The sequence below is a fragment of the Heteronotia binoei genome, chromosome 21, assembly GCF_032191835.1.
Source record: "Heteronotia binoei isolate CCM8104 ecotype False Entrance Well chromosome 21, APGP_CSIRO_Hbin_v1, whole genome shotgun sequence".
Taxonomy (NCBI): Eukaryota; Metazoa; Chordata; class Lepidosauria; order Squamata; family Gekkonidae; genus Heteronotia; species Heteronotia binoei.
Window position 1 is genome coordinate 171,689,474 of NC_083243.1, and position 121,896 is coordinate 171,811,369.

Consider the following 121,896-nt stretch of genomic DNA (forward strand, 5'->3'; position numbering starts at 1 on the left):
TCTTCCGCATGTTTCCAATACAGCGTCCACTCACATCTGGCATCACAGTTTCAACAGGAGGTACTACAAAGGCATGGTAGCCCTGAAGGAAATTTCATCAACGTATCTGTTGTGTCCTAGGCTCAAATGGGAGAACTGTTACTTTTGGAGGGAACTGTTACTTTTGGAGGGAAGCCGAACAAGCCAGAGCTTGAACTCCACACCAGGGTTCCAGAGAAGGCCTAAGCGTGCCCAATCAGGGGAAGGATTGAAACATAAGTAGCCAATCAACATCCAGGCTCATACTGTACCCTGATAGGCCCTTAGGGCCCTGTAAATAGCCAATCCATGTAGATAGTTAAGGACCGATCAGAAGGGGGCAAGAATTGTATAAAGGAGTGGGAAGTTTGAACAGAGCTCAGTTTGTGTGTGTGTTCCTGAAGTAAAGCTTGCTGAAATCACTCTCCAACTCTGGTCTCTTACTGCGCCGATCCCAATACATTACAGTATCACACAGGTTTTACATGGACTGGCTTTATATGAATAGACTTTTCTTCTCACACATTGATGCCACATTGGAGGACTGACTTGTGAAATATTTGCTTTAAGGATTCTGTAAAATTCTTTGTGGCACCTTTAAGAAATGCCAGTGTGAGCAAGTTTTGTAAGAGTCATTCTGTGGACTCCCTTGTATGTTTATTGTGCCTGCGAGCACATTCTGATTTATGAGTCCTTATTGTGGTTGTTTGTGATGAACTGTTGACTTCTTTTGTGATAAATTTTCAGGCTAAGTAGTAAGCAGTATTTCCCAGCGTTTCTTTTTTGGAATTCTACTTCTATGCAGGGAGTTCCCCCTTTTTTCTCCAACAGCTATGAACACTGACTGGAGAGTTGCAAAAGCCTGTGCCTATTCTAGCACTAAAGTCTCCACATAGGACAACGTGGGAGTTAGGGAATGGGAAGGCTAAAGGTTCAAGGGTGGTAAACAAAAGGTCCCAGAAATTATCCATACTCTTGAGATTTTTAGGAGTTTGGGAGGAAAGTAGACACAAAAAAGAGAACCAATAAATTGACCTTAGATCAGTAGGACCTGAATATAATCCCAAGACACACTTTTCAAGGACTGAAAACCTAAATTTAGATCAACTGAAACACTACCAAACCCCCACTACATTGGCCTTTTGAGTAGGTTTTAACAGCAGGTACGAAGGTTTAAGGTTTATTGGATTTATATCCCTTCCTCCCCGCCGAAGCAGGCTCAGGGCGCTACTACAAAGGCACGCTAACCCTGAAGGATAGGAGTACCAGATTCCTGCACCTATGTTTCCTGTAGACATAAAATATCAAACCCACGCAGGAACAAAAACAAAAATTGAGAGTCATGTAGTCAGGTTCCAAGACAGTAAATTCAACAGTCTCTATTATTTCTAGTGGCCCTCTTCTAAATTCACAAAAATACACCCATTTTTAAAGGAAGCCACTCAATCTGGAACAGAGGGATTATCATTTAAATTCTGTGCAAGAGGCCTACATGTTCCCATTTCAAAATCCTCAAGGTAACAACTGAGTGTCTCATCCTCACCTCCCTTTACTTTTAACAGAGTGACGAGTAAAGGTGTATTCTCTAGACAGGGGAGGACTTACTGTCTATAGGGGAAACCTCTGAGGGGTTGGGTAAAGTGGAGGGTGGTAGAGCTAGAATGACCTTGAGTAGAACCACTTCTGCATTAACCATTACAGAAGGGGAGGTCTGAGGCAATGATGCAAAGCTACCATCCTTAATTCCCAGGAGTGTAGATCTCAACTGCTCCAGTTGATCAGTAATCACCATTTGCTCTGAAGCTAGAAGAGCTGTAAAAGAACTGATCAAATCCTCCTCAAAGGTGTCTTCAAGAAGGAGACATTCAGCATTGATTCCTGTGGGGACAGAAGAGTCAACCCAGCTAATTAAATCATTGTGAGAGATACTGGCTGGGATAACATTAAGGGGTTTATCCACTGCTGCAAAACTAAGAGGGTATGGAATTCTCAAATTTAAAAGTGGAGTTTGTATTATGTTGGCAAAAACCCATACCGGGAAAATTCTTTTGGAGTGTAAAATGTTAATAACAGTTTGCATGCTTGGTAAGAGTTGTTAAAGAGTCCAGGGGCCTAATTCTGTTGCCAAGCAGAGTTCTCAAATGCTTTACAGCATGGAGCTTTGTATTCCAAAGAGGAATATATCTGTTGAATGGACAAATGTTTAAGCAGTTCTTATGAGGCTGTAAAAGTAGCTGATAAGAATTACCTGCTTTGCTTGGTTGGGATGGATTGGAACCCACATAGCTCCTTGGTACATCTCTCTGGAGAGAATGGGAAGACTGCCCAGATTTTGTCCACTTTGCAGGTCTTAGCTTTGTAGAACCTTGTTGTTAAGCTTGATCACCTGCTGAGTTAGGTGGTCAAGCTCTGAGAGCACTGGTTTTAATTGTTCAAAAATACTATCAAAGGTTCTGGTGATCAATAAAGAGAATTCATTCAAAATATTGCTGGAATTTCTTGAGTTTTCCTCATCTTTCTGTAACAAGGGGATTAGATCTTCTCTCTGATCTTCACACAGAGCATTGTGCTGAAAAGCCTCAGTAGTGGTACTTAAAGCTGCAAAATGATTTGAAGTGGAGTCAATATACAAGGGGATGTTAACAGGGGCAAAGATACCACCAATCTTACTTTGCTTGGGCGCTGGAGGAGAGATTAGATCCCCTAGTTCATGCAAGCTCCCATCTCTTTGCACACCTACCTTTACTCCCCTCCTAAAGATGAACACAGTTCTGTTTAGGAATTAGATCCAAGTGTATGAAAAGGTGAGAGGGATACAGGCAGTTTACTCAGAGACTCAGGATTCATGTTCTGTCTGACACAATCAAACTTCATTAGGTGCCATAGCCTTCAGGAAGACCCAGGGATCATTTTGTAGAAAAAGAGGTTCCAGAGCTCATTTGCACAACTCATTTGCATATGCCACACACCTCTGACATCACTGGAAGGTGTACTAAATTATATCTGCTCAGCATCAACCATAAGATGCCTCTTGAATTATAATCATCATAATAAAATCTTACTCCCATCATTCTTTTAAAATTACTTTCTCCTATGTGTCCACAGTGGCATGATGAAGATTTTCATCTGTCTGCTTTATATGTTTTGGTTATTTTCCCATTTTTTGTGGGGATAAATATTAGAAAGTTTGTAAAATCTTAGAGTTCAGTAAAATTCTCACAGGGGGGTTGAGCAATGGAGCCCAGAAGCAATTATTTTTTGGGGGGGAGGGACGAAAGAAAGAAAGAGCACAATAAAATTTAGAGGTCTAGAGCCCCACTTCCGAGAGCTCCTGTCCAAAATGAGGTCTGGAAAGACCTATAGTGAAAATATGATGGGTTAACAGAAGTATATGCCTCTAATATAGCACTGAGGTGACCCCGAGCATTGCCGAAGACAGCAGCAAATGAAAAATTTGCTGAACGCAGGCATGAGTGACTGAATGCTGTGGAATACAACAAAAGCAGACTCTTCCAGTTATTACAGATTGCCTTGATATGAAGCCCACACAACCATAAACAAATCCAATTCAATGAACAGCAATTTAACTGTGATTTAGACTGTCCTCTATCTCTCCATATACGTACCTTTTTTTGCAGCTATTATAAGAAATTAATTTCTGACAGCCTAGACGATGGTTCTTGACATGCTTCTTGAATGTTCTTTCCTCAGATTCTTGAATGTTTCTCTGGAAACTCTGAAAGAGCAGAGTATCCAGAGTTTTTCCTCAGATTGTTGCATTTAATGCATCAGTGTTCACAATAGTTTTTTCACCAGTTCTTTGATTTCTTCTTTCTCATCCTCACTTTTGGGCCCTTCCAAAGGGAAAAGAGCCTCCTCTCAGATATTGTCATATTGGATTGCGTGCACAATAAACGTTCGTTATTCTGAGGCAGGGGTTTCCTGTCTGTTTGTTGTTCATGCACATTCTACTGGGCTTCATCTGCAGCCTTCTTCAGAGGTGTCCTGATCCAAGAGATTTGCATGGTCTTCTGCTGATATGTTTATGACGCACTACACCTTGGACCTAGATGCAAGAAAGGAGGCATCATCTGGAAAAGTGGTACTGCAGTCTATGTTCTGGTGAAATTATTCTGAGAGCTCTTCCCACCACCTGCGTGAGTGCTAGAATCCCAGTGTGGGATTGTATAGAAGACCAGAGATGAAAACAGAGTTGCATTTACTGTAATTACTGAAATTCAGGAAGTGTATTCTATGCTAGCTCACATTCTCTTCCACCTGCCCCACTGCAAACTTTAAGTACATTTCTGGGTTTGTGGCAGAAGTGTTTCCTTCAGAAAAAATACCTAGATCCCCTGGAACAAATAAGATTGACAACTGTGTATTTAAGAACATCTGAAAATCTCCTGCAGAAGAAAAAAGCCAACTAAAAATTACTTCCCACGCCATAAAATCTGCTTTAGTCAAGACTTTGCTGCCATCGTGTGATCAAAAATGGCAACATTCAAAAAACAGTGGGAGAACATTTCAATTTCTGAGAATACTCTGCTCATGTTTTGTAAGTATTATTCAAAAAGACATGTCAAAGCAAAACTGAATTGTATTAATCAAAGTCTGAACTGAACTGATGTGAAACTTTTCTCACCTGTCACGGGTATAAATTGAGCAAAGCCACAGAGATTATGCCACAATAGCAGTACAGTCCTATAAAGAATTATTTCAATCAAATCCCATCAACTTCATTTGATCTGGACTGCAATGCTGTATAACATTGCATTGAAAATCTGATAGTCCTTTTGTTTTTATTTTTCCTTTTAACTTTATGAGTGTTTTTAGTAACAGCAATACTTAGCATTTATATAATAAATTTATTAGCACACTATAATATTAAAAGTATTACAGACACAAAATTACAGTAATTATTTCAAATCTTAAAAACAGGGTATTGCAATTACCATCCTAACATTAACAGTGGAAGAGTCTGAAATATTGTGGCATGTTCAGGGCCCCTGGCCCTTACTAACTCCCTATCTCAGGTGAGATTGGAATCATGGACTTGCATTTCAGTCTAAAAATAGTCTCCTGGGAACAATTACCGTTAGACCTGAATAGAATTCTGAGTAGAGTCACTTAGGATTGCACTGTTAATGACTCACATTTCATCACTTCGTGGAACTAGGTAGGGTTAGAAACCTCCAGGAAGCATGTGGAGATTTCCCAGAATTACAACTCATCTCCAGACTACAGAGATAATTTCTCTTGGAGAAAAGGACCACTTTGGAAGGTGAACTGTATGGCATTATACCCAGGCCCGGTGCTAGAGGTGCCTGCGCCCCTAGGCTGAACCCCAATCCTCAGCCCCATCGATATTTTCACACGTGCAAAGCGTGCACATGATGATGTCATAATGACATCACTGCCACGCCCCTCCCAGACTTTGCAGAGGCCTCCCAAGCCTTGGGGAGCCTCAGCAGAGTCTGAAAGGCAGTGAGCACGCTCAGAACTGGCTCTGAGCATGCTTGCTGCCACATAGCCCCCATCTTGCAATGGCAGTGGACATGGGGAGGCAGACGGCAGCAGGCGCGGGGAGGCAGACGGCAGTGGGCACAGGGAGGCAGACAGCAGTGGGCATGGGGTGGCGGATGGCAGCGGGCCAAGTGGCGCCCTATGCAGCCACCTACTTGTCCTACTCCCATGCACCGGCCATGATTATACCCCACTAAAGTGCCTCTGCTTCCCAAACCCTGCCCAACCCAGGCTCCACCTCTCACATATCCAGGAATTTCCCAGCCTGTACTTGGCAATCCTAGCTGTTAGTCTGTTGCTTCACGTGAAGGATTGGTTTTAGGGCTGCCAATGTCCTGAAGGGGCCTAGAGATCTCCAAGAACTACAACTGATCTCCAGACTACAGAGCTCAGTTCTCCTGGAGGAAATGGCTGTTTTGAAGAAGAAGAAGATAGAAGATATTGGATTTATATCCCGCCCTCCACTCCGAAGAGTCTCAGAGTGGCTCACAATCTCCTTTACCTTCCTCCCCCACAACAGACACCCTGTGAGGTGGGTAGGGCTGAGAGGGCTCTCACAGCAGCTGCCCTTTCAAGGACAACTGCTGTGAGTGCTATGGCTGACCCAAGGCCATTCCAGCAGCTGCAAGTGGAGGAGTGGGGAATCAAACCCGGTTCTCCCTGATAAGAGTCCGCACACTTAACCACTACACCAAACTGGCTCTCAGTTTGATAAACTGTATAGCGACCTCTGAGGTTCCTCCCCTCCCCAAGCCCACCCTCCAACTCCAAATTTCCAGAAATTTCTCAGCTTGGGAAATAACAGCCCTGTTAGATTCACACACCATTTTAATTGATGACATAAAGTTGTCACCATAACAAATGTTGAGAAGTATTTTCACTTTGTGACCTATATTGCACTGAAAAAAATTGGAATAAAAATTTTCAAGATACATTTTCTATCTCAAAATTTTATATTGATTTTCTAATTCAAAGCACAATCCTATGGGGGGGGCAAAGTGCTTTGGGAGTAGATGATCCACTATGTTGGCGCAAGTAGCATTTGCACTCGCATAAGTGCAGCTCTGCCACGGTGGAAGGGACTTACGTGGGCGTGGGGCTGCCGGAGCTCCGCCCTGCTCAAGAGCAGTGGCACCTGAGGGCTGTGCCTGAGCGTTGGCAGAAGTGCAGCAGAGCGAGGTGCTCTGGCGCAGGAGGGGGTGGAGTCAAGGGCGCGGCCAGGCTTAGTCAGCTCCCTAACCCCCCGAGAGGAGTAAAGTTACGTCTGCAAAAACAGCGGCATATTCTTTAGACACTCATTGAAACCAAAACAAAGGTTGCCCCCACCACCATGGGAGCTCGCAAACCCCTTGGGAGTGGTGTAATTGCCTCACCAATCCCCTCACGCCCTGGGCTGAGCCCCCTCCCCAACAGCCAATCGCCATTCCCCCCTCCTAGAAATATTTCTGCTCTGGCCTTGCACGACTCAGTTGTTAGGGAGAGGTGCACACAGCAAGGGACTCTGCAAGGGAGCTCCCTGCCATGCGGACTTAGAGCGAGGGACAGGCACGTTGGTGACAGGCTCTTTACTGTGCGATTGGTTTGACAGTATCTTTGACTTGTGAGGAGGAGAGCGAGGTTTCTCCCCTGGGGCTAACTGCTCTTGTTTCCAGGTCTCCATAGGTTCCTGGCTCCCAGAGGCTCAGTGTGTGAGGACTGTCGCCCATGGCTAGGTAAGTGCAACTGTGCACCCTACTGTCCTCCCCCTCCCCTCGCTCCAGACTGGGTGGTGTGCGAGCATCTCCGGCACTTGACCCAGGCAGGGGGCATTTGATGGCCCTGCTTCCCTGTGCTGCTGCCAGCTCTCTTCCCTTGGTCTGTCCTCTGCTGTGGTCCCACCCCTGGCAGGGCAAGGGGGGGGGGTGTCTAGCAGCTGCCCCAATGTGAGGAGGTGGGTCAGAGACTGTCCCTTTAAGAGAGCGCCTGGTTGAATCACAGCCTGCTCCTCCAGCTGCTGCCCCGCGGGTGCTCTTGATCTCTGTCTCTGTTTTGCAGGTGGGAATCCAACATAGAGGCTTCCACCCCCCTCCACTCCTTCAGCTGTTCCTGCCCACCTCTCTGAATGGAGCTCCGCTCCCAGCGAGACTGCCCAACATGCACCGGGGAAACTGTTGCACTCTGTTCCGGAAAAATAAAGTCTGAGCGGTGCCCTTCGTTGTCTCTCCTGCTTGGCATCTGGTGCACGTTCCCTGGGCGCTTCCCCACCACCACTCTGTCAGTGGCCTCTCTGAGGGAATGCCTGGAAGGGTAGGCACACTTGGTTCTTGGGGGTGGGTGGGGAGAGGGCTATGAGCTGCCCTGCTGCCCCATGTGGCTGGACAGGGAAAGGGGGGTTGCCGCCTCTCAGCCTGGCCAGGCTGACAGCCTACCTGACCTCACAGGGCTGTTGTGTGCAGGGCACAAAGGGGGGATGATGAAGTGGATGCATGCCCAGCAGCTCACACTCTGAGTTCTGCTGCCCCCAGGGGAGGTTTTCCGTGCACATAGCTGGGGGCGTCAGGGTAACACAGGGGGTCTCTGGGTGTGGGGGTATCTGTTGGACTTGGTGGTCTGCTCACTCCCAGACACACATTCCAGTCGCTGTCTATGGCAGCAACTCCTGCATTTTGTGCTTCCTGTGTGTCTGCGCATGCCTCTGCCCGGCTGCCTGCCATTGGCAGAGTCCCTGACAGCGGGAGGTTATGAAGGGATTGACAGCCTCTCAGGTGCAGGCTTTCCAGCCCCTCTCCCGGTCACATGCTATGGGCTGGCCAATCCTGTGGTCCTGCACAACCCTGTCCCTCTCCCACCCCTGCCTTGGCAGCGGGCTAATGGTGTGGCCATGGGCGGAATCACCATGGTGACAGCTTCTCTCTCACTCGTCCACCTGCACTCCCCCTCCCTGCCTGGCATAATGTCTCCCCTTTGGGAGCCGACTGCGGCCACCTATGCTAGTTCTACACTCGAGCGCAGCTACACAGTGGTTCTCAGGATTGGGCTGCCCGTTTCTTCAGCTGGAGTTAAGGTTTTGTGGGAGGAAACAGTGCAAAAGTCTGAATTTAATAAGACACTGTGGATATTCTTGCCCTTCATTAAGACTTACGGTAAGTTTCAAGTTAATTTTTTTCCTCAATAGCTCTCAAAGTTAAATTTCAAAAGTTACCTTTTAAAATATTCTAATTTGGAAAAGTTGCTGTTTTTCTTGAGTTTGTATGAATTCCACTTTGGCTTTCACTCCAGCCGATGTTGACATCATGGCTCAACTCCTGCTGGTCCAATCCATTTTTCATATGGTTTTCCATGACAATGAGGGCCATAATCCCAACCATATGAATGGACGAAGAAGAAGACAGCAGATTTATACCCTGCCCTTCTCTCTGAATCAGAGTCTCAGAGCAGCTTACAATCTCCTATGTCTTCTCCCCCCACAACAGACACCCAGTGAGGTGGTTGGGGCTGAGAGGGCTCTCACAGCAGCTGCCCTTTCAAGGTCAACTCCTGCGAGAGCGATGGCTGACCCAAGGCCATTCCAGCAGCTGCAAGAGGAGTGGGGGGGAATCAAGCCCAGTTCTCCCATATAAGAGTCCGCACACTTAACCACTACACCAAACTAACTGACAAGATCAGTCAATACTTCAGAAGTCTTGCAAAAAATGAGCTTGGAATGATGCTATTACAGTAGCCATGACTATTAGAATGACTGTGAAACAACTCTAATTGTAGATTATTTTGAATTAGGAAAAGGAAGGGTCCCCTGTGCAAGCACCAGTCGTTTCCGACTCTGGGGTGACGTTGCTTTCACAATGTTTTCACGGCAGACTTTTTACGGGGTGGTTTGCCATTGCCTTCCCCAGTTTTTCACACTTTCCCCCCAGCAAGCTGGGTACTCATTTTACCGACCTCGGAAGGATGGAAGGCTGAGTCAACCTCGGGCCAGCTACCTGAATCCAGCTTCCGCCGGAATCGAACTCAGGTCGTGAGCAGGGAGTTCAGACCACAGTACTGCAGCTTTACCAGTCTGCACCACGGGGCCATTTTTCTTTTTTTTTTTAATTAGAGTTTCACATTAAATGTAAGATTTGTAGTATAGAGAGTTATATACACTTATAGAGAGTTTAGGTACAACACTTGAATGTGGAGAAATCCCATGAATGTGGCGAGATCCCATAAAGTACAACAAACTCTTGCCCCCTCCCCATCCCCCTTGCTCATACCATGCCATGTTAGAGAATAGAAGTTTCCATTCTCCAGTGAAGCAGAGTTAAATGAGGATATGGGAAGGTACACAGATCTCCTATGGCATGGATTGGTTTAGTGCAGGGGTGTCGAACTCAATTGTTATGAGGGCCAGATATGTCATAAATGAGACCTTGTTGGGCCGGGCCATGTCGGGCTGGGCCACGTGCGTACTTATTCAAGAGTAGGTAGCAGAGATATAAACTTTTTAAAGGACTCAGACAAACACGACTAAAGGTGCTTTCTTTGTATTTCTCCCATGGGATCCAGGGAAATGAACAAAGGAAGCTCTGGCTCTTTCCCTCCCTCCCCAGGGGACTAGGAGAGGGAGGAGCCTCAACAAATGGAGAAAATCAAGGTTTTGCTCTGCAGCTCCTGTGCAATTGAGCAAGCCTTTCAAAGCAAGTTGAGATGCAGAAGGAAGCAAGAGAGAGGGAGAAGAAAGCAGACAAGAGCCAGTTGTTTGGGGACCTGATAGGAGCCTTCTGGGGGCCTGACTCACTGAAATCTCATTTTGTTGATTTTTTTTTAAATTTTAACTATTTATATCCTGCTTTTCTCCCAAAGAAGGCTTCAAACCATCTTGCAATAACAACAAATACAATATAGATAAACCAAAAGCAAACAAATAAAAACAATATGGTTTGGTTGCTGGCTCATTCACAGCTATCTCCTGAGAGCCAAAGGCAAGAGTATCTCTTGCTTTTCAAATTATGCCTCTACCCACACCCAGGCTTTATGAAACCTGCAGGCAAACTGAACACAAATGGATCTCAGCTGCTCTTGGCATTCTGGCCGCAAGGCAGCACAATCTTCCTCACTCAAACCTCACTCCCAAGAGTGCTTCTGGCTACGTCCACACTGAATTTCAGAACTGAATTTCAGAACTGAAATTGCCTTGGTCATGACCTTTACAGTGGGTGGCAAGTTTGACCCTATTGATTCTCCTGGACCTTTCAGCAATTCCTGATACCATAAGTCATGGTATCCTTCTGGATTAAATGACCAAATTGGATATTGGGAAATAGCTCTCTTGTGGCCTCCAAAGATTATCATAGTTGGGTAGGTTCATGTGGGAGTAAACAGTCCTTAAGTATAATATAGTGGCTTCAATGCAAGGAGGAAACACTGTTGTAGTGATCATAGCTCTTTATTGATTTACAGCATGGCAGCCAGTAACTAAGAAGACTGGCTAACTGGGCCAGTGGGGCCAACTATATACAGTTCAAGGTTCCAGCACTACGAAACCATTGGATCGTTCAAACCAGCAGAGGGCCCATGACTGGAGCAAGGCAGCAGGGATTTGGATCCTAATGCCCATTGTTCCTGAGTCCCCACGCTCAATCCTAAAGGCTCCAATGAGCCAGGCAGAAACACCAGTAATAATATACAACATTATCCCACATACACAACATCCCTCCCCCCCTAGTTTACAAGCCTTAGCATACATAGTCCAGGAGGTAGGCATGCTTGCGGTGCTCCCACATGGACTACCTGAGCACCGGTATGGGCGGAAAAGCGGTCACTGCTTCAGGTGCAGTGACTGGAGGGGCCGGCAATGCTGACCTGTGACTCAGAGTCCTTGGTGGCCACCGGCTCAGCCCTGGGGGCAGGAGCTGGGGCCTTGGATTCGGCCAGCTCGGTCAGGGCTGGTGGGGAAACGGCTATCAGGTCGTCGGGGCTGTAGTCCCTGAGCTCATCTTCCGGGGGCGCACGAGACCTCATCTGGTCTATGTGCCGCCTAAGGGTGGACCCGCCTTCCGTGGTCACCTCATACATGACCGCCCCTAAAACCCTGGTGACCCTAGCCGGAATCCAGGCTGGTTCGCCCCCAAAGTTCTTTGTGTAGACCAAGTCCCCTGTATCAAACCCGCAAGTGCCTGGAGCGCCTCAGGCAGTTGTTGTAGGTCCTGGGCTCGGTCCGGGTGCAACTGGTCCGAAAGAGTGGACAGCCGCCAGCCCATTAAGAGTTCCGTCAGGTTGCAGCTGGTGGCGGTGCAGGGGATAGCATGCTGGGCCAAGAGGAACTCGGCAAGACGGGGCTCCCAGTCCCTGTGGATGATGTGGCAGAGTGATTCCTTAGTTGTCCACACCATCCTTTCTGCCTGGCCGTTTGTGGCCGGATGGAAGGGGACTGACCTGATGTGCCTTATCAAATTCTGGGTGTGGCGGAATTTGTTTTAAGTTGGTCCTCTTTATGATCTTAAACATACTCTTTATGAAATTGGCTACAGGAACTCTTTCTGAAAGCAGCCATGTTCTTATAAAATGAGCACTAAGCCCTTCAAACACCTTAGAAGCCTCTATATTTTTCTATGATTTTTGGCTGCAGTTATAAACGTGGGCACTAGAGGTCTCAGTCTTTCAGCACTATGGGGCATCTCTATTAGGGCTAGGTGGGGTAACTGGGTGAAGGTTCAAGCTGCCTCTTCAGGCAGGAAGTACCATATATAGTAAAGATCCTTATATGGCGAGGAAACAAGATGGAGGAAGCAGCCCCAGTAAGACCCAGAAAGTAGGTGAAAGGGTGAGGGCAATCTGGGTTCTGATTGTTTACAGTTGGCTATAAAATTGTTGACAATAAATGATCCAGTAGATCTGATATGAGATCACTGGAGCCTTTATAAGCTGTGAATTTTGGGGGCCAAGCTGCTGATCTGCTCTAGAGGTTTGGTACACTGCTCCTGTGTCAGATCATGCCAAGCTAATTGGAACTTAGACTCTTGGGTTGCTCTGCAGAGACAGCTTCTCTGCTGGACAACCTAAGAGGAGAGACAGACTTTGCTAATTTTAAATCTGTTTGAGATCTCAAACATAGAGAAAATGCTCAGACTTAGAATCTAGGGCATAGCATCTACTAAGACATGGGACTTTGATTCTAAATGGGAAAATGTCGATTAATATGGATAAGTTCCTGTTGGGACATATTTTTCAGTATGCTCTCTGCCTTATTGTATATTATGCTTTATGCTTGATTGAATTCTAACTGTGTAACTGTTTTCTGTTTGCTTTTTTTTATCCATATATCTTAAGCCTTCTGTCTAAAGGAGAAACTTCAGTACTAAATTTATCTGCTTTGTTTTCTATCCATTTGAAGCCTTCTGTCTAAAGAAAAAACTTGAAGTCTAATAAACTGTTTGCTTTTCTAAACATGGAGTCTAAGAAAGTTTATCTGCGAGGTCTTAAAACTTATTAGTGTGTACTAGCCTTCTGATAACTGCAAGTTGTTTTGGGAACTGCAGGTCCTGGTTTTGGTTTTATATTGTTGGGGGTACAATAGAAATCCCCCAACACTGGGCACAAAAGTCTCAAAACTCACCCAACGTGAAAGCCGTTCCATCGTCTAAAATGAGGGTGTCCGGCAGGCCATGCATGGCGCAAACCTAGCAACAGGCCCCAATGGAGGTTTGACGACACTGGGACCACTTCCATCCATTTGGAGTGTGAGTCCATGATCAGGAAGAAAGTCTGTCCCTGAAGGGCCCTGAAAAATTCAGATACAGGCAGGGCCAAGGGCTGTGGGTGGATTCCCAATGTTGGGTGGGGGCACAAGGTTGTGTTGGTCAGGTCTCCTGGTAGGGTTGGCTACTCAATTGCATCATCGATCCCAGGCCACCACACATAGCTGCAAGCAAGCGCCTTCATCTGCACGATCCCTGGATGGGTCTCGTGCAACGCAGTTAGGACTCACTGATGCAGGGGCAGGGGCACCATAATAATAATAATAATATAATAATATTTTATTTTTATATCCCGCCCTCCCCGCCAGGCGGGCTCAGGGCGGCTAACAGACATGGGAGTCCCATGATTCACATAAAACAACAGACATGGGAGTCCCATGATTCACATAAAACAACATGAGCAATTCAAACATATCAATTACAAATAAGTTATTTAAAATAGGTAAAATATATAAAATAGGTGCTAAAATGCTGTAATCATAATGTACACAAGACGGCTACAAGGTGCCCTACTCCCCCACAGAAGGCACCCCTTGTGGACGTGGGACGTGTAAACTGTAAAATCTGGGCCCACCCAACTGGTAGGCCATCCCCTCCACACCTAGTCCAAAACACAGACATTAGTTAAGGCCAGCTTTCAGGAAGGGAAAACAGGATATAATTGGGAGGGGAAAATTAAATCTCCCAAGTCTTTGTGGGTCTCCCATTTGTTTTGCTTATATCCCATTTTTTATTGCATCAGTGTAGAGTGTAAAATTCATATTGTATCACAACATAGTAGTAACCAAAAGATGGGAAAGGTTGATCTTTATTTTTTTGCCTTGTTTTCATATTTTCTTTTATGAGACAATCACTGATTCATGTTTAGATAGAATGGCACCTTGGGGAAGGAAGGAAAGGAAATACAAAATAAGGGATTTTATTGACCACATGATGGCAGCACAATTCCACACAAGCCATTTCTCGAAGGCAGTAAACACTAGCTTTTGCTAGACGGAAGAAAGCTGTCAGTCTTTGAAGGTGCCACAAAACTCCTGTTTATTTTTACAAGAGAATCTAACATTACTAAAGTACCTTAGAATCACACTGCTCAGCTCCAAAAGTACTGAGTTATTCAGCCAACTTTTTCATTTGGCATTATGGAGACCAGCATAGTGCTCTTGTCCCACATTTGAAATTGATGCTGGGCTTGTTGAATCCAGACTCTAAAAGAATTATTTAAAAAGGAAAATTTCAGTCAGTGCAACTTCTCCATAACTGTGGACCTGTGATTAAAAATCTATCTTGCGAAATTATGCCCAAGTCTCTGCCATCCTTATAAGCAGAAATATCAAAAATATTGTGCAAGACACACACTCTTGAATAGTTTATACGAAATTAAGTATATTATATTGTGTCATATAATGAACAGCATACAAAAGTAGGCATACATTCATACAATCAGAAATTAAAGTCAAACAAGAGTCTCAAATACAGTATTTCAGGGAGGACCCCTCACAGTCTCTTAATTTTCCAAACAGAGTACTAAGACTCAATAATAAAGTTCCACAGGAGTCCCTCCGTTGCTTGTTGGCTTCTGAAGGAAAAATTCTTGCCTTTACGCAAACTCCGGCTTTGATTGCGTTCCGCTGCTCCTGCAGCTTCCTCGTAAGCCAACTGAAAATTCCAGCCAAGTTCTCTCTCAAACGCCCATTCCGGTATCTTAATTAGCTCTTTAATTGTTTGGCTTTAATTTCTGATTGTATGAATGTATGCCTACTTTTGCATGCTGTCATTATAGGACACAATACAATATACTTAATTTTGTATAAACTGTTTAAGAGTGTGTGTCTTGCACAATGTTTTTGATATTTTTGTATTCCATATATTGCGCTGCCATTGTTCTTTTGCATCTTTATAAGCAGAGATGCCCTTTCAAGTTCTGACCTTGGCAGCCCAAATTGCATTTGAATTTCTATAACATGAAACTGAGGAGCAAGGGAACTGAGACAATGTGAGAATGGGAACGAACCATAAGGGAGTTTTGGGGTTAGACATTGTGGTGTATGAAGGTTTAGCCCTATCTTTCATCTCGTTAAGTCATTTGTTTGTTTTATTCATATGTAGGTGAACATGTGTGTTCTTTGTGTTATGTGTTATGAATATGTGTGTTCCTTGTATCTGATAAACTAGATTGCACGTCTACATGCTGGCCTGTTTCACCCAATAGCAAACAAGGAAGGAGGGCAAATGAGGAGTCCACTGAAGAAACATATCAGCATATGCCATAGATGTGGAGACTCTTGCTGCCTTGTGTAAGGAAATGAAATTTTATCTTTAGGTGGCTACTACACAAAGGAAATCCTACTGGGTTCCTTCCACACAGTTCCTTTCCAGAACTTACCTGAACGGATAGGTAGGGTTGCAAAGTTTTAAAAGTGCAGGAGTTCCCTGTCCTAGATAGCGGCTGGAATGTGTGTCTGGGAGTGGCCAGACCAAGTCTGAAAGACACCACCACCAAGAGCTCTCCCCCCCCCGGTGATGCCCTGCTGCCACCACCCCCAGCTATGTGCAAGAAACACCTCCCCTGGGGGCCGCAGAACTCAGAGTGCGAGCCACTGGGCATGCATCCACTTCAGCAACCTCCCAAGTGTCCAGCACACAGCAGCCCTGTGCGGTTGGGTAGGCCATCAGCCCAGGGCAGTCTCTGACCCACCTCCCCACAATGGGGCAGCTGCCACACACACATGCCCCGTGCCCCACCAGGGATTGGGAACATAGCAGAGGGCAAACCAAGGGAAGGGAGCAGGCGGCAGCACAGGGGAGCAAGGTCAGCAGATGCTGGAACCCACTGCCTGGTTCAAGTGCCAGAGATGCTCGCACACCGAGCAGTCGAGAGTGAAGGGAGGGGGAGGTGGGGGGGACAGTGGAACTTACCCAGCCTTGGGCGACAGTCCTTGCATGCAGAGCCTCCGGGAGCCTGGAACCTGCGAAGACCTGGAAACAAGAGCAGTTAGCCCCGCATGTCAAAGATACTGTCAAAGCAGCCGTGAGGTGCAAAACCCGTCACCAACGTGCCTGCCTGTCCCTAACTCTAAGTCTGTATGGCCGGGAGCTTGCCAGCAGAGCTTCCTGCCACACGCTCCTCTCCCTAACAACTGAGTTGTGCAAGGCAGAGCAGAAGTATTTATAGGAGGGGGGAGACCGCGATTGGGTGTTGAGGAGGGGGCTCGTCAGCCTGAGGCACGAGGGGATTGGAGAGGCAATCACACCACTCCCTAAGGGGTTTCTGAGCTTTCGCAGCGGCGGAGGCGATCTTTGTTTTTGGTATCAACAAGTGCCTATGGGGCACACCGCCATTTTTGCAGGCATAAAGTTGCGCCTCTTGAGGGGGGGCGTGTCATGGGTCAAACTGTTCGAGGAGCACCTAAGCCTGGCCGCGCCCCCAACTCCACCTCCTCCTTTGTCTGAATGCCGCGCTCCGCCTCACTTCCACCCACGCTCAGGCGCAGCCTTCAGGCACCGCTGCCCGCGGGCGGAGCGGCGCTCAGGCGGCCCCCTGCCCACGTACCTCCCCTCTGCTGCAGCGGCGCTGGTCGTACATCAGCGCAAACCCTTCCTGCGCCCATGTAGCAGCTCATCTGCTCCCAAAAGACTCCCCCCCCCCGGATTGCACTCTAAAGCCAAAATAATTACTTCCCCCTTAGAATAAACTATATAGTTTTTTAAATAAAGACCCATTTATGAAGGAAAAGATAACATGGCAATGTAACGTGATAGGAAAGGAAACAAAGCACTATTTGTAATCAGATGTTTCCCCATGATACATATACACAAAGCAAAACAAAACCAAAAACTTATCTCTTTCTCCATGCCTTCTTTCAGGTCTACATCCCAACCGTGTTTGAGAAGTTCTCTGCCCCCTTTCTCTTCAGTGGCAAGCAACTGCTTATCAGTCTCTGGGATACAGCAGGTATATTATACATGGAGACAAAGGAAAATTGTCTTGTTATGCTACATGCAGGGGAAAAATAGCAAAAAATTAGCAAGGCACTGACCTTATTATTGGGCCAGATTATGAACACAGAAGCTTTCAAGTTATATGAACTCTTTATCAGTCTGAAAAAAATTGGATATGAATGCCTGCGTGTATTGTGATGAACACAGGTTGGGCAGCACCTTAGCTTCTATAAACACAGTACAAAATTAGTCAACTAGCATACATCCTTGGCCCAGATGCAATAAAGCTATGATCTATCTATAGGATCTCAAATTAGATTGATCTCCTTTTTATCTTTTCCTGGGAGGCTACTTTGTGTGACAAAGAATAGTCTTTTGCTCCTATGCATTCAGTCTCAATCCTACAGTAACTACCACTGAACATATGTCCCTTATATACACATACAACCCCTCTGCAAATTAAGTGAACACACAGAGAGGGAGAGTGGGCATGAATGCACTGGTCCAACCCCACCTCATGCGATCACCAGCTAATGAGCATGGCACCTATGCACAGAGGAAGTATCCATACAATGAGTGATAACAGACAGGCAGTTTGGGGCAGTTGGAAGGCATTCCAAATTGAGCCAGTTCAAAAAGAGCTGTCCTGATGCTTCCACATGCTCTCCAGCGAGGTGGCCCTATCCCGTTTGCAAGGCGACTTGGTGTGTTCAGACACGGAGATGCCTCAGAAGCCGGACTGCTCTTTTTCTCCCCTGAAGAGACAAGCACTTGTGCGCTTATGCTCTCAAGTGCTCTGGTTAGGTTTTACACCAAAAAAAAGCTAAAAGCAGCTTGGGGTGCCTTGGCGGTTTCACACCACCAAGGTGCCTCACAACCACCCTGCCGCTTCCAGACACCGACAGGGCGACTGGCTGTTGGCTCAGAAATTTGCTACCACTTTGGAAGTGGTAGCTTTTTTAGCCAACCTGCAGAGGCTGGAGGATGGCGTGAGTGTAGGATGGGGACTAGTGACAGATGTTTGTGTATGGAAGGATTTTTTGAGTTGATTTCAGAGTCGTCTCTGAGTTGGCCTAAAGTGCCGGTCTGTAATCACCCAAGTAGTCCCTTCTTGTGAATGGCAATGTCTGGAAAGCAGCATTCCCAATCATGGGAAGGGAGAGTTCATATAGACAATTCCTACATGCATTCAGACTAGGCTTCCCAATCCCCAGGTCCCAGAGGGGGATCCCCTGGTTTTACAGGCTTCCCCCCTCCCCCAGCCAGCTGGCCGGCGGGGGAAGCCCCACCTGCACAGCCATCATGCACCTCCATGAACGATTCCCATAGGGAATGATGGGGAATTGATCTGCGGGTATCGAGGGCTCTGGCGGGGCTGTTTTTTGAGATAGAGGCACCAAATTTTCAGTATAACATCTAGTGCCTCTCCCCAAAATACCTCCCAAGTTTCAAAAAGATTGGACCAGGGGGTCCAATTCTACGAGCCCCAAAAGAAGGTGCCCCTATCCTTCATTATTTCCTATGGAAGGAAGGCATTTAAAAAGATGTGCAGTCCCTTTAAATGTGATGGCCAGAACTCCCTTGAAGTTCAATTATGCTTGTCACACCCTTGCTCTTGGCTCCTCCCCAAAGTCTCCTGGCTCCACCCCCAAAGTCCCCAGATATTTCTTGAATTGGACTTGGCAACCTTAATTCAGACAACCTGGAGATCCCATGGAGCTGGGGGGCAAAGCCATTGTGTTCACACCTGCTGTCCTTTGTCAAGTACTGCAAGTTCTTCGCCAATCAACACACCAGTTTCATTAAAGGCATTTATTGATGAGCAAGACATGAAACTAAGGTGTGTTGATTGGTGAAGAACTTGCAGTACTTGACACCCTTTCCCATGCATTCTGTCAACATGTGCAAGAGTCATGTGCAGAGAGCCACTGAGTCATACCATTCAGTCTAAGAAGGTCAGTGCTGTCGACTCTGACTGACAGTGGCTTTGGTGGGGGGGAGATCTCACATGGAGGTATGTTACATCACTTTCCTGATCCTTTTAACTGGAGATGTTGGGTGTTGAGACTGGGACCTTCTGTATACAAAACAGAAACTCTACCATTGAGCCTTATCTCAGTTCAGCAGCAGTGGCAGCAACTGTGAAAAGATAGCCCTTTATGTTATACTTCTTTCGGTCACAGATCCAGATGTTCATTGCCCAGTTGAGGAAGGGACAATCACAAAGCTCACTGTATGATATTAGGCCAGTCAATCTATTTCAGCCTAACCTGCCTCACCTGGTTTTGAAGGATAAATGGAGAAGGAAAGAGCCATGTATGCTGCCCTGTGCTCCTTGGTGGAACAGGTGGATAAAATATTTAGACAGACAAATATAAGTCTGTGAGAGGTTTAGGACATGCAGAAGCATAGTTGCATATGCATGTAGAACAATGCCTTTTCATACATGATCTTAAAATGTAATTTCCCTTGTACCCCATTAAAATGGATAGACAACTATACTTTCCCAATATTTATATAAGTTGTGTACGAAGGGAAAAATGTGAAATAAAACATGTATTCCATGGTGGAGGTGATGTACAGTGACATAAAGTCACAACTGACTTCCGGCAAAAACAGGAATTTATATTTTGTGCATGTACGTGCATAAGGATACGGACCTATGATTAGAAATGTGATACTGTGATCTGTGTATGACCATATCTTACTACAATCTATTAGTATAGCAAAAGGCCTCTTGGATGCACCACATGGTGTATTCTATACTAAACTACATTATTCTCTGTGCTGATAAGAAAAATGTTTTGCCCTATAGATCCTCTTTACAATCAGGATGTTTCCTATCCCAATTGAGCTGTCTGCTTACGAATCAAACCATATTAAATACATTTCTGAGCTTCATAAGGGAACCCAGAATTTGTCTCCACTACCATCAGAAATCAATCCATCGGCAATACTAAAATTTCACAGCAGAAAAATATTAATTTTCCCCTGGGGTCTGTTTTTTTTTAATTCTAAGTTTTCTACATCTCCATTCATATGGAGAAGATCCATGTACTATAGCCTATTAGACAGAGAACATCAAAGAGAAAAACAGAATCTTTTTCTGCAAAATCCAAGGAAATCTGAATCAGTTCTAAATGTCCCATTTGTATTCATTATCATATTTTTATTTCACCCATACTCCAAGAAGCTTCAGATAGGTTATATTGTTCTTACTGCTTCTGTTTTATCCTTGCAAGGATTGAGTTATGTAGGTTAAGCTGAGAGAGAATGGTCACCCCATCCTACTCTGACATCTCAACAACTATACCAGTTTGGCTATTCCCACCATACCAGACTGTGGTGAGAACAGACATGTAGCTCCAAACTGTGCTGGGGTGTGTGTGAATGTGAGAACCTTTGTAAAACAGTGCTAGAACATGTGGAATGTTCTGTTTTTTAAAAAAGTTATAAGGATGAAATATAAAAGAAGGAATGCAAGCTGGATTTTGTGAACATATTTAAAACTATAAATAAAATGTATCATCCTTACAATTGGGTATTGTGGGATTTTGTTTTCATTTGCAAAAGCCTGTTTTAACATGATAGGACAAGCCCTACCAGAATTTCAGAATTGCAATTAAGAGTTTGAGGTCATTACTTCCAACCACCCTAGAAGGATGTGGAAAATGCTGCTGCAAGCTTGCGGCAATCCAGCAAAATGCACTTAGGATGGTCACATGATAAAACAGGATTACCTTGTGGAGACCAAGGTGCTGCTGTTCTCTTAGAAAATGCATTTTTGATTTTCTAATCTTCACTTTCCAGAGCTAGTATGCAAAACAACTGCCTGGAGTTTCTTCCCTAAATGGATAATCTCATTCAAACTTTTGAAGGAAAACAACCAGACAGAATGGGAACTCTTTCTTCCTCCCCTTCAAGTGTATGATCTCTGGCCTTAAGCTCGATGGAGAAAATTATAAGGTTAATGACAATCCAGAATGAAATAAAATTCCCTTATGGAAGAAGAAGAAGAAGAAGAAGAAGAAGAAGAAGAAGAAGAAGAAGAAGAAGAAGAAGAAGAAGAAGAAGAAGAAGAAGAAGAAGAAGAAGAAGATGATGATGATATTGGATTGTTGTTTTTGTTTTTGCTGCAGCAGACCAACACAGCTGCATTCCAATGTGGATTTTTTCCCTTAAACCGGGAGACTATGTTGAAAGATAAAGCAAAAGACTAGGGATGGGCACAAACTGGGAAAATGTAGTTTGGTTCATGATTGTTGCATGTCCTGTTTGCAAGCCACGAACCATCATGAACTTTGAGGTGCCAAATGAACTGGTTTGGTTCATGAGGTTTGTGACGTGGTAGAACACCCTCTCCCCGGTGTGCTAGAGACTCCAAACTCACAGGGGACCTCCCCCTGATGGTTATCGACATGCCCTCCATTTAAAAAAACAAAAACAAAACCTTGCATTGAACTTTGGTAAATATTTTAAGTGAGTAGAGACAATCTGTCTGGAAATCTATATTCATGAATCTCCATGAACTACTTAAAAGTTCATAGAGTTTATGCCAGTTGACTTGGCACAAACTTCAATTCACAGACCACAAACCCACCAAACTTCATCATGAACTTTAGTTTGTGAGTTTTTACACATCCCTACAAAAGACTGCGTCCAGAGAAAGAACAAAGGAAAAGGGAGGGATCTGTAGTGTGCTTTTGAATGGCTGCTAGAGAGAACTAGGTAAGAAAAAAGCCCATTGAAAATTACAGTTAATCAATACAAAAATAGAGTCACAGATTATATATATATGCATTGATTGGAAAGAAATAGGCCATTATTTCATCTGCTGGTAGGCATCCTATGTGCTTGCCTGAGGCAGGTAATTACCAGTCCTCAGTCCCAATTTCCCACCCCAAGGTATTGAGCAGTGGAGAAAAAGCTGCCTCCAGATAGTGTCATTCAGGGTGTCAAACTCATTTTTTACGTGGGCCAGATCTGACATAAATAAGACCTTGTCGGGCCAGGCCATGTGTGTCATAAAATGTAACACTAGTCAGCAGAGATATAAACCTAGCACTCACTGGTCTTAAAGGAGCTTTCTTTGTAATCTGTGCAATCCTGGGAACTGGGCAAAGGAAACTCTTGCTCTTTCCTTCCTTCCCCAGGGGACCAGGAGGGGGAAGAGCCTCAGCCAATAGAAAGAAAAGAGGCTTGGATCAGTAGCTCTGCTGTGTGATTGAGAGATACTATCCCTCCCCACTCCTCCACAAGGGAGGAGCCTCAGCCAATGGAGAAAATAGAGGCTTTGCTCTATAGTTCCTGTGTGATTGAGCAAGCCTGGCAAAGCAAGCTGTGATGCAGAAGGAAGCAAGGGAGAGGGAGAAGGAAGCAAATGACAGCCAGTTGCTCAAGGGCCTGATTCGGCCCCCGGGTTGCATGTTTGACACCCCTGTTCTAGACATTTCCCATAGTCTCAATGATAATGGCATAGAGACTGGAGGCACCCCTAGAGCATCAGCTGTGATACTTCCTTCCTAAACTTGGCCCTCCATAAGCACCACCACAACCAGGGGTTTCTTTGTTTTTGTTTTTGTTTTTAAAAAAATAAAGTATTGAATGTACAACCCTAGTTTACAATAGACATCAAAAACAACAAGCATTACAATGTTAGACAAGTGCTAAATAGCAACCTAATGCAAACAATTACAAACAAACGGCAGTATAAAGGGGGAGAAACCATCAGCCAAATTAACTAACAAGGATAAAGTGGTATAACATTCATCAGGTGCTACAGATCAATAAACCTAATCTTGGAGAAGTAAAAATAACAGGTTCAAACATTCATAGAGAAGTTAAAATAGTAAGATTTCTTTACAAGCTTTCTCCTTAGCTATAGAATTGGCATAAAAAGGGTCATTATCAAGTTTCTCAAGAATAGGAAACCATTTCGCCAAGTAGTCTTGATGTGCCTGATAAAGGATCAGATTGATTCAGAGATCTTATCTATAATGATGTTGTAATCCCATATCTTGGATATCCATGAATCAATAGTCAGGCCCTTATGATTCTTCCAGAGCCAGTTTGGTGTAGTGGTTAAGTGTGCGGACTCTTATCTGGGAGAACTGGGTTTGATTCCCCACTCCTCCACTTGCACTTGCTGGAGTGGCCTTGGGTCAGCCATAGGAGAGGTTGTCCTTGAAAGGGCAGCTGCTGTGAGAGCCCTCTCCAGCCCCACCCTCCTCACAGGTTGTCTGTCGTGGGGGAGGAAGGTAAAGGAGGTTGTAGGCTGTTCTGAGCCTCTGTCCTTGAAAGGGCAGCTGCTGTGAGAGCCCTCTCCAGCCCCACCCACCTCACAGGGTGTCTGTTGTGGGGGAGGAAGGGAAAGGAGCTTGTGAGCCGCTCTGAGACTCTTCGGAGTGGAGGGCGGGATATAAATCCAATATCTTCTTCTTCTTCCAGGTTTGGGCAGCAACAGATTTTGCAGCTGTTAAAAGAAGTCACCACTTGTTTGTGGTGCTTGTTTGGGTGGGATTACTTTACAGTTAGACCAATTATTAAGAAGAATTAAATCTGGACATAAAGGAATATTGTAGAATACATCTCCAAAAAGCCTTAATGATCTCACAGTCCCACCAGCAGTGAAAATAGGAAGCAACAACCCCACAATTTCTCCAACAAAGAGAATGCTGCTTACTGATATAGGGTGGCCAGACCGTCCTGGTCTCCCGGGACATTCCCGGTTCTGGCCACCCAATCCCGGCTCCCGGGCTGCCTATACCGGGACCATTAAAGGTCCCGGTTTAGGCAGCCCCGGAGCCGGTGGGCCGCGGGCGCCGGCGGGGAAGGCGGCGAGTGAGGGAGGGAGCGTCCCTGTGCCTGCGCAGGGCCCCTGCGCAGGCGCAGGGACGCTCCCTCCCTCACTCGCCGCCTTCCCCGCCCGCGCGCGGGGCCCGGCGGCAGTGGTGGAGGCCTCTCCGTGGCCTCCGCTGGTCGCTGGAAGCCCTCCAGAGACTCTGGAGGGCCTCCAGGGACCAGCGGAGGCCGCGGGGAGGCCGCGGGGAGGCCGCGGGGCACCCGGCGCTGGTCCCGGAAGGCCTTCCAGAGGCTCTGGAAGGCCTTCGGGGACCAGCGCCGGCCAGCGAAGGCTTCCCCGCGGCCTCCGCTGGTCCCTGGAGGCCCTCCAGAGTCTCTGGAGGGCCTCCAGGGACCAGCGGAGGCCGCGGGGAGGCCGCGGGGCACCCGGCGCTGGTCCCGGAAGGCCTTCCAGAGCCTCTGGAAGGCCTTCCGGGACCAGCGCCGGCCAGCGAAGGCTTCCCCGCGGCCTCCGCTGGTCTCTGGAGGCCCTCCAGAGACTCTGGAGGGCCTCCAGGGACCAGCGGAGGCCGCGGGGAAGCCGCGGAGCACCCGGCGCTGGTCCCGGAAGGCCTTCCAGAGCCTCTGGAAGGCCTTCCGGGACCAGCGCCGGCCAGCGAAGGCTTCCCCGCGGCCTCCGCTGGTCCCTGGAGGCCCTCCAGAGTCTCTGGAGGGCCTCCAGGGACCAGCGGAGGCCGCGGGGAAGCCGCGGAGCAGCCGGCGCTGGTCCCTGGAGGCCTCCAGAGGCCAGCGCCGGCAGCTCCCTCCCTCCCTCGCCGCGAGGCCGCCGCCAGAGGACTCCCCGCCGCCGCCGCCGCTGGACGCCGCCGCCCTGGAATCAGGTAAGGGGGCCGAAAGCGGGGGGGGCGGGGGCGGCCTTCCTTTCTTCCCTCCCTCCTCCCTCCCTCCCTTCCTTCCTTCCTTCCTTCCTTCCTTCCTTCCCTCACTCCCTTCCCTTCCTTCCTTCCCTCCCTCCTCCCTTCCTTCCTTTCTTCCTTCCCTCACTCCCTTCCCTTCCTTCCTTCCCTCCCTCCTCCCTTCCTTCCTTTCTTCCTTCCTTCCTTCCCTCCCCCCTTCCTTCCTTCCCTCCCTCCCTCCCTCCCCCTTCCTTCCTTCCTTCCTTCCTTCCTTCCTTCCTTCCTTCCTTCCTTCCTTCCTTCCTTCCTTCCTTCCTTCCTTCCTCCCTTCCTCCCTTCCCTTCCCTTCCCTTCCCTTCCTTTCCCTTCCCTTCCCTTCCCTTCCTTCCCTCCTTATGTTCTTATGTGACACAGAGTGTTGGACTGGAGGGGCCACTGGCCTGATGCAACAGGGCTTCTCTTATATTTTTATGTGACACAGAGTGTTGGACTGGAGGGGCCACTGGCCTGATCCAACAGGGCTTCTCTTATGTTGTTATGTGACACAGAGTGTTGGACTGGAGGGGCCGCTGGCCTGATCTAACAGGGCTTCTCTTATGTTCTTATGTGACCAGAGTGGTGGAGTGGATGAGCCATTGGTCTGATGCAACAGGGCTTCTCTTATATTTTTATGTGGCACAGAGTGTTGGACTGGAGGGGCCACTGGCCTGATCCAACAGGGCTTCTCTTATGTTCTTATGTGACACAGAGTGTTGGACTGGAGGGGCCACTGGCCTGATCTAACAGGGCTTCTCTTATGTTCTTATGTGACCAGAGTGGTGGAGTGGATGAGCCATTGGTCTGATGCAACAGGGCTTCTCTTATATTTTTATGTGGCACAGAGTGTTGGACTGGAGGGGCCACTGGCCTGATCCAACAGGGCTTCTCTTATGTTCTTATGTGACACAGAGTGTTGGACTGGAGGGGCCACTGGCCTGATGCAACAGGGCTTCTCTTATATTCTTATGTTACACAGAGTGTTGGACTGGATGGGCCACTGGCCTGATCCAACAGGGCTTCTCTTATGTTCTTATGTGACAATACTGACTTTGGTGGACCCAAGCACTGATTTAGTGTAAGGGAGCTTTGTGTTTGTGACTGGAGTAGATAATACTGACTTTGGTGGACCCAAGCACTGATTCAGTGTAAGGGAGCTTTGTGTTTGTGTCTTCTGGTGCAATTTTGTTCTCAGATCCTGTATTTACTTCATCAGTATATGGGATAAGGCACTTTCTCAACTGTGCTGCATAATGCAGCCTATTTATTTTGTCCTGTTGGCTCTGTTGGCTCTGTCTGCGCCACCTTCATCACTTTCGGGGTGTGGATCCCCCAGTGGGGTGGTCTCGTGACTCCCTCCGCCGGCTGTTTCTGATAGCCCTGCGCCCCCTCTTTCATTTGATATGTGTCCCGTGCGGGTGCCACCCTCCCGCCGGGAGATGCCGCAAAATGAGCCCCCTTGAGGCTTATGGCGGCAGGGCTCGGGGGAAGCGAGCTAGACTGCTGTTCTTTTGAGGGGTTATAGAGTGTTTCGAGCCCGTCCCTGTGGCATCGGTCCCATCGTTGTGGGGCCCGGTGGCATGACGTCACCGGAAGTGACGTCACTTCCTGTTTCCGGCGGCGTGCGCACGCTTCGCGCGCACGCACCTCTACCTCCCCCCCCCCCCCCCACGTGTCCCTGGCTGGCCTTCAGACATTATGGTCACCCTATACTGATATGAGAAAGATGCAGAGAGGTGTAATAACACCTGTAGTTTCGCTGAAGGATATTAAGTGATCTAGAGTGGAGAGCTTCTGAAGCCCAAATGGAATCCCACTGTTCAGGGAATAGGGTTGTTTTACAATCGTCATGCCATTGGACAATATAAGAAGGTAAGTCAAGGTTAATTTCTGGTAACAAAATTTAATAAAGTTTAGAAATAAGGTCTTTATCAGAAGTGTGAGAGTGAAGTATCAGACGTTCAAAGTCATTAGAGGGCCTAAGTCTAGCTTCTTTAAGAGGTGGGCTATGCAGAAGATGGCAAATTTGGAAATATTCAACCATGACAGAGAAAGTGAAGCTTTCTTTTCCATTTGCTGTTTAGATAGAATGTTTAGAAAAAATATTAAAGAAATAAATCAAGGAGGCTGATCTCCAGTTTGGAAAAGAATTAGGAGAACGGGCAGGAGGTTGACTCACAAAGGATGAGAGTAATGAAGTATCTGGTGCTAACTGAGATCTCACTAGATCCCAAACTGTTAATAGTTAGTGCCTTTATGAATGAATTTACAATAAGCCAGGCTGGCCTTTCTTTTTTCTTGAACTGAAGGACTTTGTAGTATCTAAAAGTATTTGGAAATATTCAACCATGACAGAGGAAGTGAAGCTTTCTTTTCCATTTGCTGTTTAGAGAGAATGTTTAGAAAAAAGATTAAACAAATAAATCAAGGAGGCTGATCTTCAGTTTGGAAAAGAATTAGGAGAACGGGCTAAGTGCGTGGACTCTTATCTGGGAGAACCGGGTTTGATTCCCCAATCCTCCACTTGCAGCTGCTGGAATGGCCTTGGGTAAGCCATAGCTATCGCAGAGGTGGTCCTTGAAAGGGCAGCTGCTGTGAGAGCCCTCTTAGCCCCACCCACCTCACAGGGTGTCTGTTGTGTGGGGAGAAGATATAGGAGATTTTAAGCTGCTCTGAGTCTCTGATTCAGAGAGAAGGCGGGGTATAAATCTGCAATTCTTCTTCTAAAAGGTGTAAAATATCCTTCTATTTGTGCCCAATCAGGAAAGGGTTTGAAATAGAGAAGCTTATATGAACATATGAAGCTGCCTTATACTGAATCAGACCCTCGGTCCATCAAAGTCAATATTATCTTCTCAGACTGGCAGCGGCTCTCCAGGGTCTCAAGCTGAGGTTTTCCACACCTGTTTGCCTGGACCCTTTTTTGGAGATGCCGGGGATTGAACCTGGGACCTTCTGCTTCCCAAGCAGATGCTCTACCACTGAGCCACCGTCCCTCCCATGACCATGTTCGATAGGATTGTGGCTCTGTACTATAGCAAGATATCAGAAAAAGCTAAGCCATCTTTGGTTTTGAGTCTAACCAGAGCTTTTTTTGAGCAGGAACACATAGGAACGCAGTTCCAGCTGGCTTGGTGTCAGGGGTGAGGCCTAATATGCAAATGAGTTCCTGCTGGGCTTCTACAAAAAAAAGCCCTGTGCAAAACAATGGTGATATAATAGGGTGTGGCCTAATATGCAAATGAGTGCCTGCTAGGATTTTTCTACAAAAGAAGCCCTGACCACATTTGCCAAGGCAGTGCTGGGAACCCTGTCTTCTAGTTACATATTCAGTGGCCTGTATCCTACCACTCCACTAAGCAAAGTGTGAAGCGTTTCTCTAGCTGAAGACCCACTTTAGTTGGAGTAAGGCTTCTTGGCCTGGTGGAAGGTAGTTTACTATCCAATGTGTGCTCAATATGGGGGAAAATCCATTGTAACTGCCTGAAAATCACACTGTGATGGTCGTTAATCCAGCTGTCATATTTTGGACAGTGGCGTGTTAAAATTGTATACGGAATAAACAATTATATATAGCAGGCAGTATTTGCATATTAAAGGCTGGTTTTACATTATAAGGTAAAAGCAGTGAATCTAGCTTTGCTTCCACTCACCATAGCAGGAAGATTGACAGACTCCGCCCCCTCTCCTATAGTGGGGCTCATGCAATTATGTGCTATGATGTCACCAACCTCACCAGCTTTGACAACATTCTCACAAAGCTAATAAGATCATCAATGTACTCAGTGAAAATAGTTGCTACTAGAACCTGGGTAGTAGGTGTGATATAGAAGTAAATAATAAAATAAGACAAATTGGGAAATGGCAGTGTTTTTGTTCCCATACCTAGGAACTTACATACAAAAATTAATCGTTCATTAATATGGCTACTACAGCTAATCCAAAAGGGGAAAAAAATTATGACAATCATATTTGGAAACATTCAGATTGGAACATTATTCTGCCTGTCTTGCAGTTCTAAAAAGTCAGAGAGGAACATGAGAGAAAAGTGAGAGCGCTTCAACAGATATGTAACCGAAAGGGATGTTTACCAGTCCACAGACTTATACAAAGCTATTGCCATGAAAGAGGTTTGCACTGCTAGGCTTGACTTTTCGAACTGTTTATACCAATCACATTTGCTGGCTCATTGGCTGGGGAGTAGGGCTTTTAGTACAATGGTTCTTATTTGCTATTTTGTTATCTCTGAGGCTGACCCTGTAGGCACTGGGGCAAATGTTTTGTTTGCATATCTGGCAGTTTGGTGTAGTGGTTAAGTGTGCAGACTCTTATCTGGGAGAACTGGGTTTGATTCCCCACTCCTCCGCTTGCACTAGGGTTGCCAAGTCCAACCCCAGAAATATCTGGGGACTTTGGGGATGGAGCCAGAAAACACTGGGGTGGAGCTAGGGGGGAGGGGGGAAACGGCGCCGAGCCTCTTCTCTGCTCGCCGTGGCTGCTCCTCCAAGATGGGCTCAGCCTGGGCCCATCTCGGAGGAGCAGCTGCGGTGGGCAGGGAGGGGGCGGCAGCGGCGCGGCGCCCAGGATCGAGTGGCTCGCCATGCTCCCCGTCGCCGTTTCCCCCCCTTCCCCCCGCTTCCGTTTTTTGGGGGAGCGGGGAAAGAGGGTGGAAATCCTGGGGTCCCCCACCAGGGCGGGAGGGTTGGGAAGCCTACTTTGCTTTCACAACATTATCACGGCAGACTTTTTATGGGGTGGTTTGCCGTTGACTTCCCCAGTCCCCAGTCACAGAGCCAGTTTGGTGTAGTGGTTAAGTGTGCAGACTCTTATGGTGGGTTCAATGCATGGCGAGGTGGTAGTTAAGCATCAGATCTTTATTGATTACAGCACTGTGAGGCATACACATAAGACTATTGAACTGGGCCCACAGGGCCAACTAGGAGACACACCTGTGTTCTAGGGTTGCCAAGTCCAATTTAAGAAATATCTGGGGACTTTGGGGGTGGAGCCAGGAGACTTTGGGGTGGAGCCAGGAGACATTAGGGGTGGAGCCAAGATCAAGGCTGTGACAAGCATTATTGGACCCCCTGGTCCAATCGTTTTGAAACTTGGGGGATATTTTGGGGAGAGGCACTAGATACTGTACTGAAAATTTGGTGCCTCTACCTCAAAATACAGCCCCCACCCAGAGCCCCAGATACCCGCAGATCAATTCTCCATTATTTTCTATGGGAATAAATCTCCATAGGGAATAACAGAGTTCCCAGCAGACATTCCCCTCCCCTCCCCCCGCTTTCTGACGAACCTGAAGCGGGGGGAGGGCCTCCAAACCGGGGGATCCCCTGCCCCCACCTGGGGATTGGCAACCCTAGCTTGCACCTGCTAGCATGGCCTTGGGTCAACCATAGCTCTGGCAGAGGTTGTCCTTGAAAGGGCAGCTGCTGTGAGAGCCATCTCCCGCCCCACCCACCTCACAGGGGGTCTGTTGTGGGGGAGCAAGGTAAAGGAGATTGTGAGCCGCTCTGAAACTCTTCGGAGTGGAGGGCGGGATATAAATCCAATATCTTCTTCTTCTTCATACAGTGCTAAAGACTGGCAGGAGGGACAAGGCTGGCAAATACTTCACTTACCGCCTTTCCAGTGATAGGCAGCATCTGCTATGCCCTCGTAATGAATGTGCTTGTATTTAAATCAGTAACAGAAGTCCTGTTCAAAAAAGTAACAGTGAATGTATGTACAATCCATTGGGGGTGGGGTGTCTATCCAAATGTGATTTGGGTAATTCAGGAATGTTCAGGGGTCGTTTTGTAGAAAAATAGGTGGTGGAGCTCATCCAGAGATTGTTATGCAGCTGCACCTACTATTCAATAGACAAGGTGGGAAGGAGGAGGTGGAGGTCTCAGAAAGGTTCAGGAGCTGCGTTCCTGTGAGCTCCCGCTGAATCTGAGGTCTGCTCTTGTTACAGCTAAATGAACCCCATATTTATTCAGGTACTGGTCCCTGGTTTCAATTGCAAAGTAACTGTGTGTTGGCTATTTTTTTTAGTGAACAGATGTACACACATACGTGCAGGATGTATATGAATTTACTGTACCGTGTGAACAGGCTAGAAAGAGAGAGAGCACAAGAGAGAGAATGTGTCAGGCAGACAGACAAACCAAGGGTAAAACCAGATTAAATACAATAAATCAGTTATGATGATCTGAGATTTTTGTTGTTGTTGTTAGTCTTGATTGTGAATAGGTGAAGTTAGCAAAACAACTTATTGTTGCCAAAGTAGCCACCCTGATATTTTAAATAAATAAATACACCTGTTTCCAGCTGAGAAATTCCTTCCTTCCCCCACCCGCAGGGCAAAATCACAGGTGGCCTCGTCCTCATGGGTAGGTCAGTTTTTAAACTACAACAAGGAACTCAAGAAAGGGCAGCAAAACCCTGCCTTCTCCTGGGCCCTCCCTCATGGAACTCCATTCCCTTTCCACATTTCTCTCTCCAACATTTCTAGAATCAGAGATGGGCTGAGAAAAAATGCTTTTACTACCAGAGTGCAGACAAGTAAAGTGCAGGTGAGGGGGCACCAGTAATTCTTGTTGCTCACAGGCTGTTTTTGTTTTAAAACTAACCCTGTCTCCAGGTTTATATATCCATACACAGGAATCCCTCTGTCATGTACTATTTGTACTAACTACTTAGTAGGGTTGCCAAGTCCAGTTTAAGAAATATCTGGGGACCTTGGGGGTGGAGCCAGGAGACTTTGGGGGTGGAGCAGGAGCAAGGCTGTGACAAGCATCACTGAACTCCAAAGGGAGTTCTGGCCATCACATTTAAAGGGACGGCACACCTTTTCAATGCCTTCCTTCCATAGGAAATAATGAAGGATAGGGGCACCTTCTTTGGGGGCTCATAGAATTGGACCCCCTGGTCCAATCTTTTTGAAACTTGGGGGGTATTTTGAGGAGAGGTACTAGATGCTGTACTGAAATTTTGGTGTTTCTACCTCAAAAAACAGCCCCCCCAGAGCCCCAGATACCCGCGGATCAATTCTCCATGATTTTCTATGGGAATAAATCTCCATAGGAAATAACAGAGTTCCCAGCAGACATTTCCCTCCCCTTCCCCCGCTTTCTGACGACCCTGAAGCGGGGGGAGGGCCTCCAAACCAGGGGATCCCCTGCCCCCACCTGGGGATTGGCAACCCTACTACTTAGTGAGAATTTTAATTGTCTGTAAAACAGGCCGGAACAAAATCATATAAAATTATGTCTGGAATTTGTCAAGGAATATCCTTCAGGTGATAGGTATAGTGGCTGAAAATTTCATTCCTATTGAATGGAGCACAAAAAGTACGGCCAGAAACATTTTCTACCAAAACTAAAGGAAATGAATAGTGAATACAGTGAAGAAAATATATGTATAATTGCTAAAATATAAAGAACCCATGAGTGGGAACCCAGGATACTCAAGAAGGATCCCTTCTCCCTTTTACCTTTAGTTCCTTTATCCCATCACTGCAGTCAGGCCCAGAGTGGCTACCAGCAGCCACTGCCAGGCGCACCAAGGCTTCCCCTCTGCTGTAAAAGAAAATAGCAGCTAGCCCAGTGTAACTCACAGTAGCCTAGGGTTGCCAAGTCCAATTAAAGAAAAATTTGGGGACTTTGGGGGTGGAGCCAGGAGACTTTGGGGGTGGAGCCAGGAGACTTTGGGGGTGGAGCCAAGAACAAGGATGGGACAAGCATAATTGAACTCCAAGGGAGTTCTTGCCATCACATTTAAAGAGACAGCACACCTTTTAAAATGCCTTTCTTCCATAGGAAATAATTAAGGATAGGGGCACCATATTTTGGGGCTCATAGAATTGGACCCTCTGGTCCAATCGTTTTGAAACTTGGGGGGTATTTTGGGGAGAGGCACTAGATGCTATACCAAAACTTTGGTGCCTCTACCTCAAAAAATAGCCCCCCCAGAGCCCCCAATACCCACGGATCAATTTCCTATTATTCCCTATGGGAATCGTTCTCCATAGAGAATAATGGAGTGCCTAGTAGACATTTCCCCCCCACACGCTTTCTAAAGGGGGGGAGGGCCTCCAAACTAGGGAATCCCCTGCCCCCTCCCTCTCACACACACACACTTACCAGATCTTCCTCCGGACAACTCTACTTCCTGTGAAAACGAAAGCAAAAGAAAGGGAGGGGCCGTTCTCAGAAGCCCTTTCTGCTTCCTGCTTCCTGCCCAGCCTTAAAGGGGCAGACATTTTGCAAATGGCTCAGGAGCTCTACAACATGAAGCCTAAAGGTATGTTCTCCCCCCCTCCACCCCCCAGCCCCGCTTCCAGAGTTTTGAAGAGCAGGAGATGAGGCTGCGAACCCAGAAGTCTCCCGCCAGAGCGGGAGGGTTGGGAAGCCTACAGTAGCCAGGTTTGCCAGGGCTTTTTCCCATCCCCCAATGCCAGTGAGCCATGTCCGGGTCCTGGCCTCTGCTGCCAGGTCTGTCAAACCTCCTTCCCACCATCAAGGAGGAAAACCACAGCAAATCGCACCTGCCTCCTGGATGCCAGGCCTGCTGAAGCTTGTCCTCTCTTCCAGTGATGCTGGTGAGCTCCATAGTCTTGGCTTCCACCGCCAGACCTGCCAAACCTTCCCCCCACCATCAAAGATAATGGTGGCGAGCCCCACATGACTGCCAGAGGTTCCCCACCCCCAATATTAATGTTTGAGAGCCTGCATGGGTCCTGGCCTCTGCTGTCAGACCTGCTGAAGTTTCTCCCTCTCCTTACCATCAAGGAGGAACATGGTGGCAAGCCATCGAACAGAGGAGGAGGCAGGCTCTTCGTCTGCACAACTCAGACAACAAATGTGTTGGGGGAGGATTTGGTTTTTAGTTTTTCAGGCTCCTCCTCGCTGTCAGCCAACTGGCCAGTGGGAGGAAGCCCCACCCCAACAGCCTTCATGTGCCTTCAAACCTCGGCAGGTTTAGAAAAGGCTTGCAACTGTTTGCGTTTCTGAATGTGTGTGGGCCTTTAAATCTCATCAGGAAAGCTGCAGGGAGGCAGGGCAAGCATGTTGTTCTCAGTGCCTCTGTTTGTTTGGAGGAAAACTCTGCCACCTCAGCTGTTCTTTTGTTTTTCTATTAGTCTGAAGAAGTTGGTTGAAATACAGCAGATGGTTATATTCAACAATGTGAGTAAATTGCCCCAGCGAGATCACAAAAGGGCGTGTTCGCTAACTGTGTTTATTTTGGCTGCTTTGTGAGAGTGTTTGTGTTCACTTTCATTTAGTGGAAGTTTAGCTACTGGCGGATGAGGAAATGAAGACTGTATTCAGGGGAACTGCGCTACTGTATTTTTATATATTTATGGAATGGGAGTCTTCTGCCTCCACCCCCAAAGTCTCCAGATATTTTCTGAGTTGGACTTGGCAACCCTAGGAGCACCCCAGGTTTGTGGAACTTTCTGTTTTTGGTAAGTGTGGCCCTTATTTGAAGATTTAGATATCCACAGATGGAGGCCACACTTGAGAAACAGATATGTGGATTTTAACCTAAAATGAATCAAAAGCTAAAATCATGTACATTCCCATCTGGTAGAGACTTTCATTTACTCACTGAGGAGTAGGGTTGCCAACTCTGACTTGGGAAATTCCTGGGGATTTAGAAGTGGGAGGGAATTGAGGAGGGACCTCAGATAGGGATGCCAGCCTCCAGGTGGGGCCTGGGGATCTGCAGGAATTACAGCTTATCTCAGACTACAGAGATCAGTTCCCTTGGAGAAAATGGATGCCGTGGAGGGTAAACTCTATGGCTTTGTTTCCTAATAGAGCCTGCTGTTAAGCTCTTTATTGCCAAAGTAATTCCTTATGTACTGTATGGGATAGAACTCTGGGGGTGGAAGGAACAAATATTGACCAGCTTGGAGACTGTACAAAACTATTTTTTTAGGTGGCTATTGCTTTAACCTAAGGATCATCTGCAGCCTTAATGAGAGCAGAATTAGGTATACCATCACTTAGGGCTCGAGCTCACTTAGCAATCTTGAAATCAAAGCTGAAATTCCAACAGCTTCCAAAAGAAACTCTTAGTAAAATAAGGTACTCTGCTTTATTAAGCAATAACAAAACTCGTGCTGAATTTTATAATAACACCATCTCATGATACACTGTCCTCAATGATTTACTTAGATCCTCCCTGAACATCTGGGATTTGCGTCAATGGGTATATAATGAGGATGCATTACAAGACAAACCCACTGATAACCCAGTCAAAATCTGCACCATGGTATCATAGGCTCAAAAAGACCATTTAAGATCCTCTTACTTGACAGATATTGCAGTTTATAGCCTAAGAGCAGCATTTACTGCACTCCGTTTTCAGGCCATGCTCACAGAACTGCTGCTTGGAAGATACACCAAGAAACCACAGGAACAATGTGTATGTATATGTGGAACTGCAGTGGAAGATCTCTATATGCCCTATATATTCGGACCTAAGAAGCAGATTTCTATCTGGAATTTTAAACCAAATACATCACTTTCCTGACAATGAAAAGCTGGTTTTCCTACTGTCGGATATGAATCCTTTGGTCTCACGTAGGGTAGCACTTTTTGCACTTGCAACTAGAAAAGTTAGATCCAAGGTGGCTCCTAGCAATGCATCACACTGAGCTCTATAGTTCAGCATAGTTGATATTATCTAACTATTTTAAATGTAGTATGCTTGAAATTTTCAAAACGCCATACAGTTTTAACCTGAAGACTTGGTTTTTAAGCTTGGTATTTTGAATGTAAATTCTATATTGTGTTTTTTATAATGTGCTGTTATATTGTAATGGCCAATGGCCACGTACAATAAACTATTCACCACCACTGAGGTCCCTGTCCTCCCCAGGCTCCATCTGCAAATCTAAAGGAGACTCCCCAACTGGATCTGGCAACACTACCCCCAAATTTCTTGCCAGGGGCGACCTGGCAACCCTAGGGAATTATAATACCTTACCATCCACTCTGCAAAGCAGCCATTTTCTCCAAGGAAACTGATCTCTTATCTGGAGATCAGTTGTAACTCCAGGAGATCTCCAGACTTCACATGGAGGCTGGAAGCCATACTGAGGAAAATCTGCCCAAGACTAAAGCTGGTGAAGCTACACAGAAGCAGTGAAAGAGAAGTAGTAGGGACAGGTAGTAGGAACAACTTCCACTCAGTAGCTGCTGGTAGGGTTGCCAGGTCTGTGTTGGAAAATACCAGGAGACTTTGGGGATGGATCTGGGTTTAGGGAGGGGAGAGGCCTCAGCATGGTTCACTCACTACTTTTTTTGAGCAGGGACGCACAGGAACTGGCTTGGTGTCAGGGGGTGTGGCTTGGTGTCTGATTGGCTTGGTGTCTGACTGGCTTGGTGTCAGGGGGTGTGGTGTAATATGTAAATGAGTTCCTGTTGGGCATTTTCTACAAAAATCCCTGTGTGAAACACTAGTGACACCAGGGGGTGTGGCCTAATATGCAAATTAGTTCCTGCTGGGCTTTTTCTACCAAAAAAAGCCCTGGTACACTGCCATAGAGTCCACCCTTCAAAGCAGCCATTTCCTCCAGGGGAGCTGATCTCTGCCAGCTGGAGATCAGTTGTAAAAGCGAGAGATCTTCAGGCCCCACTTGGAGGCTGGCAATCCTAGCTATTGGGTGTCTTCCTCAGGACTAACACACAGACAAACAGTCTCATTCAACCAGTAGACAGATTGGCCTTTTCACTGATTTCTCAAAAAAGGTATCAGTATCTCCATTAATATATCAAAATCTCTCCCTCATTACCAATAGCCTATTTAATCTCCAACCCTCGCTGGATAGTGGTACCCTGAAGTAACTAATTTCTGCAGAGGAATTCCAATCTTGCTTGTTGGATGTAAGAAAGACCTGAGGAAGGACAAAGTTCTCTTACAGAGGTTTCACCAGGACCAACAGGAACCTATCGCCTACCAAAAGGTATGGCAGATAGCACTTTGGCTTATGCCTCAATTCTGTAAAAGCAGATGCTGGAAAAGTGAACTTTTACACTGGCCACAATAAATTTCACTATTAAACATCCCACCTTACAGCAGACATTTTATTTGGCTTTCTGTCTATTTGTGTGTGCATCCTTACCAAGGCCCAATTAAAGTAACGTACTGTGGAGGGAAAATCAAGACTATACTGAACATTGCAAACACATGTATAGGGGCAAAAGAATTTCTCCCTATTAAGTAGTGCCAGCCTAGGGAAAAGTAACTCATGTCAGGTGGTAGATGTTCAGGGTAGCATTAAAAGCCAACAAATTGTCACATTTCATGTAATGCATAAGAACATAAGAGAAGCCATGTTGGATCAGGCCAACGGCCCATCCAGTCCAACACTCTGTGTCACACAGTGGGTCACAAGTTATCATTATATTTTCCTGATTGGCCCTTTTAGGAAGTGCTTTGCTTTCCAGCCATTCTGTAAGTTCATGTTCTGGACTCTGTTTTCCCTGTTCTTCCACCTTACTCTCATTTACAGGGAGAGAACTTGGCTCAGAAACTTCGTGCAGTTGCCTATGCTGAATGTTCAGCCCGTTTCCAAGAGAATATAAGTGACAATTTACAGAGGTCCCTAAAGCAGCTTTGAATATCATGAAGAAGAACCAGCACAGGACTAAATGAAAAAGAGCCTGTCTGGTTTCCTAATCATCAGCATTGTCTTTCTATTGAATGAGTCTGGAGAATTTGCATAGCATCTCTTTGCCCACACCCAGTGCTGCAAAATCTCTTTGAACATGTTAGCCTGAAAAATAAAGACAATGAGACGTTTCCTTATCTAGATTACATTAAAATACCAGCTGATGAGTGACACTAGAAAGCACCAGCTGGGAAAAGTCTCCCAGATCTAATGGCTCAATATCTGCTTCAGTCCCGTGAGTTTGGGTGGAGAAGGTCACATTTATTCCAGCTGATCTGATATAGATCAAAAGAAAAAAAAAAGGCCCAATAGATCTGGGGAAGACAACTTTAGATGTTACAAGTTACACTAATCTGAATGCAACCCAACAGGTGCTCAATGAAGCTCCTATGTGCTGTCTGCCTTGGGCTGCAAAAAAGAAATGTTACCAGATGCCTGACAGGGTGCAATACATGACTGGGAGACCGCATTTGGCTCAGTGGGTCACAAGTTACACAGGCCTCTGCTATAAGAAGCATTTCTCTGTTCAGCTCCCTGACCTGTTTGTGGAAGCTCCAAATGCTTTCCATCATAGCACATTGCCAATTCATAATCTGTTGCCTGCCCTATCAGGCATTTCTGTCCCCTTGCTATTGTCGTTCAGTAACATTCACGATTCCAGAAAATGGATTTCCCAGAATGCTACAAAAGTAGGCATTCATTTCCTATCATTATTTCTTAGCCTTTCTGTGACCTGTTGCTAATGAGGCTCTAGAAGAGTGGAAGCAGCCCAAAGCAGCCTGTATTTGGCTCTCAAGAGCGAGGAAGGATATATTCTTTGTTACTTAGGATCTGTAAGCCTCATAAAAAGGCGGTTGGTGCAAAATATAAATTTGAATACAAGTTTTTAGGCATTATCATTTTATTCTCCTCCCTCCTAAAGAAGAGATCACCTCTGCTATACAATATATTCAGAAAGAGAGCCTGGCTCTGAATAAATGTCACCCTTCACTTTGAAAGCACTCTAGAGGTAGAACCTGATTAAAAAGGAGTGGGAACAAACATCTCTTATAAGAGTAAGTTGTGATTTCTCATGTATGTCAACTGACTTCTAGGTGGGAAGGGTGGGATATAAAGCTGCGGTAAATTTATAACGCCATCCTAAACATAGTGATACACTTCTAAATCTATTTAAATCAATGGGCTGAGATGGGTGTAACTGCTTAGGATGACACTGTCAGTTCTGTTCTCCTGTTATCAGTAGCTTATCACTTCCTCCTCAAGGTTAAAGAAAATGTAAATAAATTTTGATAGCGAACAGCTGGAGTGGAGCTGACTACCTGTGCATTTAGTGCCCTAGGGTTGCCAACTCCGGCTTGGGAAATCCCTGGAGACTGGGGAAGTACTTTGGGAGAGAGCTTAGTGGATATGTGATGCCATTAGAGTTACCAAGTCTGATTCAGGAAACATCTGGGAACTTTGGGGGTGCAGCAGGAGCAAGGTTGTGACAAGCATAACTGAACTCTGAAAGGAGATCTGGCCAGCACATTTAAAGGGACCGCATGCCTTTTAAATGTCTTCCCTTCACTGGGAATAATGGAGGATAGGGGGGCACCTTCTTGCGGGGCTCATAGAACTGAACCCTTGGTCCCATCTTTTTGAAATTGGGTTTTTTAAAGGAGAGGCACCAGATGCTACACTGAAAATGTGGTACCTCTACCTCAAAAACAGCCCCCCCAGCTCCATTATACCCTATGGTCTCCATAGGGTATAATGGTGTGCCCAGCAGACATTTCCTCTCCCCCCACTTTCTGATAGTTCTGAAGCAGGGGGAAGGTCTCCAAACCAGGGGATCCCCTGCTCCCAACTGGCAATTGGCATCCCTAGATACCGTAGAGTTCACCCTCTGGAGCTATCAGTTTCTCTAGAGAAACTGATCTATGTAGTCTGGAGATCAGTTGTAATTTCAGGAGAACTCCAGGTTCTCCTGGATGCTGGCAATCCTAGAGCCAGAAAAATAAGTATATACTGGAAGGGAACTCTTAGCAGAAATCTTTTTTAAAAAAAATAATATATGGCCACTAAAATTCAGTAAATAGCATCTTAAATTATTTGCAATATATTGTTTAGATGTTTTAAGAGCTGATATTTCATTTATTAGTAGCTGTCTAAATTAGGATAGTATATAAACATGGAAACATCCAGAATCGGCATATATTCATGAATTGTTAAATTCACACACAAGGTAGTAAAAATGGATAAATGCATAAACATCATGCTAACCAAAGAAGGAAAGCGAGGGAGTAATATGTTTCAGGAGCACTTATATTTGTTTATATTTGATCCAGAAATATGAAGATGTTAAATCTCCATTTTTAAACATAGTTTTACAGTATTTAACAGTAATTCACTAGCAGTACTATAATTCATTCTTACTTACACACTAGTTTTAGTACAGACTATTTTACTCAGGCACTGAATTTTGCATTTCCAGGTGTTCCATCCTTCATATTGCCTTGTCAGATAAAAACCAGATGTAGTTGTAGCAACAGAGCAGACTGTCCAAAGCCCTCATCCACATATACTAATGAATAAATCATGGAGTGTATATTACTACCCAGGAGAAACATGTCATAAATTTTTCCCAATCCTGACAATACATATTTACAGATAAGTCCTATTGATTTCAGAGCTTCTATCTTAAAACTACGTTAATAAACATATTTTTTCCTGACAAAGGGAAGAATCCATATATATCGCATGCAAAAGCAGAAAGCATTTCCCGTGAATATACAGGGAAGATACTTCCTTCTGGGGTAGTCCCTTGTGTTGCCTCCTTTGTCACTCTAAGGCTGCCCCTACCTGGGGTTGGGGTTCAGAGCCAGGGGGGTAGCTGCTGGAAAGGGGTTGAAAAGACCCAATGTGTGTACTGTACCCTGCATGCTGTGCTCCAGATCTGGGCCAATGGTTCTGTGCCTTTAATATCTCCTAGGGGCAAAATGTCAAGAGGTGCAGATTTTCCCAGCACCTTATTGCTATGGTAAGAAAAGCTGTTCTTCTTGTTATTCATTCAGAACTTTTGAACAAACACTTTCCACACAGCTGCTAAACAGAACCAACACTGCTAAAAATATAGTATTGAGCTTAACTAAGGGGGGGCGGGGCAGAATTCAGCCCTGAAACTTGTTTTCAAAACAGAAGCCACAACATTATGAGAAGTAACAATAAAGACTGGTGTCTTTGGGCATGTTTAGAATGCCTTTCCTTTGCTGCTAGGAAAGCCCAGCCAACTCCACACGAAAGCAGAATAAAGAGAGAAGGCAACACTACCTGGGATAGCATTCAGTCCCAGCAGCTCCTATTTAAATAAAAATTAAACATTATCAGTATAGTGTGCCTTGTTGAAACAGGCTGCTTACAGTCTGCCAGCTTCCAAATCTTATAGTGGTTTTCTTCAAGCATAGGTATTAGAGGTGGGGGACAAAAGAGGAAGATAGATTCAATTTCTGACATAGCCAGGCAAACAAATTGAGGGCCTGAATGCCTGAGAACAAAAGAAATCCTCCAGATGCTATGCCATGATTCAGTTAAGGTTCAATTGACTCTTAAACCAGAACACCAGTGACTTGGGATTCCCCTTCCAAATACCCTTAAAAACATAAAACAGAAAAACAAGAGTCTCGTGGAAACTTAAAGAGTAACAGTTATTGTGGTGTACTTTCTCATATATTTTTTAAAAAAATTAAGCTAAGCTCTGTCTCTAGTTTCTGTCAGGTTTCTCTAAACCCAAGGCACAATATAGATACAGCAAAAGCTGCAATTTGTTTGGGGAAACACTGCAGGAAGAATAGATTTAAATATAAAGTTATGCTAAGAGCCTCACCCTATGAATGTCAACTAAACAAAATTCCAAGTAAGGGAGGAGAGTTTGCCCCTTTTTTTATTTTTCTTTGTTGATTGCTTCCATAATAAAATGCACTCAGGTTGACTTATTCCAGATTCACTTTGTCAAAATAATGTTAAGTAATCTAAAGTAACATATAAAATTATGAACATATTCTTATTTTAGAGGCTGAACTGGAATTTTTGTTTAGATTTATGGACTAAAGACAGCACAAACACAGTTGCATTTCACCAGAGAGCCTTCTCTTCTGAAACATGGAGTTTGACTGCACCCGTACCCGCAGCTTGTCCGTACTGGAAATGCACTTTTTGGCTAAAATGGCTATTTTAATATTGGCTGCATACCAAACACCTTGCGCATTAATATGTTTACCTCCAAGCAAGTCTCACAAACTGCAGTTTAACATAATTCTAGGAAATATTTTTGGAACCAGGGTAGTCATTAATAAAGCATTGTCTTTCTAGTCTAGTTTATATAAACACGGATTGAATGCACCTCTCATACCTACAGGAGTACGTTTCAACACCAGAAAATAGTATTTTTTAAAAAAAAAACCCTGGCAGACTTCCAGGGGAGGAAAATGTCGAGCTGAGCTGCTTCTCATAACGGGAGCAGGCTGGAACTTCTGTTCGGGGTAGTGGAAGGGGAAAGAATCACAATTACAAATGCACAGGAAATGTGTAGATTTTATGAAGAAAATAAAGAATTTGCATCATGATGGATTACAAATTACTGTCTTGGAATGTAAATGGGCTAAATTCACCACAAAAAAGAAGGGCAACATTTCATTGGATTAAGAAACAAAACTGTAATATAATTTGTTTACAAGAAGTGCATATTAAACAAAAGGATTATAAATTTTTATGGAATAAACAATTCGGACTAGAATTTTTTCATTGGCTGAACAGAAGAAAAGGGGAGTGATTTTTTATATTAAACAAGAATTGGAGCTAAAATTAGCATTTAAAGATAAAGATGGGAGATTTGTAGCAGTAGAAACAATATTAAATGGAAAGAAAACGTTGTTATTGGGACTGTATGTGCCTAATGGTGCAAAGGATGCTTTTTAAAAAGACATACAACAACTTGATGAACTGACTTATGACCAAGTTTTGATAATGGGAGATTTTAATGGAACAGTTAAGAACTCATTGGACAGATCTGGAGGGGAAAAAAACAACAGTAAAGAAGGAAAACTGCCAAAGTCTTTTTTTGAATTGGTTAAACAAGAAAATCTAGAAGATATATGGAGGAAATTTAACCCTGAAGTTCGGGACTATACTTTTTTTTAGCAAGACATAAAACTTTTTCTAGAATTGTCATGTTGTGGGGAACTAAAGATTTAGGCCTTATAACAAGGAAAATAGAGATTTTACCTAAAATTGGGGCTGACCATAACCCAATAATGTAGATTACAAAATTGTCCAAGAAGTTGAGAAGATGGAGATTGAATGAAGATTTGCTACAGAATAAAGAAATAGTGACATACCTAGAAAATGAAACTAAAGCTTTTTTCCAAATGAATGATAAAGGATATAGACTTTCAGATGGTCTGGGGTGCTTATAAAGCAGTAATGAGAGGAATGTTGATTACTTTGAATAATGAGGACAAGAGAGTAAAAGAGAAACAGTTGTTGGATATTCAAAATGAAATAAAGAAAAAAGAAGGGGAGCTGAGAAAAAGGCCAGGGAAAAAGAAAATTATAAGGGAAATCACAATATTACAAACTCAAATGAGACATTTGTTAAATAAAGAAGTGGAATGGAGTTTGCAAAGATTGCAGCAGAAAACCTTTGAAGGAGCAAATAAACCAGGAAAGTATTTGGCTTGACAACTGAAAAAGAAGAGGGAAAATAAAATTATTAATAAAATTGTGTTAGATGGAAGAGAAGTGCTTACCCAAGAGGGAATAAAAAGAGAATTTTTAAAGTATTATGCCAAATTATTTAAAGGTGTTAAAATAAAGAATGAGAAGATTGATAAATATCTACAAAAGATAAAAATAGAGCCCTTAACTGAATATATGCGAAAAGTTTTGAATGATCCAATTGAAAAAATAGAAATTGAAGCAGCAATTAACGCAATGAAAAATGGAAAAGCACTGGACCAGATGGATATACAGCTATATATTTTAAAACTTTTAAAGATGAGTTAATACCAAAATTGCAGAAGTTGATGAATACGATAACAATAAAAGGGAAAATACCAAATACATGGAAGGAAGCTGTTATTTCGTTGATACCTAAGGAAGATAGAGATGTCACAAATGTAAAAAATTATAGACCAATTTCGCTATTAAATAATGATTACAAAATATATACAAGAATCTTGGCAGAACAGCTTAAACAGTATTTGATAAATTTTATAAAGAAAGATCAAGCAGGGTTTCTTCCCAAGAGGAAAATAAGAGACAATATTAGAACTGTTGTAAATATTGTGGATGGCAGTCAAGGCCGCAAAGAAGACATACTTTGCGGCCAAGATTGCGTCTGCAAATTCGCGCCCGGCACAATTATTTAGAACAATTCGGACTTTAACTACATTGCCGCAAGGCAAGCCAAACGTTAAGGAATTGGAGATAGGCTGTGAGGCTTTTGCGAAATTTTTTGCAGACAAAGTCCAGTCGCTCCGCCGCGACTGCCCCGCCATATTGGATACAGTAAGTGGACTCGAGGCTCCGTGCCTGCCTTCTGGTTTGATCCTAGATCGCTTCGACCCCCTCAGCTTGGAGGAAGTCGACAGAATCCTCTCTGCTGCACGCCCAACAACCTGCGACCTGGACCCCTGCCCCTCCTGGTTAATTAAAGCTTGCCAGGAGGAGCTACGATGTCCTATACGGGACATCATAAATAGATCAGAGGGTCTTTTTCCAACTCCTCTGAAAGAGGCAGTGGTCCGCCCTCTCTTGAAAAAAACTACATTAGATCCGGCCGAATTGGCGCATTACCGGCCGGTCTCAAATTTGCCCTTTTTGGGCAAAGTAATAGAGAGGGCTGTGGCGTTGCAGCTACAGAGTTTTCTGGATGACGCTTCCACCTTAGATCCTTTTCAGTCCAGCTTTCGTCCGGGCCATGGGACAGAGACGGTGCTGGTCGCCCTCATGGATGATCTCCGGCGACATCTGGATTGAGGTGGTGTGGCGGTATTGCTGTTGCTAGACCTATCGGCGGCGTTCGATATGGTCGATCACCGGCTGCTGACCCGCCGCCTCGCCGACACAGGGATTCAGGGGTTAGCCTTGCAGTGGCTTTCCTCTTTCCTTGAAGGTCGGGGACAAAGGGTGGCAATTGGGGGAGAGCTGTCTCAGAGGCACCCACTTAAATGTGGGGTGCCTCAGGGGGCGGTCCTCTCTCCAATGCTATTTAACATCTTTATGCGCCCCCTTGCCCAGATCGCCCGGGGACATGGGCTGGGATGCCATCAGTATGCTGATGACACCCAGCTCTACCTACTGATGGGAGGCCGGGCCGCTGATGCCCCTATAGATCTGGACCGGGCACTGCAAGCCGTCGCTGATTGGATCAAGCTGAGCGGGCTGAAATTGAATCCAGCGAAGACAGAGGTCCTTTGCCTAGGTCGCAGTGCCCCGGAAGGAGGGATTCCCCTCCCAGCTTTTGACGGGACGCCATTGGCACCAGTGCGTGAAGTCAGGAGCTTGGGAGTGCTATTGGAGTCCTCCTTGACAATGGAGGCCCAGATAGCGGCCACTGCCAAATCCGCCTTTTTTCATCTTAGACGGGCAAGGCAGTTGGCCCCCTTCCTGGAGCGAGGTGACCTGGCAACAGTGATCCATGCAACGGTCACCTCAAGATTAGACTACTGTAATGCCCTCTACATGGGGCTGCCCTTGTACCGAACGCGGAAACTACAGCTGGTGCAGAACACAGCAGCCAGGCTGCTAGTGGGACTACCCCGGTGGGAACACGTGTGGCCTAGGCTGTGGGAACTGCACTGGCTGCCAATTGTGTACCGGGTTCGTTACAAGGTGCTGGTTATCACCTATAAAGCCCTATATGGCCAAGGACCTGCCTACCTTAGGGACCGCCTCTCTCCATATGTTCCCCAGAGGGCACTGCGTTCCAGTTCACAAAATCTTTTGGAAATCCCTGGGCCTAAGGAGGCCAAACTTAAAATAACTAGGGAGCTGGCCTTCTCCATAAAAGCGCCCCAATGGTGGAATCAGTTACCGGAGGAGGTGCGGGCCCTGAGGGACCTCAACCAGTTCCGCAGGGCCTGCAAAACCGTCCTCTTCCAAGAAGCCTTCAAGACGTGACCAGACTGAATATTACGCTGCCTGTATAAATAGAGACTGTAGCACCACCATATAGTTTTTAGCTTTTTAACATTAATTTATATTTGTATCTGTATCTGTATCTGTATTTGTATTTATATTTGTATTTATATTGTGTATTGATTTTACCTGTATTGTCATATCATGATACTACATCATGATAGATTGTAAGCTGCCCTGAGCCTGCCCCGGCGGGGAGGGCGGCGTATAAATAAAACTTATTATTATTATTATTATTATTATGAAAGACATCCAGAAAAAGATGTAGCATTATTCTTTGCAGATGCAGAGAAAGCATTTGACAATTTAAATTGGGACTTTATGTTTGCAGTAATGGAAAAAATGGAGCTGGGAGAAAGCTTTATAAGAATGATAAAAGCAATATATTCTGAACAAAGTGCAAGGGTATGTATAAATGCAGATCTTACAGAAGATATGAAGATTAGCAAAGGTACTAGACAAGGTTGTCCACTTTCACCATTGTTGTTTATAATGACTCTTGAAATATTATTGATGCAGATCCAAGAAGAAAAAGATATAGAAGGATTAAGAATAAAAGCATTTACTTATAAATACAGAGCTTTTGCGGATGATATAATGTTTATAAATGAAAACCCCATACAAGTTACTCCTTTGGTGTTAGCTAAAATACAAGAATATGGGGAGTTGGCGGGACTTTGTATTAATAGAGAAAAATCAAAAATTCTGTGTAAAAATATGCAAATAAACAAGCAACAAGAACTTCAGAGACTAACGGGTTGTGAAGTCACCTCCAAGGTAAAATATCTGGGGTGGAGATAACAATGAAGAATATTGATCTGTTTAAAAATAATTATGAGAAGTTATGGCGTAAAATGGATGAAGACATGCTAAAATAGAACAAGCTTAATTTGTCATTGTTGGGTAGAATAGCTGCAATTAAAATGAATATTCTACCAAGAATAATGTATTTGTTTCAAACTATTCCTATTGTGAAGGATACTAAACAATTTGATAAATGGAGAAGAAAAATTTCAGAATTTGTGTGGGCTGGGAAGAAACCAAGAAATAAAATGAAAATTTTGACAGATGCAAAAGAGAGAGGTGGATTTCAATTACCGAATTTAAAATTATATCAGGAAGCAGTTTGTTTGGTGTGGATAAAAGAATGGATAACGCTGTTAAACAAAAAGCTCTTAGTGCTGGAAGGTAACGGAAATAAATTTGGCTGGCACGCGTATTTGTATTATGGAAAAAAGAAGATGGACGGTTTTTTCTCTCACCATTATATAAGAAACAATTTGCTGAATACGTGGATGAAATATAAGAAGTATGGAGATGAGAGAAGACCGTTATGGATAGTACCAGCTGAAGTAATAAAAATAACAGCCGAGATAGGTGAAGAAAAGTGGTTGTCATATAGTCAATGACTAAAAATACAAAGTGGCAAAATAGTACTGAAAACTGCTGAAGAGTTGAATAATAAATATGATTGGTTTCAAATGCAACAAATAAAGAGCTTGGTGGAGAATGATATTAAAACTGAAGGAATAAGGAAAGAGCAAACAGAAATGGAAAAAGTTCTGCTTGGAGACAATGATAAATTAATGTAAAAAGTATATAAATTACTTTTACAATGGTCTACAGAAGATGAAGTAGTGAAATCTCAAATGATCAAATGGGCAATTAATGTAAATAAAGAAATACAGATGGAAACTTGGGAATATTTGTGGAAGAACTCTATGAAACTGTCAACATGTCAGAATATTAAAGAAAACTGTTTTAAGATGATGTATAGATGGTATATAACTCCTAAAAAAATGACAAAGATGAATAACAAAATGCCAGACAGATGTTGGAAATGTAAAAAACATGAAGGTTCTTTCTACCATATGTGGTGGACTTGTGAAAGAGCTAAAAAGTTTTGGCAGATGATTCAGCAAGAGATTTCTAAAATCTTGGGATATGAATTTAACAAAGTTGCAGAGGCTTTTCTGTTAGGATTACAAATGGAAAAATTTCCAAAAGAAGACAGAACTTTAATCTGGTACTTGCTCTCAGCTGCTAGGACATTGTATGCGCAGTTGTGGAAGCAAGAAAAAATACCAGAGAAATGGGATTGGATTGTTAAAGTTATGACATGGAGTGAAATGGATAAATTAACGAGAACTTTAAGAGACTATGATTTAGAAGTATTTAAGATGGAGTGGAAGTTCAGAAGATATGTAGAAAAAGAATGGAAAGTAAAAGGACATTGGACAATCTTTGATAATGATTAAGTATAAGTGGGGGAAGATACGAACTTTGGTTCTTATTAATTAGGGGTACCTTTTATAATGATGTTTTGAATTTAGTACACCGGCGGGGGTCAAGTAATAGGGGCAGGGGTAGGTAGAAAGTAGTATATGGGGGGGGGGGAGTAATTAATGATATAAGAAATTGAATATTTTGCCATATATTACTAATAAAATTGTTTTCATAAAAAAAACCCCTGGCAGTACAATTATATGTATGTTTACTCGGGAGTAAGCATGTTCACTCGTAAGATGGAACTTTTATGTAACTATGCATAAGAAAGGGCTGGATGACAAAACACAGATCCATCCTTTAGCCACGCCAGGCTCCATTAACAATTAAATTAAGGCACACATTGTTTCAAAATGCGGACCCACCTGTGTCAAATTCTGTTTATTTAAACCTGGTAAAAGTAATCTAATCAAACTAAGGAAACCCTGATTAGTGCCCGCGTCGGTTTTTGCGAAGATAAGGTGAGGTTCACACCATGTCTTTGAGAGATTTATCTAAACATCCACAAACCCAGCAGCCCGGTTTTACAGCTCGTTCCTTAAACCTACATACGCGTATGCAGATCAGGACAGAGTTGTTGGTTTAACATTGTAGCCTGGATAATTCCCACGACACAGAAAAGGACCTCAGATTAGAAACGCTCAGCTCTTTTCGTTGCTCCCTCTGCTGTCCAAATTTGAGACATAGATTCGGTGTCACTCTTGGTAAATTGTGCACGTGGTCGAGTGTAAACTAAATGGATAAATGTTATTCTCCCACTGTTATCTCGCCAGATGAGATGTAGGCTTGCAAAGGTTAATAAATCCCACCCACCCACCCCAAAACAGTAACGAGAGTGAAATGGTTCACTGGGCTATTCTGGTTCTGATACTGTCCAGAACCAACATGGGCCTTGAAAGGGACCAAAGCTCCGTATTCCTCCAGAAGTCAAGCAAATGAAGGTTATCTGTATAAAAGCAACTAAGAGGGACTAACCCTGTCTTTCTGCAACTAAACGTTTATTTTAAAACGGTTTACTTAATATTAGTTCTAATGAGATCAGTAGTCCGAATCCAATCTAAGCGCTTCTATTGCGACATCCAACGCTGCTATTGCTTTGCGACAAGCGCGCATGCGTCCGAAGCAGCACTCGCCCCAAAGAGGGCACTAAAGAACTACATACAGTTTTACGTAACACTAGGGTGTAATCCTGAAGTTGACCAAGTAAGTGCGCATGCGTCCCCCGCCGCTTTGCTCTAAATGGCTTCGGCTTCCGCGCGTGCGTAGTCAGGAAGGGTTTGTGACTAGGCGGGGAAAAATACGCCTGCGCACGGGAGGGCTTTGCCTGTTGGGAGGGGGTCGGTGAGAGAAGGTTACGCAGCGCAAGCGCAGCATGGCGGCCGAGTATGTGTGTATGTGAGAGTCTGACGGGTTCAAAATGGCGGCGGCTGCTTCTATGTGAGGGGAAGAGTCGGGGGGGGGTGGCGGGGAGGGAACGAGCAGTAGCGGCGGGCGGGCGCCTGCGGGGCAGGGGTCTAAGCGGCGCGGTACTGGGTCCCCGTCCTGGACATTGAGAATCGATGTGAGGGAGCTTGCTGGCCCAGTGTAGGGAGAGCCTCTGCTCGTGTCCCGGGGGGTGTTAGAACTGGAGGCGTCAAGGCTCCGGCTGGGATGCGAGTTCGGGGTGTATGTGGTGCAGCTCAGAGCGGGGCAAGCGCTTGTGAGCTCGGGTGAAGGGCGGGGGTGGGGAGCGGTGGCGGTAGTTGGTGGCATTTGAGGTGAGCCAAGTGGGCTAAGGTAAAGATCTGAGGGGTGTGTGCTAGGAAGGCAACTTGAGGTACTGCGAGGACTGAATGTGCTGGTTCGGCTGGTCTAAAGTGAAGTGAGGGTTCTGGAGTTACTAAGCCAGAACGGAAGCCGTTTATTTATTTATTTTAAAACCCTGGTTGGTGGAGAGTTTCTGTAAGGGCAGTGAGAGTTACGTTCCCCCTTCGAGGAGTTGTTGTGCTGAGTTTACCTTTTTGGAGGCTAGGGTGAAGTAAAGAGAACGGCAGTCATTTCCAGGTCACCCTCTTTCCCTTAATGCCCTTCTTAGTAGAACTGAAACACTGTTAAGGGCTCAACTGACAACCTTTTCCCCTTCCCCGATGGGATTGGGTTTTTTGTTACTTTGCTGCCTCTTTTGGATGCTAAAGCCTTCAGGCCGAAGACAAACACATTTGGGAATTAATTTGTTTTCCAACTCTCTTTTTGTCCTTAGAAAAGGGCGGAGGAAAGCCAGAGACCTGGTAAGACTTGATTTTATGTTCTGTCCCTTTGTAAAATAATGTATTTCATCTTGTTGTCTATTGACAGTCTCGGAGTTTTGTTGTGTTTATGTAACTACAAACTGATAATTCTCCCACTCAAAGTATAGAAAGTTTTTGCTGGTTCTGCTTCATGTCTCTCCTGTTGGCATGGAGTCAGCCTTGCATGTAGTAGTCTGAGTTTCTTTACCTTCCTGTCCTTTAAGACTTATTGGGATTATTTGGAAAAAGAAAGATGGTCAGGAGATGTGGAAGTAGGAGTTTGAATTTCCTTCGCTCCATGCAATCCCTTCTTATTGCTGTGTACTTGAAGTATAGAGACAAGCATAGAACTTTTAGATTGTTCCAATTTAGCTTTCAAGACTACAACAGTCTACTGTGAAGTCTGTCTTGTACTCACTTGTTGTTTAGCACAAACAAGCTCTATACCAGGATGTCTGACTGACTGTTTCCTTGACTTAATCCTATAGCATGCAGACTACTTGCATACTTCAGCTATGGTATCTTAAAACACTACTTATAATTTGTACATCCTGCATTTGAAGTTGGTATCACATTGAGATCCCACTTGGTACTCCTTGAGAGATGAAGTCCACCACTACAGTAACTTATACATGTCCATCTAGGGTCTTTGTCCATCATCTTAGTGCCTTCTCCATTATCAGGCCCTTAAAGTGTTATATTTCCAATTGCCCAGTTGTTCTGTGCACCCCTTTTACTCTCTGTTTTAACTTCCGCAGTCCTTACCATACTATACTCTAAAACTGGCATGCATCAGATGCCCTTACAGTGATAATACATTCTGGTAACAGAGGTGTAGATGAACAGTTCTTTGTCTTGCAGTCATATTGGGCCGATACTAGCCTTTTAGTATTTATAATTTTGTTGTAAGTATTAATTCATTTTGGTCAAAATGGGCTTAGAAAGTAAGATAGGTCTGTAGAAGGCATAATCACGGTCTGTCAACTTTTAAGGAACTTCTGGCTTTTGTGATTCATGATGGGTCAGAAAAAATGAGGTTTATTGGCTTCTAATGGGCTGCCATGATGGCAGACTGCACTGGCTGTGGTAGTTCAGTAGTTAAATGGGCTTGGGATAATGTATGCCATGAAATGTTCTGCAGTCTTTAAGCACTATGTAGGCTTCGGCCACTGCTTTGAAGGCGTAGATGTTCCTTAAAAGTGTATAAATGAACAAATGATCACATAATTTGTCTTATCCAAACAGAACCAAACTGCTGTATAAAATGTTTGAAGTGCTACTTTGTTATGTGACTACAGCATGTTAAACTATGAGCTGTGAGCCTTTCTGTTTGGCCACAGGTATCAATCATGGCATTTATAATTGTTTTGCAGTGCTTCCTGGGAAAATGCCAGCAGATATTTGTTTACAAAGATGAGCATATTTTCAACTTCTCAGCTCATTTCAAACTGTACAATATGTAGAATATTCTGCATTAAAGTTTAACATATGTATTTATATGTGGGCAGTAGGTGAATTCTATAAATATTATTCTGTGTTTAAGCATGAATATTTTGGGCTTGATTCAGTTTTGGAAGGGTCAAGCTGTGACTTATACTGTATAACTTATTGAGCTCCTTTTATTTGGAAAGCATTAATAAAGGCTTCAAAATCCATATATACACACACATATAATGGCCACTGTGTGACACAGAGTGTTGGACTGGATGGGCCATTGGCCTCATCCAACATGGCTTCTCTTAAGTTCTTATATTAGTGGTAATGGTTTAATCAAGCTTCTAAAATTGAATTTTCATATTGTTTTATTTCATAGTCTGTTAAATTATCATTATTCTCTTATTGGCATTTCATACTGCTGTTGGTAAAAGCAAAGAAATAATATCAGGTAGGTATCGAGAGCAGAAGCAAAGGCGAAAGCATTAGCTTTTTATAAATGTGAATCCCTTTGAGGACCTTACAGTGAAAAAAATGGGATAACATTTTAAATAGAAATTGAAGTTTTTTAATGTGCTCTGTTCTGATTTTTGAGGAGGAGGAAGACGACAACAGTTCTGATATCTCCTTCTCACTCTCGTCAGAAGAGTCTGAGATGGAGCCTGAGGAAGAGCGGATCCGTTATAGCAAAAGACTGGTCAGTATGCAATCTTACTTCTCATAGACATTTTATATTAACTTCAAATACTCTTTAAAAACAATGTTGCAATATGTCTTCTTGGTGATTATTAATGGGTCTCTTTCGAGTTTTGTAATCTTTAGTCTCTAGTGGCTATAGCTGATCATTTAACATAACTTACACGCTGCTTTCCATTGTAAAGAACTGAAAGTGGTGCTGAATATAGACAACATGAAGCTAGTGTTGGTTGGTAAATCTGAGGAGAAGAGAAGGGCAGAATAGGTGGTGATCAGCTGCCTGTGTGTATCTGGAAAGCTAGATTGTGATAATGACTAGAGTGCTTTTATTATTTATATTTGTTAAGAAGGCTGTGACCATTCTTCTCAACCATGGAGTCATTCATGACCATAACTTAAATGTAATGTGCTTTGTAATGTAATGTGCTTTATAAGGCTGCCTTTAAGAACTGTGCTCAGTTCTCAGTGGTGTACCATGCATCAGCTTTTCATGCTGGAAATGAGCTGTAAAGCATACTTAGAGTGCTCTAGTATTTGTACCAGTTCTCTGTTACCTGCATAGGTAATTCAGGTTGTTGTTGGTGTAGTATCAACCCATACATACATTTCATCACTTTCATTAAATCAGAGATGCACAGAAACAAACTTGATAGCTGACACATAGCCACATAAATACTCTTCTCTCAGGGAGTCACCACAATCCAAACAAAAACAATTTTCCTACCAGCTGGAAGATACTTTGGGATTGCTTTTAATATCTAGAGTGTGATAGGTAACAATTCTGATACTGTGTTTGAACAGGAATGTTATTTGGGGAGGTGATAGGACTGACATTTTAACATTATATGTTCAGTGTTGTTGGGTTGGAGATCAAATAAAAGCAGCTTGGATCATGAAAAGGTCACTTTTTGGTGAGAGCCCAGCGCTGCTGAAGCACTGAAAAAAGATTAATTCAAAGAAGCAGCTCAGTTTATATAATTATCGTGGTGTTTTGTGAGAAAATAAGCTCAAGTCAAACTTGATCACCTCAGAGGTTTGTTCACAATTCAAAATGAGCAATATTGCAAGTTTTTCATCTGTGCAGTGACAGCGTTCAGTATGTCCACTAACCAGGTACTTTTTGATTATGCTTGTTAATTACTATGCCCCAGGTCATCATGGGATGTCTTTTAAAAACTGTATATTCTATTAGTTGTATATACTACTTTCGAACCTCTGCAGTTTACATCATTCTTTCTCTTCCTTCTTCACTTTGAACAGCCAGGATCATTTCTGTTTTTTTGCTTCTGTATTTTTCAGAAGTGCACACATTTCTGGCTGAGAGGACTTTGGCCCTTTCATTTCAAATTCCAAGGCTAGGAGCAGGGCTCCTCCAAATTAATATCTTTAGCTAGTGATATCCATGAGCTTTAGTATATTAGCTTGAGGGATTGTAGTGTTTAACTCTAGGAACCCAAACTTAAATTGAACAAGACTTTCTTAGCCACCTTCAGGCAATAACCAAAAAAAGAAGAAAGATTAGGGTTTTGGCTGACAAGTGATTAGTAATCAAGGGACAATATGTTTTTAAGGTCCCCCCCTTCCTTTTGGGCAGAATAATTTTTTGGGGAACAGTGTCATGAGACATGTATCATGAAACAGTGCAAGCAAGCAAGCATATGATAAAATGGAATGTATTTCGGGGGCAGATGATTGCAGTTTGTAAGCAAATTGTGGCTCAAAGTACTTAAGCGTTCTTAACTGATCATGATTTGCTAATGTCTGATTTTCTTTAGAACTGATTGCACTTGAGGGAATTTGAGAAGTAATGTATAGTTGTCATAAACATAGGAATTGATGAATGAAATGGTGTTAGTTGGCAAATAGTTATTAATTTCTCCAGATAACATTCATTAGTTTTCCTTAGCACTAAGCCATGCTTAAATTGTCTGAATTTTCCTAGAAGATTGGGTGAGTACTTAAAATTCTTGTCCACTAATACTTCAGAAGCAAGTAGAAATCCAACTATTGTTGCTGATCTTTTGGGGTTAATTTCCTCTTAAATGGGGAACCTATATTGGAGTGATAATTCTTAGAATTATGTCAATCACCACTGTACCTCATACATAACAATTTGGAATAATCACATAACTTTAAGAACACAAGTAGAACTCTCATTTGAAGATCAGTTCTGTTCAGTAGCTTTCAAAGAAGTAAATAGTTAGAAAGAATGTATGTGTTAAATGCTGTAGTAGCGTCTAACTGACTATGTGAATTAATAACTTTTGAACCATCCTATCATTAACCGCCTTGCTTGGGTCTTGGAAACTTCTTTTGAGACAATCTATCTCATGTTAGATCTTCCTCTTTTCCTGCTTCCTTCTAGTTTTCCTAGCGTTATTGTCTTTTTGTGTGACTCTTGTTTTCTCATGAGGGGACAAAGTACAATAGCTAGTGTTGCCAACCTCCAGGTGGTGGCTGCAGATTCCCACTATTACAGCTGTTCTCTTGGCAACTTTGGAAGATAGGTTCTATAGCATTATACCTCATTGAAGTCTATTCCCAAACCCTAACTTCCTTAGGTTCCACCCCCAAAAACTCTAGGTATTCCCAGCCTGGAGCTGGTAACCCTGTGTCCTTGGTTTAAATACTGAGCACTGGCAAAGTGTAGAATTTGTCCATTTTCACACATAATATGTTAAATTAATATACTGGGAAAATAAATCAAATTATCATCTGCTAGCTTTTGCTTGAAAAATCCTGTCTCATTTTTTCTTACATAATACAGAGATGAGTGCTGAGTTATACGTGTCCTATTGGCAGCTACAAATCATTAGCCTAATCAAATTTTAAAATTTTTAGGAGCATTGTCTATTTAGTTGTTATATAGTTGTGATCTTGAAGGAAGTAGTATTAGTGATTAGTGTTGGTTCTCATCTTTAAGGCCCTATACAGCCAGGGGTCTGCATATCTTTGGGACTGCCTCTCCCCACAAGGGGCCCCCTGGGTTCTAAGATCTGCTTCGCAACATCTTCTTTTGGTCCCTGGTCCTAAGGACGCCCAGCTGGCTTCAGCGAGGGCTAGGGCCTTCTTGGTCTGAGCCCCTACCTGGTGGAATGAACTCCGGCTGGAGATCAGGGGCCTGAGGGACTTATCAAAGTATTGCAGGGCCTGTAAGACGGAACTCTTCCACCAGGCTCTTAACTGATCTGGCGGGTGTTCTCGTTACCAGCTACCTCCCCAAAAATGTTTTATCATTACTGTGACTGTGCTATGTTACTAGCAGGGCTGGCTCGCCCACTATGTAAACTAGGCAATTGCCTAGGGTGCCGGCAGGGTGGGGGCACCAAATTCAACCTCCCCGCCCCTACCCCTAGGTAAATGCCTATTTGTCTCTCCAGCCTCTGGGTCCTCCTACCTCCCTTCCTCTGTATTTTAATGGCTGGAACTCATGGTAAAGCGCCGTTCCCAGGGCTCTTGAAAGGCCTCCCCCCCCCAGTCAGCTGATTGGTGGGTAAAGCTGGCAGCTCCTATGCCTCCCCTCTGGTGCACTCATGACCAGCGTAGGGGCAGAAGCGACAGGAAGGACGAGTATCATCCTTCCCGCCACTGCTGTTTCCACGCTGATCGTGAGTGCACCGGAGGGGCAGCATAGGAATTGCCAGCTTCCAATGCAATTTTACCCGCCGATCAGCGGAGGGGGGGAGGCCTTTAAAGATCCCCGGAAACACGGTGCTTTACCGCCAGTTCCAGCCATTAAAATACAGAGGGAGCGAGGAGGAGGTGCTGCAGAGGGGGCGGGGGGCGCCACAGGGGGGGCGCCAGGCAGCAAGGCTGCCTGGTCCGCTATGCGCCATAGGGCTGGCCCTAGTTGCTAGACATTGGCCTATGTGATGTTGTGTAGATATGCCTTCTTGTGCCTGTTAGTTGATACGTTGCAGATTTTTATGTTGTATGCTTTTATGATGTTTTATATTTTAATTTGTAAGTATGTTAAACTTTGTTGTAAGCCGTCCTGAGCCCACTTGTGGGAAAGGACAGGATATAAATTGTTTTATATTATTCTGCTTTTAATTTTATGTTTTAAATTGACATCTTATTATGATGTTATCTGCCCCGAGCCCATTCCTGGGAAAGGGTGGAATACAAATTGACTAAAGATAAAAAAATAAGGTGAGTGAGCAGCAGTGTAGCAAATGAAATTCAGTGTAGGTAAGTGTAAAGTGATGTCCACTGGCACAAAACTATCCTAGCTTTAAGTATATGCTGATGGGGTCTCAACTTGCTGAAACTGAAAGACACCTTGGGGTCAAAGTAAATAGCTAAATGAAAATGTTGAGTCAATGTGCAGCATTCCTCATACTCAGGTTATCATAAGTTGCTAAATACTTAGGTAATTAGGCAGTTGAGTACACAACACCATTTATCTGTCCCTGGGCTGAAGGAAGTCAGGCTGGCTTCAATTAGAACCAGGGCTTTTTCAGCTCTGGCTCCTATGCTATGGAATAATAATAATAATAATTTTTTATTTCTATCCCGCCCTCCCCACCGGAGCAGGCTCAGGGCGGCTCACAACATAAAACACACATTACATCAGTTATAATTATAAAACACGGTTAAAACAATTACAAAGTATTAAAATTCACATAACAGTATGGCGTTATAAACAAGTTTCAATAAATTTCAGAAGTAAAAACATTTCAAGAATAAAAGCATTTCTAGCAGCATATCTAGTTTTGTCACAAGTTTTTTCACTAATTTTTTCGCTAGTTGAAGGCCATCTTGAAAAGGTGGGTCTTACAGGCCCTACGGAATCCCTCTAAACATCGTATGGCCCTCACCTCCTCAGGGAGTTGGTTCCACAGTGTTGAGCTGTCAGAGGAGACCAGGGCCTTGTGGGACTTGCTTCAATTCCACAGGGCCTATAAGACTGAGCTCTTCTGGATGGCCTTCCGCTAATATCTCGATGCCCTTGGCAAGAGTGATTGGTCTCCCTGTGGGTCCTTTGCAATAAGAACATTTTGAGATCAGCAGGCCACATGGCCACTATAATTATTGTTGACTATAGTTTGCTGTATATGACTCCTGTTTTATAGTATGGTATATGATTTTATTGATATGTAACTATTTTATTGTATTTATTGTAGCGGTTTTAATATTGTTGGAAGACGCGTCAAGCTGTTTCAGGAGAAGCAGGATATAAATGTGCAGAAATAAAATTAATTAATTAATCCCCCCAACCATTTTTCTTTTTACTGATGCCTAACTTTCCTCTGCAGCTTGTGCTACCTAGTAACAAGGACCTTGTGCCATTGGTGAGAGGTTGTTTTCTTTTAAGTCACAAAATATAATATTTTTCTACATACAGTATGTCACAGAAGTGAGTACACCTCCTCACATTTTATAAATATTTAAGTATGTCTTTTCATGTGACAACACTGAAGAAATGACACTTGGCTACAATGTAAAGTAGTGAGTCTACAACTTGTATAACAGTGTAAACGTGCTGTCCCTTCAAAATTACACAACACACAGCCATTAATGTCTAAACTGCTGGCAACAAAAGTGAGTACACCCCTAAGTGATGTCCAAATGGGGCCCAAGTAGCCGTTTTCCCTCCCTGATGTCATGTGACTCGTTAGTGGTACAAGGTATCAGGTGTGAAGGGGAAACAGGTTATCGCTCTCACTCCCTCATACTGGTCACTGGAAGTTCCACATGGAACCTCAGGGCGATGAACTCTCTGAGGATCTGAAAAAAAAAATTGTTGCTCTACGTAAAGATGGCCTAGGCCCTAGGCTGTAAGAAGATTGCCAAGACCCTGAAACTGAGCTGCAGCATGATGACCAAGACCATACAGCGGTTTAATAGGACAGGTTCCACTCAGAACAGGCCTCGCTATGGTCGATCAAAGAAGTTGAGTGCCCATGCTCAGCATGATACCCAGAGGTTGGCTTTGGGAAATAGACGTATGAGTGCTGCCAGCATTGCTACAGAGGTTGAAGGGGTGGGAGGTCAGCCTGTCAGTGCTCAGACCATACGCCACACACTGCATCAAATTGTTCTGCAGGGTGGTCGTCCCAGAAGGAAAGCTCTTCTAAAGATGATGCACAAGAAAGTCCACAAATGGTTTGCTGCAGACAAACAGACTAAGGACATGGATTTCTGGAACCATGTCCTGTGGTCCAATGAAACCAAGATAAACTTACTTGGTTCAGATGGTATCAAGCATGTGTGGCGGCAACCAGGTGCATGGTTATAGGATGGGGGAGACTTGTCTTAGCAGTAGTATGTGTGAAAAGGATCTAGAGATCTTAGTGGATAATATGCTGAACATGAATCAACAGTGTGATGTGGTGGCTAAAAAGGGAAATGCAATTTTAGGCTGTATCAACAGAAGTGTCGTGTCCAGATCACGTAATGTGATGCTATCGCTTTACTCTCCTCTGGTAAGACCTCACCTGGAGTATTGTGTTCAGTTTTGGGCACCACATTTTAAGAAGGATATAGACAAGCTAGAACGGGTCCAGAAGAGGGCGATGAAGATGGTGAGGGGTCTGGAGTCCAAGTCCTATGAGGAAAGGTTGAAGGAGCTGGGGATGTTTAGCCTGGAGAGGAGGTGGCTGAGAGGTGATATGATCACCATCTTCAACTACTTGAAGGGCTGTCATATAGAGGATGGTGTGGAATTGTTTTCTGTGGCCCCGGAAGATAGGATCAGATCCAGTGGGTTGAAATTAAATCAAAAGAGTTTCCAGCTCAACATGAGGAAGAACTTCCTGACTGTTAGAGCGATTCCTCAGTGGAACAGGCTTCCTCGGGAGGTGGTGGGCTCTCCTTCCTTGGAGGTTTTTAAACAGAGACTAGATGGCCATCTGACAGCAATGAAGATCCTTTGAATTTTGGGGGAGGTGTTTGTGAGTTTCCTGCATTGTGCAGAGGGTTGGACTAGATGACCCTAGAGGTCCCTTCCAACTCTATGATTCTATGAGTACAAAGACGTGTGTCTTGCCTACAGTCAAGTATGGTGGTGGGAATGTCATAGTCTGGGGCTGCATGAGTGCTGCCGGCACTGGGGAGCTACAGTTCATTGAGGGAATCATGAATGCCAACATGTATTGTGACATACTGAAGCAGAGCATGATCCCCTCCCTTCGGAGACTGGGCCGCAAGGCAGTATTCCAACATGATAACAACCCCAAACACCAGCTACGTGACATTGTCATGGAGGAGTGGAAGAGGACTCCAGTGGCAACCTGCGAAGCTCTGGTGAACTCTATGCCCAAGAGGGTTAAGGCAGTGTTGGAAAATAATGGTGGCCGCACAAAATATTGACACTTTGGGCCCCATTTGGACATTATCACTTAGGGGTGTGCTCACTTTTGTTGCCAGCAGTTTAGACATTAATGACTGTGTGTTGTGTAATTTTGAGGGGACAGCACATTTACACTGTTACAGAAGCTGTAGACTCAGTACTTTACATTGTAGCTAAGTGTCATTTCTTCAGTGTTGTCACATGAAAAGATATACTTAAATGTTTACAAAATGGGAGGGGGTGTACTCACTTCTGCGACATACTGTACCTACAGAGAAATATTAAGCTTTTACCCTGAGTATGCCTTGTTTATGAGTGGTTTCCTTTTGCTGCCTATTGAGCAGTCAGCCAGCTATTACATTTGCTATTATGATTTATGATTTGTGGCCCTTCAAATAATGTGGAAGTAAAGATACAACCCAAAATTGAATGTTCCAAAACATAATTGATCTTTGGGCAGATTATGTGAAATGGGTTAAGTAGAACAGGGACTGGATGGCGATACTCTTAAAATAGCCTGAAACAAAAGCCCAAAGCAAAGTTTTACTTATTAGTAAACTTTATAAATGTAATGATTGCCAAATGACTGTGACTTATTCTGTAACAATGAGGAGTAAACTTTGCTGAAGTAGTAATCAGTTTTCCCTTACATCCTGTTACAAGTGACAAAATCCAGCTCAACATGTTTTCATTGTAGGATATTTTCTTCAAATAGAATAATCTAGGCTTGAGGTTGATTAAAATGTACTGGGTTGGCATGTGACATCTCTGCTGATGGAAGGGATTCCTCCTTTTTGTGCATACCCATGACTCACTGCTCCCACGTTTCCTTCAGTTTAGTGAGCTACCAATCAACTGGGAAACAGTGGATTGAAACTTTGCAGAAAAACTCAATAGCAGGAAACTTTTCAAGCCATATCACTACAGCTTGTGGATATCATTTTTTTCAATTGCTTGATTTAGGAAGATGAATTTTAATTGATCAATCATTCTACCAGTCAAGAGCTTTAATTTAGTTCCATTTGCACACCCCACCATCAGTTCGGGTTAGCAATACTTGTTAGGGTAATGCTGTTCAGCAGCCTTTAAGAATGAATAAATCCATTAGTTGTTTGCATACTTTTAATAGGCAAGGAGTCTGTATTCTGTTTGGATTTTTGGTAACATGTTTCTTTTACAGTCTTTGTCTGCGTATGCCCAACTGAAATCACAATTGGATCTATATGTACGTAATGGGCTAATTTCATAAATTGTGCCTAAATTGCATTAGTTGTGCTTGGCCCTTTTGATAGACTGAATTTTGTTGGAGCTAATCTTCCCTTGCTTTTGGGGCGAAAGGTACTTGTGAGTGTGGTGTTAAAACAAAACTGGTAAAGAAAAGCAAGTGAACTGAAAATTGAGTCAGTTCTTGTGCACTGTTGCACTTTGGAGTAGGTATGTATATGCCTTGTAAAAGCGCAAATGGTTAGGCACATGTATTATTGGGGAAATCACTTTGGATTGCCTTCTCTTATACATATACTCTACCTGTCTTTTTGGTTTTGCCTCTTCCTACTGAAGTTGACTGTGGAAAGGGGGTGTCCTTCATGATAAGGTTTCAGAGTGTGAGAACATTTATGGTGGTAGCATTTTCTGGACATTCTAGGATACTGGGGATGACTCTTTAAAAAGTCTGCTATTGGTTCTTAGTGCTCTGGTTTGCCCATGTCTTCTCAGTTTTATGGCTAGAAAATACAATAAATAGAAAACATGCAAACCATGGACTATAGGTCCACATGGTCAGTCTTCAGTCAATCCAGTTCATGTGCTTCACGTAGCAGTTTGAAACTTTGGACAGCTGAATTTGAGACCTAGTACCAGTTAGGGATGCATATGAAGCATGGCTGATGTGTGAGTTATGTGTCATCAAGTCACTTCTAACCTATGGCAACCTTATGCCAGAATGCCCTATTATTAACAGCCTTGCTCAGGTCTTGCGATCTGAGGGCTGTGACTTCGTTTACTGAGTCCATCTGTCTCATGTTATGTCTTCCTCTTTTCCTACTGCCTCCTACTTTTCCTTGTCTTCTCATAATGAGACTGAAGTATGATAGCCTCAATTTAGTCATTTTAGCTAGGGAGAGTTCATGCTTGATTTGATCTAGAGCCCACTTATTTGTTGTTTTGGCAGTCTGCAATATCCATAAAACTCTCATCCAGCACCACATTTCAAAGGAATTTGCTTTCTTCATTGTTCAAACCCATACATAGTAATGGGGGAAACTATGGTACGAATTATCTTATTCTTGGTCACTAGCATCATACCCTGATACTTAAGAATCTTTTCTAGCTCCTTGAAAATCTTCACCATCAGCCTTAAAATTGTGTAATTCCGCAGTAGTCGTTACTTCTTCTGTCTTGATGTTCAGCTGTTATCCTGCTTTAGCATTTTTTGCTTTAACCTTTCTGCTTTAACCTTCACCAGTAGTTGTTTCAAGTGTTCACTGTTTTCTGCCAGTAATGTGGTGTGATCTGCATATCTCCAATCGCTTATGTTCCTTCCACCAGTTTTCACTACCACCTTAATCTAAATCTAATCCAGTTTTCTTTATGATATCTTCTGCACATAGATTGAAGAGATGGAGAAAAAAATATTTGTTTGTCTGACACCTTTGCCAATTGGAAACCATTCTGTTTCTCCGTATTCTGTGTTAACAGTAGCCTTTTGTCCAGAGTACAGGTTGTACATCAAAACAGTCAGATGTTGTGGCACACCTGTTTCTTTTAAAACCAGCCATCTTTTCATGATCCACACAGTTAAAAAGATTTGATGTAATCTGTGGGACACAAGCTGATTTTCTTCTGAAATTCTATTGTATGCTCCAGTAACCAATATAAATTTGCAGTATGATCTGTGCTGCTTCTTTTTCTGAATCCAGCTTGAACACCATATATGGTAACAGTCTTGTAAGATTTTGGGCATCACTTTACTCACATGCGAAATTAATGTGATGGTCCGATAGTTGCTGTAGTCTTTGTCATCTCCTTTTTTTTTAAATTGGAATGTAGATCGAGTGTTTGTGGACTATGGGCTGTAGAATTTCTAATGTGGGGTAGATGCTGAAAATCATTAAGATTCTCTTGCATTTCAGCACTTTTTTGCCAAATATCTTATAGACAATACTGTAAATACTTTTCACAACTAGAGTGAATGTATCTTGAGTACAGCCTCAAGCCTGACATGCCCTTTGCTTTGAACCTAGGCACCTCCATTAGAAAGATTCCACTGTCCCAAGTGAGAGCACCTCCCTGTTTAAGAGGAAGCTTAAGTTCTGTTGGTGTAAATGTAGCTTAAGCAAGCTTCTATTTATGTACTGTTTATGTGCTGATCCATTTCATATTCTTCAGCCATCTTTGAATAGTTTGTACTTACTGGCTATGCCAGACTGGTACAATGCCCTGTGTAGTGTTAATATCACTATATATAGTGTTAATATAAAAATTTGGATTGGATTTGTGTAAGTGAAGGAAAAGGTTTATGTCTTCAGACCCTTGCCAGTTTTATAATGATTTACAAGGTTTAATTTCCACTACTACCAGAGTATTGCTGAAAATCAAGAACAGCCATATTTCATTGTTAGAGAATACTGAGAGGTACTGGACAAATCAGATGCTGAATAGCAATTCCTTAGAATTGGTTTTTATACCCCGTCTTTCTCTACTCTAAGGAGTCTTAAAGCAGCTTACAATTGCCTTCGCTTCCTCTTCCCACAGCAGTCACCTTGTGAGATAGGTAGGTCTGAGCGAGTTCTGAGAGATCTGTGATTGGCCCAAGATCCATCAAGCAGGCTTCATGTAGAGGAGTGGGCAATCAAACACAGTTCTCTAGATTTAGAGTCTGCTGCTGTTAACCATTTCACCACACTGGCTCCCCAGAAGTCATGTCAGTTCTTGTAACATGATACTTCAGTCTTGCTATCTCTTAATCCATGAAGTAATTGAAGTATTAAAAGCTATTATTGCCTGCTGTCCTGAATTTGGGGAGGTGGGTCATAGTTACTGATACTGTCTCACCAGCAGCAGCCCTTGCTTTTGATTTCAGTTAATCAGAACATGGCTGCTCTGGTCTAATTATTTTCAAACTGGATCATTGCAAGTCACCTCAAATAAAGAAACAAATGTAAACCTATGTGAGCTTAACAGTATATAAAAATAAATAAATAATTGTGTTAAGTTTGAACTTAAATTAAAACTAAAATTGTTTTATCATAATTGCAATAGCTGTAATTGTATAGACTGTTGGGAATTCGTTAAAATTAAGGCTAGATGCCACAAATAACTTACAGAGTTAAATGCTTTGTAACTCAGTCCTGCCTGCAGGCTCTGTCTTCTGATCTGAAAACATCACTAGTATCTTATATTTTGGGGTATGTTTCTGGTTATGATTAGTCAGTAATGGGAGAGGTTGTGTTCTAAGTCCGAGTATTTGTGCTAAAAGTTGGTTTGAAGCTAAATATGAAAATTCTCCAAAAACTTTTAAGCCACAGAGAAATAAACATGGCTTTTTACTGGGGCCAGTGGATTGAATTATTTTACTGCTTTAACAACATAAGCTGCATCATAATTCAATTAACAAAATTGTATTATTTGTTTATTTAAAAGTGTTTATACTTCCAAGTTTCATATTTTTTACAAGCAGAATTCCCTTAGCCTCTTGCAGCTGCCCCTTTCTCTACTGTCACTGGACAACTGTTTTTAATATCAATTGGGAATAATGGGAACTGGCTGAATGCCCATTGGATATAATGGGACCAGGAATTCCAATTGACTTGCATGGACTCCATTGCACTGAAAGTTGCAATGAAAATCTCAGATGGATTTTGAGCAACCTGCCCTAGGCCTTGAATGACAGCCTCCACAGTGGATTTACGCTCTCTGGGCCCAAATAGACTGCTGTGTAGAATGGAATTCCCTAGGATGGAATGACGGTCCCTGGGTGGTAGCATAAGTATTCTAGGTCTGGAATGACAGCCCTCAGAGTAGAATATCAGTCCCTGGACCCAAATAAACTGCACTGGGACTGGAATCAGAGTTCCCAGAGTGGAATGATGACACCTGGAATTGGAATGACTATCCTCAGAGTAGAAGGATGGTCCCTGAGATTATCAGAAGTGTTCTGGGACTTGAATGACAGAACACATCTGCTATTCCCAGGGGCTATCATTCCCAGGGTCTTAGAGCAGGTCTCTAAATCCTTTCCCCCTGTTATTTGCAGCTTTTTGTGTGCTGCAATGTTCCCTCTAAGCTGTGGAGTCTTGTGAGCAGAAATTCTACTTTGTGAGCTACTGGCATTAAAGTTGTGAGCTACTGCATAAATTAGTTTGCTCTGGGGCCATTTTTTGTGAGCTAAGACAAAAATGTGTGAACTGGAGGCTAAAAAACTGAGCTAGCTCACACTAACTTAGCTTAGAGGGAACACTGGCTGTAATGTATTTCAGTGGAGCCCATGTAAGTCAGTTGGCATTCCTCACTTGTATTGTATGTATCCAGTGGGCCTTCAGGCTTCTCCCATTGTTCCCAATGAGCATTCTTTGCAATGGGCATTCTTGTAATTTGTTTTAGTACATTCTATCCCAAGATCTGTTAACCCATCCGTTGAAGAATAAAAAGGCTAGGAAAGAAAGTTGTACCTCTCTGCCATTTGCTTTCAAAGATGCTTCTCCTCTGCAAGGATCTGATTAGAAAGGAGAAAGGCCATTACTTAAACCAGCAAAATCAAGGAGAAACAGGAGTACATACTGTAGCCAGCTATGAGCCATTGAATTTGAAAACAACATGGATTTCTTTGGGGTGGGTAGTTTCATTTCACTCAGAGTATCAAATTCCTAATACCATTCTAGGAAAATGCAGCAATGGCCTAAAACAGAAATTTTGGTGCAAACCTTCAGTGAGTATTTCATTATGCACACCCCTGCTGTTACATTTGCAGGAGCAACAAGAAATACAGGGAGGATTGTCACCATGTAGAAGCAGCCCTCAATTCCCCCCCCCCTTTTTCCAGGATTTCCCCTCCCCCGAACTATTGTTGAACCCTCAGGCCTTCCATCACTGTTTGGAGCTGATAGCTGTTAAAAAGGTCTAAGTAGAAGAGACCCTAAAATTATTGTCTTGTATTTATTTTATTTAATTCATTTTATGGTCTGTCCAGGAAAGAGTCACTGAAGTGGCTAGTAACAATCATAAGATAATTAACCAATAGTAAATCATTAGAACAACCCAAGATTATCCCCAATGGAATAGATCACAAAAACAACAGAGGTTAGCACAGAAACAAACAAACAAAAATAACATCAAACCTAAGGATGATCAAAATCAACATAAAACCAATAGGAGCACTTTGTAAAAATTGCAAAATAACATACAGCTGATAACTCATATTAAGATATGAAAATAGCTGAAACATGGATAAATCCATTGTTCGCTATAGTCTGTTCTTATTCTGGTGACTGTTTTAATATTGTAGTGGAAGAATTTCCAAGACAAAACGTCTACAAAAACTTGGTCAACTTTGCCTGGTCTACAAAATATTTGGGTATCTTGTTGGTTGAGTCATGATGCAGTGGTGCCCTATAACATCTTATTTTATCAATGAAATGCAGCTGTTTATAAGCCATATGTGAGCCTGCTTCAGCGGGAGGGCAGGATATAAATTGAGTACACTTAACCTTTCTTTAAGCTGTCAATTCTGGGGACTGTTGAGAATAGTTCTAAAGGCAGATTTTCTTGCTTCATACTTACGGGATATGACACTGATATTTTTACCCATTACCTTGCTATGACCTCAGAATAGTGGGCATTGACAGATAAACTGTCTTAGTTGTATTTGGGAAGGATAGTTTCCTGGATGTCATTATTCTCGTCTGCTATAATGCAATGCTGCCTGTGCTGTCTTTTATTTCATGCTTGAGCATTCCCACCCCCATTTTTTAATACAATACTTTGTCCTTTTAAAGTTTTTCATCCTAAGGCTCTTCTTATGATAGAAAGCTCACATATACTCCTTGGGGTTGTAGTTGTTTATTGATAAAGACAGTTCTATTAAGCATGTTAACACTGTGAATAGCATACAGTTCACTTTCGTTGCGATTCTCTGTGCTAACAATTTAAGAGCCCTGCTGGATAAGACCAATGGCCCATCGTCCTTTTTCACCCAGTGACCAACAAGTTGGGTGAAGAGCCGGTAAACAGGGCATAGAGGCTGAGGCCTTCTTGTTATGCTTCTTGCTCAGATTGGGTTTCAAAGATTTACTTGTTTCTGAATATGGAGATTCTCTTCCTTTTACTCACCACGTCTAGTAGCAATTGATGGACCTATCCTGGAATCTATTACGGTGTTATGTTGAGAATAAATGAGTTTTGTTCAAACTTTTGGTGCTCCTTAGCACTGATTTTTTCCTTTAATTTTTAATTGTGGTAATTTACCAGTGTTGTAAATACTAGGATAGATCCAAGGGGGCAGCCGTGTTGGTCTGAAGCAGTTGAACAAAGCAGGAGTCAGTTGCACCTTTAAGACCAACCAAGTTTTATTGAGAACGTAAGCTTTCGTGTGCTCTCTAAGCACACTTCATCAGACAAGGGAATCAGGTATTGTCTGATGAAGTGTGCTTAGAGCGCACACGAAAGCTTATGTTCTCAATAAAACTTGGTTGGTCTTAAAGGTACAACTGACTCCTGCTTTGTAAATACTAGGAATTCGTTCAGTTATAAACTTTGGTGTGTTGTTGATAAACCAGTCTCTGCTTAATATTGCTAGGTATAGACTGGGGTGGCCAAAGTTGTTTAACATAAGAGCCACATAGAATAAATGTCAGATGTTTGAGAGCCACAAGACATCAATGTCAGATGTTTGAGGGAGGGAGGGAAGGAAGGCAGATAGATAGATGGAGGGAGGAAAGGAAAGGTTAAAGTTAAAGCAACTTTAAATGCACTCTCCAAGCCGCTCTCTGTCTTGGCTTGGAGAAGTGACTTAAAGAGAGAAATGCTTTCTCCAAGTCAGCAAATGGGGAGGTGGGAGCTTTGAGAACCACACAATATGTGTGAAAGAGCCACATGTAGCTCCCGAGCCGCAGTTTGGCCACCCCTGGTATAGACCTTTAGAGGTATTCCTATTAAAGAGAGAAAAACCTGCTTCAAAGATTTTTCTATCTTGATATCTAGTTGGGTTTTAGTTTGTATCCATCGAATTTGTCATTTTTTAAAACTGTTTATCAAGTTCCGAGTTCTCCTTCAATAATTATGACTCTCCATGTATTTAGATAAGCATTTACTGTAAGGCAGGATACAGTGAAACTGACACGCAGTCACTGTCAAAACTGGCACACAGCAAAACAGGCATAGGTTTTATACTCTTGCAGGGGCCGTTATAAGTGTCCCTTAATTTAGGGAACAGAGACAGTTTAAACTTAGTTGCTACAAATCACGCACACACTCATTACCAAGCATGCTACAAGACATTTTGAAGTAGAAGCCATGGCCTTGAGTGCCAAGTGGTTTCCCAGCTCCCAGAAGGTAGGCCGTTAACTTTAGTTTCTCCAGGAGTCTAAGCATACATTCCTCAGATTACATCAAACAGATACAGATAATGGCAAGGAACTTGACATACTGCCCCCCTTAAGCGGCCCTTCGGGGTTTTGAGGGAAATTTCTTATAAAACTTACGAATCAGATAGGGGACGTTTACTTGGGAAGATGGCACCCATTCGTTGTGGGAAGAGAAAAATATAACCATTTAATTAAAAAGTACAGTGTCCCCTTTTTCAGTTTAGCATCCAGTATTGCTTGTACTCCGTGGTGGTTCTGGTCACCGACCGGGATGGGCACAGGAGTGGGGGGGGGCGGGGCATGGGTGCTACTGCGATCCACCAGGGTCTCTCTTCAGTAGGCTAGAATGGAAGACAAGGTAGATTTTACTAAAGGTTTTGGGTCCAGTTCAACAGTCACCTGTTTATAATCATCTTTATTTTGAAGGGCCCCAGGTACTTATAAGCCAATATTTTAGAAGGCTGGTTCAGCGGGAGGTTCTTTGTTGACAAAAACATCAAGTCCCCAATTTTGAAGTCCCAGGTTGGAGAGTAGTGCTTATCATAGGAGAGCCAGTTTGGTGTAGTGGTTAAGTGTGCAGACTCTTATCTGGGAGAACCAGGTTTGATTTCCTACTCCTCCCCTTGCACCTGCTAGCATGGCCTTGGGTCAGCCATAGCTCTGGCAGAGGTTGTCCTTGAAAGGGCAGCTGCTGCAAGAGCCCTCTCCAGCCCCACCCACCTCACAGGGTGACTGTTGTGGGGGAGGAAGGTAAAGGAGATTGTGAGTTGCTCTGAAACTCTTTGGAGTGGAGGGCGGGATATAAATCCAATATCATCATCATCTTTTTATAAGTTTATTTGGCTGCCTCAGTATTCTGTTGTATTAATTTCCATGACTCATTTAGTTTAGTCCACCATTGTGAGAAATCAGTAGAGGGATTTTCCTTCTCCCCCCCTGGTAGCAGCGGAAATGGCTCCCTTCGTAGCCATTTACAGTGGAACTGTGCACACTGTTATATCCATATTCTGCAAAGGGAAGCAGGTCTACCCAGTTAGACTCTTGGTAGCAAATGAAATATCTTAGCTACTGTTCAACAATAGCATTAACCCTCTCCATCTGGCAGTCAATTTGGGGGTTATACCTGGAGCTTAACCCCTTCTCAATGTGGGTCAGGTCACAGAAGACTTTCCAGAATTCAGCAATGAACTGTGGATGCCTGTCACTTATGACCTTAGCTGGGAACAAGTGTAATTTCACCATGTACTGGAAGAATACCACTATTTTGGTAGAACTGTCCTTTGGAGAACACGTCTACCTGCCCCAGTCCCATTATATTGTTAGACCTGTCTTTTGGAGAACAGGTCTACTCGCCCCTTTCCACTATATTGGTAGATCTACCTTTGTACGTAAGATCTATAAGGCGATGATAACCTGTGTTCCTCCATCTAAGTATAAAGGATTTGTCTTGACCTAAGGGGAACCAGGCCTGGTTTAGAAGGCACTCATACTTCCATGGCAACCTTCCAAAAGAGTAAGAAAAACTCTCAGATGGGCAGTATTAGAACTTGCCATTTGGCCAAGGAAGGAAGTGGGCATTGTTGGGCAGAAGGGAGCTGGCATACAAGTTCATGTAGAATGAGGCAGTCCTCAAGCATGTTGGTTCTGCTGTGAAAGGTTTTAGAGATAAAAGCATCTTGAATTGTATCTGAAAGCATCTTGGTATCTAGTGCATCTGTTCTAATTGATATGATATGGATGGATGGCTGCCATGTTCTGTACTAGTTGAAGAATCCAAAGTATCTTCAAGGGTAATCCCACACAGATCACATCAGTAGTCTACTCTAGAGTTTACAAAATAGTGGATTGATGTGGCTAAGATAGCTGAGGTTAGTACAGTTGACAATTTATGAATAAAATGAAGATGAAAGAATGCGCTTCTAGCAGTTGTTCCAGCTTCTCCAACAAGACATGGTCTAAAAGCATCCCCAGCTGGTTCATGTGACAACACTGAAGAAATGACACTTGGCTACAATGTAAAGTAGTGAGTCTACAGCTTGTATAACAGTGTAAATGTGCTGTTCCCTCAGCCATTCATGTCTAAACTGCTGGCAACAAAAGTGAGTACACCCCTAAGTGATAATGTCCAAATGGGGCCCAAAGTGTCAATATTTTGTGTGGCCACCATTATTTTCCAGCATTGCCTTAACCCTCTTGGGCATAGAGTTCACCAGAGCTTCTCTGGTGCCACTGGAGTCCTCTTGCGCACCTCCACCTTCCGTTTCAGGATGCCCCACAGATGCCAGTTTGGTGTAGTGGTTAAGTGTGTGGACTCTTATCTGGGAGAACCAGGTTTGATTCCCCACTCCTCCACTTGCACCTGCTAGCATGGCCTTGGGTCAGCCATAGCTCTGGCAGAGGTTGTCCTTGAAAGGGCAGCTGCTGTGAGAGCCCTCTCCAGCCCCACCCACCTCACAGGGTGTCTGTTGTGGGGGAGGAAGGTAAAGGAGATTGTGAGCCGCTCTGAGACTCTTCAGAGTGGAGGGTGGGATATAAATCCAATATCATCTTCTTCTTCTTCTTCTCCTTCTCCTTCTCCTTCTCCTTCTCCTTCTCCTTCTCCTTCTCCTTCTCCTTCTCCTTCTCCTTCTCCTTCTCCTTCTCCTTCTCCTTCTCCTTCTCCTCCTCCTCCTCCTCCTCCTCCTCCTCCTCCTCCTCCTCCTCCTCCTCCTCCTCCTCCTCCTCCTCCTCCTCCTCCTCCTCCTCCATAGGGTTTAGGTCTGGAGACATACTTGACCAGTTCATCACCTTTACCCTCAGCTTCTTTAGCAAGGCAGTGTTCGTTTTGGAGGTGTGTTTGGGGTCATAATGATGTTATCACGTTAGAATACTGCCCTGCGGCCCAGTCTCCAAAGGGAGGGGATCATGCTCTGCCTCAGTATGTCACAGTACGTGTTGGCATTCATGGTTCCCTCAATGAACTGTAGCTCCCCACTGCTGGCAGCACTCATGTAGCCCCAGACCATGACATGCCCACTACCATGCTAGACTGTAGGCAAGACACACTTGTCTTTGTACTCCTCCCCTGGTTGCCGCCACACATGCTTGACACCATCTGAACCAAATAAGTTTATCTTGGTCTCATTGGATCACAGGACATGGTTCCAGAAATCCATGTCCTTAGTCTGCTTGTCTGCAGCAAACCGTTTGCGGGCTTTCTTGTGCATCATTTTTAGAAGAGACTTCCTTCTGGGACAACAGCCCTGCAGACCACTTTGATGCAGCGTGCGGCGTATGGTACTAGTAGTAATGCTGGCAGCACTCATACGTCTGTTTCCCAAAGCCAACCTCTGAATATGATGCTGAGCAAGGGCACTCAACGTCTTTGATCGACCATGGCGAGGCCTGTTCTGAATGGAACCTGTCCTGTTAAACCGCTGTATGGTCTTGGCCACCATGCTGCAGCTTAGTTTCAGGGTCTTGGCAATCTTCTTATAGCCTAGGCCATCTTTATGTAGAGCAACAATTCGTTTTTTCAGATCCTCAGAGAGTTCATTGCCATGAGGTGCCATGTGGAACTTCCAGTGACCAGTATGAGGGAGTGAAGGCGATAACCTGCTCCCCCTCCACACCTGATACCTTGTACCACTAACGAGTCACATGACACCAGGGAGGGAAAATGGCTACTTGGGCCCCATTTGGACATTATCACTTAGGGGTGTACTCACTTTTGTTGCCAGCAGTTTAGACATTAATGGCTGTGTGTTGTGTAATTTTGAGGGGACAGCACATTTACACTGTTATACAAGCTGTAGACTCACTACTTTACTTTATAGCCAAGTGTCATTTCTTCAGTGTTGTCACATGAAAAGATATACTTAAATATTTACAAAATGTGAGGGGGTGTGCTCACTTCTGTGACATACTGTATCTAACAGCATGATCTAAGCTTTCTGTATTCTCCCAGCAGTAATTCCTAGACAGCAAAATAGTGGAAATAGGTCAAAATGTAGTACCAACAATTAGAAAGCTTACAATACTCATTGACTTTTTGAATTTGGAAAAAAGTCTCAGAGAAAGATGCTCAGTGAAGTCCAGCTAGTTTTCTTTGGTTTTAAGCATTACACCTGCAGAAGAGAAGGTTTTAAGAAGAATGTAGTTCATAATGTGTCTGACATTCAGTTGTGTTTCTGAAGCTCCAAAGACACATCTTCATAATGAAAAGGAAATTTTCTATGTCCATAGATGCTTTGCATTTTGAAGAAATCTACAGGATCATGATCAAAAGTGAGATGACTTCAGCATTCTAAATTGGAATATTGGGTTCTGTAAATAAATGCTACATCAATCATATTTGGGATCTGCTCTTGAAAGAAAAAAAAATAAAGCTACTTAAATTAGATATGGGTGATGGAATTCACTGGTAGAAAATGCACTGCTTGGGAAGGAGGCTGTCTGAATCATTTCAGTGTGGCAATCCAGAAACCTCTTGGTGTTCTGCTGGAGAACTGTATTGTGGTGTATACAACAAAAATGTAGTTTCCTGCATATTCTTGATAGAAAAAAGTGGTACTACTAACCTTTGCTAGTACCAGTCTCATTCTGGGAGGACTTCGCTCATAAACTATAAGTCTAGAGCCCTGTGCCTTATTAAGAGCAGTGTAGCATTGAACTTAATCAGAAATAACAAATTAGGTCTTGTATTTTCTCTTTTAAAATGTCTCAAGTTGTTGCATGCTGTTAGAGACAAAAAGGTGTGACTTGGAAGAATATGGTCAGCAAAAAGCATTTTCTGACTTTTTTCCAGGCCTTTATATCTCAGATCTTTTCCTGTGTAACCTCTAAAGCAGCCTCTGAATGTGGAGGTTCCTTTTAGTCATGATGACCAGTAACCATTCATAGACCTATCTTCTATGATTCTATATAATCCCCTTCTAAAGCTGTCTATGCCTATGGCCTTTGCTACATCTTCTGACAGCAAATTCCCCGTTTTAATCACTCACTATGTAAAGAAATATTTCCTTTTATCTGTCCTGAATGTGCTACTCATTAGCTTCATTGTATGCCTTTGAGTTCTCTAGTACTTTGGGAGAGGGAGGGAAAGTTGTCGCCTCTCTCTACCCCATTTTATAAACCTTTATTGTATCCCCTCTTAGTTTTCTCTTTTCTAAACAGAGAAGAGAAACAGTTCTGCCTTTCATCATAGGGAAGGTGCTCCAACCCCCTAAAGATCTTGGTTGCCCTCATCTCTACTTTTCCTGGATCTTCAGTGTCCTTTTTGAGATATGGTAATGAGAACTACACACATTATTCCAAGTGTGGCTGTGCCATACATCCTTTACACTAGTATCATTATTATTGACTGTTTTATCTTCAGTTCTTTTCCTAATAATCCCAAGTGTTAGCCTTTTTTCACTGCTGCAGTACACTAGGTAGAGACTTGCATTGAGCTATCCACTACAATCCCAAGATCTTTGCCTTTTACTCAGCAAGTTTAGACCTCTTGAGCCTATACTTGAAGTTGAGTTTTTTTTGTTTACAGGTGCTGCATTGTTGCCCACTCAGTTATTTTGTGGAGATCCTCCTTGAAGATCCTTAGTTTTCATAATTTTGTGTGATCTGAATAATTTTGTGTGCTCTGCAAACTTGGCCACTACACTACACACCTCTAGTTCCAGATAATTTATCAAATTAAATAGTACTGCCCCTAATACTGATCCTTGGGTGGCCAGCTGCATACTTGCCTCCTTTGTGAGAACTGTCCTATTCTTACTCTTTGCTTCCTGTCATTTAACCATTTTTAACCATAATAAAACCCATCTACTTATCCTTTGACTGTTCAGTTTACTCAGGAGTTTTTGGTGAAGTACCTTATCAAAAGCCTTTTGAAAGTCCAGATATATAATGTCTACAGGATCACCACTGTCTCAGGGATGTCAAACTCATTTGTTATAAGGGCCAGATCTGACATAAATGAGACCTTGTTGGGCCAGGCCATGTGTGACATAAAATGTAATGCCAAGTAGCAGAGATAAAAACTTTACAAAGGACATGGACAAACACAATTAAAGATTTTTTTAAAAAAACTTAAAATATTCCTAAAGCATTTAGCACTCTTACAAAATTTTGTTTATTTAAAAGTCTGTGATAACTGATAGTTCTTGCTCTGAATTATTTCATCAAAATCTGGAGACTGTCTGCGCTATAGCATTCTTGAGTATACTGTTCTGGTGAGCATCTCTAAGTTGCAAACCTACTTTTGATTTATTGACATTAATTACAGAAATTTCATGGTAAATGCTCTGAGCCTAAGACCCAGGGAAAAACATTAAATGACTGGGCACTGCAAGCTTTTGTACATAAGCTGCTTTTGTGCTGGTCAAGAACATGTGAAGATTCCATAACACAGACAGAGGGCTATGTGTTTATTTACAAAACTATAGTCTTCTCCAGAAAAATAACAACTCCTATGAGGCAGTGCAAGAATAGAGAGACAGCAGTGTATAGTGGTCAGTAGTCAGTTAGTCATATTTATTACAGTCAATAGATCATCCATGTACAGAAGAAAAAATACAAAACAAAAGTTAAAAATTAAAAGTTGAAAAGTATGCATTCTTATATACAAGCAAAGAGGAGAGATATGAAATATACCAATTATTCAAGTCCAGTATTTAAACCTGGTTAATGTATATCTTCCACAGCCTCATAATCAACACACAGAACCTGGCAACTTGATAGGTGATTTTAGTGTTTATGTCAGATAGGAGGTAGCCTAGTCTGGCTTTACTTGTGAGGCCAGGGATCTTGTCCAACAAGGGAGTAATAATCTCCAACCGTGGTACGTCATATCTTACTCTCAAGTAAGTCTGCTAGCATCAGGACCTCAGTCAGCCTCTGAGCGCTGACTCATAGGTAGGTGACTATTTCCATTATGTGTGAAATGGAAAAGGAGGGGAAAATAGGCAGGCTTGTGAGCTCTTCTCCACCACAGAGGTCACCTGGAGCAGAAAAAGAGAGCCAAGGGAGCCACTGGAAGGAGAGACAGAATAAAGAGGGGCTGCACAGAGTTTCCCCTTAGTTTCATAGTTTTTGTAGGAGCTGTATTTACTAACCTTGGTGTCAAGGCAAAGAGAGATGCATAATGATGCGAATGATGGTCAGTGATTTATATGGTATATGTGTGTTTCCTTCTCCCACTGGTGCAAAAAAAAGAAAAATTCCTTAATCTCTATGGTGGTCTTATGGGGGCTGTTATTCCCAGCTTTTGTTTTAAAAAAAGTCCCCTTCTAGCATGGTTATGTTGTAAAGTGCATACAAGTGTATTTTTTCTTTCTGTGCAAAGAAAGTATGTGTGATATTTGTCCATGTCTTGAATTACTCAAACATCTGACATTTATTCTGTGTGGCTCTTACGTTAAGCAAGTTTGGCCACCCGTTAGCCCAATACACTAACCCTGCCCCCACTCTGTCCTATATCAGCTTTACAGTCCAGAGGTAGATGTGAATGACATTGAGTTGGGTGGAGAATAAAATAGGGAGGCAGAGAAAATGGAAGGAATATGAAATGAAAACAGGAGGAGGAGAATGTAAACAGGGCAAGGAGGATGAAGAAGAATTCGAATAGATATAGACTGGGACAGGAAGCAGAGCAGCAAGCAGGCACCAGGAAGTATTTTGGTGCCATTCTGTAAATCTCTCATTCTTGGCCGTCACATTTTTTTTTAATATGATGGGCTGGTATATCCTGGTAGGCAGTTTCTGGGACTTAATGGGAATAAACAACTAGTTTTAGAATAGAGTATCTGCAACTTGAGTGATGCAGCACTGGGAGCTGTAAGTTCTAGAGGGATCTGTGATGTTGCCATTAGCAGACAGGGGAAAAAGTATCCAGGTGAGGCGTGACATATTCATTAAAATAGAAGTATTTTATGTAAGGATTAGCACAATTATTGAAGGAAGGGAAGAAATATCTTATTTTATGGGGTATATTAATAATTTGTCTTTACAGAGCTAATCTGAGCAAATGCTACACATATATAATATTGTATAACCTGAAATGTTCGGTGCCATGTACTTGCTGGGTTCGTGCCAGTTTTAATAACCTGTAATTGTTTCCACAGCGTGGTGCTATGAGACGTCGATATGAGGATGATGGCATCTCAGATGATGAGATTGAGGGCAAACGAACATTTGATCTTGAAGAGAAACTTACCACAAACAAATTTAATGCTAACTTTGTTGTCTTTATGGAAGGCAAAGGTGATGGACCCTTCATTTGTAAATCCCAGAATATTTCTGTCTGATGAATGATTTTTTTAGAAATACAGGCACTTCTGTACTTTCCCTACTACACCAGTGTGCAGAGACGGCCCTCCCACTAGGCAAATTAGGCATTTGCCTAGTACGCTGGGCCGGGAGGGCTCTGAATTGGGCCCTCCCTCCACTGTGCCATAGGCAAATGCCCTACTGCCCTCTTCCTTCAGGCCCAGTGGGTCATGCCCTGCCGCACACCCCCTACTGCGCACGCCACCCCCCCTCTGGGCAAAGCTGGGGGAGGGCGCCCAGCCAGTGCGCAACCTCTGCAGTGCCCTCTGAGAGCTGCAAAGAGGCTGCACCAGGCAGCCGGCATCGTTTTACCTCCCTTCCGGAGAGCACGGCAGAAGCTGCACACCAGCCATGTGCCCTCCCTTCCCTCCTCTGGCTTTGCCTGTGGGCCACAGAGGGGCAGCCCGCCAGGCACTGCGGAGGAGGGCAGTGGGGTGGTGCCTTGCCTAGGGTGCTGCACACCCTAGGGCCACTCCTACTGATGTGCCACATGTGTTGTCTTCAGAGTCCTAGATGTTCTTCTGCACCATGTATAATAGAACTCCTTTCTGTGGGGATGTTTTAAAAATGAAAATTATGCCTTTTATTGCAGATAAGATTTGAAAATGATAGGGGAACTGCCAAAGCATCATCCCAGTATTCATGTCTTGGAAATTAGTATTCTCACTCCTTTTTGATAACAAATAATTATTCCTGCACAATATAAATTAGTCAGGTTGAGGGATAGAGAAACTGATAACTGAATAATTAACTTTTGAAATTATAATATCTAGCAAATGACCAGCAAAATTAGATGACTTAGGCTACTTAGTGAATACTACTGTTCTCAGAGTAATAGAGGAAAAATGCTTTCTAAAGGTCAAACTGGAGGGTTCCTTTTGCTGAATTTTTAAGCAAATGTTTTAGAAGAAATTCATTGCCAATACACAGCCTAATTTGTGACAACCAGTTTAGAGGAGGGACAGTGGCTCAGTGGTAGAGCATCTGCTTAGGAAGCAGAAGGTCCCAGGTTCAATCCCTGGCATCTCCAAAAAAGGGTCCAGGCAAATAGGTGTGAAAAACCTCAGCTTGAGACCCTGGAGAGCCGCTGCCAGTCTGAGAAGACAATACTGACTTTGATGGACCAAGGGTCTGATTCAGTATAAGGCAGCTTCATATGTTCATATGTTCAGTTATAGTAGTAGCAAAGGCATGCATCTCCCCTGTTGCCCTAAAATGCAAGTGAGACATCTGTACAATTTTCTCCTTGCTCAGAAGCTGTGGCTTTTGAAATCCTAGGCGTGCCTCCATTCTTCAAAAACATCTGAAAGATGAGGCTGTAGGAAGTGTAGACTTTGTTGGGGGAGGGACTGCACAGCTATTTAATCTGCATAAAGTGGAGAATTCTGTAGAAGGACATTTTTTTTCTTTGGTTTTTCAACTATAGTTGGAAACTAAGATTTGGGAATAGTCTTGAATCTACTCTTTCAGTGCATCTCTTTGAAACAAAGCTGAGACACAAATAAAACAAATTAGAAGACAGAAGTCGGTGCACCGCTTTGCCCCTCCCCTCCCCAGATCTGAGTTGATTTGAAAGCATTGCTTCAAACCTCTTGACATCTAGAATAAATATTTTACTCAGCTGGGTCACCGTTATAAATTGTACACTTGTGTGCCAATAATAGTTTCCTAAGTTTGGTGTGGCATTTGCAGCTGAAAATCTGTTGCTTGCCCCCCTCCTCTCTCATTGTCACTGCAGCTCTGCTTTTCCTGGTCCACCTTTCTAAGAATTGCTTTCCTTTTTCTCTTGAAAGATTTCACTGTGGAATATATTCAGCGTGGTGGTTTAAGAGACCCTTTGATCTTCAAGAATTCTGATGGACTTGGAATTAAGTGAGTACTGGAATTCTGATGGACTTGAAATTAAGTGAGGTTTTGATGCTAGATTCAGTGATCAATATCAAATAACTCCCAAGTATGTAACAGAGTCCTGGAATGTACTCCCTATAGTAGCTTTGCAGTAGGAGCTAATTTGGAATTGGGATCCTTCTCTCAGGAGGTGAGTTGAATATTTGGAAGCTGGGATTCTATCATGCCCTGTGTGCTGGCATTTTCATTCTGTTGTGAAAATCCCTGTGATTTGCTTCATCAAATGACTCTTGGATCCACCATTATAGTAATGATCATCTCTGCACTGCAGAAGTTTAATGAAATAGTCTTTTGAGTTGGGCATATACAGTGAGTTCTGGACAAGGAAGTTTTACCTACCTGTTCTTTCAGCAGAACTTAAACTACAAATCCAAATTGTTCCTTTGACCTTTTTTTACTATTTGGACTATGAGGCAGAATGCAGCTATAATACGCAGTTTATGCAGCTGTAGTTTGATATACACATCTTCATTCCTAGTCTGAGTTGTGCATCATAACTATTTTTTTCTTCAAACAAATGTGCTTTGCTGTCTTATGCTAGCATAACTATAGTAGTAATCTTTTCTCCTGGGTAGGTGAAATACTAGCACAAATGCAGATGAACAAGAGTGGACCACAGAGCTTACATAAGGAGAACCCATCCTTTTTGTACCCCACCCCAGTGGGCTGTCCAGTTTGCCCATCAGCTGTAGAAATGCTGCCAAGGGCTGCCTGGTTCATGCATACATGTGTGAGTTGGTGGGGGAAGAGAAATGAACAGGAGAGCAGCTCCAGCTTGCCCACACATAATGCTGCTACCTCTATCTGTTTGGCACATGTTATAGAGACTCTTTCACTTACTAGATTTTTGTGGTGGCGGCAGCTTCAGCTCCTCTACCTGCCCCACAGCCACCCAAAGGGAGCAGTACATTGTTGTCTGCAGCAGCATATACAACATTTCTCTCTTGGGGGGGATTTAAACACACCTCCCTTTTCAGGGTCACATTTTTAATGCAACCAGGGGGTTTCCCAGGTCTGAAGAAGAATTCCTCCTATTTGAGCCTTGTCCTATTCTCTGGGTCTATTGATCTACATGGGGGACAGGTTGACTATTCTGTGGGAGGGCCTTGATGTAATGTAGAACTTCCTCTTTCCTCTTCCCAGCACAAAATAAATGTTATGAGGTGGGCTGAAGATTTTTAATATAAATAGTGGAATAGAAAATCTATCTGGCTTTGTGAAAGTTCTTTTCTCTGTGTTGTGTTCTTTGTGTTCCAAAGTCAGCACTGAGATGACTGCCCCTTTTGCTTGAGAGAATTAATGTTAGACTAGCAGACACACTGTCAGATCTTATGATCTTATGACAGTAGGCATGATCTTATCCCTTCTGCTAAGGGTTACTGGTTCCTTTAAGGAAGAGAATCCAACAGTCAGTGACTGAAGGCCAAAGGAACTAGGGTTCATGAATGGAGAATGTTTCTTCCACTCTGTAATCGTTTGAGAGTCTGCAGCACATTGATGGGCTAGATTACTGTGCATTTGAAATAATTGCATAAAGTTCTTTGAAGAACACTTTAAAGTGTGATTTCTCATATAGTGTGTTTCTCTTCGCAGAATGCCAGATCCAGACTTCAGTGTGAGTGATGTACGACTATACGTAGGTAATTATGTATTCCTATTTTAGGTCTCTCATGGTATGGGCTATATGTAAAATGCACAGCATACTATCTACAATAGGGGTCTCAACCATGCAGCCTGGGGGTCAGATCAGGCTCCCAGAGGGGATCCTATCAGGCCCACAAGCAAATGGCTATTGGCTGCTTCCTTCTCCCTCTCTCTTGCATCATTCTGCAGCACAGCTTGCTTTGCCAGGCTTGCTCAGTTGCACAGGAGCTAGAAAGCAAAGAGCGCTCCTGGATGCAGCTGGGTTTGCTTTTCCCTTTTCACTGTATTCATATCTTTGTGATCCAGTCTTAGTAGGAAAGCAATGTGAACTATTTAGATGAGGAACAGCAACAAATGAATGAGGTGGATGAGTCTGAGTGTGTGTGTCCAGACCAAGTTCACCCAGCGCATTTGCTTTGTAAACTGGGGATTTTTAACCTAGGCTTCCCAGATAGGTAGGCTGATCCTGACCACTATACATGGCTGTCTCTCTATTCTTGCACTGCCTCATAGGAGTTGCAGTTATTTTTCTGGGAAGACTATAGTTTTGTAGACAAACACAGCCCTCATTCTGTATCATGAATCCTCCGCATGTTCTTGACCAGCACACAAAACCGTTTATGTACAAACGTTCATAATACCCAGCCATTTCTTTGTGGTCCTAGGCTCAAAGCATTGACCTTGAGATTTCTGTAATGAACGTCAATAAATGAAAAGTAGGTTTGCAACTTACAGATACACACCTGAACAACATCTGAACAGCATACTCAGGATTGATACAGCACAGACAGTATCTCCAGATTTTGATGCAATAATTCAGAGCAGGAGGTGTCAGTTATCAGAGATTGTTAAATAGACAATATATTGCAAGAGTGCTAATCTTTCAAGCATGTTACAAGTTTTAAAAATATCTTGAATTGTTTGTGTCTTTTATAAAGTTCATTTGTCGGCTACCTGGCATTACATTTTATGACACGCAGCCTGGCTCGATAAGGTCTCATTTATGTCAGATCCAGCCCTTGGAGCAAATGAGTTCGACACCCCTGGTCTAGAATCAGGCATTGAGCTGGGTTTTCATTAGACTTCTAAATTAAATGCAAGCATCCACATTGTGGAAACACAGTTGAAAATGTGTTGGTATTAAGGGCCAAGGGCACCTAAATCAAAGATTAGTCCTGTCCCCCCTCATGTTCCTCTCCTGTCACTATCACCCTTCCTGCATTTACACAAGTGCAAAACTAGGGGTTTTTTTCCAGGTATGCCATCATAAAAAGAGGAGGTCATCTTAAACTCACAAGTTACAATTATATTAAATGATAAAGATATTTGGGGGTATAACATTTTCAGAATTTTCCTTTCAAGCAAGTGCAATATTTATCTGTCCCAATAGGAAGTCGGAGGATGGTGGATGTCATGGATGTGAATACACAAAGAGATATTGAAATGACTATGGCTCAATGGGCACGCTATTATGAAACTCCAGAGGAGGAGCGTGAGAAGCTATATAACGTTATCAGCCTGGAGTTTAGTCATACCCGGCTTGAGAACCTGGTACAGAGACCAACAACGGTCAGTGGTCCTCTTTCTTCCTCTGGCAGTATTGCTTTGCAGTTTCCATTTCACTCAAATAGATGAAAGCTGTATACTTTCATCTTTCAGAACACCTTCAGTGACTCCCATTTACTTCACAATTGCGCAGAGATTGTAGTAGTTTATAAAGTTGTTTCCTATTCCATAATAAACATCTGTTTGCCTTTAAACATCTCACTGTAGATTAAATTTCGATTTGTCTTCTACAGTGGAGGTTGATAGGGTTGAGATCCAGGATAAAGTTTCAACAGAGTTATTAATGCTAATGAGAAGTAGAGGTTACATTATAATGGTGAGTGGTAGCATGCGTTTAGAAATTATATACAACCGGGATGGAATTCTAGCAGGAGCTCCTTTGCATATTAGGCCACACACAGTTCTGATGTAGCCAATCCTTCGGGAGCTTGCAAGGCTCTTTTTTGTAAGCTCTTGGAGGATTGGCTACATCATGGGGGTGTGGCCTAATATGCAAAGAAGCTCCTGCTAGAATTCCACCCCTGTATACAACCAATGCTGCAATGTAAGTTTAAGATTGTGAGACCTGTTTCACTAGTAGGAATAAACTTGTTTAGAAATTAGTTTGTGCTCAAGAAAAAGAGTAAATGATCTGTATATGATTTTCAGCAATCCTGTTAGTCTGGTACCATTGAAGGACAATTTTGTTCTGAGCCTTTGGTTCAAATTCTCTGTATTTTGACATTTTTAGCTCACATACTCACATAAAAGTAATGGCATACAAAATTAAAGACACAAAACAAAGTTAATTTCTAGAATGCATAGTGTTGCCTGCTGGCTGGTATTACAGCTCACTAAAGAAATTAAGAACATAAGAAAAACATACTCTATCAGGCCAGTGGTTCACAGAGCAGCCAGCCCTCCCCTGCTACTTCCTACCAGCACTGGTATTCAGATGTTTACTGCTGCACACTGAGGCTTCTTTCAGTCACCATGGCTAGTAGCCATTTTTAAATTCGAAATGTCAAAATTTACAAACCATATTTGAGCAAATAGTCAAATATTTCCCTGGTGATCATCTATATATTATCAGCAACATATGGCCCATATCTGTGGAGATCTAAATCTGTGTATTGGTGCCACAGGACTGCGAAAGAGATTTTTCAGAAATCTTGGGAAACTCCCTAGCTTTTCAGAAAAATCTGAAGTCTTCAAAAAATGTTCCAAAAAATGCACCCAGGATGAGAGTTTTTAAATCCTCCCCAAGGTAGCATTTTTGTGCAAGCTCAGAGAATGCTCTTTCCTTCCTTGAGCAGAGTGGTGAGTGGCTGCAGTGGATTCCATTAGCTCTGCTGGGCCCAGCATTGGCTATGGAGAAACCCTGCCTTGGAAGTCGGGAACGGCAGTGGACCCAGCAGCAAAGAAGAAGCCAGGGAGCTGTGACAGGCTGCAGACTCATGCGCAGCATGAATCCCATTCCTTCCTTTCTCACCAGGCCTGCTGTAGCTCCTGGCCTCTCCTGCAACTGCCAGTGAGCCCTCTGTGGCTCCTGGGCTGCTTTGCCACCATTAGGCCCACTGTGCTGGGTATCAGTGAATTAGCTTGGGAGCTGTGGCGGGCTCCCTGACAGCTGCAGTAGAGCCCAGGAACTGTAGTGGGCCCAGTGGCAGCAGCAAAGTAGCCCAGGAGCTGCAGCAGGCCCACTGAGCTGCAAGAGAGCCTAGGAGTCACAGCAGGTCTGACAAGAAAGTAGGGGAAGGGGAATGGGATCCCCCTCCTCCAGTTGTCTTGCAGGCCCTCACTTGTAAATATGTATATCCATTCTAAGAAAAATGACGGTGGCTCAGTGGTAGAGCAACTGCTTGGGAAGCAGAAGGTCCCAGGTTCAATCCCTGGCATCTCCAAAAAAGGGTCCAAGCAAAGAGGAGTGAAAAACCTCAGCTTGAGACCCTGGAGAGCCGCTGCCAGTCTGAGAAGACAATACTGACTTTGATGGACCAAGGGTCTGATTCAGTATAAGGCAGCTTCATATGTTCATATATGTTCATATGTAGTCCTAACAGTCCTTCATATGTTCATGTTCACGTTCAAGAGAAAAAGGGGAAAGTTCTATCCATGTTATTAATATACCTTAAATTGCTATTTGAGTCACTACTTTTTGGGTTGACTCTTCCAATAAATAGTCACTATCTTTGAACAAAGAAATATTTTACCATATTTCATCTGCTTACAGACTGCTGTTTTATCAAAAGTCATAATTAGGCAGCATCTTCTGAGCCACTTGTCAATTAGGTATATATTAGTTTGCTTCCATTATTTTGAGATTAATGTTGAGATTAATTTGAAATGTAAACATGCTTTTTCCCCCTCTATTGATTTTTCCATTTAACCAAAAGAAATCAGCATGAAATTATATTTTATATTGCACACTACTTGATATGTAAAGACTGTACATATTATTTTCCAAATCTGGATAACAATGGGGCAGCCCCACCAGATATGGAGAAAAGAGCCGTTCTTTTGTCAGCAACGCCAACATTGGTCAGAAACATTACCAACCTAACTGGAGTATGCTGTCTAAACAGTTTCAAATCATTTTCTCTGTTTACATTAATTGAGGTAGTATCTCCATGAATTTCACCCCCCCACACACTTTTTAATTTAATTTTTCAATTTATACCCCGCAAGTGGGCTCAGGGCAGCTTACAACATTAAAGCAATATTAAAATGAATCACATCAAAAATTAAATATCATAGCTACAAATATCAAATCAGATTATAGAACAGTAATCCATACAGTTGGCAACAGACCATACAATATCATATAGGCTGGAAGCTTTCAGCACAGCTTGAGCACCTTGATGGAAGGGTGCTAGGGTGGGGGACGGTGTTGACTCCAAAGGACACCCGCTGGATCAAGTAAAAGCCTGGTGGAAGAGCTCCGTCTTACAGGCCCTGTGGAATTTGCATAGGTCCCATAGGGCCTGGATCTCTGTCAGGAGCTCATTCCACCAGGTTGAGGCCCAGACTGAAAAGGCCCTGGCCCTTATGAAAGATTTTTTTGTGTTAAATCTGCCTACAGTTTTGCTCTACAGACTAGTTCCTATACCTACCTCCCGCAATATACTATAACATTTTGCCAGTAGCCATTTAGATAATCTAATATATGCTGTCTACTTTTCAAACTTGTTTAAAATTATAAATATATAATTTCTTTGGGTTAAAATTTGCATAATATTTTATTTGCCAGTACTGAAATCTCAGTAGTGCCTTATCCTGTATGAGTCCCTCTAACTGTCCCCAAGAACAGAAACTACTCTCTTCAGAGTCAATAAAATGATTTTAAGCTTCTTTGTATCTATTTTGAGAAAGGTTCCAGCTGTCTCAGCCTGCCCAAAATGTCTATTGTAAATGAAGTGGCATTTATGGTGGATAGCCTGGTAAGATTGATGAGTACACACTATAACTTTATATAAGGATGTTACGATATTGGCCATTTTCTATTCAGTCACTTTCCTAATAAATCAGCATGCAGTTTGCTGTCTTCACCACTGCCATACACTAGATTGACATTTTCATCAAGCTTACTACAACTCAAGATAAGTTGTTTCAGTCTGTGTCAGCTGGTTCAGACTCATCAGCATATATTTAAAGATAGGATTTTTTGTTCCAGCATGCAACACCTTACACTTAATCCATGTTGAACTTCATTTACCATGTTGTTGCTTACTCCCCCAATTTAGAGAGAACTTCCTGTGGCTCTTCACAATCTGCTGCAGTTTTCACTGTCCTGAATAATTTGATGTCACCTTCACACTGGCTACAGTAGGCGAACCCCAATTCCAAAACATTTATGAACAAATCAAATAACACTAGTCCTAGAGCCAGTCCTTCTGGACCCCACTGCTTTCCCCTCCATGGAAGAACTGAATTTATTCCTACTGTTAACCAGTTTTTAATCCATGAGGACCCATCTTCTTATCCCATGAATGCTAAGCTAACTCAGAAATCTTTGAGGCATCTTTTCAAAAGCCTTTGGAAAGTCCAAATATAAATGTCTAGGAATTTGCTGTTATCTATATGCTGGGGTAACCTTTTAAAAAGAACTCCAATAGGTTGGTGAAGCAGGACTTACCTATACAGAAGGGTAATGGAAAGACAGCCAATTGACTACTACTTTGAGTGCATTAAGGTTCAGTTGATCATCTGGCCATTGCAAAGGGTTGGATCCTGTGAACTTTCAGCAGAAGGTGCTGATGGTATGCTTTATGGCATTCACTGAGTTAATTTTTGAGACATTCGGTGAGATGTTACATTCATATTTATATAGCATGCTTAGGTAATTGCAGCAATACTAGATTTATATTTAAAATCTGAGGGACTCTAGTTAAATTTTAACCACAGAATATGCTCCTCACAATATGTCCTTTATAGTTAATTGATTTATCTAGATTTAATTGAACTGCTTTTTTACAGCTGAGAATTGAGTTCTGTGGCAGTAAAGTCCCAACTAATACTTAAGCTTCTGCTCTTTGTGTTTTATGTCTAAGCTTTGCTATAATACTTACATGGTTACAGGTGGATTTGATTGATTGGGTTGACAATATGTGGCCAAGGCATCTTAAAGAAAGCCAGACAGAATCAACGAATGCCATTCTGGATATGCAGTATCCCAAAGTGCAAAAGTAAGTGACTTCAGATTCTGCAGTTTCCACCATCCACAGAAATTAGATCTCAGGAAGAATGCTGTCATGTAGCTGCCTCTGTGTATTGCAGAAATACTCTTATTTTTCAATACTGCATGCTTTGGACATCCCCGTATGGTGCTTGAAACAGTAACGTTAACGCTGAACAAGAAGTACGATAACGCTGAACAAGAAGTACGATATTCTCAGAATAGCTACTTCCCAGTCTGAGTAACAAAATCATTAAGTATGCAGATGATACAACTTTAGTGGGGCTCATCTCTGAGAATGATGAGTCTGCGTATAGGAGGGAAGTTCATCAGCTGTCCCTCTGGAGTAAAGCAAATAACCTTATTTTTAATGTAAATAAGACGAAGGAAATTATAGTGGATTATAGGAAGAGTAGTCTGGACCTTCAGCCGTTGTTTATTGATGGGGTTATGGTAGAACAGGTGACAGAATGGAAGTTTTTGGGAATTACTATGAAACTGGATCTAACATGGGGGGCAAATACTTTAGCTCTAGAAAAAAAGGCCCAGCAACGACTATACTATTTAAGACTCTTAAGATTACAACAACTGTCAGGGAGTCTGCTGGTTGCCTTTTATCGCAGTTCCATTGAAAGCATTTTATCTTATTGCCTCTGCGTGTGGTTTGGGAGCTGCACGGAAGCAGAGAGAAGGGTGCTCCAAAGAGTGATGGTGAGAGCACAGAAGATTTGTGGATGTTCTCTCCCCTCATTGGTGGATCTGTATGATATGGGATGTAAAAGGAAGATACAAATGATCTTAAGGGACCCTTCACATCCGGGCCACTTGCTATTTGAGATCTTACCGTCAGGTAGGCGATATAGAGTGTTGAAGGCTAAGACAAATAGATTCAAGGGCAGCTTCTATCCAAGTGCCGTGGTTAGGCTAAATGCAGGGTTATGAATGGTTATTTGTTTTTAGATGCATTTAAATGGTCTATGTATATGTCCTTTTGTGGGTGTTGATGCGTTGGTATGTTTGTGGAAGAGCACCTCATTTCGTTGCTCTCATTTTCTTTTTTGAGAACAATGACAATAAATTTATCTTCTATCGTCTATCTTCTATCGTCTATCTTCTATCGTCTATCTTCTATCTATCTATCTATCTATCTATCTATCTATCTATCTATCTATCTATCTATCTATCTATCTATCTATTCTTATTGTAGAGATGTAGTCTTATGATATTATTGTGTTAATGTAGTAGTTCCTTTGCCAGTTTCATTAGTCAGTGTCCATCTAGACCACCACCAGTTTGCTGGTGTCAGCATGGTAAATACATAGATTTCATATTGCACGTGATTACTGCACCCAAAGTGGTAGCCACTCACAGCTCTGTCTGCAAGCACAAATACCAAGTGTTCATCCCATGTGCACAGAAATGCAGGAGTTATTGGAGTTTGATTACAGCTTCATGTTTTCTTTTTTTATTTCAGATACTGTCTAATGAGTGTCAGGGGCTGCTATACTGACTTTCATGTGGACTTTGGTGGCACTTCTGTGTGGTATCATATCCACAGAGGGGGAAAGGTACAGTAGCATCTCAGGAAGTTGCTCAGTTCTATGGAAGAGATTATGGAGAAAGGGAAAAATTACATGCATGGGTGTTCAGTATGTTTAGGTATTATCTTTATCTGGGTATTTCTCATAGTTTGTCCACAAATCAATATTTAATCTTCTTAGTTAACCCACCTAGTAATTTTTCCCTGTTTGTCTTCATTGTGAACACTTAATTTCTAGCCCTGTGAATCATAAAGTCACTTCAGCTTTCTACAGTCTGAGCATATTAAAATAAGTAATTTTGGGGGCCAGTATTGTGGCTAAAATTTCAGAAATGATAGGCACATTTGGTGCCTCTAAAACCAGAAGTAATTTTACTAAATTTGTGGCCAGAAAATTGGTCTACTCCTTTATGCTTGGAACTTACCTCGATGTTACTGTTAGCTGGCAAAAGTTTGGTAGCTCAAGTTTGAAGGAGTACTAAAGTCCCTTCAGTAGAGGAATGGTATATGAAGGTGAAGGACATAATTGTACAAGATAAGATCTCAACATACCATAGTAGAAAAATGGCTCCCTTATCTAGATGATATGAATTCTACTGCTACGGAAAGTGAAAAGTTGCCTCCTGAAATGTTGGATTTCATTATTATTTAAGGAAATTATCCTGTATGTATGTAAGGTTTGAATCAAATCTGTAGTGTAAGGATTTGTTATGAATTTTTTATAATTATGATTTGCACTAAATTGTTTATTTTGGTTATAATAAAATTTAATCTTTTTTTAAAAAAAAAGAAGGAAGGGCAAGAAGCAATATGGACCACGTTCTGATGTGCTCTGAATGCTCTGCTTATTGAGGAGCTTCTATTTCATTATCTTTATTTCATCAAGTTACCAGGGAAGCAATATGCAGCTCATTAGCTGGCTGATAGCTCATCCCACTACAGAATCATAAGATCTTTTTCTGCAAATAGGATTCCCTATAAAGTGTATATTTAATAGAACGTGTACAATAGAAAAATTAAATGTACAAATAACTAGTGAAATCTGTCTTTGATCAATGTTGCTTCCAAATTTCTAGCAAGAATAGATGATTCAATGACGTTGTTTTAAGTTAGACAAAGGGCAAGAGGTCAGCATGTCTAGTAATCTGCTTTAAAACTGAGCTTTTGTTATGAGGTAAAGAAAGACAGGAACTTCAGGGCTGTTTTGGAATAGTATCCTGATGTGAGCTTTAAAACTCCACAGTCTCCTTAGTCTTGCATTCCTACTCCTGTTTTGTGGTTGGGGTTTCAGGACTTTTTTTGTAGTTGGATAGGTTACATGTCTGAGGTTACATTCAGGTGGGTATAGCTATGTTGGTCTGAAGCAGCAGGACAAAGTTTGAGTCCAGTGGCACCTTGAAGACTACAATTTTATTCAAGGTATAAGCTTTCCTGTGCAAGCACACTTTAGATACAATGGAACAGTTTCCTCAGCTGTTCTATATAGGTAGAGGGAGTGGGGGGTTAGTTGCTAGGAAGGACTAGTTAAAGTCAAGATGCAGAACTCAAGTCAGTTTTGTGATTCTTGAACCAGATTTGTGTCCATTTATCTTTTGGCGTAGGGTTTAACTTGTTTGTCTTATGTAGAGAACTGAAGGGCATTGTTACCATTTAATGACGTATGTTGGAAGATGAGTAAGTGAATAAGCCTGAGATAGCATAATAGATGTTGTTAGGTCCAGTGATTGTGTTGTCTGAGTATATGTGGCAGCAAAGTTGGCATCTGGGTTTATTGCAAGCTCTGGTACTAGTGTCCATGTTCAATAAGATGTTGTATTAATGTGGGTGAGTAGTTTGAGGTTGGGGGGGGGGCTGTCTGTGCATAAGAAAAGGTTTGCCCTCCAGTACTTGTGAAAGAGAACTGTCATTATCAAGTAGAGGTTGTAAATTGCTGATGATACATTGAACTGTTTTGAGTTGGGAGCTGTATGTGACCACTAGTGGTGTTCTGCTGTTGTCTCTTTTGGACCTAACTTGAAACAGGGTTTCTCTAGGTACCATTCTGGCTTTGTTAATCTGTTTCTTGACTTAATCAGGTGAATCACAGAACTGAGAAACCTGTAGGAGAACAGCCTCCTGGGGCACTCAGTGGGGGACCTCAAAGTTGCTGTTTTATTGCATAGATATTTCAGAAACAGACTGGAATATGAGATGGTTGAATCACAAGCTATGACAATACTATGGACAACGTACCCCTCTGGGTTTAACAGATATTGACATATCTCATTACACATGCTAAGTGACTCAGTTCTCACTTATACCTAGAAATTAAACTTTGTTGGTCTTAAAGGTGCCACTGGACTCAAACTCAGTTCCCACATCTGTTGTTAATTCCTTTGTTATCTATACGCAGACTTGCTGCTATTTACATGTCTTACCAAATGTGTTATTCCAATCTTAGCTATATTTATTTATCAGTTAATTTATGCATTTTGACTCTAATTAGCCCTTCCTGGGAACTAACTGCCCCCATATGTAATGTTTGAGGAAATCTGTTTCACTGTATCTGAAGGCGTATTCATCTACACATGCTGAGTCCCTCAGTTCTTGCTTACATCCAGAATTGAACTTTGAGTCCAGTGGTACTTCCAAGATAACAGACTTCTGTTCTCACGTCTCACATTTGTTAACTTTTGTATTTGTAGGCTAATTTACTGCCATTCACAGATCTTACCAACCACCTTAATCCTATCTCAGCTATAATCGCCCAGCATCTTGACTCTAACTGGCCCTTCCTTCCCAGCAACTAGCTCCCCCTTTCTACTTATATGTAATAGTTGAAGAAATTCTTTTTTTTACTGTATCTGAAGAAGTGTGCTTGCACACAAAAGCTTATACCTTGAATAAAATGTTGTCGGCCTTAAAGGTGCCACTGGACTCCAAGTCTGAACATTACAATTGTTGTATGCTCAAGCACATAGTTCTAGACTGTCTGCGTTGTCTTTTCTTACTCCATCTTTCCCATATCAGGAATATAGTTTTGTACATACACATTTATTTTTGTATACCAGAGGTGCTTGTCTCTGTGGTTTCACAAGAATAGGGAAGTAACATTATTTTCTTAGGTTATTGTAGATGTGGTATAGGCATGGATTAACAATAGCTCAATTTTTTTGCACTTGAACCCAACCGCATGGCTGAAGATTACATCTGTCTATAAATTTTTATTCTGCCTCTCCTCTAAAGAGTTAAGGGTGGCATATGTGGCATCTCTTGCCTCCATCCCCATGTTGCCCTCACAACAGGTCAGGCTGAGCAAGTGTAGCTGGCCCAAGACTACCCAGTAGGGTTGTCATCCTCCAGGTGGCACTTGGAGATTTCCCACTATTACAATTGAAATCCTGACCAAGATCAGTTCCCCTGGGAAAAAATAGCTGCTTCAGGATGTGGACTTTATGACATTATATCCAGCTGAGATCCCTCCCCCCAGGCTCCACCTCACAAATATCTAGGTATTTCCCAAACTTGAGCTGACAGCCCAGTCACTTAGAGATCTTCATGGATGACTAGGGATTTGAATCCAGGTCTCTTGGTTCTTAGTCAGGTACCATGCTGGTTCTCCTCTAGCAACAATTAATCATTCTTTCTTGAACCATATTGAAAGAATTTGTAGACCCAAGTTTGCCTTTATCTGGCCAGAGAATTTACAGAGGATGTTCTTAAATCTTACTAATAGTGTGATTACTTATATTTCCCCATTTTGTGATTGTGACGGACTGCGAGCCTATGCATGAGTGAGAGGCAGTGCATATGATGGAATTCTCAGTGAGTGACAGGGCACGGAACTCACTGTGATTGGGCAACTGCTTCTAATGATCAAACTGTGGCATTTGGGAGTCAGAAGCAGTTGGAGAGGGTTGTTAGATGGAGAGGGTCAGCGGGAGAAAGCTGTGGCTCTTATGAAACTCTAGAGTGTGTGACAGTGTGTCATAGAAGCAGAGTCTGTTTCAGGGTGAATGTGCTGTAGCTCTAAATACTGGAGACTCTGTTGGGAGACTGATCCCAGAAATTAAGGGCAGTCTCTGATCGTATACCAAAAAAAAAAAGACATACATCTTGAGAGTATTAAGCTTAGCACAATGCCAAGGGAAAGACTGGTAGTTTGGCAGAGTAGGACTTCGCAAAGAGTTTTGAGGTGTCAGAGAATGGCACTTAAAGGTGCCGAAGACCAGAGTTATTGCTCTTACTGAGAAGAGAATAATTAGTTTGCCAGAGGAAAGAGGTCTAGAAGTGAGAGACCTGAGTCTTCTAACCCAAGGGACGAGGCAGAAACCCTTAAGCATGTTTGACTAGAAAGAGGGAAAGTTCTTCAGAGATTATAAATTAATAATTATAAAAATATAAACCTTTAACATCAAGGTTACTTTTAGTGAGTGTTGAACCATCTGAGGGAAAACTGTATCTTATGAAAAAAGTCACCTGTGAAGGAGTTCTGTATTCATTTTTGTTCTGTCTGCCCACAGATTTTTAATCCCAGAAACCTCTGTACAAATCCCATCTCTTCCCTGCCAGTTTGCTTTAAATAAATGAAACGCTACCAGTGGCTGGTGTGCCACATTTCTGATGGGTAAAATTTTGACACCTGCGGTAATAGCAAAGGTGATCGATCTGTGGTGATAAGGGAGAAAAAGTGCTTGCCTTGGCTTGTCTTATGTTTTAAAAAATAGTGCTAAATTGAGTGAGATTCCATTCCATTGCAAACGGTGTTTTATTGTTATTTCAGTGTGATTTTCCATCATTCTCATTTGGCTGTAGTAAATACTCTTTTAAATAAATACACTACCATTTCAATTCTGTAAGTAATGTGGAGTGTGTTAAGCCCATTTTTGAAGTACAGTTTCTCTGTAGTTGCATACGTTGAATGTGAGTGGCCATACTCTGTTCCTGAATATTGGAAAAATCAAAAGATGGCATAGTCTGAGACTGCTGCAAAATGCAGGCCATAAGGTTTTCACACACTCACTGTCTCTTCGATGATGGCTTGAGGGTTTTTTTCCCTATTCTTTTGCTCTGTGCTTTGCTCACTCTTGGCATACCTTACTGCTGCAGTGACTCTGATTTTTTTCTTTGCAGAACTGGAGGCTCCGTGCTGCTTTTTTTGCAATGTGGGATTTTATTCTCATTTGTACATTACTGACCACTTTATCAAGGCATTCTGTACTTCCTATAAACAGTAATCCCCTGACTATTCACAACACAGATATTACCTCTTGCAATAAAGGAGTTAGTGCCATTTCAGCATTTAGCATCCATACCAAACTAGTGTCTATTTTAACAGAGATCATGATAAGTTAGAGACAAATGAATAATGATGACCATGGTGAAGGCGCAAATTAATGTGCTGAAGGGCAGGTCTCACTAAAGTTACTGTCCTTAAAATCAGTTGTGTGGTTAAAATACTTTAAGTTACTTTGAGGCTGGGCAAGATGCATATCCTAGTAGGTTTTGAGATAGATTAAAGAGAATGTCCTATCTCTTTGTACTTGCAGATCTTCTGGTTAATCCCACCCACTCCTCAGAACCTGGAGTTATATGAAAACTGGCTGCTCTCAGGGAAACAAGGGGACATTTTCCTTGGTGACCGGGTGTCAGATTGTCAACGTATTGAGCTCAAGCAAGGCTATACCTTTGTCATACCCTCAGGTGTGGGGATGTAGAGAGAATTTTTGAATGTTGTATTACTAATATGTTTCTGCTGGTTAGCATTGGCAATATGGTCTTAATTTAAACAGCTGTTCCCTACTTAGTCATAGTGAGGATGTCTGCTACATGCACATCTATACTGGAGGGGAATTCAGGGGTATGGGATATGCAGTCACTAATTCAAGTCACAGCATTTTTTCATCATGACTTCAATAAATGTATACAAACACAGTCCTTATGTAGAAGCTCATTGTAATTTAAATAACATCAGGAGGAGCTGTGTCCCATTGGTGACTTCGTGTTCTGAAAGCATGAGTCTAAAGCTAGAAATGATAGAAATCAACTTTTAGGAGACATGACTCTTAATGATGCAACTCCAGAAAGGACCTAAATGTAGTGATCTCCTTTCAGGTTGGATCCATGCAGTATACACTCCTATGGACACTCTGGTTTTTGGTGGTAACTTTTTGCATAGCTTCAACATCCCTATGCAGTTGAGGATCTACAGCATTGAAGATCGCACACGGGTAAGCACTTTTCTAAGAAGCTTTCAAACCAGAGTTCATTTTTTCCAAGAGCAATACTGTAACACCATAAAGAATTACCTGTTTATCTTTGCCGCCTTCTTAGACTGAGGGAAAAGGAGGTTAAAAATTATTTGAGGAGCATATACTATTATAGTATATTGCTTTAAGGGGATATCAAGGCATTCTGTACTTCATATTTGGAAAACGAGTTGACAGACTTTCTGATGTTCTTTGCTACTTTGATGTTCTGACAATGTTTAATCCTTGATTAAAGTTATATTGCATTAGAATGCTTGGACTAATAAGCTGCTAGTTATTTGCAGCAAAATAAATTCAGCTGTCTCAGACTAGAGCAAAATGTAAGCTTGGGCCAGCAGAGAAGATTAATTGTAAGTGTCCATGTTGTCAGTCACCCTTCCCACCAGTTGTTCTGAATGATGGTTAACTTCTGTTAGTGCAAGAAGTTTAAAGTGTACTGATTACCAGGGAATTTTGCAAATATCAGTGTGTGTACCATCTTGGCAGTAAGGGTAGAGACCATAAGAATCATATTTCTTCATCGGGTTATCTAGCGACATTAATGTTGCAATCAGTGACACCTCAATATCTTTAGAAACTCAAAGCAGGATGGTGTCAGTCATTTACTATTTATTCTCCAATATCTAGTCCAGTTTTTCTTATCTTTAAATTAATGTTGCATACTTGGTAGGCAATATTATCATCAAATGCCTTCAATCCACAAGAATCTGGATCTAGGTGGCTCAGTGGTACTGCTCTTATTAGATCTGACAGCCACATTTGATATGGTTGACCATCAGTTACTGGCTAGCCACCTCACCAGCGTGGTGATTTGGGGGTCTGCCTTGCAGTGACTGGCCTCTTTCCTTCAGTGTCGGGGACGAAGGGTGGTGATAAGGGAAGAATCGTCCCAGAGGCACCCACTTACATGTGGTGTGCCACAAGGGGCGGTTCTATCCCCAATGTTATTTAACATTTATATGCGCCCCCTTGCCCAGATGGTCAGGAGGCATGGGCTAGGGTGCTATCAATATGCAGATGACACTCAGTTCTATCTATTGATGGGTGACAGATCCACCTGCGCCTCAGACAACTTGGACCTGGCACTACAACCTGTGACATCCTGTCTCAGGCTGAGTCGATTGAAGTTAAATCCGACGAAGACGGAGGTTCTGTAACTGAGTCGCAGTGGTCTGGGAAGGGAGAGTTCTGCAGTGCCAGCTGCCGAGCTGGGCACAGCTGCATGGTGGGGAAACTCACAAGGACTTGCATAGGGCATCTCATTTTCCCTTGTATCCCCCTCCCTACATGATTTCCTCTCTCCCTCTTCCTGGCAAACTCCTATATCCTCACCTTTTTCTGCTTTCTTCTCTTCTTTCCACCCACCAACCATTTATCTGCCCTCCATCTTCAGCTATATTACTTATTTCATTTATACCCCACCTTTCTCCACAATTGGGAATGAAAACAACTTACATCATTCCCTCTTCCATTTTATCGTCACAACCACCCTGTCAGGTAGGTTAGGCTGATTGGGCATGACAAGCCCTAGGTAACCCAATGATAGGGATCCCTGCCCCCCTCGTCTGGGTGAGGGATTCCCTGATTTTGGGAGGGCTTCTCTGCTTGCCAGCCAGCTGGCTGATGCGAGGAAATCCCACCTCAAAATGACATTTTTGGGCCACTTCCGGTAAAACTGGATGTGGCCAAAAAAAAGAAAGAAAGAAAAGGAAGTGCAGCTGCTGAAGCAGCCATTTGAATGGTCCTTTTGGGTTTGGTACTCAAATGGCTGCAAGCCTTCAGTGACCCTGATTGCTGAGAAGGCTTGCAGCAAGTTTAGGCTAAACTGGCTGCAAGCCTTTTCAGTGATTAGTTTTGCTCCCCTCCTGCCAGTTAGAAGCGGGGGTAGGGGAGTAAATCTGGCTGTGAAATGGCTGGCAAGCACTTGAGTAGTCCCTTTCACTTCCACTTGAGTGTCCTTTTCACTTCCCCTTAGCAAAAAGGACCTCTTCCTGTTTTTGGACCACTTCAAGTTTTATGTCATTTGGCGGTGGGACATCTCCACCCACCCCAAAGGGCCCTTGCTGGCAAGGTAAGGAGACCTGGCAAGCCTACCCAGTGAGCTTCTATAGCAGAGTGGTGAGTCAAACCTGGGTCTCTTATCCAAGTCTGAAACACTAACCACTGCACCACACTGGCTTTTGTTGGCTGAGCAGTAGAAAACAGCCAGACCTAGGTGAGTCATGCAGGTTAAGTGGTAGCAAGGCACCCTGTGATTCTGCTGCATGAGGCCATAAAAGGCCAAAACAACCATGAAGAAGTCCCTACCCCCTCTCCCAGCCTTTTAACTGATAGAAACCAAAACTTCAACTGGTAGTACTGTTGTAGGGCATTTGTTTTGTAAAGCTACAGGTGCTGCTTCTGTTATTTTAAACAAAACAGTTTGTTTTGTTTACTGTTGTCACTTTTTTGTGTGTTTCAGATTTTTCTGCAAACCTGGGGCTTTTATCAGGCTTGTAAAATGATCTGTCTTGTCTGTTTATGGACCCAGTTTCCAGATTTAAGTATCTACAGATTTGGCCACATTGAGAATTAGATAGAGATATGCATACCTAAATCTCAGGTTTAGTGAGATCTTTCTGTCTGATGACTATCAGCTAAGACCTTAATGTATGGTTAGATTCCGGTTTACTTTGTGCAACTTTCTTGAGGTTCTTGGGGAGAAAAGTGTGATTTAATTCTCAGTGTACAGTATAGACCTGTATAAAGCTTTTCTGTTCTGGTTACCAGAAGCATTCACAAATTGGGGGAATTAGCAATTTAAAATCATGAATTTCACTGTCCGGGAATTTTGTTATCACCCAAATGTTGCCTTCTAGATCATTTATACACGACACTGCTGATCCCAGTTACTAACCAGAAGACGACCTGTTGTTCTTATTCCAGATTTGTTAAACTTTCTTAAAAGGGATTTTGACGAAAGCTTTTCAGAAATTATACTATGTCATGTCTATCTACATACTTGACAATTGCAGAGACATTTTAAAAGTTGATATGACTTGCTTTTGCAAAAACCATGCTTTATGATATTCTGTTTTTCTTTCTTGAATAATTCTGGTCAGTGCTTTCTACTAATTTAGCTCAGATATGAGTTAGACGGTAGTTTCACTGAATCCTTAGAACCTTTTCTTTTTTTTTAAAAAAACTTGTTTGATGTTTTACTGACTACTTTCTAGTCTTCTGGTAAGGTGATTGATTTTCGTGATCATGGTTTCACTTAAAGTTGCAACAGAATACAATATTAGAGACTGCAGTATTCATTGGTTAAACTGCTAAGCAACTTTTCTGTATGTTTGCAGTGGCCGAGATCCCATAGTAAATTTCTGTTAGTTGGATAGGGAGCAGTTATTCCCAATTCTCTCTCTGCCAACTGCAGACCTCCAGCTCCAGGAGCAGCATTTCAGGCTGCAGCAACAGGGGTGAGGCAAAGAAGTCCTGTTCCGCTGTCAAAAATGCCTTCTGGTAGCAGAGATTTACTGTGGGATGTAAGCCCCTATTATCTCCCCAGTGAGGTGTATTGGAAGTATAGTGAAAGAAGCCTTTTTTTAACACGGTCTTTTATTTGACAGGTCCCAAATAAATTTCGCTATCCCTTTTATTATGAAATGTGCTGGTATGTACTAGAACGCTATGTCTACTGCATCACCAGCCGTTCCCACCTTACTAAGGACTTTCAGAAGGAATCACTCAGCATGGGTAAGAGCTGCTATCTTTTACCTATTTGTTATAGAACTCTTTCCCTCCTCCACTGAAATGCCTTCAAGATTGACAGAGGAAAAAGGGAAATCACTTCCTCTTTTGCTTTAAAACACCTTCTAATTTTAGTAAAAAGATTGTCCCGTGAGCCCCCAGATGTCCTTTATGATCTAGTTTATGTTGCGTCACTGAGGCATTCTTCTTCAAAGCAACTGTTCTTACTAGGATTGTTCAAGAAAGCACATAATATAGTTATGTGGTTTCCAGTGGTCTTGGTTGAGTAGAGAATGCCTTAATTTGGCAGTTGAATGGCAAATGGACCACAGCTGCTATAGCACAAACAGCAGAGCATTGTAACATGTGCATGCGTTCATGTATGTGTTTTCTCCAGTGCTGTTGGGTGAATAGTACAAATCAGGCCTGTAGCTACAAGGGGCCTCTGTGGACCCTGCTCCCTGACTTCCAGCTGAGGTCCCTCTCAATTTAAGGCCCCCGACCCATCCAAGTAGGATGGGAGGGCAGGAGGCAGCTGCAACGGGTCTTCCTTTAAAGCCAACTGCAAAAGCACAGAGACCAGCCTCTTGACCCTTTAAAAGCCCAGGCAACTGATAAGGGGAGAGAGAAAGTAAGTCTTTGAAGGGAAAAAGAAAGGGCGATTAGGCCACAGGTTGGCACAGAGAAGCTGGGTGATTCCTGAATTTTTGTCAGCCCCCTCCTCCAATTTCCCCAATGCCCCTCTACTGGAAAAATCCTGGCTACAGGCCTGGTACAAATGCTGAAATAATTTCAGTTGCTTTTAAAACTGTCACATAGGGAGACTTTAATCTCACTGTTTGTTCTGCCCTTTACCATCAGATATGGAGCTGTGTGGCTCAGAGTCTGGAAACATAGATGAAGATGATACAGAAGCAGGAAAGGAATCAAGGCGTCCAGTCACCAGACGGTCAATACTCACTAGCCCTGTGGCCAATGGTGCTAACCTAGACTATGATGAACTAGGTAGAAGCTGCAGGAATTTGCCAGGTCTAAAGAGAACTATGTCCATGGACTCTGAATCCAGCCGAGGCTCTCACAATGGCCAGGCCTGGGACTCTCACAGCAATAGTCCTCATAAGAGCAAGAAGATACATCTGACACAATTTGAACTTGAGGGGCTGCGCTGTCTTGTAGACAAGCTGGAATCTTTGCCTTTACACAAGAAGTGTGTACCTACTGGCATTGAGGATGAAGATGCCCTGATTGCTGATGTTAAGGTATGAAGCAAAGACATAATTGTCTTTAGTTTTTGTGTAGTGTGAATGCCATATGATAGCCATCTGAATGTATCTAGGCCAGTGACATTTTCTTATGTGAGCTGTGTTTTTAGACCAGTGCAGTCCAAGGGATTGTGTCTTGCTGTTTTAGTTTGTGTTTATTTGGGGTTAATTCAGATGTGTTGGGCAGAAATAGGTGTTTTTTGACAAAGTTTATTTCTGTTTGCCATAACATATTAACTCGGCTATCCCATGGCATTTGCTTTTTTGTGTTCATCAGTATTTATACAGCTGTATGACAGTTCATAATATATGAGATAGTTGTCATCGGCTTTATTGCACACTTTAATGGTACTTTGTATCTGGTATTGTTCTCTGTAGAGTTTTCATACTGAGGAAAATAAGGATGTATTCCTGCCTTCTATATGAAACTGCACAATAATCATGCAGTCTGTTGTGCCCCTGGTGCCCCCCGGGGATCTCCAATGTGGCCATCGCCCCGACCGAGCCCTAACTCTTGGCGTCCCCCAGCCAGGTGCCCCAGAGGTCTCAGAACTGGGAGGGAGCTGAGTTACGTTACCCTCTGCTTCCTCTCCCCGGCTGTGCTTAGGCTCCAGTCTCTTTCTCTCGCAGTTGGCAGCCCCTACTCAGCAGCAGCCTGCTTCCACCTCGACCTCTCTGCAGGCCTTCCTTTTATCCTCTCTGGGCTCCCCTCCTGCTTCCTAAGTCCCACCCACCGGATGGCTCTGCCCTCACCTATAAGCCTGGACATTGAGGAGAGGCGTCTCTGGGCATCCCTTTCCCGGGGCTGCTGGGGCGTCCGAGCTTGTGGCAGTGTGTTGGGGCGCAGCAGCACTAGTCGCCACGGCTCAGGCTGAGGGCCCTTTCCGCCCCTACCACTGTGTGGTGGCTGAGCCTCCTGCTGTCTGCCAATGAAGCTGAGGCCATGCCATTCTTCCCCGGCCCTGGGACAGGCGCGACTGGTGCCAGGGCTGGTGGGCTTTGCTGCCGGTGGCGCTCCATCCCCTGGCCTGGTGGTAGGTTGGGGCTCCGAGGCTGTGGCTGCCGTCGTCGCCCGGGGTTGCCATGAGGGCGCCTTCAAGGAGCGAGGGGGGCCATCAGTTGTGAGAGGGGGTCTCCCTGGTGAGTCCTGGCCTGGGCGGGACACAGTCATATGACCACTGCTTCTGCTTTATAAGTCCCTAAATAGTTCTGGGCTGCTTGTACCTGGCTTTAGAAAGGTTCCTTTGGTTGGCTTGGCTGAAAACTTACATAGGAAGATGTGGTAATTAATAGACATCTTTCTGTAATGGCTTATTCAGATGAAGGCAACAGCGTATCCATTTGTTCATTAACTTTTGGCTGCATCAACACTAAATTACTGATCTTCTTGTTTCACATTGCTCCTCTTACCATATGTGATACCATGTGAGATGTGATGGATTCATCTAAATGGATAAAGAGGAAAAAAAACGACCAACTCAAAAGGCAAATTTTAATATTGTTCCTTTATTGTAAGCTGACTGAAATTAACTTTGGAGGAATATGAATGACAACAATTCAGGTTGGGCACACCTCTAATGCTGTTGGGCATTCTCACTTGCTAATCTTGTACTTTACTACATGTGATGTCATTTGACATCTCCAGGAGATGGAACGTCCCTGAATTAATATCTGAACTAGCCTGGGGTCTTAAAATATATGGAAATACTTGTTGTTGCTACTCAAATGGCAATCCAGTCATTGTGGCTGATTTTATGCAAAAACAGTACTTGACCACCAACTCCTAAAATACCGCCTTGGAGTCTGAAAACAGCTGAATGTAGAATATCTGCTTCCTGATTATCTCCTAAGCATTCATTAGAATTCTATGGCATATTTATATCAAGATGTGGAATACAGCTTAAATCAGTTGTGCTAACTTGATGTTACAAGTTTTTTAAAAAAATAATTTTGTAGTTGATCTTACGCTGTCCATCTGGTTTTTATTCTCAGTTCTTCATAAACTGCCCCCAAAACTTTTGCTTGAGGGGTGGGTGATAAATGTTTCAAATAAACCACTCAACAGCAGATCATGGTTTAGGAATTCTCTCCCTGTTCTTTGCTTCCTTGTTCTCACAAACTATGGCTAGCGTTTGGATGCAAACCATGGTCCTCACAAACTGGAGAAATTCAAACTGGTTTTCATTTGTAATTTGCAAGCATATTATGTCTTGTGTGAATAAAAGAGGGGGGGGTGTACAGTCAGAAGCCTCTAGCACAGATAGCCAAACTGTTGCTTGTTATTAGCTATAGTATTTTCAAGCACTTCCTTTGTCTAAGACAGGGGTGTCAAACTCATTTGTTATGAGGGATGGATCTGACATAAATGAGACATTGTTGGGCCAGGCCATGAGTGTCATAAAATGTAATGCCAGGCAGCAGAGATATAAACTTTATAAAGGACACAGACAAACACAGTTAAAGATTTTTTTAAAAAAAAACCACCTTAAAACATGCTTAAAACGTTAGAACTCATTGGTCTTAAAGGCGCTTTAGAATCATAGAATTGGAAAGGGCCATCTAGTCCAGGGGTGGCCAAACTTGCTTCATGCAAGATCCGCATAGACTAAATGCCAGATACTTGAGTGCCGCAATATGAGAGGCGGGTTTTGGGGAGTGACATGAAAGTGACAACCAAAGTAATAAAAACAGGTATTGCTAATGACATGTATTCTAGCCAAAACATGTACAAAAATATGTGGAACAATTAAATTAGAAATACTTTAGTATTAGAAGTAGAAGTCTTGTGAGTCCTGGAACTGGATTGCAGGGTGGCTGAGTGGATCCCAGAGGGTGGCAACCCACCCTCCCCCCTGGCAATTCAAACCCAGAACACCTGTGCCAGTCCCAGGAGCTGGCAGTCTGCCCTTCCCCCAGCAATCCCATTCCAGGACACTTGTAGGTTGTGTTGACTTTCCTGGAAAATCCATTACAGATTTTTATTGCAGCTGTTTTTGTGCTTCAATGTATTTCAATGGAGCCCATGCAGGTTAATTGGCAAGCTTCTCTTCCATTATATTCAATGGGCAATCCAGCCTCTCCCATTGTTTCCTATGGGCAATCTTGTCATTCGTTTTAGTACGTCCCATATTTGGGCAAGCCTTGGTTCCCAGAATTGGAAACAAATACAGAAAGGGGAGGGAGAGAGATGGAAAGAAAGATAAAGTGAGGGAGGGAGAAAGAAAACAGTTGGGGAGGGTGGGGGATGGAGGATGGAAGAAGGGAAGATAGAGGAAGACATGGAAAGAGTAAAAAGTAAATGGAGGGAGGGAGGAGGAGACAGAGAAAGAGAAGCAAAGAAGCAAACAGAAGGGGGACACAAGAAAGGGGGAGAGAAAGACAGAAAAGAAAAGAGAGAAAAAGTAGAACGACATGGGAAAAAAACCAAATAGATGGGTGGAGAACGTGAGAGGAACAACCACTCCTCTCCCTTTAAAAAAAGATTCCCACCCACCCAAGTCACACCAGTAGCAACAGCACTACTGCCAAAGTGCTCATGAGTCCCAGAGCAGCAAGCTCCTTCCTGGTCCCACAAGCAAACTGCCACCAGCTCTCTGCCTCACCCCTCCCCAAGATAAAAGACTCTCACCCACCCCACCAGAACCAACCCTGCCCCCACTGTAGAAGCACAAATGAGTCCGGGGGGGGGGGACTCCTTCCCAGGCTTGCGTGCAAACTGCTGCCAGCTCTCCACCCCCCCCCCCACAAGAGAAAAGACTCCCAGCAGCCCCAACCCGCCTGGACTAATCCCACTGCCACTGCTGAAGCCGCCCCCCCAGCAAGAGAAAAGACTCCCAACCCCCACCCACCTGGAGCAACCCCACTACTGCTGTCAAAGTGCACATGGGTCCATGCACACTGTGTCTCCTCCTTGCAGGAAATAGGACTCCCACCCACTTGGCTACCTCTGCCATCGAAGCGCGCATGGGTCCCTGAGGAGAAAGCTCCTTCCTGGGCCCACAAGCAATCATGCCCACCCAACTGAGGGGAGCTGGGGACCGGGGTTTGGCTGCCAGAGGAGAGGGCTTTTTGGCTGGCCGCCTGCCCACCCAACCACCTCTTTACCAAAAAAAAAAAAGTTTACATGCTCGGCTTTGAAAGCAGCAAGCGTGTGTGTGTGCGCGCGCGCAGCGGGATGGCATCAGGAGCCGCACCCAAGGCAGTGAAGACCCTCACGTGGCTCCCGAGCCGCAGTTTGGCCACCCCTGATCTAGTCCAACCCATTACTCCATGCAGGATCAGCCTAAAGCATCTCCAACAAATAATCCTTCAGCTGCATTTTGAAGACTGCCAATGAAGGGGAGCTCACCACCTTCCTAGGCATCTGGTTCCACCTCTGAACTACTCTGACCATAAAAAATTTTTTCCTAATATCCAGCCAGTACTTCTCTGCTTGTAATTTGAGTTCATTGCTTCAGGTCCTATCCTTGGCTGCCAAATGGAACAGCTCCTTGCCCTCCTCTAAATGACAGCCTTTCAAATATTTGAAGAGAGCAATCATGTCCCCCCTCAATCTCCTCTTCTCCAGACCCAAGGCCCTCAGCCTTTCCTCATAGGATTCTTCCTCCAGGCCCTTGATCATCCTCATTGCTTTCTTCTGTAGCAACTCGATTTTGTCCACATCTTTTTTGAAGTGAGGCCTCCAGAACTGCACACAGTATTCCAGGTGTGGCCTGACCAAGGCAATATACAGCAGAGCTATGATCTGTGATTTTGATGCTGTAGCCCTTTTGATACAGCCCAGAATTGAATTTGCCTTTTTTGCCATGGCATCAATCTGACTGCTCATATTTAGTTTACAGTCCACTAGTACCCCAAGACCTCTTTCACACACACTACTTCCCAAAAGTGCATCCCCCATCCAGTATTGGTGCTTTACATTTTTGTGGTAAAAAACAAATGGAGTGACGGTGTAAGACAATACAAATAATATAATAAACCCGACACTAGGCTTCTCAAGAATAATCACTTGCACATGTAGTATAGTTCTGCCCACTCAGTCGCAGACGGAGACCCTGGGTTCTTTATTACTCCGTTTCACAATTTCTTCAGTGGTGTAAGCTTCAATCAAATAATATCAGAATGTGGTGTTGTATTTTTGAATCAATATTTCAAATTGATTGAAGGCTTGATTCCATTAGTTACAAAAAATTGATTGTATATGAAATAAAAGAAATTGAAACAGAATAAAGAGATTGGAATATTGATTCAAAAATACAACACCGTGTCCAGATATTATTTGATTGAAGCTTACACCACTGAAGAAATTGTGAAACGGAGTAATAAAGAACCCAGGGTCTCCGTCTGGGACTGAGTAGGCGGAACTATGCTACACGTGCAAGTGATTATTCTTGAGAAGCCTAGTGTCGCGTTTATTATATTATTTGTATTACATTTTTGTGGCCCAGATGTAAGACTTTGCCACTTATCTTTGTTGAATTGCATCTTGTTCACAACCACCCACTTCTCCAGATTATTCAGATCTTGTTGAATTTTAACTCTGTCCTCCTGGTGTTTGCTACTCCTCCCAATTTGGTATCATCAGCAAATTTTTGAGCAGTCCTTCCACCCCTTCATCCAGATCATTGATAAAAATGTTGAAAAGAACCAGGCCCCAAACCGAGCCCTGCAGCACCCCACTGGACAATCTGACGAAATTCCATTGACAACCACTCTTTGAGTACGGTCCTCTAACCATTTTCCTATCCACTGAACTGACCTATAGTCTAGTCCACAGTCTTCCAGTTTGTCCATCAGAATGTCATGGGGGATTTTATCAGAAGCTCTTCTGAAATCCAGGTAAACCACATCAACAGCATTCCCACAATCCAATCAACTTGTTACTCGATTAAAGAAGGAAACCAGGTTGGTCTGGCAAGACCTGTTGGAGACTAATCCATGCTGACTTCCTCGAATTGCCAAGTTATCCTTCAGATGCTCTCAGAACGACCCCTTTTAAATCTGCTCAAATATCTTTCCAGCAACAGAAGTCAAACTAACGGGTCTGTAGTTTCCCAGTTCATCTTTCTTCCCTTTTTAAAAGATTGGGATAACGGTTGCTCTCTTCCAATCTTCTGGGACATCCCCAGTCCTCCAGGAGGTCTTGAAGATGATGGACAGAGGCTATGCTAGTTCTTTAGAAAGTTCTTTGAGCACTCTCGGACCCACGGGATTTGTACTCATCCAGTGCAGCCAGGTGCCTCTCCACAATTTCTCTGTCCATGTCAACGAGCCTCTCAGGTGTTCTATTGCATCTTCCACCAACTCTAGATGGGTTCAAATTCTTCTTCAGGGAGAAAACTGAGGCAAAAGAATCATTAAGCCTGTCTGCTTTCTCCCTGTCCTCCGTCAGAATTTGTTTTACTCCCAACAGTGGTCCAATTGCCCCCTTTACTTTGTGTTTGCTTATCACAAATCTGAATAAATTTCCCTTGTTGTAGTGAGAGCTCCTAGCCAGACCCAGCTCACACTGAGCTTTGGCCTCTCTGATGGCCTATCTACAGTACTTAGTAACCTTCATATAATCTTCTTTAGAGGTCAGTCCTTCTCTCAATTTCCTAAACATTTCCTTTTTCTCCTTTATTATGGAGAGCTTCACACTGGTTTCTTGGATCCCTTTCGTTGCATCTCTCCTGTATGATTGAGGGGACTGGGCAAAGGAAGCTCTGGCTCTTTCCTTCCTTCCCCGGGGGATTAGGAGGAAGAGGATCCTCAGCTAATAGAAGGAAGAGAGGCTTGGCTCAGTAGCTCTGCTGTGCAACTGAGAGAACCTATGGCAAAGCAGAAGGAAGCAAGAGGAAGAAGGAAGCAGATTACAGCCAGTTGCTCAGGGACCTGATAGAAGCCTTCCGGGGCCTAATTTGGCCCCTAGGCTGCATGTTTGACACCCCTGGTCTAAGGCCTTTGCAGAATGTTTACATGACTTCTCTGAATTTCCAGCAAAATATGAGCCTGCCTTCAGACTGCTTCATGTGCTACTCTGTATTTTAGAATCAGAGGCTGATATTTGTAAGGTCCAAGGAAGTTGACAGTGTTTTATTGCTGTGCCATTGTAGTACAAAGGATAGGCATGATACTTGCTTATCTGCTTGTTTGTAGATGAGGGCTATAACAGGATAGTCAGTTCTTAACTAACCAGTAATGCAACACATCATCCGGTGATACTTGTTTGGCTGGTATATTTGCTTGCTTGCCCTGTCTTCTGATGCTTGGTTTCATAGGCTTGCTAGTGTACTGAATTTTGAAAATAGCGTGAGAAACACTGAAGCACCGAGACACTATTACTTAGATGGGTTACATTTATGAAGTTTCAAGCTTCCTATGCTTCTGGAAACTGTATCTTCATATCAACGTTTCAGACACACTGAATAGCTGTTAACATTATTTCCACCTCTTAGATGTTCCAGGGCATGAAGAAGTGGGCGGGTGACCAGAGTGAAAAATGTCATTGTGTGTGTTCAGAAGGCGACATTGTTGTTAAGCAGGAATTGCTTCTGAGGAAAGCAGCGAAACAAGGGCAAATGCGGGCGGGAGGGGAACGGCAAACTGCAGTAGAGAAAGGGATAAGCTTTCCGTGCTGTTCTCTAAAAGTCAGCCACACTTGGCGACGGCGGGGGAGTGGGGAGGGGGGGGGGAGGCTGGCCCTGGATTCTCCAATTGCAGTAGTGTTGGGGGAGGGGAGAAGAGTCTGCCAGGGCTGCCATTTTGACCAATCAGCAGCCAGCGAACAGCTTGGTCCAGCCCTCCCCCCCCCTCCCAACTCTGCAGCAGAACGGCTCTGCCCTCCCGTACATTGCCTCACTTGCTTTCTCGGCCTCTTTTTCTCTTCTGCCATCTTCCGTTGCAAAGCATTGCTGGGAACTGCATGTGGGTGACGCAGCAGCATTGTTTGCAGGCACAGGAAGCTTCCGCTGAAGGGTTCTGGAAGGAGCATGCTGCTGGAAGGGCAGCTGCTTGGGCTGGTAGAGTTAAGGAATGACTGACTGTTCGGTGCTTCTCTTGTGAAAGTGGATTGTGAGGAAATTGAGCACTGGAGAAAAAAAACATCGAAGCCAAAGCTCTGTAACTTGGCCGAATAGAAAACAAAGGGACTCGGAAACTTCCTCCGAGAGTCTCGGCACCTTCAGTGGAACGAAGTACGCACGCAAGGTCAGGCAGATACGGCGCTTTTGGCGCAAGCCTCAGTACTGGGAGTGGGGTGGTTCTTGAGGAGGAAGCGAGCTACTTCCCGCAGGACTGTTGCTACTGTTTGCCAGCGGATTTCCCCGTCCCAGAACTGAGGGGCGAGGTACTTATCTGGCGCTTGCTTGGCGAGGGAGCGTTGTATGAAAGGCGTTTTATGTAGGGGCAGTGCAGGGTCTCCTTAACGCGGCCGTTGGAACAGCGGCTGTGGGTGGTGTGTTGTTATACAAGCCGATGTGTGTGCACTTTTTTTCTTGGGGCCGCTTTTTTGAAACCCTTGTGGGAGAGTGGAGCTGGGTGTTTCCTTCCCAGAGCTTGCGTGCCTGTGCAGCCGCCCTTAAAGTGCCCCAGGCTGATGGAGAGAGCGTTTCTCCCTTCTGCCCCGTAAAGCATGCGTCTTCATGCCCTCGAATGCCGACCTTTCCTCAACTGTAAACTGTAGGGAAGAGGGTGGGGCTTGGAGACTGCACGTTCTGCTGGACTAGCCGAGGCAGCCACTTCCTCCCACCCACACTGTTCTCTTAAAAGGGTGGAGGAACACAGTAGAATGGTTCTGGATTAGTGATTTTCTGTTAAAGATTGGTTTGGTTTTAAATTCCAGTTGTATTGTGTCCCTTAATAACTTTGTTTAAAATGAGTTTAAAGCAAAACAATTACATACTGCCCTCATGATACCTTTAAAGTGGATCCATGATCATACTGAGAACCTTCTATTGTACGTAAACGTGCAAACCAGGGCAAAAATATATAAGTAAATGACTTTTGCTTAGTGTTTTAACATGTGTGTAGAAAACCTTGATCTCACAGTTGCTTCCCTAAATTCTGTAGCACCAGAGAGGCTGCAGGTCTTGAAATATGCTCTTGCATAATAGGCTGTAATTGGTTGCAAATCAGATATTTTAATTGATGTAGCACCACTTGTCAGGAAAATGTTAATTAGAAAGCTAGAAGTTTGTTAAATCATTAATTTACACACACATACACCAAGAGTATTTAAATTAATCCACCCTGATGGGAAGCAGTTTCCCAGTACAAGACTCCTATGAGAATATGAATCCCCTTGCTCTGTTAAGTGCAATGGAGAATTAGCCCAGCCCATGCAGTGTTCTTTCCCTCTTGGCAGCAAAAAACACTCCACTTCCTGCACATGGGTATGCCAGCAGGAGGCTCCTGAAAATGTAACCATAGTAACCTCAAGTAAATAAAGCAGTTCTGAAATGGCAGTCAGGGGTGGGTGGGGTGGACAGTAGATGCATTGGGGATGTATAATTAAATTAAGGGATTCTAACAGAGCAATTCTAAGCAGGTCTACTCTGAATTTTACTACAGTCTATTCAATGGAACTTACTCCCAGGAAAGTGTCTTTAGGATTGCAGTGTAAATCCATGGAAATTACAACCACTTGTTGCTAATGCCCAGCCACATGGCTTGGAAGTTAGATAGCTTCCTTTGCGAAAGATTAGCCACCTAAAACAGTATGATTGAAAAGGCTGCTTTTGGTTCCTGCTTACTGTCTGGGTAAAATAGAATCTAGCTATACTTGTATCTTATACAGAGGGCACTGTGGTTGTGTGGAAAAGACCACATAGTCTAGAATGGTTATGTGATCCCCCTCCCCCCCCCCACTAGTTTGGTGTAGTGGTTAAGTGTGCGGACTCTTATCTGGGCGAACCAGGTTTGATTCCCCACTCCTCCACTTGCACCTGCTGGAATGGCCTTGGGTCAGCCATAGCCCTGGCAGAGGTTGTTCTTGAAAGGGCAGCTGCTGTGAGAGCCCTCTCAGCCCCACCCACCTCACAGGGTGTCTGTTGTGGGGGAGGAAGGTAAAGGAGATTGTGAGCCGCTCTGAGACTCTTCGGAGTGGAGGGCGGGATATAAATCCAATATCTTCTTCTTCTTCTTCTAGTGTGATAATGTGTAAACCAGAAGGGAAGCAGTCTGCAGTTCAAAACTTACTTTGGCCCATAAGCAACACAGGGGCAAGAACAACACTGTTCTATCTTACAGAGTCACAAAGATTACCAGAAAACAATAATGAAGTGCTCTGAACATGTAAACTGTATGAAAAAAAAGTAAGATTTTTTTTTTCATTTTTGTGTTTCTGTTGTAGCTGTTGTTGGAGGAATACGCAAGCAGTGACCCCAAGCTGGCACTTACTGGAATCCCTATTGTCCAGTGGCCAAAGAGGGATAAGGTAAATGATGGGTTTGTGACTTGGTTTAGATAGTGACTTGGTGTGAGGAACATGAAAACTTTGATAGTTGGAAGCTATAGCCCCCTAGTTTAAGATAAGAAGTTGAGAAAAGGTCTCTGCCATTCTTTATATTTTAAAGGAGAAGCGGATTTATATGCAAGCTGCAGGTATGAAAATTAAGAGTATTGGAAATTCAGGATAAAGAAACCAGAAAGGTCATAATCATGGCATCAGTTTTTAGGAGCAATCTTTGCAAAACCCAGAATTAGTTAATGATAAACAAGTGTTTTCAGAGTTTTCTGTCACTGGGAGAAGCAAAGTCCTCTTAAGTCATGTTTTCAGTTTCCAGTTCCTGAGATTGAACACATACTGCAATCCTCTTGAGATGCCACCTATCTTCTCCCCTATCTTTCTTTTTCACTGACAGCTCAAACTTCAGGTTCGGCCAAAGTTAAGATTACCTACCATCCCTATCACCAAGCCCCACACCATGAAACCAGCGCCACGACCTGCAACTGTGAGGCCCACAGTCTCTCCTATAGTGTCTGGTGCTCGCAGAAGGCGGGTGCGATGTCGTAAATGCAAGGCCTGCTTGCAGGGTGAATGTGGCATGTGCCACTACTGCAGGGATATGAAGAAGTTTGGTGGGCCTGGTCGTATGAAGCAGTCCTGTGTATTGCGACAGTGCTTGGCGGTGAGTAATGTGGCATAGTTAGCCAGGAAGCTACTTGTGTATCTGGAAGAATTGATTTCAGTATGCTTTGGGGGAAGAGGATGGCCTGCTATGCCTCTCAAAAGTAGAAGGAACAAAGGAGACTGAGATTCCAGATCTGGTGGCTAGGGTTAGCACTGGAATCTTTCTGTAGAACACACAGCAAAGCAATAAATAAATAATTAAATAGTTATTCTAGAAGTTTAGGGGGGGAAGTTATGTGGTGTGACTTTCTGTTTCATTGCTTACTTTGTAGCCTCGACTGCCTCACTCTGTCACTTGTGCACTTTGTGGAGAGGTAGATAAGAATGAGGATTCACAGGACTTTGAGAAGAAGTTAATGGAATGCTGCATCTGCAATGAAATTGTTCACCCTGGCTGTTTACGGGTATTGTTCTGAGCTTGGGGACAGCTGGTTGGTTCATTTTATACTGGAGCATCAGGAATAAATGTCTTGCTGAAAATGACTGTCTTTTCTGTACAGATGGATGGGGAAGGGATATTGAATGATGAATTGCCCAACTGCTGGGAGTGTCCGAAGTGCTACAAGGGAGATGAGTCGGAGAAAGGCCAGGTAAGACTGTTTCAAGGAGGAGACAAAAGTTTTCCTCTTTACTTTACAAAAGCAATTGTAGGCATTGTACTGTTCTTGGGTCATGCAGGGAACAAACTGTTGCTGTTTGACATGCACAGAGCCAAACACTCATCTTGCCTGCGCCTAAGCTCTTGCTAGGATAAGGATTTTCCTGGTGTTTTAAGGTCTTCTCTGCATACCTTGAAAAGGCTTAGTAGTAGGTACATGAAAAGCGTCTTATCAGGCAATCACCTATGATAGAGTAAAATAACTCCACCTGGAAATGGAGTGAACAGTGCCACAACACACTGTTCATAATTGAGCTACTTTTCAGCTCTGCTAGTGGGCTCTACAAAGATCCTATCAGCAAATAAACCCAGACCTCCTGCAGAGCAACCCATCCCTGAGCGGGTAACAGCATCATCTTCCATCTACTAAACATCGTGCATATTATCTGTGAGAGGCTGTTGGCACTGTGCCAGCAAAAATATGATTACAAGATCCTGCGCAGAGCTGTGCCCCTCCTATCCCAACAAAGAGCATCTCAGTGAAGGCAAGCAAGGGGGAGGAGCAAGTAGGTGGGGAAGAGCTAATTATTATTGAGGTTAAAGCATGGGAAATTTTCTTCCACTCCAGAAACACTGGTTTTGTTCCTTCTCTCACTTGTATTTTACCATGTTGAAAGTCTTCTGCTGTGATAAGCTGCAGTCCAGCTAAGTGAAGGAATTCTCTGATCCTTCTCTTGGTGCCTGTCTGAGAATTTAAGCTGGTATGAGAGGTTAGTCTGTGACCTGCCTAGTAAGATGTTGCTACAGGTAACTGTGTGTGACTTAAATCTGGTATAACTGTTGACTGTCTACCTCTGTAATCCTTAAATTTGCACCGTGTGGGGAGAATATGTGATTCTGCAACTTCACAGCATTGTTTTGTGATATAAGTAGATATTCAGCTTCTGTTAGCTTTGGTAAAGCATAAGGTCTTAATAACCAGAGGGTGATTTGAAAGGCAATATTGCATGGAAACAGACACTGAAATAGGTTGAGCTTATTATATATTCCAAGTGGATGATAAATGATCAAGTATTGTCAGTAACTTTCTTTCTAGAGATCTGTTTGAAAGCTTTGCTCAGGATTGTTTGCTTAGAGACAGTAGAATTCATACATGAAATTATGTATGCTGCATTGGAGAAGGGATGAAATCACCTTTTCCCCTCTCCTGTCTGTGGAACTGTGCTGAGAGAAGAGAGGGCAGTTTAACCCCTCCCAAGTGCTGCTCACTGATGGTTATAGCTGTTAGACTACACGTGTCCTTTGACCATGGAAATAAGGTTTTTTTAGGTTTGGGAAGGACTGTTGTGGGGGGGGGGTGTGGTCCACAGTTCTTGCAACCACAGATCACTGGATTTAGCCCATAGAGCAAACCAAGAATGTGCTTCCCCAAGGATTTCGGGACAAGGCTTTCTCGATTAGGCGTATGTCTGTGTATGATCCCACAGACCTGTGGTCCCTAGATATTTGGCTACATATCAGAAATGTGGCATTACTATAATATGGATGTATTTTGCATTCCATCTGTAGACTTTGATGCTCAGTAGATGGGAGTGTATCCGCTAGCATTTCTGTAGGCAGGAGGATTAGCCTTTGCTGCTGCAGCTGGAGGGACAGGCAAGAAAGTCACAACTTACAATTGGAATATTCTTCTACGTAAGGAAACACTCTGTTGGATCCAAGTTATTATTTGGTGTGCTGCGGTATTTTGTGTAGCTTTTACTTTTTAAAAAAGACTGGGCTTTACACAAAGAAGATGCTTGAGAAGAATGACAAATGTAGCTGCTATAGAACTATTTGAGTGCAAGAGTAACTTTGCTTGGATCTCCCCTACTGGAAAATATATTGAACATCCACTGTTGTAGCTTTCTAGAATGCGAAGTAGCAAGGGGAGTGTTGTTATGCAGTCAGTGTAATTGGAAGAAAGTAGCCTGTAGCAGTAGTCCAATCTATGACTCTCCTTTTGACTGCAACAGGTATAATTCCTGTGTTGCAATGGTGTAAGTTTACCATGACCATATATGTACTGGAAATTGTAATGTTGCCTAGAAAAAGTGACCAAACCAAGGTGATGCTTCTAAGTCAGAAAAAAAATGAAGTAGGAAACACAGCATGTCTGCCCCTTCCACTGTTCGCATTACTTTAGAAGATTTGGCAGAAGAGAAGGTTATCATTAGGATCATCCTGGCACTGTTCTAAAACTCTTGACCTGCTCTCTAAATTGCCAAGTCCCCCTTCCCACTTTAGACTCCTACTTTCTATTTCTGGAACTGGGATTCAGTGAGGAATGCTGATCACAATGGGTGGGCAGTCTGATGAGGAAAAGAACAAGGTAGATAAAATGTGTACTATTTAAGGTTTATAAGCTAACATGCCACCCACAGTTGTGCATTAGCAAATACTGTTGGTCTCCTGCTGAGCACTTACAATGCAGACTATTAAAGAGGGAGTTAATGAGGGGCATGGATTTTAACAAATGGCCTGAATGGTCCATACTGGCCACTGTTCATGGGGGGGGGGGGAGGTTAGTTCTAAGATCTCGCCCTAAGGTAAACCAGTGCAGTCTCAGCAGCTTTTAATTCTCTTTAGTATTATGGGGATTGCTAGGCTGATACCAACTCTAGTGATTGGAACAATGAGAGTAGCTTAGCTACCCTTGAATTTGAGTAGGCATTGTGGTTGCAACCCATCAAGGCTCATTTGGCTTCCTAACCCATTCTGTCACATCACTTTGAAGCCTGCATCACTCAGTTGTGGTCTAGTAACTGGCTACTGCTTGTTTTGCAGAAGCGAAAAATGGATGATGGTGATGATGACACAGTCCAAGCCAAAGTCCTGCGCCCCCTGCGAAGCTGTGAAGAGCCTCTGACTCCACCACCACATTCGCCAACCCCAATGCTGCAATTGATCCATGACCCTGCATCACCACGTGGTATGGTGACACGATCCTCTCCAGGAGCAGGGCCTAGTGATCATCATGGTGCGAGCCGAGATGAGCGGTTCAAGCGGCGTCAACTACTTCGACTGCAAGGCACAGAGCGCACAGTGGTACGGGAAAAGGAAAACAACCCTAGTGGCAAGAAAGAGCTTTCAGAGGTAGAAAAGGCCAAGCTGCATGGTTCCTATCTTACAGTCACATTACAAAGACCTACCAAAGACATGCATGGTACTTCCATTGTGCCCAAGCTGCAGGCGATCACTGCCTCCTCCACCAATCTGCGGCACTCACCCCGTGTTGTCATGCGCCAAAGTTCAGCCAGAACACCACAGCGGGGTGGAGATGAAGAGGCAGCTGAGGAAGATGATGAGGAAGAAAGTGCAGATGAAGAAGATGAAAGCGCTGAGGAGAGTGGGGTAGCTAGACTGAATGGTCAAGGTGGCAGGGCACTCGACAGTGAGGAGATCTGGATGCAGAAGGAGGTGTGGATGTCTGTCTTCCGCTATCTCACTCGCAAGGAGCTCTGTGAATGTATGCGTGTATGTAAAACCTGGTACAAATGGTAAGTGTGCAGCTGAACCAAAATGCATTTTTGTGTAGCATTTCTATTATTCAGAGCCTATCAGATCCAGTTCAACCTCCTGAAGCACATGTTGGTTTCCCCCCCCCACACACACACATCTGTAAGTAGTTTTAACAGGAAGAGATACAGGTAGAGGACAAAAAAATGTCCTTAAGCAATACATAATTAGCTTCTAGAATTCATGTCATAAGTTGTGGTGATGATTATTAGCAAAAAATGGCTTTAAAGGGGGATTAAATAAACTCATTGTCTGTCAACACGTGTTATTATGTATTGATTTTAATTATCCCAGCCCTCTGGAATATATAAAGCCTTAAAGTGGTTCACAGTAGCTAGAAACAAAACTTGCATCTTTAGGTGCTGCATATATCAAGTGCTAGATTTGGGGAACAAATGGAAGATGGCTGTTGGCATCCAGTTCTGCTTTTGGGCTTCAGAGGGAGACCTGTCTGATCACGGTCAGAAGTAGGGGAGACCAAGCATTATGTGTGGCATAATGGATCCTGATCTGATCTAGAATTATCTAAATAGTCTCTTCATGGCTGGTCATGGTCTAACTAGGCTCTGTACTGGCCCCTACAAAGCTGTCTTTAACCCATGGCAGTAAAAGACTCTTAGTTGTTAAATTTGAAAAATCTGCTCGTATAACATCAAGCGGCAAATGCCTAGTTCCCCCTGTTCATCCACAACCAGTGATCTGGGTTAGATGTAAAATATTTCAGTGTTTTCCAGAACAAATTATGGATGAAATGCTTTTAACATTGACTCTGCTGTTTGTACCAAAATGCACATTACATGCTTTGACTAAAGGATTTGTAAAACAGACTTGCCGTGATTCTGTCCTACCAGTATATTAAAAACTCATTATGGTAGAAAAGTTGTTGGTAAGCAAACATGTTCAATTCTTCTAAGTGGTTTGGTTCGTTCACTTGACCCTTGTTCCACTAGCCAGAATAAAGTCGAAGGGGTGCAGTGGTAGGTACTTGTTGCTCATTGACTTTGGTAGCTATTCCAAGGTTCAGTTATTTAAAACAATTTGAGATGCTGTTACCAACACTACAGTGTCCTGAAAGTTAAGAGGCTAAGTTGAGGTTTTAGATGTCTAGTTCTTACAGGATCAGCACTCTGGGTCAGCTTAATTTGCTGGAATAATTCTGATAGTGAGGACTTGTCCAGCAGTGACTTGGCAACATCCAGATACAACGTGTGTGTGGTATGCTTAGCAAATAAAACGGCTATGTGTCTCAGAATAGTCTTCAGTGATTCTAATATTACTATGATATAGAAAGGTTTAAAATGTTTATAGAAGCAGAATAACATTGTAACCTCTGCAAGTTCTGCATTCTATGTAGGCAATAGTTTCCACATAAGAGGCTGAATACGGTTCAGTCCTAGAGACAATCATCCAAGAATTTCTTGGAGTAGCCTCCACTTGGCTTCTCTGCCACAACGTTTTGGGGTGGCAAGCAAGTCATTAGCTAAATCTCTGACCTAGCCCATGTGAAGCCTTTTGCTGAGCGACTTTCTTCACCCTATCCAGGTTGACCCCTTAGAGCAGGGGTGGCCAAACTTGCTTAACATAAGAGCCATATAGAATAAGCATCAAATGATTGAGAGCCACGAGACATGAACATCAGATGTTTGAGAGTCGCAAGACAGGAAGGAAGGATACACAGTTTGGCCACCCCTGCCATAGAAGAAAACTGATTTCAGGGATGTAGGGTCATCAGCCCATGTTTGCCTCCTATTCAAGAGGGATGTCACTAATTGGAGAAACTGGAGGAAGACTAGTTGAATCTGCCCAATATCCCCTGCAGCTTTTTTTTTGGGAGGGGGGGCAGTAAGTATCCATTAATTATGCTCCTTTCCTCAGATTTGCCAAGATAACTTTTCCGTCTCCCACATTCCTTTAGGATTGTAAATACTGAACCAGTTGTAAGCTGGCTGTCATCTCATAAATAGGAACTGTCTTCCCACTTTGAGCTTGAGTTTATTCACCCTTAAAATGTGCTCTTTAAAACTTTTGTGATGTCACAGAACAGAAGGTAAAATACCCTTTCAGTAAGTTTGGGGTGAGGGAGCATATAATAGAGGATCAGCTGAGACCAAATTGTATTTAATGCCATCCTTTGAGTTTCTGAAGCTTTGCAGCATTTAAAGATTACTTCAGTAAGAAACTTCCTAGATAGTTGTTCCAGCTATTTTTGGATGCCTGCAAGAACTGTGGCTTACAATCTGTGGCCATGGGCAAAACATATTTAAGATTATTTTATCAGAGTACTATAAGAGGGTAGGAGTGGTGTGGCAGAGCTGAGGTAGAGATTGGAAGGTCCTTTATTTTTTTCAGTTTCAAGGAGGCACTCATCAAGCTACTGCTCCACAAATTTATTCCTACCCAAAAGGAAGCCTGTGGCAAAGATTTATCAGACTACCAAGTATGCAGAGGTGATGGTGGAAGGATGGTATATAGCCTGCATAAATCAATGTGTGTCTGTTTAGGTGTGGTGACAGAAGATTGTGGACAAAGATTGATTTGAGCAGATACAAGTCCATCACACCCTTGGCTCTAGGTGGCATCATCAGGAGGCAGCCAGTCAGCCTTGACCTCAGCTGGACCAATATTTCCAGAAAACAGCTCACCTGGCTCATTGCTAGGCTACCAGGTATGCAAGTTTCATAGTGTTGGTGTGTTCATTTTTCCACAATTGTATGAGTTTAAATGTTTAGAGTGACATTTGCAATGTGCATTTGGTCACTAAGGCTATTCTTTCTATATATGAGTTCTGTAAGATTGTATCCCTGGATTATTTATGGAGATCATCAGTGGACAGATTGCAGTGACAGGCTCTTGACTTCAGTTAAATTCTGGCAAATAGAAATGTGTCCTGTGACATGAGCACAGAATTTAATATCCAAAACCAGCATTCCCTGTTCTTCTGCTTCCCATCGTAGCTTGCAGTAAGGGTTCAATAGACAGCATTGGTTGTGTTTGTTTCGCAGTGGGCTGCAGAGAAAGACAGGGTGAGACCTTACAGTTCTATCTATGTGGATTCACCAAAGTAAGTTAAGTGTGTGGGAAAGGAAGTGTTCTAAACTTTAAATATTCTAATATTCTAACCCTTTCCATCTGTCCCTGGCAGGCCTCAAAGACCTCATCTTAGCAGGCTGCTCCTGGTCAGCAGTTTCTGCTCTTAGTACCTCCACCTGCCCCCTTCTCAGGACCCTCGATCTTCGGTGGGCAGTAGGAATCAAGGATCCACAGATTCGGGACTTGCTCACACCTCCATCAGATAAACCAAGTATGTCTTCCTTCTAGATACATCCAAATATGTGTTTACTGTTTAAGGAAAGGGCAGCATAGTTTACGTGTGAGAAGTATAGGTTGCACTCCATAGCATGTTATACGTGTATATCCACTCTAGATTATGAGAGTCTCCTTTTCAATATTGTTACATTTGTCTGTGCAGGTCAAGACAATCGCAGCAAACTCCGTAATATGATAGACTTCCGGTTGGCTGGGCTGGACATTACTGATGCCACACTCCGGCTTATCATCCGTCACATGCCTCTCCTATCACGACTTGATCTTAGTCACTGCAATCACCTTACAGACCAGTCAACAAACCTGTTAACAGCTGTGGGGTCTTCCACGCGAAACTCGCTCACTGAAATCAACATGGCAGGTGTGTGCAGTTGGATGTTTTCTAGCTGCTTTTTGATCGTTCTTCCCTGACATCTAAACTAATGATAGCACACAGGCTCCATGACCTCTTTCCTTTCTGGAATTTCTGTCATACTGGTAATAAGAGGGAATGGCAGCTTAAGATATAACTGCACTTTTCACCCCAGTCCCTAAAGATTAAGCAAAGGATTTTAAACCAGTAGCCAAATAACTGTTGAGGAGATCTCTGGTAACTTGGACAGCCTTTGCACATTATGTGTTCAAGCTGATCACTTGCCTGCTTCTCAGATTCAGATATACCATTGCCAAGTTGTCATTTTTCATAAGTATTTGCAGTAGCTTCCTTTATTTGTGCTAAGTTTGTGGTGGAAGCATTCAGAGTGCTGTTTCATCATCCCTGTATTCCAAATGGGATGACTACAAATGGAATATCAGCCTTAATGAAGAAATCCTGTTTCATCTTATTTTTTCTAAAGCGAGAAGTGGCTATGAAGGACCTCAGCTTTATAGTTACCTGATTCATGACTTCTTGTATGTATCTCAGTCCAAGAGTCAGACTTGCCCTGTTCCATTACAGCCTATCAGCGCTGCCAGCTTTCATTTTCTTATATCAGCTTGAAGGGCACTGTGTTTTAGAGTACAAGCTGAAGAAGCCTTACAAAGAACTAAATTGATTCTCCAGCTATTTACCTAAGTTTCCTACTCTGGTGTTTGGGTGCAGGACGACTTCTTGACGGGGTTAATAGGTACAAGTTTATTTGTTTTAAAATATTTTAACTATCACAAGAAGTCAGTGAATGCTGCATCTTTTTGACTCAGTGTTTGTAGTTGTGTACTTATACCTCTGGAGGTGTGGAATGGGAATTATGTAACTCACAATAGATGTCTTCCTCTCCACAGGCTGCAATAAGCTCACGGACCAGACCCTGCTGTATCTGCGACGCATCTCAAATGTCACCCTGATAGACCTGCGAGGCTGCAAGCAGATCACCCGCAAGGCCTGCGAGCACTTCATCTCAGACCTGTCAATCAACAGCCTCTACTGCCTGTCTGATGAAAAGCTGATCCAGAAAATCAGCTAGAGATTTACCACAAACAGACTGAAGAGAAGGAAAGATCCCAGACAAACCCCTCTTGGAGAGCAGACCCTCCCCCAGTTCCCCCCATCTCCACAGGCATGGGAAAAGGCCAGCCTGTTTGTGACTGCACTGTCCCCGCTCCACTCGGGACTTCTGCAGACCAGAAATCCCACCAGGCAGATTAGCATTTGAAAAATGGCAACTAGAGATAGCCGTACAGGTGCTCTCATTGGGGTACTTGCTCGGCAGCTACGTTTTCTGATGTTTTGTAGCAGCGTTTTCAGTGGGAAGGTGCTGCTTCCTCTCATCTCTACTGTGCACCTCTCCCATAAATTCCACAAAAACAGATTTAATTTCCTCATCAGATTATGGGGAAATCAGACCTGGATGGTGTAGAACAGGTGTACTTTTGTTCCCTGTTCCCCTTATTTTCATACATGATTGTTAAGCGTCATTAGGCTGGGAGTAACTTCTCTCGTCACACTCTGCTAAGCTTCCTTTTGTTGCCCTTCAGCGATTGAATGGGCAGCTACTGCTTTGTGCTGATTACTCAAAGGCTGTGATGTCCACAGTAGCAGTGTCTTTATGTCATGAAGGGATCTCCATGTGGCCTTGGGTTAGCCTGCAGACACCTTCCACCTTCAGGCTAGTGAGGGGGTGGCTAAGCTTCCATATGGAGGTAGCCATGTTCTTGTCCTAGACTTTCCCAAGAGGGGAGGGTCAAGCAGGCATGTCCTATCTTTCCTACTCCGAAATGGTGACAGTGTTTGCAGAGGGAAAGCTGCAGCAGAGCTTGAAGGCTTTGAGAGGCATCTAGTGGGATTTCTCACACCAGTGGAAGTGGTCTCTGCTTGCCCCGTGTTCTACAGTCTGCTAAAACAAGCACTCTTGGAAATGCCGGCTGGAGAAGAAATGCCTACTTCTTGGGGTGCACCGCTGTTGGCTCTTAAGCTGGGAGATGGGTGAATGCCCCCATTAGCTGCCTCTCTTCCTTTGCAATGAATGGCCGGTCCAAAGAACTTCTCTCTTGGGCAGCAGAGAGCTTTTTGCACTTTAGAAAGAAAGGTAATATTTTGGGTCCCTATTTTATTTCCCCCTGCCTGAGTGACTGGACACTCCTTCCAGCTGTCTGAACTTGTCAGGGTTTGAATGCACACTTTGCACTCTGCTCTCTTCCCCATAGTGATAGCACAAATTAGACTGCCCTTCATCCCTGCCTCCCCCTCTGAGCCTCGAACGGGAGAAAAGACATCTCCATTGTCTGCACAGCAAGGGAAAGGAAGAGAGCAATTATAGAATCAGAAGCCCAATGCAACCTTGCTGCTTTTGAAGCAATAAGGGAGGGGGAGGAATCCACCTATAGCTCTCCAAACTGCTCTGTCCAATTGCATTGAACGCTGTGGCACCTGAGCCTCAGGGAAGAGCACCTTGGCTTGTACTGTTGGGCATGGGGTGGGGGGATGTATATTTAGATCTGCTGAAACCCAGAGGTTCCCCCTCACTTCCATACAAGGAGCGGGCTTCTTTGCTGAGAGGACAGTGCTAGTGTGATAAGTTCCAGAGTGCCTCAGTACACAGGAGTTTTGCTGCAAAAAGAATTTTTCTGCAAAAACGCCCACTGTTCTTCTCCTAGAAGTGGAAATTTTCTGCGTCGTCGTATTGGCTCCTGTGGAAAAAAAAAATATTGTAGAATCAATCTCTTGGGTTTTTAATTTTGTTTTGTTTCAAAGGAGGAGGGAAGGTGAGAATAGCCATAAATAGGAGATTCAAAAGCATCTGCCCAGATAACTCCCACCTTGGAGGTTTCTAGGCTCTGGGTATTTTGCATGTTTTGTTCGTATTCCAAAAGCGGGAGCACCTTCACAACTCTCCGTATGCATTGGTCAACCTGAGGAGTGCTGAACTGTGGCTAATTGGCATGTCAGGAGCATTAGTCTGGGAGGAATCTTGTCCTGCAGCAAAGGAGATGAAACAAGTGGAAGACTGGAGAGGGTAGAATTGTGGGTTAGGTTTTGCTGTCCTACAGCCTTCTCAAATGTGGCCCTCAAATGACTGTGGCTTAAGAGACTCAGAAGCAAAAATTGTGAAATGTCATTGCCTAAACTGGCCATCACCTCAGAGGGCAAGTGGTGACATAAGAGAAAGAGAAATTATATATGAAAATCACTTAGTGATTTTTTTAAAAAGTCCTGCTCCCTAAATAAAACTCTCTAAAGAAAGTTGCTATTGTTTAAAAGGGTTTGGTTGTTCTTTTGTGTTTTTTTTGAAGAAATTGTAAATATATATTTTGTTGCTAACTTAGAGTCAATCTCCAATGTTGTGCTTTAAAATTAAATGTAAGCATTAAGGGTAAAAAAAAACAACTCAAGTCTTGCGCTCTCTCGGTTGACATGTTTAGGGTTGGGTGATACTTGGGGCTAAAGGGAGGGGAGCTAGTTGGGTTTTTTCATTTTCTAATCATTTGCCAATAATGGTTTTAGAGAATCTTTCCTCAAACATATTACCACAGAAATGAGACAAGTGAATGGGGGAAGAAGAAAAGATACCAGCCTCTGAAGGGAAACTTTGTTTCATGGGGTGGATTTTGGAATAAAAATTTCAAGAAAAAAAATATGTGGGTCTGCATATTGATTATTACATGAGATTAAATCCAGGGGCAGCTCAGCCTGAAAGG

The 121,896-nt window shown here is 43.3% G+C and overlaps 1 protein-coding gene and 1 non-coding gene across 3 annotated transcripts; both read left to right on the forward strand.

The window, feature by feature from the left end:
* The first annotated feature begins 49,433 nt into the window (after window positions 1-49,433).
* On the forward strand, window positions 49,434-121,399 carry KDM2A (lysine demethylase 2A). 2 transcript variants are annotated; one of them, XM_060262877.1, is made up of 22 exons: window positions 49,434-49,505; window positions 50,308-50,335; window positions 52,368-52,466; window positions 76,438-76,576; window positions 78,436-78,514; window positions 80,144-80,190; window positions 81,585-81,763; window positions 86,318-86,424; window positions 87,889-87,982; window positions 93,483-93,636; window positions 94,048-94,163; window positions 97,811-97,937; window positions 98,793-99,190; window positions 109,524-109,607; window positions 110,035-110,301; window positions 110,576-110,707; window positions 110,804-110,893; window positions 113,728-114,440; window positions 116,961-117,124; window positions 117,602-117,760; window positions 117,929-118,144; window positions 119,044-121,399. In XM_060262877.1, exons 1-22 carry the CDS (start codon window positions 49,486-49,488, stop codon window positions 119,223-119,225), a joined length of 3,594 nt encoding a protein of 1,197 aa, XP_060118860.1. In that variant the 5' UTR covers window positions 49,434-49,485; the 3' UTR covers window positions 119,226-121,399. The 2 variants fall into 2 exon arrangements, with proteins under 2 accessions (XP_060118860.1, XP_060118859.1); XM_060262876.1 differs by having other exon boundaries at window positions 49,446-49,505; window positions 52,365-52,466.
* TRNAP-AGG (transfer RNA proline (anticodon AGG)) lies at window positions 77,602-77,672 on the forward strand. The gene has a single exon. It is a non-coding gene; the product is annotated as a tRNA-Pro (tRNA).
* Window positions 121,400-121,896: the final 497 nt, after the last annotated feature.

Bases quoted from the DNA above. Each gene is read 5' to 3' on its own strand.
- KDM2A (XM_060262876.1), top strand. From the start codon at position 49,486: ATGGCGGCGGCTGCTTCTAT. The intron at 110,708-110,803 runs GTATTGTTCTGA...TTTTCTGTACAG, and splicing joins TTCACCCTGGCTGTTTACGG to ATGGATGGGGAAGGGATATT. The intron at 118,145-119,043 runs GTGTGTGCAGTT...TCCTCTCCACAG, and splicing joins CACTGAAATCAACATGGCAG to GCTGCAATAAGCTCACGGAC.